The 116,829-nt window shown below is 38.7% G+C and overlaps 7 protein-coding genes, 1 long non-coding RNA gene and 10 other non-coding genes across 24 annotated transcripts; 4 read left to right on the top strand and 14 right to left on the bottom strand.

The window, feature by feature from the left end:
• Positions 1-8,638: 8,638 nt before the first annotated feature.
• mfap3l (microfibril associated protein 3 like) lies at positions 8,639-19,364 on the bottom strand. 3 transcript variants are annotated; one of them, XM_084712429.1, is made up of 3 exons: positions 19,113-19,364; positions 16,805-17,213; positions 8,639-11,061 (listed from the first exon to the last, which is right to left on the bottom strand). In XM_084712429.1, exons 2-3 carry the CDS (start codon positions 17,124-17,126, stop codon positions 10,130-10,132), a joined length of 1,254 nt encoding a protein of 417 aa, XP_084568555.1. In that variant the 5' UTR covers positions 17,127-17,213; positions 19,113-19,364; the 3' UTR covers positions 8,639-10,129. The 3 variants fall into 3 exon arrangements, with proteins under 3 accessions (XP_084568555.1, XP_084568557.1, XP_084568556.1); XM_084712431.1 differs by lacking the exon at positions 19,113-19,364 and adding an exon at positions 18,938-19,073; XM_084712430.1 differs by lacking the exon at positions 19,113-19,364 and adding an exon at positions 18,696-18,873.
• Positions 19,365-21,999: 2,635 nt separating this feature from the next.
• Positions 22,000-35,041, bottom strand: aadat (aminoadipate aminotransferase). Of its 3 annotated transcripts, none has more exons than XM_084712438.1 (14): positions 34,906-35,041; positions 33,062-33,133; positions 31,676-31,844; positions 30,701-30,833; positions 29,516-29,590; positions 27,923-28,132; positions 27,675-27,740; positions 26,776-26,858; positions 25,936-26,032; positions 25,259-25,320; positions 25,102-25,166; positions 23,584-23,690; positions 22,416-22,517; positions 22,000-22,329 (listed from the first exon to the last, which is right to left on the bottom strand). In XM_084712438.1, exons 2-14 carry the CDS (start codon positions 33,129-33,131, stop codon positions 22,288-22,290), a joined length of 1,281 nt encoding a protein of 426 aa, XP_084568564.1. In that variant the 5' UTR covers positions 33,132-33,133; positions 34,906-35,041; the 3' UTR covers positions 22,000-22,287. The 3 variants fall into 3 exon arrangements, with proteins under 3 accessions (XP_084568564.1, XP_084568565.1, XP_084568563.1); XM_084712439.1 differs by lacking the exon at positions 34,906-35,041 and adding an exon at positions 34,661-34,751; XM_084712437.1 differs by lacking the exon at positions 34,906-35,041 and adding an exon at positions 33,218-33,273.
• A 211-nt stretch (positions 35,042-35,252) lies between these two features.
• ino80b (INO80 complex subunit B) lies at positions 35,253-38,375 on the top strand. The gene is made up of 6 exons (XM_084712441.1): positions 35,253-35,509; positions 35,715-35,858; positions 36,614-36,794; positions 36,893-37,050; positions 37,564-37,736; positions 37,818-38,375. Exons 2-6 carry the CDS (start codon positions 35,819-35,821, stop codon positions 38,280-38,282), a joined length of 1,017 nt encoding a protein of 338 aa, XP_084568567.1. The 5' UTR covers positions 35,253-35,509; positions 35,715-35,818; the 3' UTR covers positions 38,283-38,375.
• A 1,432-nt stretch (positions 38,376-39,807) lies between these two features.
• intu (inturned planar cell polarity protein) lies at positions 39,808-71,188 on the bottom strand. 2 transcript variants are annotated; one of them, XM_084712273.1, is made up of 17 exons: positions 70,933-71,188; positions 68,590-69,194; positions 65,633-65,718; positions 60,549-60,761; positions 55,049-55,167; positions 53,355-53,444; positions 52,119-52,196; positions 51,659-51,842; positions 50,418-50,471; positions 49,539-49,601; positions 48,847-49,065; positions 47,718-47,810; positions 47,128-47,559; positions 45,725-45,819; positions 45,443-45,632; positions 44,022-44,164; positions 39,808-40,550 (listed from the first exon to the last, which is right to left on the bottom strand). In XM_084712273.1, the coding sequence occupies exons 1-17, from the start codon at positions 71,016-71,018 to the stop codon at positions 40,439-40,441; spliced, it is 2,862 nt and encodes a 953-aa protein (XP_084568399.1). In that variant the 5' UTR covers positions 71,019-71,188; the 3' UTR covers positions 39,808-40,438. The 2 variants fall into 2 exon arrangements, with proteins under 2 accessions (XP_084568399.1, XP_084568398.1); XM_084712272.1 differs by lacking the exon at positions 70,933-71,188 and adding an exon at positions 70,113-70,340.
• Positions 41,557-41,628, top strand: trnad-guc (transfer RNA aspartic acid (anticodon GUC)). The gene has a single exon. It is a non-coding gene; the product is annotated as a tRNA-Asp (tRNA).
• Positions 44,527-44,598, top strand: trnad-guc (transfer RNA aspartic acid (anticodon GUC)). The gene has a single exon. It is a non-coding gene; the product is annotated as a tRNA-Asp (tRNA).
• Positions 54,470-54,541, bottom strand: trnad-guc (transfer RNA aspartic acid (anticodon GUC)). Its single transcript has one exon. It is a non-coding gene; the product is annotated as a tRNA-Asp (tRNA).
• Positions 57,073-57,146, bottom strand: trnan-guu (transfer RNA asparagine (anticodon GUU)). The gene has a single exon. It is a non-coding gene; the product is annotated as a tRNA-Asn (tRNA).
• Positions 57,572-57,645, bottom strand: trnan-guu (transfer RNA asparagine (anticodon GUU)). The gene has a single exon. It is a non-coding gene; the product is annotated as a tRNA-Asn (tRNA).
• trnan-guu (transfer RNA asparagine (anticodon GUU)) lies at positions 58,104-58,177 on the bottom strand. Its single transcript has one exon. It is a non-coding gene; the product is annotated as a tRNA-Asn (tRNA).
• On the bottom strand, positions 59,021-59,094 carry trnan-guu (transfer RNA asparagine (anticodon GUU)). The gene has a single exon. It is a non-coding gene; the product is annotated as a tRNA-Asn (tRNA).
• On the bottom strand, positions 59,511-59,584 carry trnan-guu (transfer RNA asparagine (anticodon GUU)). The gene has a single exon. It is a non-coding gene; the product is annotated as a tRNA-Asn (tRNA).
• Positions 60,130-60,203, bottom strand: trnan-guu (transfer RNA asparagine (anticodon GUU)). Its single transcript has one exon. It is a non-coding gene; the product is annotated as a tRNA-Asn (tRNA).
• A 1,437-nt stretch (positions 71,189-72,625) lies between the features above and the next one.
• Positions 72,626-72,842, bottom strand: LOC146305823 (small nucleolar RNA U3). The gene has a single exon (XR_014769176.1). It is a non-coding gene; the product is annotated as a small nucleolar RNA U3 (small nucleolar RNA).
• Positions 72,843-74,314: 1,472 nt separating this feature from the next.
• On the top strand, positions 74,315-86,160 carry trmt10b (tRNA methyltransferase 10B). 2 transcript variants are annotated; one of them, XM_084712275.1, is made up of 8 exons: positions 74,315-74,487; positions 74,966-75,074; positions 75,179-75,312; positions 75,400-75,552; positions 75,968-76,046; positions 85,530-85,597; positions 85,738-85,861; positions 85,943-86,160. In XM_084712275.1, the coding sequence occupies exons 1-8, from the start codon at positions 74,356-74,358 to the stop codon at positions 86,077-86,079; spliced, it is 936 nt and encodes a 311-aa protein (XP_084568401.1). In that variant the 5' UTR covers positions 74,315-74,355; the 3' UTR covers positions 86,080-86,160. The 2 variants fall into 2 exon arrangements, with proteins under 2 accessions (XP_084568401.1, XP_084568400.1); XM_084712274.1 differs by lacking the exon at positions 74,315-74,487 and having other exon boundaries at positions 74,638-75,074; positions 85,971-86,160.
• Positions 86,161-93,534: 7,374 nt separating this feature from the next.
• Positions 93,535-99,135, bottom strand: cxcl19 (chemokine (C-X-C motif) ligand 19). The gene is made up of 3 exons (XM_084711961.1): positions 98,979-99,135; positions 96,310-96,445; positions 93,535-94,265 (listed from the first exon to the last, which is right to left on the bottom strand). The coding sequence occupies exons 1-3, from the start codon at positions 99,028-99,030 to the stop codon at positions 94,142-94,144; spliced, it is 312 nt and encodes a 103-aa protein (XP_084568087.1). The 5' UTR covers positions 99,031-99,135; the 3' UTR covers positions 93,535-94,141.
• Positions 99,136-107,060: 7,925 nt separating this feature from the next.
• On the bottom strand, positions 107,061-108,446 carry LOC146305820 (permeability factor 2-like). Its single transcript, XM_084712713.1, has 3 exons — positions 108,045-108,446; positions 107,779-107,887; positions 107,061-107,648 (listed from the first exon to the last, which is right to left on the bottom strand). Exons 1-3 carry the CDS (start codon positions 108,106-108,108, stop codon positions 107,564-107,566), a joined length of 258 nt encoding a protein of 85 aa, XP_084568839.1. The 5' UTR covers positions 108,109-108,446; the 3' UTR covers positions 107,061-107,563.
• Positions 108,447-108,457: 11 nt separating this feature from the next.
• LOC146305819 (uncharacterized) lies at positions 108,458-112,098 on the bottom strand. Its single transcript, XR_014769116.1, has 3 exons — positions 111,992-112,098; positions 111,422-111,519; positions 108,458-110,966 (listed from the first exon to the last, which is right to left on the bottom strand). It is a non-coding gene; the product is annotated as an uncharacterized LOC146305819 (long non-coding RNA).
• Between the last annotated feature and the right edge of the window lie 4,731 nt (positions 112,099-116,829).

Here is a 116,829-nt window from a genome sequence, read left to right as displayed (position 1 = left end):
CATACATACATACATACATATGACCATGCATACATACATACATGTGACCATATATACATCCATACATATGAGCATACATACATATGAGCATACATACATACATATGAGCATAGATACATACATACATACATACATGCATACATATATATGGGAATACATACATACATATGACCATGCATACATGCATATGAGCATACATACATACATATGACCATACATACATACATACATACATACATACATACATACATACATATGACCATACATACATACATATGACCATGCATACATACATACATGTGACCATACACACATACATACATAAATATGAGCATACATACATATGAGCATATATACATTCATATGACCATACATACATACACACATACATACACACAGACATACATACATATGGGAATACATACATACATATGACCATGCATACATGCATATGAGCATACATACATACATATGACCATACATACATACATGTGACCATACTGACATACATACATACATATGAGCATAAATACATATGGGCATACATACATACATACATATGAGCATACATACATATGAGCATACATACATACGTACGTACATACATATGAGCATACATACATATGAGCATACATTCATAAATATGGCCAAACATATGACCATGCATACAAACATACATACATATGACCATACATACATACATACATACATATGACCATGCATACATACATACATATGACCATACATACATATGACCATGCATACATTCATATAACCATACATACATACACACATAAATACATACATACATACATATGAGCATACATGCATACATACATACATACATATGACCATGCATACATACATAGATGTGACCATACATATATACATACATACATACATACATATGAGCATACATACATATGAGCATATATACATACATACATACATATGACCATACATACATACATACATACATACATAAATACATACATATGACCATACATACATACATACATACATACATATGACCATACATACATACATACATACATATGACCATACATATATACAAGCATACATACATACATACATACATACATACATACTTATGACCATACATACATACATACTTACATACATACATACATATGACCATGCATACATTCATATAACCATACATACATACACACATACATACATACATATGGTCAGACATATGACCATGCATACATACATACATACATACATATGAGCATACATGCATACATACATACATACATATGACCATGCATACATACATACATGTGACCATACATACATACATACATATGAGCATACAAACATATGAGCATATATACATACATATGACCATACATACATACATACATACATACATACATACATATGGGAATACATACATATATATGACCATGCAGACATGCATATGAGCATACATACATACATATGACCATACATACATACATATGACCATACATACATACATACATACATACATACATACATACATATGACCATACATACATACATATGACCATGCATACATACATATATGTGACCATACATACATAAATACATACATACATACATATGAGCATACATACATATGAGCATATATACATACATATGACCATACATACATACATACATACATACATACATACATACATACATACATATGGGAATACATACATACATATGACCATGCACACATGCATATGAGCATACATACATACATACATATGACCATACATACATACATATGACCATACATACATACATACATACATATGACCATACATACATACATATGACCATGCATACATACATACATGTGACCATACAGACATACATACATATACATGAGCATACATACATATGAGCATACATACATACATACATATGAGCATACATACATACATACGTACATACATATAAGCATACATACATATGAGCATACAAACATACATACATATGACCATACATACATACATACATACATACATACATACATACATATGACCATACATACATATGACCATGCATACATACATACATATGACCATACATATATACATACATACATACATACATACATACATACATACATACATACATACATACATACATATGACCAGACATACATATGACCATGCATACATTCATATAACCATACATACATACACACATAAATACATACATATGGTCATACATACTACCATGCATACATACATACATACATACATACATACATACATACATACATACATACATACATATGAGCATACATGCATACATACATACATACATACATACATATGACCATACATACATACATACATACATACATACATATGACCATACATACATACATATGACCATGCATACATACATACATGTGACCATACATACATACATACATACATACATATGAGCATACATACATATGAGCATATATACATACATATGACCATACATATATACACATGGGAATACATACATACATATAGCCATGCATACATGCATATGCGCATACATACATACATATGACCATACATACATACATATGACCATACATACATACATACATACATATGACCATACATACATACATATGACCATGCATACATACATACATGTGACCATACAGACATACATACATACATATGAGCATACATACATATGAGCATACATACATACATACATATGAGCATACATACATATGAGCATACATACATACATACGTACATACATATGAGCATACATACATATGAGCATACAAACATACATACATATGACCATACATACATACATACATACATACATACATACATATGACCATACATACATATGACCATGCATACATACATACATATGACCATACATATATACATACATACATATATACTTATGACCATACATACATACAGACATACATACATACATACATACATATGACCAGACATACATATGACCATGCATACATTCATATAACCATACACACATACACACATAAATACATACATATGGTCATACATATGACCATGCATACATACATACATACATACATACATACATACATATGAGCATACATGCATACATGCATACATACATACATACATACATATGACCATGCATACATACATACATGTGACCATACATACATACATACATACATACATACATACATAAATACATACATACATATGAGCATACATACATACATACATACATACATACATACATATGGGAATACATACATACATATGACCATGCATACATGCATATGAGCATACATGCATACATATGACCATACATACATACATATGACCATACATACATACATACATACATACATACATACATACATACATATGACCATACATACATACATACATACATACATACATACATACATATGACCATACATACATACATATGACCATACATACATACATACATATGACCATACATATATACAAGCATACATACATACATACATACATACTTATGACCATACATACATACATATGACCAGACATACATATGACCATGCATGCATTCATATAACCATACATACATACACACATAAATACATACATATGGTCATACATATGACCATGCATACAAATATACATACATACATACATACATATGAGCATACATGCATACATACATACATACATACATATGACCATGCATACATACATACATGTGACCATACATACATACATACATACATACATATATACATATGAGCATACATACATATGAGCATATATACATACATACATACATACATATGACCATACATACATACATACATACATACATATGGGAATACATACATACATATGACCATGCATACATACATATGACCATACATACATACATATGACCATACATACATACATACATACATACATATGACCATACATACATACATACATACATACATACATATGACCATACATACATACACATGACCATACATACATACATACATATGACCATACATATATACAAGCATACATACATACATACATACATACATACATACATACTTATGACCATACATACATACATACATACATACATACATACATATGACCATGCATACATTCATATAACCATACATACATACACACATACATACATACATATGGTCATACATATGACCATGCATACATACATACATACATACATACATACATACATACATACATATGAGCATACATACATACATACATATGACCATGCATACATACATACATGTGACCATACATACATACATACATACATATGAGCATACATACATATGAGCATATATATATACATATGACCATACATACATACATACATACATACATACATACATACATACATATGGGAATACATACATACATATGACCATGCATACATGCATATGAGCATACATACATACATATGACCATACATACATACATATGACCATCCATACATACATACATACATATGACCATACATACATACATATGACCATGCATACATACATACATTTGACCATACATACATACATACATACATATGAGCATATATACATACATATGACCATACATACATACATACATACATACATACATATGGGAATACATACATACATATGACCATGCATACATGCATATGAGCATACATACATACATATGACCATACATACATACATACATACATACATATGACCATACATACATACATATGACCATGCATACATACATACATACATACATATGACCATACATAGATACATACATACATATGACCATACATACATATGACCATGCATACATACATACATATGACCATACATACATACATACTTATGACCATACATATATACAGACATACATACATACATACATATGACCAGACATACATATGACCATGCATACATTCATATAACCATACATACATACACACATAACTACATACATATGGTCATACATATGACCATACATGCATACATACATACATACATATGACCATACATACATACATACATACATGTGACCATACATACATACATACATATGAGCATACATACATATGAGCATATATATATACATATGACCATACATACATACATCCATACATACATATGGGAATACATACATATATATGACCATACATACATGCATATGAGCATACATACATACATATGACCATACATACATACATATGACCATACATAAATACATACATACATACATACATACATACATACATACATACATACATATGACCATGCATACATACATACATGTGACCATACATACATACATACATACATACATATGAGCATACATACATATGAGCATATATACATACATATGACCATACATACATACATACATACATACATACATATGGGAATACATACATACATATGACCATGCATACATGCATATGAGCATACATACATACATATGACCATACATACATACATATGACCATAAATACATACATACATACATACATACATATGACCATACATACATACATATGACCATGCATACATACATACATACATACATATGAGCATACATACATATGACCATACATTCATACATATGGCCAAACATATGACCATGCATACAAACATACATACATATGACCATACATACATACATACATACATACATACATACATATGACCATACATACATATGACCATGCATACATACATACATATGACCATACATATATACATACATACATACATACATACATACTTATGACCATACATATATACAGACATACATACATACATACATATGACCAGACATACATATGACCATGCATACATTCATATAACCATACATACATACACACATAAATACATACATATGGTCATACATATGACCATGCATACATACATACATACATACATACATATGAGCATACATGCATACATACATACATACATATGAGCATACATACATATGAGCATATATACATACATACATACATATGACCATACATACATACATACATATATATGGGAATACATACATACATATGACCATGCATACATGCATATGAGCATACATGCATACATATGACCATACATACATACATATGACCATACATACATACATACATACATACATACATATGGGAATACATACATACATATGACCATGCATACATGTATATGAGCATACATACATACATATGACCATACATACATGCATATGAGCATACATACATACATATGACCATACATACATACATACATACATACATACATACATACACACATACATATGACCATACATACATATGAGCATATATACATACATATGACCATACATACATACATACATATATATTTAAATTCTTTTTATAATTCTTTTTAATTTAAAATTTAAAATGAATTGTGACTTCTTGATGTTATTGAATATTTTTGCATATGTTTATGAAATAAACAATGTTCAAATTGGAAAAGGAACGTTCTTTTTCACTTATGCACCATTATGGTACAATGTTGCCTACAGGCCACGAACCCCAAAAACTTCCAAAAATAAAAATAAAAATAAAATTTCTTCAGATTATGTTTATTTAGTCTATTTTGAGACATAAAAACACTCCAAACATTTTTTCCGTCACTGGCTTCATAATGTGTACCATAGAGGGTTAATGAATGAGTCACAGTATAATCATGAAATATATAGAGGACATTTTCCTGCATTAAGGAGGCCTGTGTTTACTTTCAACACTAATTACTCTGATCATAAGCAACATGACTCTTAAAGTGGTCACTCCATTTCACCTGCGCGTCCACAGTATTCATTTTAAAGGACATTATGTCAGACAGATTTTTATCTATTTCTCTCTCTTGTCCTGCTGCTGACCCTAAAGGAACCCTGAACGTTTCCAGCATTGATGTATTATAAGAGCTTATGTGATACTTGGAGCTCTTATGATAAATACATCCCTGGTCTGCAGCAGACACACTTCCTCCCTCACCTTTGTACCACAGCAGAGGAGATGAACTTGTAACCATGGCAACCGCCGCCATGACAAAAGAGAGCGTTTGTGGTTATTATTGTCATTAGAAGCACACAAAAACACTCCACGGCCTTGAAGATGTACCGCAGGAAGTCTAACGTCACCAAGTCAGTTTCCTGCGGGCTAATAAACAAAAACCTGACAAAAGCTCATGTTTGTTAACATTCTGACAAATTGGCACAATTCAAAGTGTGTCGAATTGTGTGTCAAAATATGTTCATGACCACAATGAGAAGTCGGAAAGGGGTTTTTAAAGTACACTGCGCCTTTTGCTTCGCGTCTCTTCCTCCAAGCTCCCCCCTTTGGATTTAAAAATCAGGTATCTGCACTATTTTCCATTTATGCCAAGAAGAGACATTGACAGACGTAATCGAGGGGGAAAGTAGTTACATTTCACATGCAGCAGAAACGCAGCTGAACTGAGATCAGTCACATCAGTCAGGATGGATGTCAACTCCTTAAGACAGAAAACCTGACTAAATATTCACTTTTTTTCATTTGACAGCGCAGTTCTAGCGAGAAGCCATTTTATTTTTAATGTTGCTAAAAGTTCTCTTAATGCTAATTCAAACACACATTTTTAAACCAGAATTATTATTTAGCTTTTATTTCAAAAGGCTATGGAGTGGACATTTTCTGATAGCTTTTTTAAAGGTGAAATTATCCCCCCCAAAAAAATAGAGCTTACCAGTGCTTGAGCAGTATTCCTGCCTTTTTTGAACCAGGAAGTGAGACAGGGGTCCTCGGGGTATAGCTAACCCTTGTTTATGCCTGATGAAATCATGTTTTGTAAAAAACAAAAAAAAACAAAAAAAACACAAGTGTTGACACAAATACAATTTTAAAGGGCCACCATTTTTATAAAACAAATCTACACTTGCGTTATCATTGTAGTGTATTGGTATTATTTTAGATTTAGAAGGCTTTTACCACATTTTTTTAATTGTGTAAAGATGTGAATTCTTGTCTGAGACACAAGCGTTTTCAGACGGGGGAAACTTAGAAATAAAAAAAAAATTAAGGAGACCAAAACATTTTTATGAAAGACACATATTTCACATATACAGAAGCCTTTTTGGATTGGTCACGTTCCAGATCTCAAGAATGGATGGCTGCCAAATAACTACAAAAATAACACTTTAAGTAAAGGAATAGTTCAGATTATTTGAAGTGGGGTTGTATGAGATACTTACATATATAGTTAGTGTATTACCTTTAGTAAATGGTGGTAGACACGGCCTCAGTTTGGCGATGCAGCAGGTGTAGTCAAACAACAAAATGTACTTTTGCCACTTAATAAAGGCACAAAGGCAGCTTCGATTTTTTAAGTGGCTAAAATACAATTTGCGGCTGACCCTCTTCATAGTAGTACAATGCTTAGCTTTCCTGCTTAGTCTCTGTTTCTGTAGATAACACACTGACCATGGATAAATACCTCATACAACGCTGCTTCAAATAATCCAAACTATCCCTTTAATGTGGGTACAGACATTTCTGACCAGGTTCAAAAAGTTATCCGTGTTTGAGAGCTGAAAAAAAAAAATGACACGACAGAGTGAACTTTGGAAACTTTTTTTTTTTCTTACACAGCACTTCCATTTTATTCCACTACAAAAAAGAGGCATCTCAAGAGCACCAGTAAAAGCAGAACAGCATCCAGTTCATCTCCACCACCGACTGGACCGTTAGCCAAGCAAAAAGGAAGGAAGAAAAGAGTCCTTTTAGTCCCAGAGAAAGATGTCAAACATCTCCACTGTCCACTTTCACATGCAGCAAAAACGCAACTGTACTGTGAAGCCTCTGCAGAAGCAAGACAATGCTGAGATCAGGTCAGGAATTAAATTAAAAAAAACTAAAACAGCGGAGGAAAAGAAGCTATTCTCTTCTCTACTGATGAGAAGGAAGACAAAAGACTTTAAAAACCTATCTGAGAAACAAAATCACACCACAATGGGTAATAATAATACTATTAAAAATATTTCAAAGGAAACAGGCAAAAACTACCCAGAAGTGTGTGACCGGATCAGGAAATACACTGTACACACAGATTCACCTGGCTTACTTTTTTTTTTTTTTTTTTTTCCTGTAGAAATACAGTAGGCCTTACAATCATGAAATGGTGACCAAACTCTCAAATCTTTTTTTTTTTTTTTTTGTCAGTCCAGCATGCATCTCTAGGTGAGCAGAACATTGTACAATAACAGCGGATCAGCTGTAACAGTAGCTGGATGGGAATTCTTGAGTGGATGAAGGAAGCTGAGCTTTCATGGTTTTGAAAAAAAACAGCATGAAGAGCAGCTTGAGGCAGATTTCTGGAGTTAGTTGTAAAAACCCTAGCACTGTAAGAAACTAAAAACTGGAAAATCATCATTCTCTCCCGAGAGTGAAGTACCCCATTTCTTTAAAGGGACAGTCCACCCCACAATCAAAATACATATTTTCCCCCTGGACTGTAGTGTTGTTTATCCACCTAGTTTTTTTTTTCTTTTCTTTTTTTTTGGTATGAGTTGTAGACTTTTGGAGAAACTACTCACAAAAAGGTCTGTGGATTATCTTGAGTAATTGGGTCATAATATTGATTTTGCTTTGGGCAGCACAAGCAGAGTGCCATTTATTTCCATGATATTAGAGAGAAGACAGACAACTCTACAGCTGAGGTAACTCAAAACAATCTAGATGGATAAATTGCATGACAGGACAAGGGGAAAATGTGCATTCTGGGTTGAACTGTCTCTTTTAATAATAAGTCTGAGCTATGAAAATCTCAACACAGGAAATGTCCATTTACAATTCGCTGCTTATTACATAAACAATGATATTGATTACCCCTTCTCCCATGTACATTCAAGTCCAAAGTGAGAAAAAACGATCACATGTCTAAAAACCTCTTGATTTATTCTCAGTAGATCACACTACAAAGATTGTTCTGTTCAGAAAAGATAAATAAAAATGTGATTGTTTCTTTCAAAAATGTGAAATTAAAAATGTTTTGTTGACCTTTTTTTTTGTCTTCAAGTGGAAATGCATAGCAGGAAAACTCCTCCAGAGTGCGTTTGTTACGTCACACATGGCTCTCATAGAACACCTGGCAAGGAGGGGGCTTGTTTTCGTCTGAGGGCTCGGCCGCGGCCTGCTCGGCGTCCGACTCTCTCTCTGCCTCCGGCTGCTCGTTCTGGTGGAGAGGAGTCAGTGGCGAGGGGGAGGAGGGAGGAGGAGAAGAGGATGTGGCCTCAGGCGGAGGCGGAGCTTCAATGCTGCAGTAGCCACCAACAGCAAGCTGTGGATGAACAGACACTTGGATGGCAATGTGCTGCGGCTGCTCGTGAACGGAGGAGTTGTCTGAGTCGGCAGCGGGGGATTCACTGCGCTCTCGCTCCCGCACTCGCTCTCTCTCCCTCTCCTGCAGGATGGTGAAGACGTCTCTCGCCCCGATGGCCCTGCCCGCGCCCTCACGGCACGCCTCCGGTACCTGTCTGACGAACGTGTGCCTCATCTCCTCCACCCCAACCACCTCCAGGATCTCCTCCATGAAGGTGCGGCAGTTCATGATGAGCGGCGGCAGCGGGATGCTGCGAGCCAGCTCCTCGATGTACCGCGCAAACTCCATGGTCTTGAACTGTGTCACCTTGGCAAGCTCCAGAGTCTTGGCCGAGGTGATGATGGGGATCCGCTTAGCGATCTCGAAGGCCTTCTGCAGCTTCTCGGCGCCCTCAGTGCGGAAGAATTCATTGATGGCTTTCTCTGTCTTCTTCAGGTGGCTGCTCATCATACACAGGCGTGTGACGTTCAGGGCCATGATGATGGTGAAGGTGACCAGACACACCACCATGTAGTACACGCCCATGTCCCCGTTAGTGAACACCACACGCAGCGTCACTGTGCAGTTGGAGCTGCCGTGCACGTTGGACGCCATGCAGGTGTACTTTCCACGGTCTGCAAACTCGATGCTGGTGATGTTGAGGACACCACCGTCCAGCAGCCACCACTTCCCACCTACAGACAGACACAGAGATGTGTCATGAATGTAAGACAAAAACAAACAAACAAACAGCCAAATCATTAAAGGGAAATTGTGGTTTATTACACCTTGGGTTTAATGGGTATGATCATATGATTGTTTCTAGGATTATTGGGTTTTTGACTTTAAGGCTCTTTAAGGATCCACACAAACCCCAGTTTGACTGAGTTTCTGTGTCGCACTGGATGGACTCACTGAGAATTACCTGACAATCAAAAGGTAGTTCCACCTTACTCGTAACCTGTTTTAACATATATTTTACTCTAAATGGGAACACAGTACACAAAATGAACATCATGCTGTATAGAAGAGGAATGAATTAGCAAATGAGACGACAAAACTCATCAAGAAACTTTTGACTTGGGGCATAAATTAAGTCAGTAGTGGGGTCATTTTTACATTAGGTTATATACATGTTGAGTCTTAGTCCCAGTATGTCAGTATTTCCCAACCTGGGGATGAGACTCAACAATCAACCATCTTCAAGCCACCAGTCCAAAGTTTGGCTAATATAACAACCTGGAAATGATTCTTGAGTCAAGAATCAACTATTTTTCTTCAAAATCGCTTACTGAACCGTTAACTGCAGGTGATCACCAGCTAATGTTTGACCAATTCTCAAAATCTGTGTGATGAAGCAGTAAAAATCTGAATCCATTACTTGTGGTACACACTGTGCTAAAATAAATTGGACTTTGCTGACCTTTTAAAAACATGATTATTCACTGACATTAGATAAACCACTAAATATGCAGTTTTCTCACTTGGGGTCAAAGTTTAAAACTCTGAAAATCCTCTTAAAGCATGTGTTTCTCTGCTGTGTGAATCACAGTGAACTCTCCACTGCAGCTGACGTTTGCTGCTTTCTAAGAGGAACTTGCTCGCTCAGAATTGCTCATGTTGTACTTCTATGTTTTTTTTTTCATGGAGTCTGACAGCTGAAGAGAACACTTTGTTTTGGCTACCGTATTTATAACACAATAGGAAAACAAGTAACTTTAAGCTTGGCAGCAATTTGTCGAGTCCTTAAAGCAGCAGCAGAGTACACTGTGATCTCATGCCTGAGCCTCCATCTGTGCTCATCTTAACCTCCGGTCCCCTTATGTTCAGTGTGTGCCATGTTGGTTCATGATGTATGTTTGATATCTGATAAATCAGCTGATGGTTTTTAAAGGGAACACAGTTTTCCTCTGTGTTTGTGAGTTCAGACAAGAGAGCAGCAGTGAACTTATTACTCCTGTCATGACTTCACTAAACAAGTGGCATGATTGCTCTGTGTGCTGAGGTTTGAATAGTCAAAACAAGAACAATCCATTTACATGTTGGGAGTGTTTAAGTTAAATAAGCATTAAAACTAAGTCTAAGGGTCAGTTTACCCAATGTACAAAAAGTAAACTTATTTTCCAGTGTCACAACTTAAACAAACTTGTGATTTTTAGGACTAGGGTTGAATCTGGAAAAATCTGAGCTTGTGCCTGTAGTTTAAATGCTTAAAGGGCCTGTTCATAAAAGCATAAAGATAGTTTTAGTCACTGGCACTGACTGTGTGGTTGCTCAGGAGCTCGGGCAACAGGACTTCCTAAATTTTACTTTCTTGGCGTCTTCCAGCAGTCCCCCTGGGTTTTGACCACGGTGTTTTCATAGTGTGATATCATTTTAGATCTCTATGTGAGCCAGATGTCTGACGTAATTAGCTTAAACCAATGCAAAATAACTTTCAAACCAGGGCTGTTGCAAAGTCAGTTAACCAGCAACACATCCATTAACAACCACAACGCCTGAAGAATATTTTTCATAAAATTTAAAATGGACACAGATAGAAGCTGGAACAACTTGCGGTGAGACAATTTAAAAAGCTTCAAATGTACCACTTGGAGCATGTATACAGGCTGTAGTAAGCTTTGTCAAAGCTGATTATTTGCTTTGGTTATCAGTTCTTATCAAGGTGATGAGGAAGGTATTCTGACTGATAAACTGATCGACCTATATGGCGATGTGACAGCCTTTGTTAAGATCAAAGGAACAGTTCAACATTTTAAGAAATACACTTATTTGCTTTCTGGTGGAGATAAGAAGATCAATACCAGTCTCATGTCTCTCTACAGCAGCAGCTGATTGGCTTAGTACAAAGACTTGAAATGGGGAAACGTCTAGCCTAACTCTTCCCAATGGTAACATCTGCCTGCCAACACCTTGAAAACTCACCAATTAACACTTTATATCTTGTTTGCTTTTACAGAGAGGACTGTTTCTCAGCTGAATCTCTGCTGGTCGCACACTTTCTTTATCTTGGGTTTGAATTGGGCATGATTACGCTTGGACATTTATTATGAAAATTACACAATAAATTCTACAAACAAATCATAAAAAATATTTGACACTCAATCAGGTGCAACAAAATCTCTCTGCTCCCGCTTAATCTGCCTCTTTAACTCTGACAAAACAATGGGGAACTGAAGCTTGCATTAATGTTCCAGACGCCTCGTTCCACAGCAAGTAACATTAGATCAGATCCAAAGTAATGTGTTAAAAAATACCAAAGTCACACAACAGCACAAACTAACTGATCGAGGCAGGAGCAGACCAGCAACCCCCTTGTTCTGCAAGATAAAATTCCTCTTTTTGTAAAAGGAGTCTGGTAGCTTTGAAGCAAGCAGAGGGCATCTTCCACAGCAGTGCATTGTTTAGCTTCGATGCTGCTACTCCTACGGGAGCTGTTAATCAAAATGTGATCTGCAATGCCTACACAGTCTTCACAAATGGTCTTGGCAACTAAATTAGATATTTTTTAACCAGGGTTTCTAACAGTTATAAACATTATATTTCAAGCCAAAGTTCCAGAGACTTTAATTACTGAGCTTTAGAGGTTCTGGTATATTTGGGCAAAGACAGCCACCCTCCCCTTGTTTCAGTCTTAATGCCAAGCTAAGCTAACAGGCTGCTTGCCGTAGCTTTTTAACTCACAGACAGACATGAGAGTGGCATCAATCTCAATTCCCAAAATGTCAAATTATTCCCTTAAATAAAGTCAGTGCCTAAAGGGTTTAATTTTATCTGCCATGGTTTTGAACCCCATCACAGTGAATGTGAATAAAATTTAATTTATTGAGTTTGAAGCAAAGAAAAACTGCCTTTTAAAACCACAACAGCAATGTGTCTCCACAGTGTCATGGTTGTTAAAGTTAACTGACATTCATGACTGTCAACCGTCAGTGTTTTCTACCTTTGGTTGTAAAGAGCTCCCTACAAAAACTGTTGACATACTGTGAGGTTTGTGCGTTACTATTCATCTACAAGCATTTAGAGGATTCATCTGCAACTCCTTGACTGCTCGCTGTCTCTGCTGAGTGGGAGTGAAGATGGACAGATATCACAGAGGGCGTCTCTAAATCTGTACTCTGAAGTCTGGAAGAGGCCATAAAAACATTTCTGCCGCCTTCTGCACTGCAAGCATTATCAATTTCCCACACTGCTATCCTCTGGAGGGGATGAATGGGCGCTCAGGAAATGCAGCCTGGCCGACAACAGCGTCCCGCCCATCCGCCTTTTCATGTGAGAGCTAGATTTCTAATTTTACCTCCACCACCAGATCATGGGATGTGATTGATGTGCTGCCCAATGCTACAATCAAACAAGTCTGAGTAATAAACAGACATCTGCAGAGGAAACCAGCGGGGGCAGGTTAGTAACACTGTTTATTACCGAGTGAACTCAGCAGCCTGCTGTGGTGAAAGTCTACCCTTTCCTAATTATACTGCTGAGTGTAATCCAGGGGAAAAGCTGTGTGGTGGTACAGACGCTGCTCTGGGTTTGTGGGTCATAATAACAATGCTGCGTGTGCTCTCTGATGGCAGGTTTCAACAGGTCGGCTCAGAAGAAGCATCAGAACGACTCCTCACTCTGCATTCCTTCTCACATTACACAAATACAGACGGCATGAATGAAAATCATTAGTAAGAACAACTGTCCGAATAATTTCCTGAATCTAATTGGCAAATGCCCCCATCACAGCAAGAGAAAATAACTGCTGCCAGACAAAATGTGCAATAATTGAGGCAAATCTCCCTCAGGAACTCAAGTCTGTCTAGTTCAGTAGTCAGGTTTCACTCAGATTAAAGGTTGAAAAGAGCAACGTCTGCAGCTTATCAGACTAGAACCAGTACTAAGATCAACACTGTCCACAAGGTCTTTGGTTCCCGACTTCCTGTCTGTAAATAGTGTAAACTTAATCATCAATATCTACAATCATCAATAACTAAATAATTGTAACCAGTTATGTGCAGTAAAGTTGGCTTTAAACTGACTCCACTAACACACACAAACATGACTTAACAACAATAACATTTAACAAAGGTACAACATTTGGATCAATAATATCTGTCAAGGTTCATAGACATAACTCTGGCATGGTAATTTTGAAATAAAGGCGCATCTTGAAGTTGATGATATGGAATGATTTTTTTCACTTTGCATTGGTGATATTAGATCATTGAAACAATATATCAATCGAGATGGATTGTTACACCTCTACTAACATTTTTATCCAACGTCTGAATGCCTACAACTGCACTTAATTATAAGATGAGGGGTTAGCTTCTTTGTTCTTACAAACAGTGATCTTTATTTTCTTGTAATAATTAATTTGGAACATTTGGTGCGCCTTGAAAAAAACTGGATAAAATGTCTTCTATGCCTCTCTGTTAAGTACTCAATATTAAGTAAAATTAAGCCTTCCCTAAAACTACAGGGTTTGCATCTATGTCGCACAGTGTCTTTGTTTTGATTAATTTACTTAAATAAAGATTTAACATCATAATCAGCTTTAGTATTTGTTGTTATGTGATACCCAATAATTTGTATAGGAGCAAATAAGAACAGAGTGGGCTAGAAGACTGAAACATCGAGCACTGTAATGTGCAAAAGGTTACATCAGAGCTGTATGGAGCAATGGCGTATGTATTATAGAGCCATGGGAGCGATGAGGAGACTGTCGGAGCACAAACAGCTGGTCAGTCATGCGAGGTAAATCTTCACTTGTTTGAAAAAGGTGCATGAAAACTTCTTGCAAAATTGAGGAAGTTTTTTTCAAATGTTGCTTCTTCACCAACCTGTTCTAATGTGATACATCAAAATGTGCATAAAAATATGTTGGAAAATGGAAAAATGGCACCACAGCTACTAAGATGGATGTGTGGCTATATTCGTACAGTTTATTCTCTTAAAAGTTTTAAATGTAGTATGTCAACCATGTTGATCCACACTGAGCTAGCTGAGGGGTATTTTTTAGATATGGAGGTCACATCTGATCAAATCAGGAAGTGTTTCTTTAACCTGGTTATTCAAAGTGACTAGTTTATGGTGGTGAGTTTCCCCTCAATGTTTTATAGCAGAGGCAGGGCATCTCCAAATATTTAATATATATGGCCATTGTTTAGGCCGTCATTTACTTAAGGATTTGATTATCAAATCTGCAATATTGTTTCCTGGGGGAAACCCTGCAATGCGCATGTTGTTGTGTAAGGACTGACTAACTTGGTCCAACGAAGAAATTCACCTAAATATCTAATTATTAACTTTCAGAAGCCTTATTTGTGGTAAATAACAAACCTGACACCCCTCTGCATTTGCTGCTAATTAAATTATAAATGAGTGACGTGCAGTACTGGTGACAAAGAGAACAGGAAACCAGGGTTAAAGTAACAGTACGATCAGTCTTACCATTCGTCTCCGTGTCCAGGCGGTCTCCATGGGAGTTGAACCACTGAACACTGGGGAACGGGTCTCCGGTGACATTGCAATCAATCAGCGCGCAGCTACCCTCCCGGGCAATTATCTGGCTCACTTTTGTGAACACAACTGGGACGAATCCACCGTCTGTCACAGTGCTGTTTTCCGTACGGTTCCCATCCATGTCCACTGATAAGGCCCCGGCGGTGTGAGAGGCGATAAGGAATGCCAGGACCACAAAAACGTATCCACCGGCCCAGTGCATTTTCTCAAACTGTCGGTGCATCACCCAAGGGGGAAGAGACTCTGTCATTCCTCCTGGGTCTCCATCCAGAACACTGGCTATCTCTTGATAGTAGAAGGCAATTTGGTGTTCAGCTCTGCGGCTTGAAACATCTCACTGGAAAAGAAGAAAGTGATTGGCATGTATTAATTAGAGACAGCACAGGACAAAACAACCTGCCTCTGTGCAGGACTTGATGCTCAGCAGCTGGAACAAACTGATAAGGTGGCTGTTTTATAACTAGCTGTAAAATGAATGCCTGGCCACAACTTATAATTACTTCCATTATTAAGTCATCATTTCACTCATAAAAACATCAGAAGATAGTAAAAATGCACCTCAATTCTTTGAATCTCTAGTTTTGTTCAGTGCAATATACAAGATATTCCATTTACAGTGATATAAAACAGAGAGAAGCAGCAAGTCATCACATTTAAGAAGCTACAACCAGCTTAAAAACTGAAAAATATGACCAATCATTTGTCAGACTAATTAATCATTTCATCTTTAAAAGAAATAGCGTCATATTAAGCATTTTTTTCCTTCAAAATGTATTTCGATGTTGATTACTGATTTAGCTAATTATCAAGAAAAAACAACCAAAAATCTGATGGTTTCAACTTCACAAATGCGTAGAGCTGCTATGATTAGTCAACTAATCAATTAATTAATCAGTCAGTCATTAGAAAGAAAATTAGTTGCTGCTATTTGATCATCAAGTAATTGTTTCAGTCATTTTTCAAGCAAAACAGGGCTCTGGGAAATAATGATGAGTATTTTTCAAATTAGCTACCTATTAAAGAAAGTGGACAACACAAGTGTCACAGTTAAGGGAGTGAATGTTAAAAGGCATTAAGTTGCATGTGCTGTATTGTTTTTACATGCGTTTACATCTAGGCCACAAAAAATGTACTTAGGCCACCAATAGGGGTTTGGTGGCCTATTGGGCCAGTACTTAAAAATATTCTACCCTGTGTACTATTAAATCAAGTTTTTTTTTGTTTGTTTCTCACAAGTATATAATTATAATTAAATCCTACCTCAGCAACAGTGGTTTAGTACATGTAATAACAATCATTGATGCCCATTTCCTTGAAATCTTGGGGGGTTGTATTTAACAACCCCTCAAGAAAAACAGCCTTTGTCTGAAGCACAATCACCCAGCTCTATGTCAGCCCTGAACACTCACCAGAGGTTACTAATTTACTAACACGCCGATCTTTTTCATGTATAGTTAGCTAGCACCAGCATTTGGTCATGTATTTCTTCAATCAAATCTTTGCTTGTTGACAGCTAAAAGGGGTTACATCATGAAAACAATGCAAAAATGCATGTTTCTGTAATTTACAATGCTACTGAGAGAAATATTTGTAACGTTACTTATTGACAAGTAGCATCATCCTCTGTTATGACAGGTTTGATTAATATGAAAACAAAGCCACACTACAACATAACGGAGCTCGGTGTGGGCTCCGTCTATTGTCTAGCTCGCCTCTTCTCCCAGCATACAGCTACCGGAATGGCATCGCTAGCGACTATATCTGAGTAAACTACGAACTCGTAGCGATGTAGATAGTTTGCTGTACATATTAGTCTTACCTACAGTGTGTTTTCAGGGTGTCGTCGACTCAAACTGTGCCATTAAAACGCTGTATAGCACAAAACACGGGCGTGGGATCCGGCTATGTGCTGGCCGGTGGTTCTATATCACGGGACCCTTCCAGAATTGTGTCACTGCACACTGTTTACAAGCGTTTATGGCAAAGCTCATTCAAATTCACAAAACGATATATTATTTAATGTGTAGCTAACAGTTAGTAATAAATATTACTGCCGATTACCATCGCTAGAGACTGGATTAAGCAGCGGATTTTTGCCGAGAAATGCAGTAACGATACCGCGAGCCCAGCGGTCCAGCAAACGACCAACTCAGCGTCGACGTAAGCGGCTCAACGTTCTCCAAAACCGGACAAATGTCACGTTTAACAGTCGATAAATCACACCCCTCATACTCACATCATGGTCTGTCGCTGCTCATGTTTGCTGGGAAACACAACAGTCGATGTTCAGTCGTCAGCTATTTCTCCGGCATCTCCATCCTCCTCCTACACCGCTGTTCCGCCACTGTACTGTGAGCGACAGCCAGATTCTCCGTACTTCAGGCTGGACTGGGTGGCAACATGGCAGAGGTGTCTGGGCTGTATTGACAGAACAGGTGGCCGTAAAAGTGAATAAACGGTTATTAAGTCTACGGTTTGGAATATTAATAGTATTTGTCACTGTAATAACAATAATGCAAATTCTTCGTGGGGACTCTCGGGGCATCTCAGTTCATTTTTAGAGGAAATAAATTTAATTTACATCCTGAAAAGATAGCTAGCTTAGCTGCCTAACATAGAAAGTTAAAGATTGTGGCTGTTGTCATTGGCTTTCACATAGCTAATTATTATTTATTTATTTATTTGGCTTCTTCTTCTTCGTGGGCAAACTGAAAGCAGGCATTCTTCTTCTTCTTCTTCTTCTTCTTCTTCGTGGGCAAACTGAAGGCAGGCATTCTTCTTCTTCTTCTTCTTACTTACGCACTCAAAACAAGAAGTGTAAGTATAGAAGTACACAAATTTAGACACAGCAAGTGTGTTACTTACAGCAGGTGGTGGACAATTTAGACAAAAATAGACATTTTTACCTCATTTACCTTTTGCCTTGCAGAGCACAAAAGTTGCTGGTTTGCCGCTGCCTCGATCTGTTTGTTTGTTTGTGTAATTGCGTGACTTTGGTTAATCCAAAATAATTGTTTAAAATAATTGTCTGTTGTTTTACAATACAGCTTTTTCTTTTTAAAAAAATCCCTGCTGCAACTTTAAATGAGGTTAATGAGAGAGGAGGGAATTAGAAAACCAAAAGTACTGACAGAAAGGATGCCAAAATGCTCCATAAAATTGAGGAAAAATGCCAAGTTGGGTGAAAAACTTCCTTACATAAATATAAAATGTAAATGCATTTAACTTTTGTGGTGACATGCCATGGTGACTGGAAAAAAAACACATTCCCTTCTGAATTTATTGTCAATTAGAGCGTACAGTTTGGAGTATGGAAAAGACACTGTATTATTGCGCATAGCAGACAAAACAAACAAAAATTATCAGGGACATAAAAACGGGGGGAAACAGCAAACTTCCCTTTGGAACAAAAACATTCCTGGAAGAAATGAAGGCAGGAAAGAAGCACTTCTAAATAAAGGCCACATCAGGGTTATCCTGCCTGTTCAAGCTGTTTGTTTGTGTGACTGACCTTGAACCTGTGAAATCGACACTCTGTACCAAGGCCTCAGCAAACACTCAATAACTAAGTCAATAATGCTCCATCTATGTATAGAAACAATGGATTTTCACCGGGTGCGGTTGTGTCTTAGTTTGTGTGTAAAGTGTTTGTTGTAATTCATCACTTCTGATCTTTGTCTCAGAATGAAACATCAGATAATTAGTATATTCTGTGTTCAAGTTTTACATGCAAACATTCAGTATGATAAGCTCATTATTTTTACCTGCCCATTTAGTTACTGTAGACTGCTAACTTGCTCAATACTGCTTACACATTTATGATGAGGATTTTTTATACCTTTCTTCACTAAGTCTTGCAAAAGCCTGCTTTTTAAGCCTCTGACCCTCTTATTTACACACAATGCTAGTGCTGCATATTAACACAGCAGGGTGAAAGTCTGCACAAAGGAAAAGAAAACAGTTTGCACTTACAGACGGACTCTGTTGCTGTCAGCAGGTACTGTTATGAGAAAAAAAACAAACCTGTTTTTCTTTACTTGAACTTGTGACTTTTCTCAGGTCATCAGGAAAGAAACACAAACCACTCTGTTGCACCAGCTGACTTTTAACACTGTTGCAAACATTTAGGATACATCTCAGTTAAATATATAACATAATGCCAATGTTTATAGACATTTTAGTGTGAGAATATTACATATTATAGCTGCATTGTTGCTTAACCTAAAATGCATCACTACAGAATATTGGCTCAGATGCATCAGATTTAAAATCTCTGGTATACTCTGAAATACAGAAAGATTTACCAGGTGGTGATAGGTTTAATCAGCAGTGTGTGAACTTTGGGTTTGAATGTAATGAATGTTTACTTGTATATAAAAGTCCCACACTTAAGCTTTAACTTTAAGGTTAAAAAAGGTTACTTTTATAGGTAAGTCACCATTTGTCACAAACTTACAAAATTTTAAGCAAAGGCAAAAACAGAAGTTGATTTCTGGCTCAATTTCACCCACCTCAAAGGTACAAAGGGAAGCAGAAACTGATAAATCGCAACACTTGTAGTTCATTATGAAACAGTTATGTGAGAAGTGTGTTTTAAGTCTTTAGAGGAAAGAAACATAAGAGTTAAAAGGGATAATTCTGATTATTTGAAGAGGGGTCGTAAAAGGTATTTATCCAAAGTCACACAATAAAAAGAACAAACTAACCGACTGAGGCTGTCGTAAACCGCCAGCTCCTGTGTTTTGCAAGTTAAAATGACTGTTTTTGCCAAAGTAGTCTGGTTGCTTTGGAGAGAGTGAATTATATCCATGAAGATTAGACAGACTGTCAATCATTATGTGTACCACCTTTTTTGAAACAACACTTTGCCAAAACATGCCTGTTGAGTCTTTGCCAGACTGCAATACCAATTTCACCTTTGGGATCAATCGGGTATTTCTGATTCTGAATAAAGCAAAAGCAAAATTTGAAATCCACTCACCAGGCAAACTGCATTTTAAGCTCTAGCTCACATCGACGCTGTGTTTGAATAGGTGTAACCCTGTTTGATGTTTTGAGGTTTTGGTGGAGCAGCAGTTACAAACACTGAATTTTGTAAAAACATACACACACAAAAGACAAAATACAGAATGATAAAAAAGTTTACTTTTTTGTGCATGGTAAAGATAAAGACATCTTCACTGTAGTGTAATGACACGATGTCACTGTAATGACAACTGTATTTTCTGCTTTCTAAAACTCATTCATTGTTCCGAATAGCTTTGAATAATCAGACAATGACTGAGGCATGGCTAAAGTCAGAGGTTTCACAGCATTAAATATATTCAAACCTAATTATATATTTCAATATAAAAGTCTTCAACATTAAGTTAATACAAATGCAGTGTCTTCCCAGGAAAATACATCTTTGATCACAAAGCCTCTTTGATGAGAGAAGAGAGTCTTCTGAAGGCCTGTCGAAAGATTTGTGACAGATTAGAGTCAGTTAAGGAGTGTGTGTTGTGTGTGCGTGTTTGTATGTGTTTCTGTGTGTGTGTACCTCATCAATCTGCTCTGGTGTGGAGAGAGAAAAGGCCGCTCTGACGTAGGGACAGGGGTCACTACTGTTGATCATGAAGACACCTCCGGGAACCAGGAGCACCTTTAGCACACAAACACAAACACACGTGTGACTCATGATCTTATTTTGTGTTATTGCTGTTTCAGAACCTTTTAGTTTATTTTCTTTCTTGTGGTGTGTGATTATTTATTGCTGCATGTGTAGATTCACTTTCACTTATCTACTGATCTGAATTTTGGCTTTCTATTGTATTTTACTGTCTTATTGATACTGTGTGATTTTAAATGGTTGTCTTTTTATTGTTTTCTTTGTGTGGACCCCAGGAGAACAGCCACTTTGTGGAAGTTAATGGGAATCCAAATAAAGAGTACAGACCCACGTGGCATCAATCTTTTCGGATAACCGTCTGCAGGAAAGTGAATTAGAGTGTTTTCCAAAATGTCAAAGTACTGCCTGCTACTAAAAATCTTTGATTGCCTGTTACAGTTCACAGCCTAACACTGAGAGAGGCCTGAAGGCGGTTATTACAGCTTTGAATCATGGGAAAGATAAAGCACAGACAGGGATTCTCTTAATCCTAAGAGTTGTTTTTTCCTCCTCTGATATCACAGAAGACAGAGACTCTTTACTGTCTGCTGTGTGGAAGTTTTAAATATCTTGGACTCAGAGGAGAGACGCCTACTGTGCAGACCTTGGAAAAGCCTGATTGTACCCACACTTGTTTATACACACGGCCAATAAGCTACCAGCTAGCAGGGATTTACAAATACTGTCTGTGTGTGTGTGTGTGTGTGTGTGTGTGTGTGTGTGTGTGTGTGTGTGTGTGTGCGTGTGTGCATGTGTGTGTGTGGGAGGGAAAACACTCAGTGGCTGAACCCACTCACAGTGCACATAATGGCTGCTTTACATGCACCATCCTACACTCCTATTCAGACACAAAACCTGCCTCGCCCTGGTGCAAAACCTCTGCTCACAAACAGAGGGGGAAAAAAAAAAACACTGAAATGCATTCTGGGTACCTGTTTTAGAAGTATATTAGAGAACAGTAGGTATGGGTTAACCTTCAGTAGACAGATCAGAAAAAGAAATTCATAAGCGAGGGTTTAATCTAAAATACAAAAGGATTTGTGTTGAGTTGTGTGCTGACCTCTTTCTCCAAGGCTTTCTTCATAATGAGCTGCTGGGTATCAGCTATGCCCTTTAGTTTGATCCACAGGAACATGCCTGCCGCTGGGGTGTGCCACTCTGCTACATCTACACACACACACACACACACACACACACACACACACACACGCACACACACACACACACATAAACACACACACACACACACACACACACACACACACACACACACACACATGCTAGAGTCAGAGAAAGAGAAGGAAAAAAAAAAGCCTGCCTGGGCATGAGTTTTCTGACTCATAACTGCAGGCAGAATTTTTCCTCTGTGGTTTTTTTTGTTGCTGCCTCTGTAAAAATTCTTGACATTTAACTAAATCTGGACTACACATAATCTATCAAAGATGTTGGTGCTGTTACAAGTGAAATGAATTGATGTCTAAATGTGGAAATGTGTTAATATGTAGTTCATTAAATGGCCACTAGGTGGAGGCTCTGAGACAACACAAGGCTGTACTGTGACTTAATTCAATAAAATAAAATAAAAAGTATTTTTTTTCCAATCAGGGAATAGTCTGGATAGCTAATTTCTCTTTTTATGTATCGTCTCAATGCTGTCATTTCTTTTTTCTTAAGTTATACAACACAAACAAACAAGAAAAGTCTAGACTATGACCCATACTTAACAAAACACACAATATAAACACAAATAATAAGACACTAAATACACAAATTGTTCTTTTTTCCTGACTCGGTTTTCTGGAGCTTTCTAGAACACATGACATTAACTAAGGTCATTTCAGTTTAGTGAGTTATAACAGTGACCAATCTTGAATCTTTATTTTACATGGAATTAACAGAAAAGCAACTTTATTTTAGCAACAGTGAGGACAAAAGCTAGTCACTTTTTTATATTGCTAATTGGACCATCTAGAAGAGTGTCACAAAATATGAGGCAACAGATCCTGTAAGTCATAACGACCAACTCACTCAAAATAATGACGTAGTATCTCAAAGTCAGAAGTCAGAATCTCAAAATAATGAGTCAGTTTTTAAAGCAATATCTGAAAATAATGAATTAGATTTTCAAAATAATAACTTTATATCATTCAAAATAATGAGAAACTTTCTCAAAGTAGTTTCTCATTATTTTGAGATATTAAATCAATATTTTGAGATAATGAAGTCATTATTTTGTGAAAGATTTTCATTCTGTCTTTGGGCGTCTGTTCATCACACTGGTATGAAAAAAGGCTTCCATAAATGTCAGCTCTGGTTTGATACAGGTTTTTATTTTTGCCATTTTTTTTTTTTTAGTAAAATAATATTAAAGTTACCATGTGCCATTTTCTTGTAAACAAACAAAAGTTAATGTTTCTCACCAAAATGTGTTCAATGTGAGCTATAATATGGTTGAACAAATGTGTTCAGTGCATTGCAAAGGTGATTTTTTAAAAGTATTTTGAAACCTTCAGTGTTAAAGCTGCCAAACTGTCAGAAGTGCTTGTTTTTCTTCTCTTCCACCACTGATGCCACAAACCTTTGAGCCACTTGTCTGCAGAGCTGATCATGGCATCACGCTGTTTCCTGTAAAACTCAATCACCCTGTGTGAGGAAACAAAACGGGTTCATGCTGAGTGTCAGGCCCTGTTTGACCAAATTATTTTCTTAACCAGTCAAATGAATCAGTGTCGTACCCGTCTATGTGCTGGAGGAAACCTTCTTGGCCCCAGCTGTGCAATAACTGAGACACCATGAGCTGAGAGGAGCAGGACACAGGTTATATAATAAAATGACTGGCACAGATTCAAATAAGGATCACGTGGAACAAAATAATTTGACTGTAAAATGATGCTGCAGCATGGCACACCTTTCATTCTTTCACCATGGAGTCTTTAAATGTCTGTTTTTGCCAGTTCTTGTTTCAAATTTGTCATCACATGAAAGAAAATTAGCATTTTGTACACATGCGCATGCATTTCAAATATTGGCCAGTGTTTCAGTTCAGATTAAAAGCAGAGGCGAGGATTGAATCAGAGGAGGATGACTGCAGATCCTAATTAATCTGCTTCCTTATTAAAACCTGCTCTGCAGCTGCTGCTGATCCAGACACAAACCACATCTCACTGGCAAGAGCATACAAGACTGATGACTCTGTTCAGAAATATGCATTGTTGGCACTGTTTTATTTTAGCCAGCCAATGCCAAATATTTGCAGATGGTTCTGAGCATGTTTCCTTTTTGCATTAGGAATGAATGTAAATTAGAAATTACTCCTTGCAGCTCAGTGCAGGAACCTGTTTACAGCTGAACCGGCAATGCAACATACTGGTTGAACAGGGTGTGGTGGTGTGAAAGTTAGGTTTTTACTAACCTGTGTGAAGGTACTAGTGTGCATTGTTGAAGCCTGAATGTGCAGCACCACTCTGTCTACCAGCGGTTTGGGACCAGTCACAAAACCAATCCTCAGCCTAAAACAAAAAACACACACAGACAAGCAGTCAAAGACATAAACACATGGTGGTGTCGTTATGCATAAAACTTCTCTCACATAGATGCGTGTATAATATTTAACATGTTATCACTTGAAATATTGTGGTGTACATAAATACATGAAAAAAACCCACTTTATTTCTCTGTAAGTCTACAAATATGTTTACACTGCTGCATGTTTCTCCAACTTTAGTTTGTTTTGATGTTAAGTAAAGTAAAAGAATATTTTCTAATTCTGACAGTTTCTAGAACTCTTCAGCAGTAGATTCTACTGCAGAAAGAAAGAAGTTCTTGCATAAAACTTCTCACAACATGGTCTGTAAATTATCTTGATTAACTGGTAATGACTTAAGAAAGAGACACTGGGATAAATTGCACAACAGGCCAGGGAAAAAAAATTGCACTTTTGATTTTGGGGTGAACTGTCCCTTTAACTGGAACTAATGGCCAAAACCATGAGAAACAGCCGCAGAGCGAAGTACACCAAAGTTAATGGACAGGGATGTTAACATGCTTTAGTTCATAACCATCTGATGTGACGAGTGGGGAAATATAACAGCAAATTAAACCGTATGACAGACTGGAAAAACACCCAGTTTACACAGAAGGTCCTGAATTGACACTGTAGCAACAGAGTCAATAGAGTCTTAAATGGTAACAGCAGAGCTTCACATGCACTGAAATAACACACACACACACACACACACACTCACTCACTCACCCTGAAGACAGGATCTTAGAGAAGGAGTCTGTCCTGATAATCCTCCCGTCAACGTCCATGGAGAGAAAAGTGGGAGCCCACGGCTGCCGAACACATGACGACATAACGTGAATCAGTTTGTATCCAAGTCTCAGTGCTGAGAGGAGAGGAGCAGGTGAACCAACTCTATTTTAGGGACATACTGAACAGTTCATAGCTTGACATTAAAATTATATATCAACATTCAAATGCTGTTTTTGTGAGCGTATTCATCCTGGTATTTCCGCACAGTTGCAGATAAAGATTAGGCTAAAATAAAAATATTAGGAGTTACACTATTTGTAGAATTACATTCCAGTGGTGGCTGTGTAGGACTGTTTCTGACACACGTGATACACACATTTCCAGTTTTTATCTTATGAAATATTCTGCTGTAATTCATATCTCTTGGTGAAACACACAAAGGGAGGCAGAAACCTGTATGAACAGGAATAGGGCTGCAATGAATGATTATTTTCATTATCAATTAATCTGCAAAACAGTTTCTCAATGAATCCATTAGTTCTATGGTCCATAAACGGTGAGAAATGTTGATCACTGTTTCCCAAAACCCAAGATACTGTCCACAACTTAGATATTCAGCTTACTGTCATACAGGAGTAAAGAAGCCAGAAAATATTCACATTTGAAACACAGAAGTCAGAGATTTTCAACATTTTATCTTAAAACAATTAATCAATCAAATTGATTAATCATTACACCTCTACTGAGAAAATTCATTAAATTTAAAAAATCATTAAATGTGATGAAAGACTTTATTAAAATTGAGGACAACACACAATCAAAGCTTCATTCAAAACCTTAAAAGACGCTCTGAATGTAAAATAATGACATTCAGTACAGCCCTATTCTTTTTGTACCTTGTCAAACTGCAGGAAGTAGTACGGGTCGTCCTCGATGATGAGCATGTCGTACTGCCTGGCCAGCTATGAAACAGACATTAACAGAAAGTGACAGAGTGAATCTGCAGGGAAATCAGGCTCACAACAAGCTCCAATTAGTGGAGTCAGCGCTTCACTGACCGCTTTGCATAAATCAGACTGAGAGAAATTCATTAAGTTCATCTGCAGACTGTGTGTGTCCGTGCAGTGGGAGCTGTGTGACAAACCTCGTACACTTCTTGCTTCCTCTGAGCTGTCATGGAGGCACCGGTGGGGTTTCCTCCGTTGGGGATAGTGTAGAGAACCTTGGGAGCGGTGCTTCCGGGCTTGTGGACCTCTGCGGGGTCCCACCGAGACAAAACCTCCTTCAGGGCTGCAGGTATCATGCCGTGCTGATCACTGGGAACGTTGATTATGTTGCAGCCGAGGGGCTGAAGCTACAGAGGACAGAAAAACGTTAGAGGAGCTACAGAAGCCACTGTAAAAAATATGTGAATGTCTGTTTTTTTTTTTTTTTTTAAACCTTTATTTGGAATCACATGTTCACAACAGTTTATACAGTCATCTTTAGTTAAATACCTTTAGAGAGTGAGCAAACCTTCCAGTATATTAAAGTATAATTTTACACAAAAATAGACAACATGGTAGTTCTCATTTGAGAAAACGAAATATATATATTTATGCATACACTAGACACCAATTCTGTGTAGATCTTATGCCAAAACAAGTGGTAGTGATTTGCTTCTTGGGAGCTGAAACAGCCTCCCTGAAGAAAAAGCATGTCATGAATATTGTTAACATCAAATTCATTTGAATGAAGTTGAGACACAGTGAAGACTGCCTCAATTTAAGCTCCTTTTAGTGTCCTCCTCAGTTTTCCAAAATTCCAGGCACCTTGAATTGCCTTGTGTATGAATGGTGCTATATAAATAAAATTGCCTTGCCTTGCCTTGCCTTTTCTTTTCTATCTAAGCAGCGTATTTCAGCTTTGACCTCCTTAAGATGGAGAATTCCCCCCAGATCTTGCTTGCCAACAGGTGAACTCATTTGTGGTGCAACAGGGTGACAAGACCGTAACTCACAGTGATAAAGTGATCGGCAATAACAGTGAAATGATCTTTTGTACAAAGATGGGACTTATGACAGCTGGGTTGTGCCACAAACTCTTCAAGATTGAACTCCATTGTCCAGAGCAAGTGTCAACAAAAAACTGACCACATAAAATATGCTGAGTCAGGGCTGACAAAAAAAAACCATGGCCCTGTAAAATTGGCACAGCACACAAAAACACTGTTCAGACAGACAGAGCAGCACAAAATCAGTGGCATCCAGAAAAGCATGTGCACAAAACTGCAAAAAAAAGCACACAAAACACAGGCAGTATTCAAGTAACCAACAAAAATACAAAGAATCAAAGCAACAACCCACAGTGTCAAACTGTGCATCAATTAACACGTGGAGGGTGGAGAGAGAAAGTTGTTATGACACAGTTTGCAAACACAAGTAACCGTGCAAAAACAAAAAATGCTGAGGCACTAAAGACAAGACACCATCAGCACTTATCCACACCTGAGTTTTAAACAAAGTCTACAAAACTAACGGCGGTGCGGAAAAACACACATAGACGGGCCCCCAGATATGTTGAGCCCCTTAATATGGGTCAGACAAGTGGTAGTGATTTTCTCGGGAGCCACATTTTCTCCAGCACCTGAAGAGCCTGAATGATGAGACTTCTGAACAAACGTGATAAAATATACACTTTTGACCAGACACTATTTTTGTACTGAATGTGTGTGATGTTACAAAGAAAGCGCTCTCACCGCTGCCAGTGTGCCAGAGTACGTTGGTGCATCCAGCAGAACATTGTCTCCGGGGTTGACCAGCATCTCAAACACCTAAAACCCCAAAGCAGTGAACAAACAGAAAGAGAAACGTGTTTGGAAATCAATGAGCCTCATGCAAAAACCACTAATATGAGCAGATTTGCGCTTAAAGCAATTTAAGACCATTTGTGGCAAACAATGTTCCTGTGTAGTCCAGACCTGTCTGATGAGTCAGGAAGAAAAACACAATAATTTGACTTAAAAATAATAATGCCATAATTTGAATGAATTTTAATTTAACCTCTTCAACTCGACGGCCATCATTACTCTCTTATGCTCAGTTCTAAAGATAAGATTAGATTAGATAAGATAATAATTTATTAGTCCCACATGGGGAAGTTTGCTGTGTTACAGCAGAAAAGTGGATAATAAAATAGAAAAAAAAGCATCAATAAGAATCAATACATAATAAATAAGCAAACATGCAATATAATCAAGAGGAAATATAAAATATAGCAACAACTTTCACAAGAGGAAAGACAAAAACTAGCATGGTCATTTTCCAACTGATGAAAAATGACATTTGTACAGAAATCGTCAAAAGTTTTCGAAGCCAAATCACAGCATATTTTTCCTATGGTGTTCCTCAAGGTCTTGGTGTATTAATGTGACATTTTGGAGGGATTTTTGCCCTTTTTTATAATTTATCATCATAAGAAGATGTCAAAAAAATGGTCAAATTGCACACCAGGTCTGTGTAATAAATGCTATCAACCTAAAACCTGCTAAAACAAGGTTTCAAGATTTGAATAGATGTATAAAGAAAACTCAGTGTCACAGATTTATGGCTAGAAAAACTTTAGATTCCCAGCTTTCACCTGCTTTCTGTCTCTAAAGATCAAAAATGTCTCTATGATAGGGGGAGGGAGGGAGTGGCAGAGGTCAAATATGTAACCAAAATTACTTAAATTAAAAAAAGATGAAACAAGTTTGATGTAAAAATCAATACTTTTCTCACTATATGATGATCATCATCGTGTATTGGAGGTTCAGCAGTCAGCTGTTCCCCACACAGAACATTAATGACACTAACATCTTCATGTCTTTTGGCCTCTAACAGCTGCTTACACAGACAGCGTGTGTGAGAGTGAACAGCAGTGCTGCAGCTGGTCGTGTCAGTACCTTACAGAGCCCCTCCTGGCTCCCCGTCGTCACACACATGTCCATCTGGCCCCTCTCAGGCGTGTAGCTGGCGGTCGGCGGGTTGTGGAGGTTCTTCTGCAGGTTCTTCATCCACGTCAGCAGCTCCGGGATTCTACGTAGGATTTGAAATTAGACATTTCTGCTTAGAAAACTCCACTCTGTGTGGACATCAGCGTACCCTCCGTTTGTTGTGACCGCAAAGACTTGTTAATAGAAGAGACAAAGAAAGGGCTTCACCACAAAAACGTACACTACATCAACACAAAACCCCAGAAACAGGGTATCACTGGTCACACTGTTTGACTGACTGGTGATTTGTTGGAAGTGCAGATAAAAAAAATACCACAGCAGAGAACTGCGAGCATTAAAAGTAGCAATAAACTTTATATTCTTTATGGGTTTACAGTCCAGTTGTATGAACTTGTAGGGCTTTTTATGTATTTATTAGGGAGAGATGACAAGAAATGAGGGCCAGTTTGGATTAAACCAGAGAGGTCATGCTTCATGATCCTTGTCTATCTACTATCAGTGATTCCCCAACAAAAAGCACTGGAATCTGCTGGTGGAGATATTCACTTGAGGTTTTGTTTTATACAGGTGGTGATAAAGAGATAAAGGTCACAGCAGAATAAAAACCTCCATGTGCTGCTGCTTTCCTGATGTCATTTAAAGTTAAGATCTACCAAAAAAAAAAAAAAAAAAGGTCTTCAATGTCTGGACTTTCCAACTATTAAACTTACATAATCACTACTAGAGAGGGCCACATGCATAAAGAAAAGTATAATTTGCAACAGGACAACATGAGGACAATTCTTAATTTCCAAAGTGCAGCTACACTGAGGCTGATAAGCTGTGCTTTCACTACAACAGCCTGACACACTGTATCTTAAAACTATCACATTTTAATCTGATGAAGAAGTAACTGATTTCAGGACGTCCGTCTCGGTCTCTCACCCATTTGAGGCCGAGTATTGAAGAGCCCTCTTCATCGCCGTCTCATCGAAGGTGACAGTCGGTCCATTCTTCACCGTAATGGTCGCTGACTGGAAAGGGAAGGTGTTGGGGTTTGGCGCTCCTCCAGCCAAAGAGATGAGGGACGGAGGTGACCGCTGCTGCAGCTCGGCTTAATACAGGTGGAGACAGAGAAGATGATGAGGACCTCATACTGAGGTTATAATACATATTATAAGATCCTAATGTTGGCTAAATGCTTACAGAAATCGGTACTGTAACCAACAGTTTGTTAGAGTTGCAACGACATTTTACCATTTTTAGAATCGATTAATTGTATGCATCATTTCTTAAGAAAGAATGTCAACATTCTCTGGTTTTTACTAATCTTTATTATTATTATTATTATTATTATTATTATGTAAAAGGCCAATATTGATATATTTTTTAGAGTTACATTTGTTTTTTCACATACTGTTATAACAAAGAACACACTGACTAATTTGCTCAAAATAAGACAATCGTCATTACATCTTTCTTAGCTCACCTGTACCTTTCTTTTTTCTTTTTAATACTTTGTTTAATTAGAAGCATTAGTATTATTTTTATTATCATACACCAAAAATCAATGCTGGATTGCTGGCCACTTTAATACCCAGTTTCACAGTTGAGGGCAAGTTATTCTACTGTCCTGCTGCACTGTAGAAAAATATGGTCTTGCCCCTTTGGATTTTGAAAAGAAAAGGTATGAAGTCTGACAAGCTTCCTCTTCCAAAGTTGAAAGTGAAAAATAATTTAAGTACTTTGGCACCGTAGCATTGGTAATACTGTAAGTGAGCAGCAGATTACTACATCTTACTATCACATAAGACAAAGAAAAGCAGCAAATCCTCTCATCTGAGAGGATGAAACCAGGAAATGTTTGCTATTTCAGATGCTAAATTTTGCCACCTAGCAGATAAATCTGTTTTCACCTCATAACGCAACTTTGTCACTTTTCTGTATGTTTTTGTAGGTTTCAAAAAGTTACATTTAAAACTTTTTATGATCATTGTGAATGCAATTTCAGTTATTCCACGCTGGCATCGTTTGTATAAGCTTTGGTTTTATAGTTGTGATCAATACTTATTTTCACAAAAAAATATTCAAACACGAGAAAGAAGTTATTTCAATTTTGTGAAAGTAATGTTAACTTCATTATTCAGTCAATTAAGACCTGCAAAATTGTCAATATTTAAATATAAAAACTGAAGGCCTGGAATTCAGATTATTGGATTTTTAGATTTTTTTTAAAGACCTGCAGAAACCCTGCAAAAATGAAAACATCTATACCATGAATCGTTGCATAAAAACATGTTTGAGTATAAATTATTCAGATGAAGTACTCACTCAGTATCCTGATGGCTGACGGCTTCCTGGCTGCGCTGACAGCTGTCAGAAACCGAGCGTAATTCATCATTCCTGCCAAATTATTCAATCAGAAACATCAGTTTACTCTCATGTGAAGATGAAAACATTAAGTTTCATTATTTATGCAGCTTCCACCTGTTGCTGAGTCCATGAAAACACTGAAAGAGTCATCTCAGGTCTGTTTGTGTTTCATATCAAGGAAACCAGCGCCAAAGAAATCTACAGGACGGTTCAGTACGTCACTGGGTAGGTGTCAACGCACCTGCTTGATGGTATCCTTGATTCTCGCGAGAATTGTGTGTGTTGTTACCTCGTGTTGCGTTGTACAAATTTATCACATTTTATATGTGAAAGCAATGTCATTAAGATCTACATAGGTGTGGGGACAGAAAACATTTTGTTAGGGTTAGGGTAAGACCATGTTTTGGGTTAAATGAACACTCTCGCGAGATCTTTCGCGGGTATGGGGTTTACTATCTAGACACGACCCTCTCTGTTTCACAGGTGTAGGTGTATTGTTATAAATAGATATGTTAGTAGTACAGTCCACACGTAGCACACAGCACTACATGTAGTATGCAGTATATCCCACATGACGGTTGTCTTATCCACACAAAGATATGCCTATAAAATAAGACGACCACAAATCTAATAATAACCTACAGCATAACAACCTAGAAAAAACAAACAAACAAATTAAGATGGTATAAATAAAATAGTAAAAATCTGTTTTTCCAAGGGAAACTTCAATTGTAACTGTGCAACACATACTTATTTACACTGTTATATTGTATAGTATGATGCACATTTTTGTACGAAAACCTTAGATTTTCTTTTGATATTTTCTGTTCCCTACATATATTGCTTTTACATAATGTAATAAGGCATAATTTGCATACTTCTCATTTGTTATATATTCTGTTATAGCATAATGGTTTTATTACTCTGTTATTTAATATAGTAAAATGCACATATTCTTACATGCGTATCATTTCCTTATAATCTATATGTATTTTTCTATTCTGAGCATTTTAATTTGACTCACCATGAGTCTGTAATCATTTTTAGATGCTATCTGGAGACCAACAGCAAATAAACAAATGCGGACAATTGTGGGGGAAAAAAAGTGTGTATTTCATTTGGTAGAGCCGTTCCTTCCTCAAAGGTCATACGACGTAGATATGTTGGATTTTTAGTGTGTTTCTTCATGCATGTCCTGCAGGCTTCACGGGCATGAGTACGCAGAGCGTTGGTACTACAAAGCACTGAATGCGTTTATTGTTTCCTTGTTTCAAATAAACGCTGCAGCTTATGAAAATAATCCTAAGTGACCAATTTCAAAATGCTTACACGCAGTTTTGACTTCTGCACCACTTATTATTGTTGGAGTTTGTCAGACTAGTTGTACCGTTAGATTACTGTAAATGAACATTAAACTACGTTAAAGCGAGCTAACAGAGACACAAGCAGGGACACACACCCGCTGGGACACTCCAACGAGTCTGTGAACACACACTGTCACAGATAAATCTAATAAATTCAATGATTTACTCGACCACGTTCAGCTGTATAACTGACCTTTCGTCTCCCGGCTTGACTGCCCCTGAGGCCTCTGGTTAATGTATTTCACGACACACCAAGCCCTACAGTTGTCATCTGCCGTGACCGTTACGTGAACTACATTACCCGACTGCAAAACAAAAACACAACTATAGGTTACGATTCCGCTTTACGAAATGACTTCGCTTAAGTTTTTGCTATTTTCTTGTTAGAATCTGGTGTCATGATTAGTTAGATGCATTCACACAAAAGCGAGTACTCACCGTTGTTATATATCAAACTTTAGTCGCCGGTTTAATCGTCGTTTTCTCCCATTAGAGGGCAGTGAGCTGGTCCTAAAATCCAAAGATTTCGTGTCTAGAAGGGAACCATTGATTTGCGAAACTCTCGCGATATTTGTACACGTCGTTTATTTTTTCTGTGCGTGGTACTAATTAATTGCGTTTTATAATGTCTCAACGCCCTGGTTAATATCTGGGTAGATTTAAGAACAAAAACCAATTGGTTAGGGTAAGAAAAATCATTGTTTGGGTTACAGTTATCACTCTCGCGAGCTCTTTCGCAGGTCTGGGGTTCCCTTCCGGACACAACCTCCATAAAAGCCTAAGCGGGCGGAAATGACGAAATGGGTTAACTTCTGTGTTGTTAGCTTAGCTCAGCCGTGCTAACTACTGCTGACAAATTGTATTAATCGTAATATTGTGTGTTATGTGTTACGGTCAAAATTAGTCCAGTTTGCAGGCAGTGTCGCGTCTTTTACTTTCAAATATATAACTCAGGTTGATTTTATATGAGATATGTTACGTTCACTGGTGGCGATGAGTGCATGCTAGCAGATGTGAGCAATCTCCCCTCAAACTAAATAAGGTAGAGTTTGAATTTCAGTTACATACTTCGTTCAGATTAATCTTAAATAATTAACCAAACAAATTCATAAAATAAATACTAATGCAAAATGATTTGATGCTTGGATCAGTAGAATATTAAAATGAGACACTGAACTGCTGCCTTCTTCATTAATGCTGCATTAAATTCATGTTGTAATGATCAGATGTGTTTCTCTCTTGTGCAGAGACAGCTGCTCTGTTTTCTAGAAGACTTTGAGATTTCTGCTGCTATGTAGGGCTGTAGACTGGCTGTCCTGTCTTTGGTGTTTACATCCCTGTCGGCGTTTCAATGGGGAAAAGGAAAGACATGATTCACCCTCGGTTTCTTGGTGAGTAAATTTATGATTATTAACATTAATTTAATCATTTTCATCAGAACTGTGAGATTCACAGGAGAGAACAAGCTTTAGAGCTTCGTTACTATACCAAATGCACATTTACATGATGATTTATTATGTACACCTTTTTAAAATTAATGCAGAAGGTCTGTTGTTTTTTGTTGAAACTGTTTTAAGATGTGTTGATTAAATTTTATGATCATGTGTTGATTAAATTTTATGGTCATTTCAAAGGATGTAGATCAGATAACAAATATCACCAGTAAAAATCTTCTTGGACGAAAATTTTTTAATTACATTTTATTAGATATAAATCTTATTTGCTGCAATTCCAGCCAAATTACCCAGAACTTTTAGTCCCAGGAATTGCTTTTCAAGCAACTAAAATGTGGTCTTTCATTTCCACTGTGGCCTAAAAACCTGTGAAGTTTAGGCAAGTTAGTCTGCTGATGTATGAAAAAAGCAGTGACTGTTTTTTTTAACATTATTTTTAACATTTTTTATTTCTACTGAATTTCACCCTCCATTTAATTCCTGAATAGAGCCTGGGCTTCATCATTGGTCCGTCTGTTGACACTTTATTCTGTAACTTCATGTTGATGTGTTGTAGCGCAATGAACAAAAAACAAACTGGTTTGTTGCTGCAGATAAAAAAAAAAAAAAGGTGGCTACAAAATAAAATGCACGATTTAATAACTAGTACATTTTTATAGTATTTATCTGTGATTTCCTCTCATCCCCTGCAGGTGAAGGCAGCTCCAGCCTGCACAGTGTTCACAAGCGGAAACACAAAAAGCACAAGAAGCACAAGAGGAAGCACCACAGCTTTGCTGAGGCCCCGGAGCCCGAGCCAGTCATGGTTCCTCGGCCTCCTCCACAGCTCCGACTCAAAATCAAACTGGGAGGACAGACACTAGGGACCAAGAGGTGAGACGAGAGGTTGTTTTTTTCTGTGCTCAGTTTCATCAAACCCTGACCAGTCAGTGAGTTTTTGTCTGTTTGTGTCTTCCTGTTGTCTGTATCAGCGTTCCCACCTTCACTGTGCATCCTGGTGTGGCTCGGCCACCGTCTCCCTTGATGATTATTCATAATGATGTTGATGATGACGATGACGATGATGAAGATGATGACGAGGACGACGATGAGCCCTCTGTGCCTCTGGAACAGTATCGGGCCTGGCTGGGTAAGTCAAAAGTAGAGTTTGTAGATGCAGATACACAGTATAAAAAGATTGTAACAGATTTTGTTACTTTCTTTTGCTCTTAAAGGCTGCAAAATTATATTCATTTTTAGGCAATGCTTTATTATTTTGGCTCCAAAAAGCCTTTAAATATAACAATCTGAGAGGGTAAAAAGACTCAAAATTAATAATAAACACAATAATAAATTTTAAAATTATTTAATTGATTAAAAATTATTTTATCACACATCCAGAGTCAAAGATCAGAACTGCATCCATAGCAACAGTCTGTTCTTCAAAGTAACAGTCTGCTATACAGAAATAAAAGACCTTATATGCTGTAATTGACCAATCAGAATATTTAACAAAGCAATGTAAAAATTCATTTTTACAGTGTGTCTGCATGTATGAGCCAGTTAAATGTAAGACTCTTTAATGCCAACATTTCATTGAATTTAAGGCCAATTTAGCAGTAAAAATAAACTTATCGTGTTTATCTTTTTTGTTCTTTATCAGATGAAGACAGCAACCTGGCCACATCACCTCTGCCAGACATGGACTCGGACTCGATGCTGGGCGGGCCTGTGGACGAGGAAGAGAGGTGGCTGGATGCTCTGGAGAAGGGAGAGCTTGATGACAACGGAGAGCTAAAGAAGGAGGTGGATGAGTCTCTGCTTACAGCCAGACAGGTGAGGAAGAGATGGAAGCAGGAAACTTGTTGATCAATACATGCAGATCCCTGAGTGTTTTTGTTGTTTGTTTGTGCTCAGAAAGCCTTGCTACACAAGCAGCAGAGCCAGCCTCTCCTGGAGCTCCCCATGGGCTACAAGGAGAAAGAGATGACGGCAGAGATGATGCAGAAGCGAGAGGAACGAGCCCGGAAGAGGCGCCTGCAGGCCGCCAAGAAGGCTGAAGAGAACAAGAACCAGACAATAGAGAGACTGACAAAAACCAGCAAGGCCAAGATCAAAAGCATGAAGGAGAGGAAGTCCAAGCAGAATCAGTGTCCCATGATCCGCTACAGCGACTCCGCCCAGGGCATGGCCATCTCCTTCCCCACAGGGGTCACCACTCCGACACCAGCACCCCCACATCCTCCACCGGCCACTCCGGCGAACTGCGGGGTCAGCGGCTGCTCCAACCCCAAGAAGTACTCCTGCTCAAAGACGGGCGTCCCTCTCTGCAGCCTCGAGTGCTACAAGAGGAACCTGCTACTGGTTCAGAGCACAGCTTGAACTTTGAAGCGATAGTTTGTATTATTCAAAATAGGAGTGTATGAGTCACTTATCAACAGTCAGTGTATTAACTACAGTAGATGGTGGTTGATACTCCCCCCGTTTAGAGAAACAGAGGAGTAGATTCAAGTCATCAGTTGGAGAGTTCTCAGTCGACTGAGATTCTTCAAGATAAGCATTTTGTTTTTTTCTCTGTCAGTCAGTGTGCATTACAGTCACAAGATAAGGGATACATAAATATAGTTTTATATTATTAAAAATTCTCATGGCAACGTGCACGGTAAGGATTTATTTCAGCCAATGCCCATAATCAAGATACCAAAATAATTATATGTATTGTAAATCCTTAGTATAGAAGTCTCTGCCTGTTTTTTGCGATGCAGCAGCATGGCAGGCTGCAAACTTTACAATCTGAGTCTAAGTATCACAACAAACCAAAACAATAACTGATGCAAGCAGAGAAGGTTGATGGAAAGTTGTGAGCAGCAGGACATGCACTTTTAACTTGAGCTGACTGTGAAAATCTGATGTTTTCACATCACAGATGACATTAAAAAAGTGCATTAAAATGTGAGTCTTACTGGTATAACATACTCATCTAGGCTGAAGTAAAAGTTAAGTGTGGCACTGAACTGTACAAAGTTAGGGACAAACAGTCGAATCTTCTGTTCAGCAGCCACATCCGATCTGACTGTCAAAATCTGAGTCGAGTACAGCCATAGAAGCTACGCAATCTAGTGCGTAGGACAGAGTCAGCAGCAAAACATGTTAGCCACTTATGAAGTCCCTCATAAATAAATGTCAGTTTAATTTACATCTAATTTGCAGTGCTTTGTCATCAGACAGACTTTTCAGACAGAAAACTGCCGTTGTATAAGCCAGACGTTGCTCTCTATGAAGGAACCAGGCTGTACTGGATTGTATGTTTTGTTGCTGACCCAGTCAACAGCAGTACATCTCAGCTTCCCACACTGGTACTCCTCTCTGCTTCTCCAGACTGGGGGCGTGTCAACTGCCATCTGCTGAAGAAACTGACTATTGATAAGTGTCTCACGCAACCCAAACTATCCCTATTGGAGGACTGCACATGCTCCAAAGGATGCAGCGGTACGTGTGATGATGGAGTGTATGGTCCATGTGGTCAGAGAGATTTCCAGACTGTGGTGGCTACACAGATTAAGAAGCTATGATTTGAACTTTAAACAAAAACCTTTTCAAGACTCAGAATCCCATTCCAATGTGGATTTACTTTTTATCTACTTATTCGTGCAGTGGTCAACACAAGTTCAGTTATGTATACTGTAAGAAGTTAACATATAAAAATCTCTGTACCAGTTGATCAACCATAACCATAACACAATATTTATGGGTGTGAAATATTAAAAAAGTGATTATTTTTGCATATGTTTGGATTATGTCCACTAGATTACTATTTTTCATTTTGTAAATTATGTAAAAATTTGATTTAGAAATTGACAAAGGTCATCAATGACAAGCATTTTGTTTTCAAAGAATAAAAGAGGAACTGTTTTACTTCTTTAATCTCAATGTTCATTTTCATAACAAATGACTTAATATCCTTACAAAACTGTACATATTAAATTAAGTAACAAATGAAATGCCTTTCAAACACTGCATACAACGTGTGAAAACACACAATACAGCCGTATTTGCTCCGTCAACATGGAGGTGTGAGCAGCAGCAGCAACATGATTTTTATTGGTCCAGCTTGTAAACTTTGTGGCAGCAGACTCTCACTGGAAGGTCTCGTCTGCTCTTATCAGAGGCTTACACCGAGGCGTCTGAGGTATTCACTGATTGACTGGCTTTCCATCTACACAAATACACACATTAAGGCTCTTACACACACATCTCTGGCGAGCAACAAGGCACAAACTCAACCTGCTATTTTCTTATCACTGCTGCGAGGCCACGGTCACGCTCTGCTGTTATCTGCAGAAAAACGGAGGCACATTGTAAGATTCAGACCCCGTCTCTTACGTTATCCCAAAGAAACTGGGAGGACAAGCAAAAAGGCCCCGCATTTGCTCTCGGGTGCTTTCCACAAGTTTGATCTGTTTTCCTGAGAATGAAACCGATGCTTCAACAGTTCAAGAAGTCTTGTGGTTTGTGTGTCTGTCATCATCACTGACACGTCACAGGGCCAGGCCGAAGGACAGTCTGAAGGCCATCTCTACAGGAACCTCCGCCACCGAGTCATGGAAACACACGTAGAACTCCTGAGGGACGGGCTCAAGCAACATCCGTCTGAAAGAAAACAAAAGATAAGACTGGGACATCATAAGAAGACCTGGACTTTGCAGTTCTGTTCATCCTAAGAAAGACTGATTATACTGTTTTGACACTAAAACAGACACATATTTTTTTAAGCATGGCTAAACCCATTAAAAATAGGTGATTGACCTGTTTGCCATTGCCAGTAGATGAGTTTGTCTTTGTTTTTTTCTTTTTCTGATGTGCACTGGAAATCAGAGGCTTGTGTGTGTGCAGAGAGAAAGATATCAGTATGTTCAGCTCTCAGTACTTTTGTTTCTAAGTAGCTTTGAACTGAATCGCTGTAGTTTGAACTTGCTGTGTTGTTTTTTTATGTTCCCTTACAGCTGATAGGAGTCACGTTAAGTTACTGCTGATGTTAGTTTGCACCTGCTTGAAGGTCTATATTTACTGATGACACGCTCGTCTTTAGTTAAACGTCTGAACAGGGAACAAATATTTTACTTATAACTATATATTAATATAAATTCTTTATTTTGCTCGCAAACATTCTCAAAATCAATCACCTATTTTTAGTGGGTTTACCCATGTATAAAAAACCTGCCTAAGTGCACTAATTTACATGTAAAAACGGCATTAGTGTTTTTTTGTCCTGGGTAAAAGAGACTTTAGAGATAAACATCAAAATAACTAGAGTGTTTTCAGCTTTGCTTATGCATTACATGCTGTACGGTGCTGCTCACTCATAATTCCATACATAACCTTGTGAGGGGAGGTATGGTTAAACATACAAAACCAACACAAAAATACAATTTTCATGCTACATGAGTTCACAGATGACATAAAAATGACATTAAATACTCCAAACAATTAGTTCAAATAGTTTAAATTAAATTCTACTTGAGTTCAAGTCTAAATCTTAGAGCAAAATCTGCTAAGAATTGTTAATTACAATTTTTAATAAGAATTGTTGTCACTGTCTTATGGTTATACTCATTCTCATAATTTGTCCCACAGTTGTCCCCAGGAGCATCAGCTTTCCTCGTTAGTATAGTGGACAGTATCTCCGCCTGTCACGCGGAAGACCGGGGTTCGATTCCCCGACGGGGAGTATCTATTGCCCCAGGAAACACTCACTACTACTCTTAAAAACACAACATACTGCCCCCCTAGATGTCAGTCAACTGTCAAACTATCTGAAGATAAAGTGGAGTAATGGCGTCCCGTCCTGAGCAGGGGATGAAGCAACGCTCCCTCTGTGTTGTAATCTGAGCTTCTCTAAATGTTTTGAACACACGTGCTGACTTGACTTGACTCGTGATCCAGCCCGGCATGGCAGGGATTTGCGTCTTTGTTACAACAGGGCTGCCTGTTGGAAAGTGTCTTTTAAACAGAACATTGACATTTGTGAATTATGGATATCTGTTTATTGAATACCTACATATTTATTTATACATTTGCACTCTTTCCTACTTCATCCTGCAGCTGCTGAACAATAATTTCCCTCAGGATAAATGAAGTTTTATCTAATCTAAAAGCCCTGCTTTGCTGGCAGACCAAGAGAGTTTAGCCATGCTACTCGTTTGAAACAGAAAAACCTGCCATTAACACGTCCTGGGAGATCCGATCATAAGTGGACAGATCTTAATACAGGTGTGAATGCACCAAAGACACATTGAGGATGCACTGAGATGCTTTCACTCCAAATTTTGATGTGGTGTGGGCAACTTATGGACACAGCAGTGTGTACACCATGTGTCCTTGTAAAAAACATTGTGGCAGTTTGTTGTGACATTGCTACACTGGTGGCTACTCTGTGTCTGAATAACCAACATCTAGCAGATACTTGAAGGCACTTTCTCAGCTGTTACTGTGTTTAAGAAGTTTCTGGGCTTGAGCCTGTTGGGCAGTGCTGTGTAGCCCCCAGCCAATACAGTGCAGGCTTTGAGGTTAGGACATAGTAACCAACCACTACATCGCGTATTTACTAACTGTAACTACAGTTTGTGGCAGGTTCAACCTCTACACTGCCTCGCCTCGTTAGTATAGTGGACAGTATCTCTGCCTGTCACCCAGAAGACTGGGATTTGATTCACTGGCAGGTAGTATTTCTTGCCCCAAGAAGAAACCTGGACATTTATCTATTATATACTTTTAAAATAACAATTTCATTTAGTTTTTTTCACAGAAATTAATTAAAGGCTGATGCATAACCAAATGTATGGTATATATTTCTTTTAAAAAAAGTTTTCTTTCACCTATTAAAATCAAGAACCCTCGTGAAGCTTTGGTGACCCCTAGTGGGGGTCAGGACCCCCAGGTTGGGAACCAATGATCTACACTCCAACTGTGTGAAGCTGTCAGACTTTCTTTGACCAGAGACATGAAGCTGGTAAGAGTAAAAGAAATCTTTCAGAAATGTTGAAATATGTGATTTTTCCACCTGTTATCCTCCTTGTTTGTTCAGAAGAGAATCTGGGCTGATCGTTGTTCTCTCATGATGCTTGTCTTGATTCCTTCCTTCCTCCACTACTGATCGTCCTGCCCTCTGTTTCTCTTTTCTTTGAATGGCTAAAACAGGCGTCCTCTCCAAGACAAACTGAAAGTACCATAAGTCAATCCAGAATGGGACAGTTTGTCTTTCTTCCCTCCCTTTTGGCTGAAACATGGTACAATGCTGCCTATTCATTCCAGTCATAACACAGCAGACAGAAGTGAAAGCAGAGTTACTGGTGCTCTCATCCTGTTGGACGTCTGAGAGGAAACACAGATATAGAGCCCGCATTAAGATCTACGTCATTTTTATAGGAGCTGGAGCCACAGACTGTATATTAAATAGTCTGAAGTCCTATTTAATATAAGATCTATGGTTGAAGTGAGTTGTTTCCCTCCACCCCAGGCTCAGGGAAGCTCGGGCAGGCTGCAGGAACATCGCAGGAGTGCAAGACGAGTGCAACAATGATCTTGTGAATCCAGCTGTCTTGCAAGGTTAAGTCAATTCAGCATGTTTCCTTAAGGTGCAACTTGCAGGTTGGAGCCCCAGTGATTTAATGTTTAGTGAAATCATGTAGAAACTTGATTTTCAAAAATATGCACTATAGTGAGTTCTGGAGCCGTTTTTGTGTGAGAATTTTACTTCCACATCTATTAACGACAAACTGGATTGACATCGATCGAGGCTGACAGGCCAAAGTAGATCAGAATTAACATTAACACAATGACAGTTCTCCTTTAACCTTTTTCTTTTATTAAACTGCTCTTCTGATATTCCTGACTACACTTATATCCTGTGTTTCTGCAGCTATAATATCCAATTTCCTGACAAGGATCATTTCACTGAAGACAATACACTCTGAACTAGGTTTAAGAGGAAAGCTGAATGGTTGCATTCCCTGTTTGTGGAGCCACATGTACCTCCACTGGTGCAGAGCTAAACCAGACATGTATTTCCTGAGTCCCCACCACTCTTATCACTTGAATAATTCTAAATATTTAAATACATACCCTATGACCCAATATGTCATGGTGGGAGCAGGTTTCCTCTGGTCAGTCCAGTTCTCAGGTTTACACTGAAACAGAACCCCATGTTCCTTCACCGGACCCAGGCCCCAACCACCGCCCTGAGGCCGGTCTGCAGCCCGACGACCCTGCAAGAAAGAGCCTTGTTTTAGTAAGCTGTGATTATTTTCTGACATTTCACACAGCAAATAAATAATTGAGAGTAATGAACTTTTTTAGCACAGTACATTTCAAAGGTTCTTTGTTTTGTTGTTTGTTTTATCAAAGATAAATATGTCCAAAGTCCAGGAGCCCTGACAGAAAAGACTCTGCCTCCTTTGTGTTTGAGTCCAGATCTTGCAACAATGAGAAGGGAAACACTGGAGCAACTTTGGAAGATTAACTACTATTATTTAATGTAATTACTTACTTATTACATATTCTGAAACTGTGTCAGCTTCCTGGCAAGACTAGACATGAAACTCAGACTTATCTACACCAACAGTATCTTTCCTCGTTAGTATAGTGGACAGTATCTCCGCCTGTCACGCGGAAGACCGGGGTTCGATTCCCCGACGGGGAGGTCCTTTTGCACCAAGAAACAACCTAAACTGTTCAGTTTGAATGATTTCTTTGGTATAGTGTATATTTAGGATTTGGTGGAGTTTGGATATCTGCTGATTTATGGCTTTATACTTTCACTTTCACTGATATTTTACACCGTCTTTTCACTTATTCCTCAGCTCTCTACCACACCACCACCACACACCAAGACCTCCACACATGACTACTGCCCCCAATGCTTTCACCTTTCTGCCCTCAACCCCCCCCCCCCCCGCTGAGTTCACTGGACACATACCTCCTCCCAACTTTGCAGTGGTATGTTTCCTCCTCCACTGAGACAATGACCAACGTCCCCTGCCTGACTGTGACTGCCAGCCACATTAGGAGACAGCTGTGGGGCCTTTCCATTGTCACTTTTGGCCACGCCAAGTCAAACCTTGCCACAATTTGTATTTCCATTAACATTTTCAACATGCCAAGTCGTGCCCAAGATCAATCTTCTCTGGAGTTGGGCAAAAGTGCGACCCCCCACCCTGTAATGCCCCCCTTTCTACACCTCAAACAGGCAAGTGCTGTGAGACTCAACTTTTGGACAGTATCTCTGTTTATCACGTGGAAGACCGGAGATTGATTCCCCAATGGGGAGTATTCCTTTCACCAAGAGGTAACCTCACCTTCACTCTTGGTAAATGTTTTGGTATTGTTTACGTTTTGAATTTAGCAGATCTGTTTATTGATTTGTTTGTGGCCTTAACTTTAACACCTCTTCTTACTATCCCATGTTGTTTTCCCTGACTGTGGTGACCCATGTAGTTAGTTGAGATGTAGTTTTAAGTTGAGTCTGTATTTAAATGGTAACTCACCCTGGCTGGCAGGCTCTGCTGAAACGCGGCCCGTATGGAGAGGCAGCAGTGGTGAAAGTTGCGGATGAGCTGTGGGTGAATGGAGCCACTGAGCTGAGCCACCTCTCTGTGAGTCGGAGCGATGAAGATCCCCTGAACTGTCTCCATTAGAATATAGTGGAACAAGGTGTTCTCCGCCCCCGAGGTTAGTCTGCCACAAACACAAGGCAGGAACATTAAACTTAACATAAATTATATATATGCCATTGGAACAAAAGAGAAGGATTATTTCCCATCACGAACTTCATGGTGTTGTACATCTCCTCTGTCTCTCTCTCAGTCAGGGTCTTCTTCAGGGTGCCCAGGTAGAATGGATTTGGGTGCTTCATCCTGGGAATCTGAAGTCGAAGCATAAGTGAGAATATTACAATACATCAAATTATACAGAGGCCAAAGCACACAGGAGTATTAATCTGAAATGAAGATTATTTTTGCACTGATATCAAAACAGTCTCAAAATTAAACTGTGATGGAGGGAGAAGTATGACAAGATGTGGAGATGAGCTGACTGTGCTGACTTGGAATACTTACTGCTTGACTTCTGACTGTGTTCTGGTGTTTTCACATCACAGATAATGAAGAATGGTATTAAAAATTGAGCTAAAAAAAATAGTAGACTCTGCAGGCTGATAGTAATTGTCAGATCTATGAAAACGAATCAGTGGCTTCACAGGTGCGCAGCTGCAGGTAGCTTGGGTAAAGTCCGAGCCAAAAAGTGTGGACATTTGAGTTCGCACATACAGCTCCTTTTAGTAGTTTCCTAGTTTTAAGTCTGCAGTCAAGGGTGGACAGTGATTAGTTATTACATTAATATGCATTACAGCTCCTTTTTGTTAGGGAATTTTCCAATTTTAGGTATCCTACAAAGGCTTAGAGTCATTGAGAGGCGTGCACTAACTTTTAACAGACATACTGTCTTTCTTCAAGGCAACAGATGCAGCTGTCTTCTCCTTTCAGATAAACAAGGAACAATTTGATAGCACTGCTATGGTGGCTATGGTCGGAGAGGTGTTTGTCTTGTCTCTCTGAACGGAGAGGACATAACTGTAATCTGGTTTGGATAACATTGATCCTGAGCTATGGGGCCAAGGATGCTAAGCTGTGGTCTTAAACCTTGTGTATTCATAATTCCTGTGTTGGATTTGCAGACCGATAGACTAATTCTATAGGCTGTAGATGTGTCAGGTCTGACCTTAGTTGGACATAGGTTAATGATGACCTTCTTTATGAATGTTTACAGACTATACTGGAGGACCGAAACTCCAGAATTGAAGGGAACATCAGGACAAAGCATGTAATGATTCTTTCTTCATTCTCCTTGGCCAAGTATTATTACACCAGTTTCAGCATAAGACGTCTTGGACTCCTGTGTACTATCTTCTTTGGATGTATTAGTGAAGATCTATTTTTATTTTTTATTTATCTATTTTTCTGATCAGGCATCTGACATGGAGTCTATTAAATAGGGTGTAAATTAGACAAACTTTAGAATGTACATTTTAATGTTCATTTACATTATCTGATAAATAGTGTTGTTATTAATATTTGTTTATTAACTGGACCCTGGCCTCCTGTCATCTTGTAAAAGTGTCCACCTGGCAAAGCAAGTTGAGTATCCCTGGTCTGACACAGTCTCTGAACTGTACCTTGAATAGGCCTCCACTGCCTCCACTCCCATCAGACCCCCCGGACCCCAGCGAGTCCCGCCGTCCTCCCAGCTTCCTTGCTGAGTCTGGCGTAGAATGTGGACTGAGGCCTGGAGCCATTGAAGAACTGGACCCTGACCCAGCCTCCATCTGTCCCTCACTGCCGCTGTCCGACAGACTCCTCTGGGGGCTGGACTTCCGGGCCCTCTCCCCAAACAGTCCGCGGCCTCTGGAGCCAGAGGACGAGCCTTTTACTGCCCCAGCTAACTTGCTGAAGACTGGGGAGGAAGAGGCCAAGCTGTCCAGGCGGTCGCGTGCTGTGGCGGCGGGGAGGAACCAGTCAGCACAGGACAGGCAGGGAGCAGGTGGAGCGTTCAGACGCTCCTCAATACCCGCCTCCAACACCTCCAGCTGCAGCAAAGTGGCCTTCACCTAAGTGCAGAATGACACAGTTTCAATTCATATTGTGGTAGTGAACAGATTTGGTTATTTGTGCAAAGGTCATCAAAGTTCAAGGAAAATTAAATAGGAAGTAGTAGTTTTTGCTCATGTAGGTAAAGGAATTTATATTGAAGTTCAACAAGGTTCACCTGATCTACATAAACACAATCAGGTCCTGGAGAGCCCAAAGCTGGTGAAGCACAGCCACCTGCTTCCAACAGCACACACTGCATGAAGTGCCTCTGATGTGGAGAGAGAAATAAATACAAGCAGAGACAATATTATTCATATGATAACAAATATAACTATGAAAAGAAGAATATGGCAAGATTATGACAGGGGAACTAGAGGACAGACATAAGGGATGAACAGTCTTCTTGTCATACCTTTATTTGTAGTTGATTAAGATTAAAATGACCAAATTAGAAGTCAGCTATGGCTTGTAAACAACATCAACTGGCAAGTGGTTTGTTTGGTTACATTTAGGTATCATGTACTATATCAATGTGCATTTTCAACTAAGTAGTCTTGTTGGGTTCTGCACATCTCGTTATTTGTTATTTGAGCACCTTGCTGGTAACCGCAAATGGTTTGCTACACAAAACCATCTGGGAAGTCATCTTCAGACACTGTTTGGAAAATGGCAAGCACTTTTAAAAAACACTGAGCAGTTGATTGGATGAACCATCTGTCTTTGTTGTCTAACAAGGGCTAACTTCAGAACTTCAAATTCTTGCTGAAGCCTGTTGGAAAAAGAGCAAAAACATCTTTTCCACTGAGGGAAGCCTTCAGTACTGTTCTTTGCTCTTCTTTCAATGAAAAAATACTCTCCAGTTCTGTTATAACTGATGTTGTCGCGGTACCTACACCACCTCTTCAGGAGCCACCATTGTTTGTTGAAGACAAGTTGTTTCCATGGACGTTTCTTGCAGTCGTCACACCTAAAACCATGCCTGTAGCCACCAGTAGTTTCTCCTAGGATCTGGATTTGCTGCACCACATTTGGTGCAGACACAAACAATAACTTGAAGCCTGGCAAGATGGATTCTCACATGACCTTGCAAATCCAGCTGCCTTGCAAGATAACCTTGCTGGCTACTGAAATAGTGAAAGCACACACTCACAGTGCACACAGGAATTATCGTCACACTCATTAATGCCATATCTAAATAGTCATACTTGTTTTGAACTGTCTCAAGTATAATTTTTGCGAACACACACTAAGAAAAGGACTGATTGCTGTCTAGAAGAACTGAGGTCAGTGATTCGCCTCCTTACCAGCCCCACAATGAGGAGGAAGTGTCGTCCTTGTGGCTGGCTGTAGCCTGGTGCTGCACTGCTGCAGCTGTTGGCTCTCTGCTGGGGAAACACTTCCCTCCAGATGACCAGCTGACCCACCCGCTGCTCAGACGCCAGCGGCAGCAGGCAGTAGTGCTGGCAGTACAGGCAAACGTCCAGAAGGTCCTCTTTAGGCAGGTGGTTGGCGATCAGGTAGGACTGGAAGGTGAGGGTGGGGTGAGGATGACATTGTAAAATTTTTACTAAGATGAATAAAACTCTGAATAAATGTAACAAGTTTGTGATGTTCTCTGTAATTATCCATTCATTTTGACTTAAAAAAAAAAAAATATATATATATATATTATTATCTCTATAGAACAAACAAATCTTTCATCGACATATCTTGCTCTCCATGCATACTGTGTATAAAAATCACATTCAGTGAAATGTGATGATAGATTTTGGGCCAGGTGATTCTCACACCTTCACTGTAACTAAAGACACAACACTGTCTGGTGCTCACTGTCCTCCTCCTCCGTTCCCCCCTTAGTTAATATTTAAACAGTAATTAGGCTGATGATATGTCACTGAGACAGACTACAGACACAGGCTAACCTGCAGGGAGGATATAAACAAGATAAGGCAGCTAGCACTGGAGCATGTTTGTTTGTTTGGACTGGAACACTTACCTTGTAGAACAAACAGGAGCCAAGAATTACATACAGACGCCTCAGGCCAAAAAAGTCCTCAGACTGTAGAGATAAAATACAAAGATAAACAGACAAACAAACCATTATAACTGCACTTTAAGACCTACTTCATGATCCATACTGGCATAAAAAGTACATTTACAGTTAACATTAGTGGCTATTGTTTCAATGTTGGTTTTGTTTTGTAGTTGTTGCAGCACGATCAATAGATAAGTCACTCTTCAAATGTTGCTATTTTAGGACTAAAACTTATCAACAATAAATGCAAGAAGAAAGTTCTCTAAACAAAGTTTGGTGTGATGTTAATTTGACAGCTCAATGACCATCAGAGTCAGTTAACTACATCCTGCATCAACAACCTCCTCTTTCTCAGTCTCAGCTGGTTTCTGTCCTCAACTGCAGCTGCATGTAGTGTACAAAGGGCAAACCAGACCCCATTAGCTTCTCATTAAAAATACAGAGTGCACACATACACACACATGAAGACGCCTCTAAAAATAATCTAACCTTCTCCTCTCCCTTGCTGAGGCCAGAAGACAGATGGCTTCTCAGCTAACATGTATGTTCAACTAATGAGCAGCAGGATGAGGGATCAAAACAGCACATGAAGCACTCATGTAACTCAAACACCACTTATTTGTAATGGGCCACTTTGTTAAGACATTTCAAGGTGGTGAAGAGATGGTCTACATGCAGAGGAAAGCATTTCAGAAGTGAGATTTGTGAAAATAACCTCAAATAGCACACATTAAAAAGTACTTTGTTTGTTAAACAGCATATCCAGAAAAATCTAGTGTTCAAGGTTATTTGTTTGATGTGAATGTGTGTTACTGGTTGCATATTTTCACCATTTCTCACCATTTCTCCAAAGTCAGAGGACTCAAAATCAGAGAGAACAGTATCCACCTCCATCTGTGGTCAGAGAAAATCAAATAAAAGCTTAAAAGCATTTAATTATTAGCATCAGAATCAAAATCAGAATAAGTTATAATGCCAAATAGGTTTTAATACACAGGGAATTTGTCTTGGTATTTTGGTTCATAACAATAAACATAGTAAAGGGGCATCCACATCAAAAACAGTAACTACAACAAAAACTATAAATATAACACTTTAATACTCGTTCAAACTTATGTTGGAGTCCACACCACTTGACGGCAGCAGTGGTCAATGATATATTGTGGTATATGCTATACTTATTTAACTGTCTGATGTAATATTAGGTTGCAAATTACACATTAAAAAACAACATTTTACTGGAGACATACTGACAAATTCACTTCAGTGCTGATGGGGTCACTGAATTTCATTTGGACCTCACTGATGTCCTCTGACAATCATTAGGTTAACATCAAATTTATGTTTACTCACACGAAAACATGAATAAAATTTTTCTTCAAAAGGCAAAAGACGTAAAGAAGAATTTCGTGAACCCATATCCTTCTGGTTTTCTTTTATTTCCTCTGTGCAGCATACAACAGTAACAATTCATCAATATCCATTTTCCTAAACTTCCAACACAGCAGTGCTTGGAGCAACTGATTATAAAAAGTTAGCATTTTTGGTGTGGACAGCCCTTAGGAGGAAATAAACATAAAAAGAGTCATCAATTAAATAGAAATTTACAATAAAAAATCTGAAGAATATGTTTTTAAAAGGAAAACAGCTGTCATCTGTTTAAAACGAAGAGGATGGAAAATGCAAAATACTGACCAAGTTATGTTAATAAATTAACAATATAAAGTATGAAGAATATGTGCAAAAATACTACATATTTAATCTCATTTCATCTCATTTTAATCTAGATGGTGTGTGAGTGTGAGAGTGTCATTTTTGACAGAAGCAGTAGAGGGCAACGTAGTTGCAATTCTGACATCACATTCTCAGAAACACTATGATATAACAAATATTTGTTATTTTTGTTTCTGTATTAACTAGACTGAAGTAGATCTATAAATAATATTATTGTCCCAGTCTTCTCTCGTGTTCTCTGTCTCACACTCACACTCTCTCTCTCTCTCACACACACACACACACACACACACACACACACACACACACACACACACACACACACACACACACACAGAGGAATGTACCTTGATTTCAGGAGGCAGAGTGAGCCATCGGACTGCCGGCAGTCCGTCGAGGAAAAGTGTCCCTGAGACATCGGGGGGTGGGGCTGAGGAGCCGTCCCTCAAGCGAGATGGCTGGATGAGCTGCTGAAAGAACAGGCAGAAGAAGTGGTCCAACCTGGGAGCGTGGTCCACTTTACAGAAAGCCCTGCAGAGGACATGACAAAGACATCAGTGTCACGAGAGCACGTATAAGTCAGACAACTACAGAAGAGTGACTACATTTCACATAGATTTTACACTGAGACAAGAGAAATTAAAGAAGGGAAAGATATTTGAGAAAATAAAGACTTTCTGTAAAATCCAGTCCACAGTTTTTATTTCAGTATATTTTCTATTAGGCATTAAAAACTGACAGCCAGAGAGGGAAAAATTCAACCAGCTTGCTCTGCAGGAATCCACAGGAAAGCTAAGGCTGACCCACCTGTCTAAGGAGCCGTACATCACTTTTAATGTCCGGACTACGTCTCCCACAACTGTCTGCAGATACAGCAGTGGAACTCTGGAGGGAAACGGAAAAATGTCAAACACAGACCTGGATGAACTTCAGCTTCAGCTGCTTATCAAATATTTGGACTAACAGCCAGGAGTCGTGAAGGAAAAACATTTCCGAAGTTACTGCTTTGTCTGCACATGGGTGTTCCTCAAGGATCAAACTTTTAGGCATGAATGACATTATTTCTCAACCGAGACGATGATTGATCGGGTTGACCCAGAGGCTAAAATTATAAAAGGTCATTAATGTGAGTCATCTCACAAACAGTTTTACAACCACATGCTCCTGAAAGACGTATTCATCCTGCCAGCAGAGGACCAAAAAAAGCACATGTGCACAGTGAAATTGAGAACAACTGATGGTCCTTTTCAATTGTTTTTACAGATCATGCTCTTAAATATGTTCTGCTTCTTGAAATATAGTTCATTTCTCAAGCACAAGTCATGCTCAGAAAATTTATTACCACACCAGTATTAGTAACCTGTGGAAGCCCATTTCTGCCGGTATGATAAAAAGTTGGAATTGTGATTAAAAAGGGTCAATTATGAGATTAAAAAATCCTAATTATGAGATTGAAAGTTGAAATTATGAAAAAAGTGGAAATAATGACATAGAAACAAAAATATAGATAAAAAACTCAAAAACTCAAACTTGTGAGAAAGTCAGAGTTATGGGATTAAATCAAAATTATGAGACAAAAATTCGAAATTGAGAGATTCAATATAAAAACATCAAAATTATGAGTCAACACGATGAGACAAAAAATCTAAATTATAAAACTAAAAATCAAAATTGTGAGATAAAAGTCATAATTTTGAGACAGTCTGAATATTTATCTTAACTTTTTTTATCTCATAATTTGGATTTTTAGTCTCATAATTAATGTTATAATTATGACTTTTAATCTCATAATTTTGACTCTACCTCAAACTCTTTATTTCATGGAGATATTTTTTCTTTTAGTGTTGAAATAGGGCTTCCATTGCCTGTACCAGATTTTTAAAAATAATATCCAGAATATTTGCTGTCAGATTTTTTACACCTGCCACATGGAATCAACTCTTGCCGTGTAATATTTATCTGCCGAAAACTGCAGGACAAATAAAATGGTGAGGTATCTCAGTGAAATAGTTTGTCTGTGTGCTTGATGCTGCCTGCCTCTACCTCTCAGCAGGAAGACCGATGACCAACAGGTTGTTGCTTTCCTTCCAGTAGCCCACATGTACCAGATGTTTCCCGAGCAGGAGGGAAGAACTAAGAAGGAGAAGTTTGGAATCAAACAGAAAAAGAGGAGTAGTGGGTTAACAGAAATAAAAAGCAATGCATTTCCCTCAAAATCCAAAATAACTCAACTTAAACTCAACTGTGAACTGTGTTGATATTCACAATATCCAGAAGCAAAGTAGAAGAAAACTAAGGAATGTGGGAGAGTTACAACAAAAATAATTTGAGAATTTTTTAAAACTGGTTTCTTCATCACCACACTAAAAAAACATTTTTGTCTGTCACTATATCCTGACAGTAATACACGACACAGATGATTTGTGAAAAATCAGGTTCTGCTCGTTCCTCCAACTGCTCTGAAAGGCATGCATAAGAATCCACTGCATCTGAATGAAAATGATCTATCAGAGCCAGCTTCCTTCTGTATTTGACAACGTAGAAAAGAGATTTCACAATCAATCTGACGCAGAGCATCAACCTGGGAATGAATCTCATTCCCTAGTTGTCAAATAGACACGTTTTGGGTTAGAAGCGGACTCTGATATACTGTTTTCATTCAGGCGCAGTGGATACTTCTTGTTACAATTTAGTTCTTTTTCAAACAATTCAGTTCAAAAGCAGACATCTTAAGACCCAGAAACATGTTGAAGGTTCTGTGGCATGTGCCCAGGAATCACTGAGGATGCCGGACAAAGGAAGAATAGATATCTGGAAAAAATTCTGCTTACAGTCAGCAAAAACATTGTAACAAGAAACTGATAGAAAACTGATCCTCCAGAGAGAACTATGGTTTCAGATTGCCTGGAATATCTAATCAATGGAAAAGCAGTCATACCAGCTAATAATTAAAGGTGATACCTTCAATGAGAACTGGGAAAAATGGATAATTTACACAAAACATGATGCCAACAAATAACTTTGAATGATGCCCCAAACTTAAGTTCTTTTAAATAGCAAGTGTGTTCACACAGAACAATCAGGCTTTAGAGAATTGTTGTTCTCTCATTTGGTTTGTTTGGCAAAATATTATCTGCTTCTTGGTGAAAAAGAAGGACCTCCCCGTCGGGGAATCAAACCCCGGTCTTCCGCGTGACAGGCGGAGATACTGTCCACTATACTAACGAGGAAAGACATGCTTTAAATTAATAACTGTGAATTTTATATCCAATCTCTACAGGAAGTCAATGCACTGCCAGGAAATGTCATTCGTAAGCATTTACATCAATTAATACTGATTAATCTCCCTGAGATCCTCCAGTGTTTCCCATGTCACTGTTGTAAAATCTGGACTCAACACTCAACACAAAGGAAGCAGAGCTTTCTCTGTCAGGGCTCCTGGACTTTGGAGTGACTTGTCAAGGCCCCTTAAAGTTACATCAGGTCCAGATTCAGTTTCGAGTCAAGACCTGAGACTTTTGAGTGTATCTGAAGACTGTATCCACAACATTGCAACAGCATGACTAAGCTGTGTTGGACAAATACCAACATTTAGGATTACATTGATTGCTGAGTCCATTCCAGGTTGTCAAACAAATATTGACATTTTGGGTTTCAATGTGTTTTACAGTTACAGAGGGGTGATTAAAATTAGTTGCGGTTGCATTAGTATTTGGTCTCCATGCTACTTGCCTTACCTGATGATCTGCCCTCCTGTGACATTCTCCAGCATGTCACACAGCGTGAGGAAGATTCCCCTCACCCCTTTCAGCTGGCTAGATGCCTCAGACACTGGGTACTGGTACAAGATCTCCTCCTAAAGACACAAACACATACACACAGTGTAATTTGGAAACGTGCGTCATGAAAATTATACACACAGCAAGAAAAATCTCTGGTTAGCCAATCAACGGAAAAATGTATCATAAAAATGTGAAATATCTGTTGTTGGATGCTACGGCATCCTCTTAATTATGGATAGCAAAGAAGAATGAATAGATGAACCGCTGGATGTTTATTCTGTCACCTCAACAATGTTAGTTTGGTTTCAGTTTTACTGTCCAAACCACTCACACACAAAGAAATGCCATTTTAAAGATGAGCGCTAGAATACTGTATTTTACATGTTGAACTTTCCAGAACAAAGAAAGGCAGATTCAGGAAATACCGGAATTCAACTAAAGCTCTGAGAAACTCAAACTCAAATAACTCACAGGACCAATGTCACAGAAAAAAAACCTTTCAAATAAACTACAAAGTAAAGACGAGTGAGTGCTCTGGGCAGATTCAGTGTATTGTCTGCGATATTAGTATTCCTCCCAGCGTGCTTGCAACTTTGAAGGATACAGGGCGGATAAGAGTTGAGCCGCTGAGAGGATCAGAGGACGGAGTGGTGGGTGAGGGGATAAAAACCTTGAATGAACGGACCCTTGGCAACCAGAACAAAGAAACAAGAAGACCAGCCAGCACAGTGAAACACTTCAGTTACATCTTGTTTGTACATACAGGGGGAAACACAGCTAAAAACTCAAAAATACCACCACTGAACCACTCCAATTCCTACTACAGTACCCTGCAATCAAAGGACTAAAAAATCAAAGTCAAAGTTTAGTGGGTTCCTGCATGGCACTGTCATTTAGAGAGTCTTCTGCAGACTTCTGCAGTTCGAGTCAAGAAAAAAAAAATAAAAATCTGGCTTGCAGATACACCAAAAGGAACTGCAGAACCATGAAGTACAACCATAAAGAAAACATCAACCTGCCAATAGTCGTCCGCAGGGAAAATGTGATTACAGTGTAGGAGATGACCGTCAGCAAATGAGTAGTTTGCTTCACAGAGCAACAAAACACACACTTAGGGATTAACACTTCGCTACAAGCTGACTGTGTCTCCCTAATGGGATGTAAAGAACTGCCCTATACATGGATCCAGTTCCAAAAAATTAAAATATGAAAGATTATATATGTGTTATTTTGTTTATAGACTGCCAGACTTCAGCCAGAAGGGGCATGTGTGGATTCACCCTAGAGAGAATAAAGTTCACAGCATTTCAGTGACAGATCATTTACTGACAGGAGCTGTACACCTAAACTTCTCCCCCTTTCTTTCTGTCTTCTGTTAGTAGCACCCGCAGGCGTTGGAAGCCGTCCAGAGCAGTAGTTTTCTCTAAGACTCACATGAGAGAAATTCAGAGAGAGCTTTCCACTCCTGGCCTTGGGATTTCCTACGCAACTCAGGTCGTTCTTAGCACTCAATTATCAGAGTACACCTCCACACCGAAATATGGGCCAGGCTTTAAGCTCATAGTGAGGACATTCCACGTGGACCCTCACCAACTGGTGATGTTTTGTTTATGTTTACATGTTTAGTATAGTTCGATGTTTTAAATCTAGTTTTATAGGGCTGTTCAGTTTGTCTTTGACCACAAAGACATGATCAGGTTTCCTCAATGGATGGAATATATGTGGGCACTTTGGGGTGTAAAGTATTTATTATATATTATTTTATTGTAAGTATTTAGGTTTTGTTTTTTCACTGTCAGTGCCCGTGGTACATCTCACTGTCACAGAAGGGGATTGCTATTTTCTACACTGCCACTGATGATGTGTGCTGTACGCATTTCAACACTGCTATCACAGTAAATATTTTACTCTGTTTTGCTGACACTTAGGTTGATCGTGGACATCTGCTCACTCATTTACATCTTCAGGACAAAAACTTGCGTCCCTGGGTGGGCTCGAACCACCAACCTTTCGGTTAACAGCCGAACGCGCTAACCGATTGCGCCACAGAGACTTGAAACATAAGGGGGTGTGGCCTCAATATTCAAGCCCCACCCACCACCACTTGCCAAGTATTTCTGGAATTCTGGAAGCCAGGTTGGGACAAAATACTTAAATCACTAGTTAATGAGCAACTGAAATTATTTTTAATCACAGCCCTTACTGTCTCCATTGTAGTCGGGTTTTAGGCCAAAGCATAGCACTATTTGTGCCACATCTCAAGGTATTAACAATAAAGGCCCAGCATTAGATAAAAAACACTGCACTTTCATAATACTAGAGACTTCAGCTTTCAGAATTATTTCTCTGATAGGTCACAGTCTGTCAAGATTGATAAAGTCCAATTCTCTTCCCAGAGGTTTCCAGCTATGGAAAGTGGCTTACTTATTTACAGGAAGTTATTATGTGAGTTAGATAATACTTCAGGACAAAACCCTGCGTCCCTGGGTGGGCTCGAACCACCAACCTTTCGTTTAACAGCCGAACGCGCTAACCGATTGCGCCACAGAGACAAGCCTCTTAACACATTAAGGGGGTTTGTGATTTGGTACCCACTATGAAAATAGCAGTCCACTAAATTCTAGCTTTTCTAGCCAGAGGGAATTCAGGATGGCAATGCAGAATCAAAAATATGGAGCAGAAGAATTAATTTCTCTATTTATTATACAATCACAGAAAAGGCTTGCCATTTCAGATCATATCTTTGTTCCTCGCTTACCCTAAATGCTGATGACAGAAACCAGGTTACTCATTTACATGTCACCTGGTAACAGCACAAATTTCTATGTCCATGGAGAAATTTTGTCAAGGGATGCTCTCTTAAGTGACATTCCCTGTTCAGGCTGCAGGAAACTCTGCTTATATATACTGTAGAATGGACCTCACCTGCAGTCGTACGTTCGTTTCCCGTTTCTCTGATCTTCAACCCTGATTGCAGAAACACACCTGGTGACCTAAGCACAAAACCTTACGTCCCTGGGTGGGCTCGAACCACCAACCTTTCGGTTAACAGCCGAACGCGCTAACCGATTGCGCCACAGAGACTTGTGCACATGTATGAGGAGGGGGTGTGGCCTCAATCTTAATGTCCCACCCACCTGCATTTGCCATTTACCTTGGGCTAGACCATTTGGCAAAACTTAGAAAAAAACCCCAAAAAAAAACATATTTTAAATTTGGGCTTTATGCTGTCCCACAGCACAGTAACTACTGGGGTGGGGTTTCCAGCACTGAATGTATTATTTTTAAGCACGATTATGTAAAATTTATCCATAGTGGTCAGCCTGCAGAATGCAAGTACCATGTATATAATCACCAGCCAGTCTTGCCTGGACTAATATGGCTGTTAACAGGGTTGGGTGATTGGATGAGTTTATCACCTATCAATGATGGGCTGAATCCAGGACATATTCGTTTTTTGTGGCTGATTTAGGATCACAGGGTGCCTTCTGTTCACCTGTAAGTTCCCTTCAAAGTAGACTACATAGGGTATTCATTTGTATTGTGTCGTTCACAAATGTTGCGTTCGAAAGAGCAGATCTTCCAACTGAACCAACTGAAATGAATCACTTCCTAAAACGATTTGTTCGGTTTTGTATTGCTATCAGTTTTTGTTTTGTTTCATTTAATATTTTGTTTCAGAAGAATGATGTCTACACTTGTGACAGTGCAGGGTATTCCAAATGCAGGAATTTTGTCAAGGGATTTCCCCTTAATTGACCCTCCCTCCCAGGCAGCAGGGAGTGCTGTTTATGTATATTATAGCACAGAATGCAGTTAGAGTCAGAGTACTTTTGTTCCTGGTTTCTCTGATCTTCATCCCTGATCGCAGAAATGGAGTTATACATTTACAGGATATTATCTGTTGACCAAAGCACAAAATCCTTACGTCCCTGGGTGGGCTCGAACCACCAACCTTTCGGTTAACAGCCGAACGCGCTAACCGATTGCGCCACAGAGACTGCAATACAGAAAAGTTGGAAGGGGGTGTGGTCTCAATTTTTCAGTCCCAAGTTACAGCTTTCAAGTTCAAAGGTAGGTTTAGATTCCCCAACGTTAGAGGGTATTAACCAGAATTTCAACTGAGATTTATAGCAGAATGGGTTAAGGAGGATCCCATTTCTGCTTGGTAGAAAAGCCATTACATTTGTCTCCCTGTTGGGCCTTCTGTTTAATATGAATTAAAATAAGCTAGAAGTCTCTGTATAATTTCCAATACTCTAAAGGCGTGGTTGACAATATGAAAATTTGAGGGGAGGGTATGATTTTAGCTCCTTACTGACCCCAGTTGTGGGCAACCCTGGTTTCCTGCCAGGTATAATTAAATCTAGCAAATACTCATTTACTTTGTTACCTGCTTATCACACTCAAAACCTTACGTCCCTGGGTGGGCTTGAACCACCAACCTTTCGGTTAACAGCCGAACGCGCTAACCGATTGCGCCACAGAGACGGCCATGCCGAAAAAAAAAGAAGGGGTGTGGCCTCAATATTAAAGCCCTGCCCACTTGCATTTATTGTTTACTTCTTAAAATTCAGACTCTGTCCTTTCCCACGGACCAGGGACTATTGGGTAGAGCAAACATGGTTTTGTTTTGCAGTTTAAGAAACCTTGGACTGACATCGATGTTTTGATGAAGAATTTTTGTGGAGGAGGGCATCCAGTGGGAGTTCAAGGTGGCAATGTGTAATGAAAAGGTACAACAGAAAATGTCATTTTAGTTTTACATTTTTGGGTACAAATCCAGAACTCTGTTGGTGATGAGTCATGTTGCTTCTGCAAGACTGCTGTTATGGTCATACTTTTTGTTAGGATTTCTCTGACTCCAGATTTATCACTTACATGGGGTTACCTATTGATCAAAGCTTTGAGGGGAGGGTATGATTTAAGCTCCTCACTGACCTCAGTTGAGGGCAACCCTGGTTTCCTGCCAGGTATAATTAAATCAAGCAACTACTCATTTACTTTGTTACCTGCTTATCACACTCAAAACCTTGCGTCCCTGGGTGGGCTCGAACCACCAACCTTTCGGTTAACAGCCGAACGCGCTAACCGATTGCGCCACAGAGACCAGCTCTCTATGCTAATGAGGGGGTGTGGCCTCAACCCTCAAGACCCACCCACATGTATTTAATGTTAACTAAACATCAGGCTGGAAAATATGCCCCTAGGGATGATGAAATTTCAACACGGACCAGTCAGCATAAAGTGTCGACGGGTAGTTGGAGAGATTCCAGTTCACTTCCTGGGTACTGTTGAGGTTCTCTCCAGCAAGGAACTGAACCACTGCAATCGATTGGACTTTCTATTGGTCCACTGGAAAACTACTGTTTCCATAATAATTATTCCAGTCATTTGTCCTTTTCTGTGTTTAAATGTGAGTGCTGCAAATTATATACATTTAAATTAAACTGACCTCCTCCTGTGGTGATGCTGAGTCCAGTTTAAGTGAGAGGTACATCACAATGTGTGGGATGTGTCCTATGGACATCTGAAGTTCAGCTGTGTCCTCGCCCCACAGTAAACGCACCAGCTGGCTGACCGGTGGAGAGGCCTTCGTCTTACGGACCAATGAAGTATCGCTTGCATAGCCATCCACCAGAGCCATCGTCTCCAAGGTCAGCCTCACCTGGAGAAGGAGGCAAGAGGAGAGAATAAAAATAAGAGAGGAGAAGGTAAAGATACATGAAGAATGGGACAACTTTGGAAAGGAGAATGACTCATAAAAGGATGACAAGAAATGCAGAAAATATTCCAAGGATTGTCCTATAACATCATTGCATCAGCCTTCCTACCAGTCCCACTCACAGTTTTCATTCATTTCTAAAAATAAGCCACTATGGCTCCATGTGATTATACTTGGCAGGAAATCTTTATGGTGCTCATGTGTCTGTTTTAGGAAAATAGAGGTGTGCATATGTACCAGTCTGCCAAGGGGGAGAAAAACTTCAATCATTACATATTCATTCAGGAAAAGGCTGAGAAGTGAATAGATCGTCAGAGAGAAAGTGACACCGGCATCCAGACTCAACCGCAGCATAACAAATAGCAGGGAACTGTGTGTGTTTTTAGTGTGTGTTTGACTAAATTAAAACCAGATTTCTGCAACCCGAAGAAACAGTGGCAAGACAACAGACGGCCTATCTTCTCTTGTTCATGCAGTGTTTTTTGACTTTCCATTGCCCAGTACTTTGTTTTTCACTGCCATTCATAGAGTCACAGTGGAAACAGGAACAAAGTTGCATGGAAATCCAACACACACATGGAAACACATGCAGTCAAGATGCACAGAAGGATGAAAAAGTGCAACTTTGTGGTGCCATGTTGAAACAATCTGTCAAAGCTACATTCAGGTCTTGAACAGCAGACGATGTGTGTAGGCCTCACTAATCTATACCCTATACATCATAAACACCTCAAAGTTTCATGGTGATATACTGGTATTCTGTGTAAACACATTCCATGCATTATATAGTTCAAACACAATCCTGCCCCAAAAATTGTGTTGACTCTGTGCTGAAATCAATAAGTGCAACAGAGGTTGTCTATGCTGTTAAACTGATGTTAGTTCAACAAAATTAAAACCAGAGTCCAGATGTGAGAAAGAGCAGCTGAATCCTAGAGTGTTAAAAGAATGTGCTTAAGATCTCTGGTTGAAATTTCTGGTCAGGAAGAATTGATTAGGTGTCTAGAACATGTATCAGATACAAGGCTCTAGCTTCCTTGGCCGCTTTAGCAAATCAGGTAATTCTGAGGAACAATGCTGTTCAACCCCAATCCATGGAGAATATCCTATACAGAAGGTCTGCGGAGCACCCTATTGTGGCACAGAGGTGAGTATCAGTAGTATCGACCAAAATCACCCAGTGCCAAATCGCATCATTCAATCATTTTTGTAACCAGGTCTGGAAAAAAAAGACTATTTATATGTTTTTATCTCACACAACCACTTGTTTTCCATGCCTTAAGTATAAGGAGCATGTTGCTGCAGTTCACTGAAAATCCTCAATTAAATAAGATTTTTTCCTACTCAATCCAAACAAACAGCTCCATCTCAAAAACAAGATAGAAATTGACAATTACGTTGTTTTCATAAAAAAACAAAAAAACAATCTCCTCTTTAATTTGATACAAAATTTAGAAAAAACAGACAAATTTAGACTTAGTTTGGTTCAACACATTTCCAAAAACACCAGACAAAACAAGAAGTAGCACTAAAGTGTTGTAAATAGCTGTGATGAAATTAGTCTCACGCTACCTAAAAGGAGAGTAATGTTGGGTCAATTATATAGTGAACATATGATCAACAACATTCCTCTTTGTTTGCTTCCTGAGTCAACATTCAGAGTCTGACAGCAAATCCTCGACTAAGCTTCGACACTTTCAAAGTAAAAGAGACATGTCCCAAAAGTTACCCCACACAGCTGTAGGATCAAACAGTAGTGTGGCAGTAAGTTGTGTTATTGGCAACGTTTTTGAGAAAAATCTCCTAATTTATATGTGAAAATTCGATGCAACCCGGTCAGTCCAACCAGACTTTCCCACCCAGAAAATACTGTCCATCTCAGGAAGTAAGAGCCGAGTAAATCCGGCTGTTTAGTAATGCAGACTATCAGATATGATTTCTAACAAAAACATTCACAATGTCATTTTCCACAATGGTGTCGTAGGCAATGTTTATGGCAACTGACATGAGGAAAAATTGCTGAATTTATATGTGGAAAACTCACAGTCCAGTGAAGTCATGTCTAGAGACTCTTTGTCGCACTGGCAATGAAAGCCAGGAATGTCCTGCTGTTTACTAATAGTGGGGGGAAAAAAATCACAGATATTGTTGTTAATGTTACGATGTATATTTACATTTCTGGTTATTAAATACAACTTAAAGTACCTACAACACAAAGCTATTCCTGTGTTTCAATGTACTGGGAATGCACTACTGAGATATTTAGTGAAAAAGCAAGAATGAAGAGAGAACAGTGGAGGTTCTGCTGGGATTTGACCTCAAACCACCAGAGACCTTGCAGATCCAGTTTTAAGTTTTAACCACTCCATCTTAACTGGACACGCCCCAGCTACATTTTGGTGTTTGACTGTAACACAGAATGTGAAATATATAATTTATTGAACACTCAATGACTGCTTCTATTGTTTTACAGCACAGGGGAGCCCCTTTGCAAACCCAAGTATTGTTTGTGTCTGCATTGCAACAAACCTAAGAAAGCCATTTAGTATGCTCTAAGAAATAAATGAGGTATTGTGGTCATTACTTTTAAAAAAAGGAGGGAAGTCTGTATTTTCTCAATCCCAGATCATATGGTGCCTTTCAAATATTTTGAAGAAAAAAAAAAGATCATATTCCCTAGTCAAAAATGTTGAAACTGTATTTTTCTAATCCAACGATCACTCCCAGAACCCTCCAAGGTCTGTCAGCGCTAACCACAGGCCACCCGCCTCTCCAGCAGGCGCCGGCATCTGGGCTGCCAGCCATTTTAGCCAATTTTAGGGGTATTATTAAAGAAGAGCCGTGTAGTGGTGGAACACCATGTGATGTACCTTTCAACTGGTGACTCTGACTGGCTCACTTAGTGCTGGAAGTGAGAGGTAAAAGCAGATTTAAAGCTACCGTATCCTCAATTCTTCCAGATTCCAAAGGATGCAAGAAATAGCTTTGATTAGACTGAGCCAAGGGCTTCAAATTCAGACAGGAAAAATGGTAGAAAACTTTCAAATGGGCAAACCCTGAATTTAGGAAATCACTGGGAAAAGAGGCTAAGTGGGCTAACTGCAGCACTTTCTCTCATCATAAATAATAAGGATGTGGTAAGACTGGAGTGTGCTCTCACTGGAATTCCAGTCTGTTGATGTCAGTCATTTAGAACAAGCTAATGGATGGACACAGACTCACACACACATGAAGGAGTGACTGAAGGGTTAGCAAAGGGCATGGTGGACTGACTTTAATACTAATATTTGCTCCTCCAAACATAATAAGTACTGTCTACGTTCCATTGGAGAGGGCTGGCCCACACAGAACAATCATTCTGTCAGCAATACAACTCTATTTCAAGTTTTTTTTTTTTTTGAGAGTCATCGTGGTGCCTGAGGAACCTTGTATTTTTCCAAAAAATCTGCCTAGTTCTTTCTCTACAATGTAATTTAGTTTCCCGACTACATCTTCTAATCAGCTGAGCTTTCAATCCCACAACAGCTTCCTGTGGCACCGAAAAAAGAGTCACACCGCAGTCCCGTCTATCCGTCGTGTTCGCCATCAATCCCTACGCACTCTGTCATTTGCAAATTCCTACTTTTTGATGGTCTGCTTTTCGGTGAAAATGCACGACTGAAGCCCAGACTATGGATTTTTTAGCTACCAATCAAAGGATCATTTCTCAGTAATTGAGGGTTTTTGAATGTTAAACAGCACTGACTTCTGCTTTCTGTTCATATTTTAGCAGCTTAGAAGTAATTTAATGTCTATGATTATTGTCCAAGTTTGCTGTTTGTGACAAGACCTAAATGCTACCATGCAGATCTGGGAGGCTAATCCAATATAGAAGTGTGTTTTAATCTAGGACAGCAGAGATGATAGCCAGTGGCTTTTAATACTATTGACTACAAAGAAAACTGCAAAACTGGGTGTACACAAGCTGTTGCTGAGACTCCATTTTCTATTTTCATAAATCCCTCTCACACGTGAGGTCTTTCCCTTAAATGTTCAGGAACATTTCCTGCATGGGATCATGTGTGATTAACAGTAACGTTGCACGGACAAGCAGATCAAGGCTCATGCCCATCTGACAGTGCAGACTCAGAAGAAGACCAGAGACATTTATGCATTTTGTACATTCTGAGACAGTATTTTGCCTGTCCCTCACTGTTGAAAGTACCAAACATGATGAACGATGAACATTTCTATATGTAACAGTACAGTATAAATTGAGCTTTACAGTGGTCATGATTAGGGGTTCTCTATTACAGGAAATGGCACTTTTTAGGTGTTATTCAATGAAAATTGTCTTGCTATACTTTCTCATGTCTCTTGCACCTCTACTTTTGAATATAACTAGTAGGGTTGAGACGATACGCATTTCTCCTAATTTTATACCATTACAATATTTGGGTGTCAATTCAATATATATTGCGACTCTACAAGTATTGTGATTTAATATTATGATTCAATGCCATTTTTGTTTGCTTTTCTAACATTACACCATGGCAAAAAGTTCAATAATATACTTTCTGAGTTTTATTTCAACAGCATCATTGCTGTATTACATATTAAAGTGGTGAATGAAATTCAAATAAAAAATAAAATAAACTTTTTTAAAAAAAACATTATGAAAACAATATGGCACATTAGAAAGGGCAAAAGACTGAAATGTTCATGAGTGAAGCTGCATATGTAAATAGTAAAAATCACTAGCCATGCCTGAAAGGCTATCCCCCTAATTTACTGGCAGCTACATGTGAAAAGGCTGTGGATTTATAAACACTGACCTGTGTTGGTCCTGGGATGCAGGACAGAACCCGCTCGATGTTTTCTGAGGTCACATCCACATCGTCCACTGCTACCAGCACATCACCTGAGCACAGCACGCAGAAAAGGAACACTTACATTATTACAATTAATAATGCTTGAAGTGTGCTTTTAACCACATAAAAATGGGTTTGCCACATACCTTAGAAACATTTTAAAATCAAAAAACAAGGGAGGACTACATGGCTACATGGATTTGACAGTGATGATTCACAAAGCAGGTTGTCTTGATGCACAAGTAAGTTGTTCACAAGAAAGGGAATGAATTCCACCAAAAAATATGGCACACTGACATGCTACCAAGGGCTTTTCAACTTTTGTATTGTAACAAAACAGTTTGTTGCTCTGTATTGTTATTGTTCTGCATTGAATATAATATGAAATATCCAAAAATGACATCACTTAGTCAGGGGTCATCAGTTTACTCAGTGATGGGAGAGAGGTCCCTTTAGGGGTGAGGGAAATATTTGATTCTTAGATGCATAGCAATGCGGACATGGAAAATTCTGAATCGGTTCATCAATCTCAAAAATCGATTTTCTAAATGTCAATTAACATGAAATGCTGCACCCAGACAGTCTACAGCGCAATTATCAGCAAGCTCAAAAGGCCGCGGTTGCAATCATGTTTTAATTTAGTGTCTAAAAAACTGCATTTGCGAGACAAACGTGAATACTTCTTATGATCACCCAGAGGTTTTAAGTGCTTCACAGAGCAGAGCAGCAATCAGCTGTAACCAATGAGAGCAGCTGAGCGACACACACCACGGCATTAAACAAATTCTACCAGCTCTGTGATGAAAAAAATAACTCTCTGCTCAGTCTGTTTCACCTCAAAAACCTGGTACCTGCTCTGTATGTTGGTCAGCAAGGTCATTCCTCAGAACTGACCGTGCAGCAGAGAGGCTGCTCTCCACTGCTGTAGACCTAACTTTATTAATAGCACACACAGCGAAACACATTTTTTTAAATTGTCATACAGGCAGAGCACTGTAAGATTCTTTCACATTGATTAATTTGTCAGTTAACTTTTTATAAAATGAAAAGGCTGCGGACCATTGCCAGTTATGTTTCATATTGTGTTTCAGAGAAACTGGAGCAACAGACTGAAAACTGTGCCCCTTTTCTATTAATTCAGTCAAAAATGGACTCTGAATCAAATCAGACAAAAATATTCTCCACTAAATGTAACATATGCATCATGTTTACTTCTAAACTGGCTACTTCCTGAGTTTTGGTGAGAGTGGCTGAACATGAGCAGCTGCAGATAAATACAATCCCACCCCATGGCTTGAAAGTTAAGACTTTTGATGCATTGAGATGCATCACAAATTGTTTTATCATCAAATTGTTGCCCTCTGAATTACAATCGAAGCAAATTGTGAGGTACTCAGAGTTTCCCAGGAAAAAAAGTTAGGAACTGCTGCACTAAACTCAGGAAAGGGCCAATAAAACACTTCACCTGCTTGTGTGCAGGAAGGCTCACCACCATCTCAGTAACAAAGCTATTTCAGGTATTTAACCACTCTAATTGTTTAAGCATGTAGCTGCCCTGCATAAAAGCCTCTCTAAACAGTAACTCATGTGGGTAGTCATTTGTGGTAAAGCACAACTGGCGTTCCTCTGTCTGCTAGTAAAAACTGTCCGATCATTAGCCCTGATAGAAGAAAATTACTTCAGAGAGTCCAAGCTTTCAAATGGACAGATTTCTCCAGGAACAGACCTACACTTAAGAGTTTGATTCACTCTTCAAAACGGTGCTGAAAGTTTCACTAGAACTGAATATAGTTGCTGCTCAGGGTTGGCAATGAGAAAGTAGCTATTAAACGTCCTACTCACATTTTTAACAAGAACTTTGTGGTTTTACAACACAGAGCTGAAAACTGAAACTATGATAATGATTTGTATTACTTTGTAGTTGTTGCTATGGATTCAACAAAGTGAAAGAGCTTGGCTATATCTAGCAACATGATGCAAAGTTAAAAAAAAAAATAAAACAGCCTCACTCCCAAACCCAGGCCAGTTTTTGCAATATATTCCTGCAGAATGATAACATAGCTATGTAGTTACTTTTACAAACCTCACCCACCCTGGTTACATAGCTACCATTTGGTTACTTACTTAGGTGTTGTATATTATGCTCATTATTTAGGCTTTGGGCACATTTTTTTAAAGAAATCTTCATATGTGACTAATGCTATGTTGTAATAATTGTAGCCATGATTTGGCAGAGAATTTGTGTGGTGTGGAAATGAATGAGTCAGTGCTGGTTCATGACTCTACAGATGACTGTTATTGAAATCATTTTTGAGGATGACGCGAGAACCTTTACTTTATTTTTAGCCAAATAGAGTGTTCCTCTAAAGCTCAGACTTCTCAGATACATCCCACTTCCCGTCATGACCAAACCAGGAACTTTTTAAAAGGTCAGGATAGCTTTTGACCTCTTCTGAACACTAGAGGGGATAGATTACACCTTGTTAAAAAAAGGCGGATAACATGCTTTTGCTCCAGTCCCTGAATGAGGGACAAAGCATGTGTAGTAACTATATGTGGTTTTTCAAAACTCCAAAATATAGCAATGGTATTTAAAAGGACAGTTTGGATTATTTGAAGTGGGGTGATATAAGTCACTAATTGATAGCCAGTGTACTGGCTACAGTAGATGCTGGTCTGCATGCCCCCAGTTTGTAGAAGCAGAGAAGACAATCAGCATGGAAGTTAAGCAATGTATTGCTGTATGCTGACCAGCATTGACTGGAGGAAAATACACAGACTACCGATAATCGATCAATCATGCAACCCTAGTACAAATAATCTGAAATATCCCTTGAAGATGACCACTGACAATAAAAATGGAATCATAGTTGTATTCTGTAGTTTTGTATAATACTAAACTGTTGGAATCATTGTTTTACCAATCAGGATTTGGCCACATTTGATCGCTGGGCTGTTGGGTATTAATCCATGAACAGTCAGTTTTTCCTCCTGTCTGACCCCTGCAGGGTCTCCATGTCCTCTGCTCCAGCAGGGGCGATGTACCACGCCCAGCAGCGCTTCCAGCAGTCCCCCACTGTCTGAGAGAGGTGTTGATGAACCGCCAAGACGTTTAGGGTTGAGGTAGACACACACTTCCTTCAGCTGCTGCTGCTGAACCATCACACCCTGCCGTTGACCTGGCTGGTTCTTCAGGATGGACGCTGGAGGTGACGACAAGGCCGAGTTGTCTTTACTCCCATCCTTTCCTCCTCCTCTGCGTTGAGATGGTCGGCGTTTTCTCCTCAGGATCCTAGCTAGCCTTTTAAGCGTGGGCTCCCCTTTTGTCCGTGAACCGCATCGCTGCTTCTTGTTTTGTTCTGTGATGATCTCTGCCTCCTTCTCGCTAAAGCGGACATGATTAGTGGACACACCTTGACTGGCTGTGGCTTGAGCCAATGCAGCCTCCTCTTCACCCTCACTTAACTCCAAGTAGAAAAGCTCGCCATTCTTCTGGATGTCATCCAGCCATTCTGGTTCCAAGTCACTGTGAGGACACAAACACAAACACATATACCTTGCATCATGACATTGTGACAGAGCTTAAATGTTGTTGTCTTTTTCTGGTCTACTTCTGTACTTAAGTTGCACAAACTTTTTAATTTATTTGGCTGTTTTTTTCTGAGTGATATGACCAGTAAATGCCTCTATTTGATTGTTATCATTTCCACATTGCTAATTATTTCTGTTTCCAGATTCCAGATCACTGAGAGGGGTGTTGGCCCACAGTTACTGCTTTTAGTAATTTAATTTTAATTTTATTTTATTAGCTATTATGCCCATATGTTTATTGTACTGAACAGGAAAAGCTAGAGTAAAAACTATAATATGTATAAAGTGTTATCATATGCCTGACCAAAAGGGTGGGAAGAAAAACTAGATATTTTTACTTTGGGTTTCTCTCCTTTAAAACTAGCTTTGAAGTACCTGTGGTAGGCAGTTTCAACACAATATCCATAAATTTACTGAGGATGGCAAGAAGAAGCATACAATTATTTATGAAGGTTTACCACCCAAATTGAAAACACTCACTGAAGCTAAGAAAAGAACAAGGGGAGGAGAGATGGAAACTGAGGATGGAAAGACACTCCCTCTTTGGCAAAGCTGGCCACTGCCTGACAAGAAATTCAGTCACAATACAACTATTTTAGGTTACATGTGTAAAGATATTATCAAGGGCAGCCATCATCACAGCCTCTGTTTCACATCTGCAGTGTTACCCATTAAAACGACCGTTAGTGTCAAGTTACAGCATCTCTTTCTCACAAACTGCGTAACTTTTCTGTGGGCTGTAGCTAGTTCAACCTCATACAATCTTAAGCAGCTTCAGAGTCGCATATTGTTATTGTGATGCATTTGCCAAACGGTTTGTTTGTTTTAAGTGAGAGTCAAATCGTCTTCTTACTCGGAGTAGTCGGAGCTGTTGAAACTCGATGCAGATTCACTGTCCCTATCGCTGCCGCGTTCTTCCTCCGTTTGACCTCTAAAAATAGTTTTTTCGGTACACTGGTGGGCATTTGCGACGGCCATTTTTGTTAAACGACGGTTTATTTCCCACGCTATCACGAAAAAAGCTCAACTTTCAGTCAAAAGAGCGGCGATATTCTATCGCCATGTTGTAAGCATTGACGAGCGGGCTAGTGTCATCACGTGACCGGGATGCGCTCAACCTGATTGGCGGAGGGTGCAGTTGCCCCTGACAACGCAGAAGCTTTCTAAGGAGGGTGTTCTTTGCTTTTTGGCACGGGCCGGGAAGGAATGTGCGAGTTTGCTTGGCAGCATGCGGCTCTCATCCCATTAAATAATGCAGTAACGACACAGATAACACTTCATACCTGCTCATATTATATTCACGTGGAAATTTCATTCAATTTAGCTCACAATTTCTGAAAATGCCACGCCGTAAAAAGTATTATGAGCCCATCGACTTAATATTAATATGAGGGGTAAAATGTGTAAGAACCACAGTGCAAATCAACTTCTGACGACAACAATTAAATGACAATTACATGTCTAAATTTTAAATTCACACATGCAACTTTGCGCATTCATTTTGTTGCCTTCTTATCGCCACGTACCTTCAGGCTTGCACGGGTTTTTTTAAATCCCCTGCGGTATTCACAAAACCTCGAACAAACCCCCTCCGGCCACACAAAAGCTCACAACTTCAGGTGCGTGAAAACAGAATATTGCAAAGTTCACTCAGACAATTGCGCTTTACTGACCTGTAAAGGAGAACACTGCGAATAGAGTCGAAGTCCTCCAAATTTTTAGAGAATGAACCTCCATCTATAGAAATGTTAAACATCATTTGTATGGCATGTTTTCGCCGGGCCAACAACGCTGCGTTAACTTTAAGTTTTCCAACTCATGAAGATGCGATTTAAATCTCCAAGAGTTCCACAAGACTGCTTGTCCTCAGCCACCGGTAAAATAAAAATTAATCCCTTTTCCTCAGGCTCGTATGAAGTTTCTAACCGCATGAACACATGAACGCCACCGTGCAGACTCAACCGCGTCTCCAAAAATCCTCCTCCGGTTTCTCACGTCAATCACCGACCCGAAGCGCTGAACGGTTCAACACCAACTCTATTCAAAGGTAGAAGAAACCCACTGGTGCTTTAAAAAGAAAAGAAAAAAGAAGAAAAAAAAAAAAGGAGCTCTGAGTGTTTCTCCAGGCCAGCAGAGCGGAATTTGTCCCAGCGGTCTTCTTGGCAGGTGGAGTAAAAACCCGCCTACTCAGGACTCCCAACAAAAAGCTCAGCAGAAAGGCCCACATATTTGTAAAAAATAAAAAGAGTCTGCATGGGGAACTCATGTTAGTTCACCACGCGTATCCTTGGCTATAATCCCGACAACAAATCACCCGCTTGTATTGCCCATGATGGAAGACACATTTAAGCCATTTAGTTTAGTAAACGCAGCAATAAAGTTGAATTTATATTGCGGGTTGTTTTCATGCCAGACCGCTGCAACAATAGCATTTCCATCGCATTTAAATACAACATCCTGGCATCTAAAACAGAATTATGCAAGCTAAAAATTTAAGATAATATTGTGGGGAGTTTTATTTGAAATGTGCCTTAGTAAAACCATTAAATCGCACCAATATATAGATTAAACAACGAACAAGTACGCTTAAAATTAGCTTCAAGTAACTTTCCACCTTTGTATATTGTCGTAAGATTCTGGATAATTCGGTGCCAATTTACTTGACAGTGAAGGTAAAATCATGTTTTGTTAATTAACTAGAAACTATAGCCAATAGTAAACAAAATTAATAAAATAATGTAGCAAATAAGTGGAGTGGATTGAAATACATTCACAGTAAGTGAATAAGTACACAATATTGTCATCAACACTGGGTAACAACTGTTATAAAAAAATAAAAAAAAAACTTTTTTGCTGCATTCATACTGGATATTTTCATTTATACTCTTATTTAATACACTTGCATTTTAACACACTTATTTATAAATCCTACTTTTCAACATTGTCCTTTAGGCACACTGATATAAATTTCAGCATAAATATTTATTATTTTCTATTTTTGCTGTGTATATATAGTTGGTATGGTATGGTATTATAGTATAATGCAACTGTTTTCTACATAATTCTTAGCCATAGTTTCTATTCCTCTAATAATTTCACTAAACTTATTTTCCAATTCTTGAATGGGAGCAACAATAATACTGTAAAAAAAATAAAAAATAAATGAAGTAGACTGATTCATCATTTTCTTATGATATCTATACTTAACTAGATAAACACAACTACAATGTAAATCACCTTGATGATCAATACTGTTACTGATTGAGTCTAACATGCTTCCCACGACTCAAATTGTCAGGTAACCAGGCATCCATACGGTACCTACCCTATACAATAATATTTTTTTATTTTCAATATTATAACGCTACCACTCTGATCATACTCTTTCCCTCATTGTCCCCGAAGGAAACAGTGAACGGTCATCAAAAGTAGAGAGCACATGAATTTAATCAACTCTCTCTACTCGCTTCGCGCTCAGGAAAGAGTATCACCATCTCTTCATCGTGGTTAGCGAGACCAAACACTTTAGAAACACATTTCTCAAGTCAATAACTATAGAAATGATCCCTGAAAGTATAGTCTTACTCTAATACCGCTTTCGCCCGACTACTAGAATGACGATTCTGGTGTTTACGGTCATGGTGCTTATATCCAGCCACTGTAGAACACATGTTCAGATTAAGAAAATTATTTAAAATAACATGTAAATAGCTGCCAAGTGGACTAAACCTATAAAAGCCGAAATATGTATATAAATCTGCGTTTGCTAGCAAGTTAACGACATTTAAATCGCACCACGATGATACTATTTTCATCCAGAAATATATTTTATCACCATTTCTGCTAACAGTACAAAGCACGGTCTATACATGACACATATCCTCGCGATCAAAGTCTCTATCGAGTGTAAAATATCTAAAAGTTAGTTTTATTTAAAATACCCACAATGCTTTCTGCTGGCATATGCCTCATTCGAGTCTCTCATTGGTTGCCGCTACACTGCACGACAGCGTGTTAGCCTCAATGCTAACAACAACAGGCGTATAAATGTTGTTTTCAGAGCCGAGACTTTAATAAATACTGAAGGTATGAGCAGTGACTGAACGCCGAGGTCACACAATGTAAAACAGCTTCAGTTTGGAAAAATGACTCGTAGGAAAACACGAGCAAATTACAATTTAATGTTAAGAGCAGCTACACGCGAGGGTGCACCAACTTTTGGCTTCCGACTACAAACAAGATTACGCGATAGTTCCTGTGCATCGCCAAATATCGCGGAAACACAGCTTACCTTGGCATGAAACACTAGCGAAATATATTCAAATCATCACAACTAACATCATAACTAGCTAAAATAAAGTAGGTCTTCGTGCATTTATACATATGTATTTATTTTATGCCAAATTCTTCGTCTTGTCCCCGGTTGAGGCTAAAAGGGAATCCTTGCCTTGCAAAACTCTCGCGAGATATGTACGCGTTTTTATTTATTGTACTCCTTGTACAAATTAATGACATTTTCATAATGTTTCAATGCTGTGTATAATACATGGATAGGATTAGGAACAAAAACATGTGGTTTAGGATATGGAAAGATCATGATATGGGGAAAAAGAAATAATTACTCTCGCGAGGTCTTTCGCAGGTCTGGGGTTCCCTTCTAGACACGATTTACCCACCCCCTCGACCTTGTTTACTCTGACGTCATTCACATGCGCCGCTCACATGCTTGGAACCTAGAAGCTTGTTCGTCAAAGGCAAGTTTTCTCTCTTTTGCCTTTATACCACTCATATTTTGCTTTTAATGTGTTATTTAATGAATGAAAGAAAAAGCGATATGAATTTGATATTTGGTATTACTATGGAAACACAAATATGACTTTGTGGCTGTTAAATGTCTCCAAACACACGAGTGATCTGTCTTGCTACTTACGATGGCACTAAGCCCTCAGCGACCACAAATAATTTGGGCAAAAAAAACAAAACAAAACAAAACAAAACTTAGAGGCACAACTGGACTTTTGCAGAAGAAAATAATGTTTTTTTCTATTTTTTCAGGTGATACATACGGTAGATACAGCAGAGAGCAGCTGACTGACATGGCACATATTCGCTCAGATGTGTGTGAAATGAAGTTGAATGGAGTTTCAGAGGAGATGGATCTGCTCCAGATAGATGTGGAGACTGATGTGATGGAAGAGAGGCCAGGGAGAGATGATGCAGCATATTCAGTAAGTCTTGTTACCCAGCCTTCATTTGAAATTAATATTAATATAATTTAATATAATTGAAATTGCAATATGACCATACCAATCACAGGAACTGCTATTCTTTGACAAAGGTAAAATGTGTCACAGTATAAATCAAAAATTAAGCATCGTGGTGCTACAGAGAGGTCACAGACTATAAATCATGCTCTCCAGCCAAAGGGCAACATTCTAGTTTGGTACAGATCCAAGCAGAAATCACACTGACATCTGGGCTTATAAAATATTTTCAAAGCACCTCAAGCAAGGTAAAGCTAAAAGCCAACCTGTTTCCACAAGATTACACAGATGCCTGTTTTTTGTTTTTTTTTTTATCTAAAACTGTTGGTCTTTTACCTGCTGAATGAATAAAACAATCTGTTAAGGTAGCATGCCATCAAAGTATTTACACATCCTGAGGTATTCTGCACTGTTAATGGTGTTCTCTCCATTCAATGATCAGAGGAATGTGTTGAGGAAGCAGCGCAACTGGGAGAGGCAGCTGGCAGCAAAGAAAAGCAAGAGGAAAGAAGAGAAGCAGAGGAGGAAGCTCAACCGCGAACAGGAGTCAGGTAAATATAAAGTGAAGAGAATCAAACTGTACTGTTGTTTTTGTAGGGGGACTGAAGGTGAAAGTAACCGGAACCCATGTCTCGTCTGTGTTTTTGTCCCGCAGGTGCTAATGGAGACAATCCCCAGTTCACCAAACGGGTCATGAAAGCAATCATCAAAGAGCGTTTAGCTGAGGCTCAGTCCACAGGGCTCAAACTGTGTGTCGACCTGAGTATGACAGACAGCATGTCTGACAAGGTGAGCAAGCCTCAAAACAACACAAACACACTGTTTTTGTTTCAAACAAAACTACTACTTTCAGCTGTTCGTGTTTGTCTGGTTCAGGAGATAAGTCGACTGGCCGGCCAGTTAAGAAGGCTGTACGGGTCCAACAAGAAAGCGACGCGACCATTTCACCTTTTCCTGACGGACTTGAGAGAGGACAGTCGTCTCTATAGAGAGTGCATTCGAATGAATGACGGCTTCATCAACTACACGGTGATTATTCTTGTTCACATCCTGATTTCACTGGTAGTTATTTCTAAAATGAAGGATAAATTAGGAAAACTCTTTTGCAGTTTTGTTTTTCTTAGTTAAAAGCCTAAAAGTTAACCCACAGACAAGGATTTTTGTGTTATTTTAACCTAAAACTGAGAACATAAACTGAATCCTGTTGAAAATTGTTAACAAGCTCTCAGCTGTAGGGAAATTATACTGTGAACAAGGCAAAATGCAACAATCATACTTTAAGGCTATTTCTTGGGCATTTTTGAACTTTCAAGAGCATTCTTGCCATCACTTACAGAAAACACCTAAGATTATAGTTTCTTCAGTGGTTTCACTCACTTCCTCTGTGATGAGAGAAAATTGTTTCAATATTCAGCAACCAACTCAGATTTTTTTCATTTTTCAGATGGACATTACAGAAGAAAGCTGTCTAGACCTTTTTCCTCCAGAAACTGTTGTCTACCTCACACCAGACGCTGAACAAGGTCTGACTGATTTTTCTCAACTTCATTTATGATTAAAAATATCTTAGTACAGAGGAGATGAAGTTTTCAGAAGGGCTGAATTTAATAGGTATGCTTACAAAATATATTAGTCCATAGATTTGATACCAGATAATAATTACAATTATTCTGTTAGCTAAAATATTTATATTTAAAGCTCAATCAAGAACTAATCTGAACCTAAACCTAACCTTTGCTAAAAAAATTAATTGTGACACCAAATTTTTTGAAAAAATATTTGCTACAGACAATTACAAGGTACAATAATACAATATGAAAAGTGAAAAGATTTGTTCTAGTGAAGTCTCGGACTATATAAAACTCAAAATATGCTCCAGCTGTCATATACATATTTAGATTTCTAAATGTATTTGTGCCATAAATCTAATTATTTAAAATACATTTTTTCAGGGATCTTTTTAATTTAATTAGTTTTTTCTATTCTATTTAAATTTCAGCTTTTTTCTTCTCTTTCCTTTTTTTTGAAATCATATTATGATGTGTTATGTGAAGAACTTTTGTGAAAAACTAATTTTTAAAAAGTCAATAATTTAATCAAAAGAACATTTTGAAAATGTATTTAGTTAATACAAGCAAATAATTCACATAACACACACAAGAATATAATCACATTATGATTAAAAGTTTTCAGTTGAAATGCATGTTTTGGCCAACAGATGGTGCATTCTGCCCACGTTCAGGCATTCATAACTGCTCACGCAGTGCTGCCACTACAGCTCTTACTACTGCTCATTAATAATGTTTTTAAATGTACACATACTAAAACACAATGGTCATGGACAAGAATAAAACTGAGATAAGACGAGCTAAAAGTAGAATACATCTTTATATGAATAAAACCCACTAGAAAATCTGAGTAAAATTCTTTCTGCTGGCATATGCCTCATTCGAGTCTCTGAGAATCTGAGATTTTCCATCAGTTCTCTGTCAAGGCCACAACAACATGTACCATTTGTTTTGCTCATATTTGATGTTAAGTTGTCCGATGCAGAAAGGAAAATTGATCTGAGAAGTTTCATGATAAAAGGTCAGAGATTGTTTACTTGTATCACGGCTCCTGCTGATGGAGAGTTTTCTAAAGTTAAAGAAGATTACAGTTGCTGTAACTTTCCTGCTGATGCAACAAGCTCGGGCGAAAAATGCTGCTGCAAATCCTGTTCAATAAACTGTCAGATGGATTTGTTTCTCCAGGCGAAATATTTCAAACTGCAGGTAAAAATGTGAACTTCAGAAGTGATTATTAAATCAGAGGTGTGGATCTAATCATTACGGTCACTGGCACGGTCACAAGATACTCAGATATCTTTGGGCTTGTTTTGGTGGAGGAATTTTGGCACATTTTTTGTCTTGATCAAAATGTAATTTAGTGGTAATTAGTGATAAATACAAAAAGTGTTCAATACAAACTCTGTATGCCAGGAAGGATTTCAGCACCATTTTGCCCCAGGTGTGCTTCACTGTAGATATTAGTTAGTTTTCTTACCTACTTGCTGTGTGGTATGTTTCTTTCTGCAGTAACATACTGTGCAGGATTCTGCCAGTAGGGTGGTGTTTTTCTGTAATTAAAGTGATTCGCTGGATGCCAATAAACTGGAACCATTTGAACAAATCACTGTATGTTTATACAGTATACACCATATACCTGCGTATACCCTGCACCACACCACTGTTCACAAGTCCATTATAGTATTTTACTAGACTAAGTTAGCAATAACTAGATTACCTTTGTTTGTAGTATAGAGCATATGTACAGAATGTATATGTGGCATGTTGTAATGTGTAAAGTATACAGAGATAAGTGACAGTTTTCTAAAATACAGAAATTAAAGATAAAGAATGTGCACAGTGAAGCTAAATCTAAAATAGAGAGAATTTTAGGTTAGATGACAGTTTCAATGGGTGTGGCCATGCTTGGTTGAAAGCCCACTCACCATGTCAAGGTGTAGGCCAAGAGTGGGAAAACAGGAGGGTAGGGTGTGTGGGGCACTTAGCCAGCGTCCAGCCACAATGGAGAGAAAGGGAGAGGGGCACCTAGTCAGCTTCCAGGCTCAAGGGAGTGTGAGGGTTTATGCACAGAGTGTTAACACGCAGGCCCTGCTCATCCCAACACTCAGTGAGGAAAACCTCCATGTCTTCCATCCTCTCAAAGACAAATACAAAGGGGTCCTTGGCATCCAGGTCCTCTTCCTCTAGTGCCACCCTCAAGGCCTCCTGCTGGTCCTCTTCTTCCATTGCCAGGAAGGTTGGCTCTTTCACCTCTCCTGTGAAAAGCCCTGGGTTGCTGCGGACCCACTGCACAGCCAGGTGGAGGTCCTTGATGATTTTGGGCTCCTCCTTCAAAAAACATAAAATACCTGAGACTGTGATTACCCTATAACATTAGCTGTTGGTATTCCATTACCATTTATGACATGATTTTCTGTAGAGGTTTGGTGAATAGCGACAACCGGTGGTTTCATTTGTTCTTATATGACTCTACGAGTGTTCTGTCGAGTGTAGAACTGAAGAGGACGAATGGCCCCTGGAGGAAAACTGAAATGCATTTACAATGAATGAACCACACCTTCGGTGACACCAGCTGCTCTTCTGTCTTTACTCTTTCCTTCTGTTCTTACATCTGCTATCTCTGACTCCGTTTTGTTCTTCACAACTTTAGTATCTGCAGGTTTGACTCCATTTCTTCTTTCACTCGTTGTTTTTGTGCCTGTCTTTGTAACACTGTTGTTCGGTGGTTCCCAGACAGCCCCAGTCACCTTCAGTCTTTTCTTTTGGGATTCATGGTTATATACTTACAGTCTAAACAGTCTGCTGTGGGGCTCCCTCTAGTGTTGAAAGGACAGATGTGCTCATTTGAGTTTGAATACAGCTGCTTTAGTTTACATTTAGTAGAAAATGGGGATCATTAGTAAGATTTTAATTTTGAAATAAAGGACAACATACTACCATGCTCAGTGCACACATTCATTATCATTACATGTAGAAAAGAAATGTTTCACTGGGTGGAAATTTCACGTTTTTTTTGTCTTTAAATCAATCAATCAATCAATCAATAAATTGTAAATGAAGGAACAGCTGGACAAACTAATACACTTAGAGCTGCAATGATTAATCTATAATTAGTAGTCTGTTATATTAATCTACATCTATTTTGATAATTGATTAATTGTTTTTTTGAGTCATTTTTTAAGAAGAAGCTCCACATTCTCTGATTTCAGCTTCTTAAATGTGAATATTTTCTGTACGTCTCTCTGACAGTAAACTGAATATTTTTGAGTTGCGGACAAAACAAGACATTTGAGGGCGTCGTCTTCAGTGTTGATCGACATTTTTCACCATTTTCTGACATTTCTTGGACCAAACAACTAGAATCATCTGATGTAAACTGACAGGCTCGTGCCCGCTGTCTGCAATCTGCATAATGGAAGAGGTGAAATCCTTGCAGTGTTTTTTTATCTCTCTGGTTCACAAACACAAAAGAAGCTTTTGTGTCAAATCACTGATTTTGTGGGGTGGAACTGCTTAGCTCAGCTAAGTGACCCAAGAGACACTTTGGCAGAGTTACTGTTTGTTTAGTTTTCTTAAGTTTGGTTTAGTTTCTATCCTTATGTTCTACAACAAGTAACAGTAAAACATGAACGTTTTTTGCCGTAACTATAACATTTTGCAGGGGATTTCTCGCTAGTGACTTTTGACCAAAAAATAAGTCGCCAAGAGGATTTGGAAAGTTGCCAGAAGGAGTCCTGTGCACATGAGAACTCATCAATGCTTGAGATATTTGTAATGATATTTTATTTGATTTTTATATGAGGTGAAAATGATGTTATGAGTGTAGTTGGAATGTGTTTCAGTGGGACTTATGGACTCAGATTGGAAGTTGATCCTTTATTGAGCCTTATAGAGCAGTTGACCCATCCTCAATATTAGGAGCCGACATGACGGATGTCAGACATGTTTATGACAACGAACGTATGTTTCTGATGGTGTGGGGGAACCAGAGCACCTGGGGAAAACCCACATTAGCACTAGGACTAGTGCTTTTTTTGTTTTTTGTGGGGGAACCAGAGCACCTGGGGAAAACCCACATAAGCACTAGGACTAGTGCTTTTTTTTGTATTTTGTGGGGGAACCAGAGCACCTGGGGAAAACCCACATAAGCACTAGGACTAGTGCTTTTTTTGTTTTTTGTGGGGGAACCAGAGCACCTGGGGAAAACCCACATAAACACTAGACTAGTGTTTTTCTTTTTTAAATGTGTTCAGAATTTATATCTTTGTGAGAATCAGGTTGACTGATTACTTCTCACATGTAAGACATAGGTTGGCCAATTCATGATCTTATCTCTTATTTTTATTTGAATTATTCTGGAGCCAGGCCTTAGAAGAATTGTGGAAAAAAACCCAACCACCTCCTCTTCTCCTTTCTTTTCTTATGGCCCTGGCTCTTGAGGTTGTCCGTCTGGGACGCCCCTGACTGCTCACCCTCCTGCTCATTTTCTTGGGGAGTCTGCTTGGGGTCTTGTGTGGCCTGAGGAATGGATGACTTGTCCTCTGACAGCTCTGGACTGTCCAACTGCTCCTTGGTCTTCTTCAGAGCAGCTGAGAGCTGTTGTTTTTGGTCATCAAGCTGGGCCATGAACAAAGCCTTTGACTTTTCCATTTCTGCTAGCATGAGGGACTTCTGCTGCCACCACTGCTGACATTGGGTCAGTGCCTGATCCTTGGCCCTTCTGAGTTTAGCCCTGAGTTTGTTGTTTATCTGTTTGTGTTTGTCAACTTGATCCATATGGGAGGCTTTCATTTCCTCCATCTCCTCCTGCAGCAAGGTTTTCTCCTGCTGCCACAGGAAATGGTAGCTCTTGAGCTCATGTTTGGCGTCCTTCACAGCATCTACAAGGTTTTTGTTCTCTTCTTTGTGTGTCCTAAGCTGAGCCAGATATGATGCTTGTGATTTCCTGATCTCCTCCTGCAGCAAGGTTTTTTCCTGCTTCCACTTGAGACGTTCAGTCATAGCCTTATCTTCAGCCTTCTTAAGCTCAGCCACAAGTTTTTTGTTGCGTTTCTTTCCATCAGGCTGTGCCTCGTACTCCTCCAGCAGCGAAGACTTTTCCTGCTGCCATTGGAGACGGTCATCTTCAGCCTTCATGAGTGAAGCCATGAGATTGCTGTTCTCCTGTCTCTCGTGGTCAAGCAGTTCCGCACACTCCGAGAAGGTCAATTTTTCCTCATTCCACTGTTTTTGTGCATTCGCCAACTGATGCTCAGCGCTCATCACAGCAGCCAGAAGATTGTTGTTATCCTGTTTGTGCTCACGAAGCTGGGCCTCATGTGATTTCCTTACTTTCTTCATCTCCTGCAGCAGCGAGGTTTTCTCCTGCTGCCACTGGAAACAGCTGCGCTCCTTCGTATTTGCAGCCCTCTTCAGAGCAGCCTTGAGCTTATTAATCTCATTTTTCTGCTCCTCAACCTGAGCCAGACAGGCAGCTTTAGCTTCCTGGAGGGATGCAGTCTCTTCCAGCAGTGAGGTTTTCTCCTGCTGCCACTGGAAACAGTTGCACTCCTTATTTGCAGCCTTCTTCAGAGCAGCCTTGAGCTTATCAATCTCATTTTTCTGCTCCTCAACCTGAGCCAGACAGGCAGCTTTAGCTTCCTGGAGGGATGCAGTCTCTTCCAGCAGCGAGGTTTTCTCCTGCTGCCACTGGAAACAGGTGCTCTCCCTCTGGTCTTCAGCCCTCTTCAGAGCAGCCTTGAGCTTATTAATCTCATTTTTCTGCTCCTCAGCCTGAGCCAGACAGGCAGCTTTAGCTTCCTGGAGGGATGAAATCTCCTCCTGGAAGCTGTGGTGCTCAGCTTCCAGCATAAATTTTGCATTTGTCACAGCATCTATGATCTTGCTCATGTTAGTGCTGTGTCCATCGTGCTTGGTGAGACAGGAGGCGCTGCATATTTCCAGACTTGTCTTAGCCTCCTCTTTCTGTTTAAGACGCTCTTTCTCCAAGTTGCTCAGTTTCTCTTGCATCGTTTCAGCTTCAGCCCTCTGAAATAAAAGATCTTTTTCCAACTGTTCTACCTTCGAGTGAGCCTCAGACACGGCAATGTCTAAAAGTTGCACCTTCGTGTCCTGAGAAGTCATTCCAAGGTTGCTTTCAGCTATTGCACATAGCTGATCCTTCAACGTCTCCATCTCTGTCTCCATCTGCTTCAATCGGCTTTCCATGCCCTTGGTGTTAAGAGTGTGGCTGCTCATGATAATTTAGAGGTTTCCTCCACGCCACCTAGCTGGGATTGCAGTTTTGTATCCTGTCTATCCTGTTCTGTCCGCTTGTTGTCTGTTCCTGTAGCTCACTGAGTACTACAGGTGAGTCCTCTTAGATTTCTAAGTGGCCTCTCCCTGCAGATCTACTTTGAGTGAGTGTGGCCCCACTGTCCTTAAGATCACATCTCATCTGTGCTTCTATCAAACTAAGGTTGAAATTATGTGAAGTTTCCTTCTCGCTTTTACTGGACCTACTGGACTCATGAACGACGTGGATACAGGACAAAACACTTTGATGAAAATCCTTTGATGATGTCATCAAAGGATTTTCATTTTTTTTTTTGAATTTTTTTTAAATAAAGTTTTAAAAAATGAAAAAAAAAAATCACAGTGGCGTGTGTGATGACATCACAATGACATCATAAACAACATTCCATTGGAACCTTTTTTTGTATATATAAATCTTTATTTAAAAAAGCAATGCAGTACAGTGCAACACAATACAATGTGAAGACAACCGCTAGGGAGCTACAAACATTCAGGGGCAGCACCTAATGGCTTTCATATTAGTGGAATGTCTAATAGTTTTAATATGTTGTTTGACCTCATTGTCAAAGACAGAAAGAAGAGGTTTCTGATTAGTGTATCGACATTTGTGGATATGCCATTTGGCTAAAATGTATATTAAGATTAATGATATAAAATTGTTTTTTTGTTTTTTTTTTGCAGATTGCAGAAAGCAAAAGGAAAAATGTGGTTTATCTTCCCATACAAAATACATCTTCAGGGTGTCCTTCACAGAAAGAGCAATTTATATCTATATCTCTTTTGAATCGTTGTAAAAAGACTTTTGATGGGTAAAAGCTGTGAATTATTTTAAAAGATACTTCTTTTACTTTATTATTTATCATATATCTAGCTGGCAGGTTCCACGTCTTTTTCCAGTTAAGGTTATTAATAAAGGTGTTCCAATAAGCTACCACATATGGGATTGATATGACATCTTTCTGAAATAATGAGCGTATACGACGATTACTATTGCCTGTTGAGGAGAAACAAATTTGACCAATTTCAAGTTTGGTTGGATCAATGGGTAATAATGTTGGATTCTGTCCTGCTGTACGTTTAAATAACATAATTACTCCTTTAGGGATTGCATTTATAATAATATTGAATTCATTAATAGGGATTATGATACAATATTTTAAGATAAATTCTTGATATGTCATTAGTGACCCATCTAGGTTAAACAACTGATGAACCAAGAGTATGTTGTGAGTAAACCAAAAAGGGTAAAATAAGGACTTTTTTCTGAATATGATGTCTTTATTGTTCCATATGTAGTATCTATGTGGGGAAAAATTATGTTTGTAGATTAATGACCAAGAGAGAAGCATCTGTTTATGAAAGTTGGATAGTTTTGAGGGGATTTTTTCAACACTGTAATTACAAAATAAAAGGAAATTTAGGCCTCCTAATTTAGAGAAAATAAAATTTGGTATGAAGTTCCAAATTGAAAATGGGTTTTTGATGAATTGTTTAAGCCAATTTATTTTAAAAGTATTATTTAAAGTGTAAAAGTCTAAAAAGTTAAGGCCACCCTTATCATATGAGTTCATTATTACTGATTTTTTAATATAGTGTTTTTTGTTCCTCCATATGAAGTTATACAACATCTTGTCAATATCTTTTAAGACCTTTTTGTTAACATCGAGAGATAAAGCAGCATATGTAAGACGGGATATTCCGTCAGCTTTGGTTAGCAAAATTCTACCTTTCAATGACAAATCTCTTTGTAGCCATTGGTTCAGTTTTTTCTGGGTTTTGTCAATAATCAAGTCAAAATTCAGATTGCATCTGGCTTCTCTATCTTTAGTAATGACGATTCCCAAGTACATAATAGTGTCTTTTACAGGTATATTGCAAATAGAAGGGATGTCACAATATTTGAGAGACATTTCTTTATGTTCAAGCAAAGTCTAGATGCTGCAGAGAAAGTATTTATCAAATCAATAGATAAAGGTATCTGAGAGAGATCTTTTAAAAAATAATGTTGTATCATCAGCCAGTTGATGAATTTTTTTTTTTTTTTTAATTAAAAAAATAAATAAATAAATATTTGCTACAGACAATTACAAGGTACAATAATACAATATGAAAAGTAAAAAGCTCTGTTCTAGTGAAGTCTCGGACTATATAAAACTCAAAATATGCTCCAGCTGTCATATACATATTTAAATTTTTAAATGTATTTGTGCCATAAATCTAATTATTTAAAATACATTTTTTCAGGGATCTTTTTAATTTAATTAGTTTTTCTTTCTATTTAAATTTCAGCTTTTTCTTCTCTTTCCTTTTTTTGAAATCATATTATGATGTGTTATGTCAATAACTTTTGTGAAAAACTAATTTTTAAAAAGTCAGTAATTTAATCAAAAGAACATTTTGAAAATGTACTTAGTTAATACAAGCAAATAATTCACATAACACACACAAGAATATTATCACATTATGATTAAAAGTTTTCAGTTGAAATGCATCTTTTGGCCAACAGATGGCGCATTCTGCCCACGTTCAGGCATTCATAACTGCTCACGCAGTGCTGCCACTACAGCTCTTACTACTACTCATTAATAATGTTTTTAAATGTACACATACTAAAACACAATGGTCATGTAAGGTCAATAAAAACCTCAATAAAAAATTTACTATAAAACTATAATAAAAGAAAACTTAATTTAACTTAATAAACGTAAGTTGTATAGCACCTTTCATATACAAATGCAGACCAAAGTGCTCCAAGTGCTTCACATACAAAATACATAGAATAAACATAAAAACAGGAATATAATGCCAAGTAATGTAAAATGAGATGAAGAATAAAACTGAGATAAGACGAGCTAAAAGTAGAATACATCTTTATATGAATAAAACCCACTAGAAAATCTGAGTAAAAGATAAAAATGGATTGCTTAACATAAGATGGTTGAGATAATAATAGTGATAATTCAAGTTGAAAAATTAAGTATATAAAGGCCTGTATCAGGAACATCATCTCTAGTTAAAGGGTTAAATGAAGAGTTAAGTTTTTAGCCTTCTTTTTAAAAAAAATTGTGAGCTGGCCTATGTAAATTCATATGTCCATATTTATTATCTTTGTTGATTATTTGTTTTTATCTTATTTTATTTCAGCTCTAGAAACAGTGGAGGCTGACACGGTGTACGTCCTCGGCGGCCTTGTGGATGAAAGCATCCAGAAGGTATGACACGTTAAAATGGATTCTAATACTGAAGTCACATGGCAGCAACTCAATCTGCAAATTCAACATGACTTATTAGATGTTAGTTTTCTATTTTGATAAGTATTTTGCTCAGGTGAAATAAAACTTCTCCCTCACAGAAATTGAGCTTTTCAAGGGCCAGAGAGCTGAGCGTCCGCACGGCGAGGCTGCCCATAGACGAGTACATGGTGAAGAAAAACAACACCAAGAACTTCCACTCAAAGATCCTGGCTGTTAATCAAGGTGGCTGAATAATTTTCATTTTCAGGACGACTGAAGCTGTTTTTGTATTTGTTATTTAACGAAGTGTCTCTCTGTCCGCAGTGTTTGACATCTTGTTGACCTTCTGCAGCACCGGCAGCTGGACAGAAGCACTGCAGGCGTGGTTCCCCCGGGGGAAGGGTTATGTCGTTGCACGAGACGATTCCTCACGACTTCCTGTGTCTTCAGCAGAGACATAACACTTGGATTTCACCTGTGCTTTAAACAAAACCCTTGGTGGGTCATCGCTCTCTATCTTAAAGGAGCAGTTCAGATTATTTGAAGTGATTTAAAAGAACTGAGAGCTGCAGCAGACCTGCAGTTTTCAGGGAGTTTGTTCTTTCAGCATCAATCACCACGTCATGTATTTTATCAGTTTAAGTGTACACAGCAGTTTCCCACAGAAAAAGTTCGTCTGATGGCAAAGTAAAGCTAAATAAACTGATATTGCTTTTTAATGTGGCTAATATATGTTTTGCTGCTGACCTTGTTCCCAGCAGTACATGTCTTATGTTCCTACAGCAGTACTTCTGCCATCTACCTCATAGAACTGCACTTCAGATTATATGAACTATCCCTTGAATTACCTGAGGGGAGCTGACACAATTTGATCTGTGCCTTTTTAAGAAGAAATAGCAAACTGTTTTTAGCATTTCTCAGTATTTTTTTTTTTTTTACATTGAAACCAAAACATATCACACTTTGACTTCAGAAATTTAATCTTGATATTTTCACTCTTTGCAAGGAGTCATCTGTTAAATTCAGTAACAGTGAATGACAGCATTGTGAACAAAATGACAAAGCCATAATTATCTTTGCAGAAAATCTGATCTTGAAACACAGTTTAATCAGTTTTTTGTATGTAAGTTATAATGTAGATAAGGGCTGCACACTTGGTTGAAATATTGTTGAAACTGCAGTATGGCCAGTGCAATATCCAAATCAAAAAGCTGCTATTTTTTGTTAAAGGAAACTGTGAGATCAAACAGCGTTATAATGAAGTACTGTAGTGCTGCAGAGATGCCTTGACTTACAAATTATATTTTCCAGATGTGAGGAAAAATATTTGGTTCAGACCTCAACACACGTCACATCATCATTACTTGAAAAGTTGTTATTTTCCAGTGAAAATAAAATTTTTTAGGCAAAAATTATCGTCAATCATATTGCCATGGCAATATCTGTCACATGATTTATCTGGCATTTCCACAGCCACACACTTTTGGTAAGGCACAAATTAGGTGTTTGCAGCTGTATTTGGTCCATACTGTTCTTCCAGCTTTAATTAAAAATCAAACGCGTGATGTCTGAGATATTCACTTTTAGTTAGAAATGTTCACCCTTTTAGCTGCTGATGCAAGATTTAAGGACTGTTCCTTGTATTTTTTCTTTTGTATTGCAGTGAACCAGAGTGAACACTTTTCTGATATGTATTTGTTAATTAAATTATTCAGAACAGGCAGTGTGTGTGTGTTGATGAACAGTTTTTGTTAGTTTCACTGTGCTTAAAATGTATGTTTTTTGATGCTGACTCACATGGCTCACATTTTAAAAGAGATTACTGGGTTAATAAAGAAGACCATGTGTTGGAGCTGCAGTGTCCTTTTCCCACAGAGTCATGCTGTCCGGCTGGTATTTATCTTGGTACTCAGCCCGAGTTTCTCTGGAAAATATTTCTAGTCTTTGTTCTCTAATGTTTTATCTATTTTCCACTGACTTGAAGAGGAGTTTTCAGTGTATTATCAGAGGGTTTACTGGTCGGTGAGGCAAAATGAATCCACCTATTTGAGACTTTGTTTCTAATAAATTATTCGACTTGTTTATTGCACGGCTGTTTATTAATTTATTTATTGGATTATATAACAATGAGTGCACATGAATAAATATTGCTGTAGATGTGTAAGAGTCAGCCATGAAGCCATTTTCACATTCCCTGGTAAATGTTACAGTAAGTAGTCTTTAGCTAGTTTAAAAGAAGCAGGAGGACATTTTTATTTAGATCATTTTATTTTTGATGTTATATTTTGTGGTTATTAAGGTGGCACTTTTGTCAACAGGGGCCTCCAAAATCAACACTACATGAAAGTTGCTTGTATTAGCTTTAAATGATTAGAATTATTAGAAAGTACACAGTTAAAACAAGCAAAGAGCTAAAAGAGTAGTGGTGGGCAGGTCAAGTCAGGGAAATAAAACTGAATTATTGAAAAAGAAGTCTATTCAGTACAAATGAATGTTAAATGTAAAAAATGGCACGCTTAATACAGGCAGAGATTTGTATAAGAAGTTCCTAAAATATCAGAAAAACTCACATGTACAGTTCAGAGGAAATAATCTACTCAAAATGAATCCAAATCACTCGTTTTACACAAACATTCTGCAGTTATTTCATTCACTATTTGGGATAATTGTAGAGTTTATCAGTTGTTTTGTACAGTTATTGTTATGCCTTATGCCGTAAATATGATATGAAATATCCATAAAATATATCACTTTGTCGGGAGTCGTCATTTTACTCAATGATAGAAAAGGAATGGGTACGGGAACCACTGATTTGTCAAATTTAAAAAATTCCTTTCAAAGAAGCAAATTCATGCCTAAGAATCACTCCTACATCCTACATTTCTATTATTATTAATCATCCTGCTTCTCATGAATATTTCACAACACTTGTCTTTGTCTTCAGCAGACTAGATTAGATTAGATAAAAAAAAAAACACCTGTTGACAACAGGACCAGACAACTCAGTCAATCATATCAGCCAGATTCTCAGACATCTCCACTAAATACCATAACCACTTTAAGATTATGCTCATGGTTTATCAAGCGCTTCCTGATTTGGTTTTAAGGTATGCATTCCCTTGATAAACACAGCAATCATGTCATGGTACGGCTAATCTTCAGACTTCTAGATTTCAATCAAAATGTGGCAAATGGGGCATTTAGCCTTTAGCGAACTACAACATGGAACAACCTGCCTACTGATGTGAGGTTACACAATCATGAACTCAAAAGAAATTAAGCTCTATTACATGTGTTTTATCACCCTGTAAAGCATTTTAAATAAACACAGGAATTCTGGCATGGAATAGCAGAGGTAGCAAAAGTACTCACTTAACTCCGGTAAAAGTACAAATACTGTTTAAAAAAGCCCGGTAAAAGTAGAGGTACTGATTCAACTTCTTTGCAAGTGGAAAGTGGAAAAGTACAAGCTCTGACATGTACTCAAAGTATAAATCACCCTCTGAAGGACATTTCTGTTGGCTGCTTCTGAGAAAATCTAACTGGATCTCATCTCATCATTTTTATTGCACGCTAATGATCCTTTGATTTACTGTCCTGCAGCAAGTTAGACATTTATTAACAAATACAAATAAAACAATAAGTAGGCTCGTAAATCTTTTCAAAAATGATTGTTGTGACTTTTTGGCTCTTTTACTGTTAGCTGTTAAAGTTTCTATACATGAGGTGGATGTTCTACCAAGTGAGCTTAAGTGGCAGGCTGCCAGAATCCCATTATTTTCACATTTACTCTGTTGCACTTTCTTGCCAAGATACCTCCTTTGTTCTATTAATTGTGGTAATTGGCTTTTTTTTTCATGACGAACCTTTTATATTATTCGTATAGTTTGATCTTCAGACATTGTTCTGCAGCTGAGAAGAAAACTGCTTCTTCTTGGTGACACTTACTGCTGTTTTTTTTTTTGACAATGCTGTTCTGGGCTGCTTATGATCTCTGTGGACGCTCACAATGAAAGCCTATTTAAGCCTGTCTTGAGTTAGCAAAGGGATCTGACTAAACCTGGCTAAACTGTCTCAGTGGATTGGCTTGAGAAATACCCTCCGGTACCATCCTTGATCCAGGACACACTCACTGCACAAAATTTTACAAGGCATTATGAAAGTATTCTCTCCTATGACAGTGTGAGAAACTCTGACTCTCATTTTCCCCCTTCCTGACACTAAGTCGGTTCCAGGCTACTTTATTGGCAATCACGCAGACCTACTACTGCACAAAACTTTTATTACTATTATGTATACAGTGGCTCAACTTCTTTTGCAGGCTTTAGTCATTATTAAAAGTCACTGTAAACCTATGGCCTTTGTCATATCATACCATCTCCTTGGAACCTGGAATATGTCAATGAGGATTTTAAAACCTACCCAGATATTATGTTTCCTGAGACAGAAAAGACTTAATCTCCTGAACCTTTGTGTGGGCAGGTGTGAAATATTGCTTCACTTGAGACCAAAGCAGTTTGTATTTTGTCTATAACCCGTAACCACTAAACTGATAAATAAGTACCTGTCTAAACACGTGCAGCAACATTCACTGGAAAGAACAACTTCATCAATCATCTTCTCATGAGACGACGTCAAATCAGGCAAAAGAGGAGCTTACTTGCCTGTTATAAATTATAGTGGTTTTTAAATTATTTTTTGCAGATTTGATCCCCAGACTGGTGAGTTCAGGTGGGGAAAGTGAAGGAGCAGTGGCATGAACCCCCAACTGTCCCAATTTTTTTTTTTTTTTTGTCATCTTGGTTCCAGTTTTATTGTTTCATCAGATGATAAATTAAGACATATCAAATAGACTTTAAATGCTTCTTGGCATGTGCAAAAGCAAGAATTAGCGACATGTAAAAGTTCGAGTTTCCTTTGAATGTCACTTTTTTCTATTCAGTAACTTCAGGTATAGCAATAATCCCCCTCAACTGGAAACAAAACTCTCAACAAGCCAGCATATATTGCCCATAAAGAAAAAAAAATCCTTGTTGCAGGCTTAATGTGACACTCAGGAGCAGTAAGACCTAAAACTATATTCAATCAAATTCAATCAAAAAATGCGAAAATCAAAGTACCTTATTTTGAGAGTTTGGAGTCCAAACTGCAGCTTTTACCAGTCTCTCAGTCTCTGGTGAAGAAAAATGTCAAGCAGGCATCCAAAGCTTTTTAAAACTATATTTATGATTTCTAAGCTTCATTTACAACAGTAACTGGTGTTTGTTTTTTAAGAAATTTACACATATTTATTCACCTTCCTCATAACATTTCAATTTTATTACAATGCGTGTTTTTTTTTTAAATCTGGCTTTCAGCTACTGTCCCGATCAGTCATTTTGAAATAGAAAAAAATAATAATTAGGATTTGTTTTATTTATTTGATTTTCGTTACCACCACTGTTGAATCCCATCACATTTGTCTCTAAACAATTACCACATGCACCGTATAAAGAGGAGCTTGGGTGTCTTGGCAGATGTCAGTGCTTTGGTTTTCTCTGGAAGAACTTTTCCCAGGGGTTCTGTTGCACTGTGGTGAAATAACACAGTATTATAGTTATTGTTATCTAGAAATCTCCAACCATCTAGCTCAACCATACTTAAAAGTTTAGAAAACATGCCATCACAGGGTTTGCACAACATTTGATGAATTCTTGTGTAAAACTTTGTAAAGACAGTTTAAATTATAGTCACTTCATGTATATTGTTTTAAGTTTTAAGTTAAGTGATCTGTTTTGGCATATGATTTTATACACATTTAGCCAAGCTTGGGATGGCCCAGGATGGTGGACTGGGACAAAATTTCGGCCCTGGCATTTGACCCAGGCCAACCCACAACAAACAACAAGACAGTACCCATCCTTGCACACGCCCTCAATGCAGGTGTTATTAAATATTGCGTCTAACCTTGTCAAAAAGGGCCTCTTGTCCCATGAGGTAAGGTGGGTCTGGGCAGCTTCAATGGTCAGCGGAGCAGTTGCAGTTGATTATAATGGACGCGCTCTGCTGTGGCCCCTGTGCAAGGGGAGAGGGGAGCCAGGAGGGAGCATGTGGAGCCAGTTGTGTCAGCTCTGTAAAGTAAACACATCATATTGGTGGGGCGATCAAGATAACAAACCAAATGAGACCTTAATCTGGTTATTACCAAGAACTAAGAATTTGGCAGGAACGGTAGGGACATGTCCCTACAAATATCCAGCAACTACTGGCACTGTTGTCAGTCTGTGTCTAGTCATTGTTAATTAGTTAGATCCAGTATCAAGTCAAGGTCCTAATTATGGACACAAAACAATGAATTTTTAAGTTCTGAAAGATTAAGTCACCCCCCCGCATATATGCCTTACAGTGGGGTTGGTCCACTGCCTACTTTATTACTTTTTTATCTTTTTACTGATAGAAATATTTAATATTGAATTAAGCAACTATGGACACACCTAGTAGTTATTCACTACTATCAGGGGGAAAATGGGAAATACACACAGATCTATTATTTTGTAATTTATTCCCATGCATCAACTAGCCTTAGTCAGCATTCCTCTGGCAGCAGCACAGCGTCTCTCCCTCTCCCCTCACACCGTCTTCCTCAGGCAGGAAACTGACAACTTTTTGTGGAAGCACTGACAACACAGAAGGAGGATGATGTAGGACGTAGACAACATAGTTGCAGCAGATTTTGTAATGATGAGAAGACGGGTTCTTTTAAGTTGCCTGGTTTGTTTTGTTTTCATAAGTTGATGTTTATTGTTTCTGTGAACAGGGACATAAAATTTCGGCCTCTGCTTATTATTTGTTTCATGTATTCTATTATGTTTTATGCTCAACTTTGTGTGTTTTTTGTGTTTCATTTGGCTGCAAAACAAATTTCTGTTTGGGGAGAATAACACTGAGGCTTAAATTTATTACAGCTATAACTGCTAACTGTTCAGTAGTGTATTATTGAATGCAAGAAATGACAAATTTTACTTTTTAAACATATTTATTAGACTTGCACCGATTAATCGGCAATGCTCGGAATCGGGCCGGTTTTCACGTGACCGGCCCTGACCGGTGACCGGCCGGTCTGCGTCACAAATCCGGTTCTGTGCCCATCATTGTCACACACGTTCTGCACGATGGTCACGTCATGCGCGCAGCAGACAAACTGACCGTGACGTCAACACAGCGCTGATAACAGCTACACACTCAGACACATGTCTGCTTGAAGATGGTGTCAGAGACAGATTCCAAGAACAGGATAAAGAAAAGACAGACAGTCTACAACGAGACAGAGCAGCTGACAATGTCGCAAAACAGCCGTAAACTCTCTCGCACTTCAGGCTAATGCTAGCAAGCTAGCAGCAGACTGCTGTTCAAAGAAGGACAGTTCAAATCTCACCTCCTGTTCTGGCTGAAGAATAAACAACCTGTGTTGATGCGTCTCCTCAGACATTTTGTCATCCAGACTCGTTTAACTTCTGTGTCTGTTTTTCTCACGGCAAAGTTTTACTTCAAACTGTTGCACCGCGTTAGTCTCCGGTTTGTTTACATCCGCTTCCACAAAAGATCACGTGAAATCGCGTCCCACGAAATCCCGCGAGATGATCTCGCGAGATCACGTTCACCCAATTCATAATCTTAATATAAAATTATGATTAGGCCTGGTTGTAATCTGGATGATTTTGGAGAAAGTATTAAATGAATATTTAATAGTCAGTGTCTTATTATGAACATATTTACAAGAAAAGTTGCAAAAATGTTTGTGAATGCTGTCAATTACAGTTCTTAGAAAGACTGAAAATCGGAACCGGCCAAAATCGGAATCGGTAGGTCAGACCCCCCCAAAAAATCGGAAATCGGAATCGGCTAAGAAAGTTGAAATCGGTGCAAGTCTAATATTTATTTTATTTAAAGCCTCACATTGGACTTTTCAGTATTCTTTCTCAAGCCCTTCATTAGGGACTTATCAAAGCAATGGATCAATTCATGCTATTGTTAGAGAAGCTTAACCAACAGGACAATTACATAGAAATGATATGTTTACATATTAGAATATTAAATAGTTGATGCTTCATACAGTGTCTCAATGGTCATACAACAAAACGTTCTATGCAGAGAGAGTGTCTCACTTGGCTTTTTACAAGCATAATTAAATACCTTGTGCACACAAAGTCTTCCAACAGGTTTACATCACATTACTGACTGCTTACTTCCAAATTTTTCATTGCACTTTCCAACACAACATAAATCCAGAATCAATATTATCTCAAAAGGTTTGTGTAGAAAACATTCAGTAGAAATACAATTATGAAAACACAAAAAGCTACAATAACAACAGAAATCACAAACATAATAAAAAAGAAGTTCTTAAAAATATGCAAACCGGGTTAAATATTGTGTCATTTGTTATGTATTAAAGTAAAACAGCATGGCTCATAGTTGCAGAATGGAGTTACTTTCAATAACTTTGCTTGCAAGATGTTTTTAATTTGCATTTTGTTTTCATGCTTAATTCTTGGGAAGTGCTGCGCCCTGCTGATGTAATTGTCTCTCAAGAACAAAGTGAATGAGCTTCTTCACCCAGGCAGACCGAGGGTTCAGGCAAACCTTCTCCCCGCTCGCCAGCCCAGCTCTGGTCAAAAAGATTAAAGGCAAACAAGATTAAAGACAATAACAGCCAGCTGGACAGGATTTTTGAAACACTGAGATCATGAGTTTAAGAACAACCGCACCCCCTTCAGAAATTTTTGAAACAGTCCCTATTCTGCAAGTCAGTTTCACACAGTGCCAGAAATTCTAATTTGTTGTGACTGACTGTGTCAAATGCAGAAATACAATAATTTCAAGAAATGTTTGCCACTTTCTGTGTTTAAATTGATGCAATTAAAAATATCAATGCCAAATCTACAATGCTGGAATATAATTCAAGTGGACAAAGAAAGAATCCCTCTATTTATTTTGGCTTAGAAATAGTATTAATTGAAGGCTGCTGGCTCAAACATCACCTACAATCCTTATTGGCCTCAATGATAGATATAACCACGACCACAATATACAAGCTGTTCTTCACACACACACAGCTGGCAGCCGAGTTCTGATATTCCTAAGAACCCAGTCCTAATCAAAAACATAATATAGACTGAAATGAAACGCATGGTTTAGTGTAATTAGACTTAAAATCCTGCCAAATAATTGTGGAACCTCAATTTTATTCCCCATTTAAAAACATTTCTCAATAATGTTTACTATACTGAAATCGGGTTCAGCTCCATGTAATGTTTATGACCCGCTATGACAGCTGATGACATGGAAAAAAACATACACCTTGATGTCCGTTCAGGCTTGTCCATGTTTGTAATTCACACAGCATACTCAATTTGAATGCACCAATGAAATCAGATAACAGAGATGATAGAGATAATTCGTAGTACAAATATATATTGGTGCCAGTTTGGCACCAACGGACCAACGGAGTATTATGTGACTGGTATTTGTGCCTTAATTTGCTAGTTGACAGTGTAGAGATAAGCAGACAGTGTGGGAAGTTTCCAGCTAAAGTGAAACTGGGGGAGGTTGTGTTTTTTGGCATGTGTCCCATCAAATGACTCTTCCCATGCCCACTTGCTTTGTGCTTCAGTAGCAGTTAAAGGGATAGTTCACCCAAATATGAAAATTTAGTGATTAACCCACGGTCATACTGATTGAAAGCCAGGTTTAGTTTTTTAGTCCACAAAACACTACCGCAGTTGGAGTAGGAAAACGGTGTTGCAGAATCTCCCGAACACCGTTGGTGACTGGTAACCGAGTTTCCTAAGCTTACCGCACACCGTCACAACTCACACACCCTCTTTAGACAGTGTGCAAGTGCACATGAACATGGGTCCAAGCTAAGGATCTACAGTGAACGTTTAGGCTACAAACATGGTGTAAATAAAATAACATCTTTCAACTCAACTTGGCATGTCAGGGGTTTAGGAGACTTGATTACACGAGAGGAGCAGTATGAAGACATTTTATGTTGTTGTTTTGTTTTTTGCATACTAAAAAACTACAAAACTAAACTTGACCTTCAGTCGGCAGGAGGGTGAGTAGATAATGACTGAATATAGGTTTCCCTACACTGAAAAGATTTTGGAGATGCCTAAGAGATTTTGCTGGGGGACCTGTAAAAGCTACATATAGGCACATCCTAAGTTAGCTAATGTTGATGTTAGCAAAATGCTAGTTCACTAGCTTTTGACATAAATTAGCTAGCTAGTTAGCTGGCTAGCGATTCGTTAACATTAGCTATCTTCAGATGTGAATATATGTAGGCCTTAAGTATGTCGCTTTTAAAGGTTCCCCAGCAACACAAACTGCCGTAACAGCTCATAGTGACCAATTTCTGAAATACAATTCTTTCGGAGTTTCTAAAGAAGAAGAAAAAAGAAAATATCTTAAAAAAACACGTGGCTGTTAAAAGAGAAAATTACTTTATGAACTGAAGTACAATGAACTGTTTTATGATGGCCATTTTTACAATTTTCTGTCTTTTTGTAGACAAGATGATGAAATTATTAATCAAAGAATCACTCTGCAGATTAATTGACAATGAAAATAATCACAGGGCTACTTCTGGCTTCTTATAATATAAAATACTGGTGATCAGGTAGTTTTATGACTTTAATCAAACTTACATGACTTCTGTTTCTGGGCAGTGAGGCCCTTGAGAGATGAGCTTGATGCTCTTCAGGTTGTCTGGAGGGATGATCCTCGACTCCACCTGCAGGCACCGGCAGTGGGTGTTGTAGTCCCTGCTGATGGGCGGCATACCTGTAAATGAACCCACATTCAGTCAGCATACAGATCTTCTACCATACAAACCCAACATTTTGGTATATCTTTACTGACATTTTCCTGAATCTCTTGTGAAAACAAGCTTGACCTCAAAAAGGCTGGCTGCTTTTAGAACATGCAGATGTTTTCCATTTGGTCTTTATTTTGCATGCCAAAAAGATAGGTCTGCTCTCAGAGATTCAATTATGTCTTTTTTGAGATTATAATTTTAGCAGAGGGTGACTTCCTCTGTGTTTTTACATTCTTATCAGTGCAAGCACTGATACTGCACTGCACTCATGGGTTTTCCAAGCACATGTCAGCGGTAGCACATCACAGTGACTCATATTCTAAGGTTTTGTCAGTATTCATGTGAAAGCTCCCCTTCATTATTTTCTTTTAGAGGGAACATGGCATTACCTCATGGTGACGGTGTTAGACCAGATGCTTGTATGTTTTTTAACTCAAGAATTAAATGCTGACAGAACCACCTTGAAACTGCAAAACCACCAGCATTGGTATTGAGACATTATTACAACGAGCACTTCCCTTATTTCTCTTACGGTCATCTTCCTCTTCACTACATCTCAAATTTAAAGTCATAGTGCTGTAATGGTTGAGTTAAGCTGATTTAACAGTAATATGCAGTGAGTATAACTCCAAGGAATAAAGATACCATTAAATTTGTCATTTTATACCTTTTTCATATCATGAACATGAACTTTCCCATTTCACTTTTCCAGTAACATCATTCAATCCTGCTGCACGACCAAACAAACCATTTAAATTCAATTAAACACATCAAAATCCCAAAGTATCCGAATATTTCTGGCTGAATTACATGGAAATCATGCAAAAACTGACGCACATCTATTTATTTAAAAAAATCTCTTGGGTTAAACCACATCAGACTGTACCCATGTTAGAAACTATTCAGCAAATGCTGGACCAAGCATGAAATATCAAGGCAACAGCAATAGTTTTCATTCAGAGTGACTGTGCAGTTTTATTAATTTTCATTGAACTCCTGGAAGCCACTGGTTTCCATTCTAAGTTGCCTTATTATTGCATCTCAATGCAACACAGACTTAAAAGACTAAAAATATTAAAAATGTGTCTTTGTGTGTGTCACCCTGCAACAATATTGAATTTTGACAATACAATCCCTTAATTTCAGATAGAAAATATGTTTGGCTGATTTGTATTTGCCAACATCTGTTTTTTGTTTTGTTTTTTTGCTTTTGCCAATTTAGCAGAAGTGACTTTAGCCACTGGTTCCCATTTATTTTACTACCGTTTGTGGGAAAAGAAAGAAAGTAGTTCCTACATGAAACTGCTTGGAACAAGGTCTGTGCTTTATCTTGAGTAACCAGATCTGGAAAGCGACATTGCTGTCGAGTTTCAGATATATTTTCCTGGCACTTTGAGCACCATGGGTTGCACCGCAGGTAAGAGAAAAAAAATTAATAGATTTGATTTTCATATCATATCACAGAGAAAAAGACTGCCTGAAATGTGAGGAAATGGTAAAATTTTGTAATAACCATCATTAATCAATTGTTGAAGTTGAAGTTTTATAAACGTCTGTTTCAACTTTGTAATGGCCATCCAAAAATGTTGATAAATGCACTAAACAGTATTTATTGACCATTTAGATAATATTTTGCTTTACATACCCTGATCTATTGTTTCTGTGCAGGGCTTTGCTGTCACAAGATCAAAGATCATGCTTTGGGTTAAAATAAGTATGTTTCTTACAAGTTCACATGTGTAAGATATTAGTTGCAACCTCTAAATAATGTTCATTGATGATTTACAAACTAATTATTTAATACTAACAACTTTTACAACTATCAGGACCATCTCTCTCTGTCTTAAAGGTTTACAGATCATCAGGTAATAATCATTAACAAATACTTAATGTAATATAAAATGTTATGATGTATGCACAACAATAAACTGTTAATTTACTAGTTTAATCAGAGTGTAATTGTGATTGTCTCATATCAGCTATGACAGTGTTTCCCAAAAGTTTTATCTAGGGACTGAGTTTTGAAAATTGAGAAACCATCATGTCCTGATTCACAAAATACATTTTGGGAAAAAAAACAAATAAAAACCTCTTGTGAATAAGTGAGTTATGATACAACATATAATTTATATGCTATATTTCTGATTACACAAACCAACGAGAAAATAAAATTCTGTTAGTAATAATTAGCAAACATAATTATCACGTCATTGTTTGTTAACAGTGAATTAACTATAAATGAAAGTTTAATTGGCTATCAGTTCATAATTTGTAAATGAGTAGTATTACAAAATGTTATCCCATGTGTCCTATTAACACACATTTTTACCTCTGTCAGTTATTTCCCAGGAACCTCACCACTTTCACCAGAATCCACGTTCAACAGCCCACGTCACAACTATGATTCTAGGCTCCTGAGTCATTAGACTTTACACTGTAAGTCTTCACAGGAATGTTTAGTCACACATAAAGTGTCATTCTGTGCAGCTGCACTCTTACCATTAATGAGGACGAACAGGGTCCCAAACACCAACAGGATGCAGAGCTTCATCTTGTTCACTCGACTGCTTGTGAAGTTCTTCAGTTCTTCAGTTCTTCAGAGGGATATCATACAGCTGTTACAGCGACTGTTTATATACATTCTGAACTGGATATTTACACATACAGAGGTCATGTGCTTGTGGAAAACTCAAGAAAAAACGTTTGTAAATGTGTGTGTATGTATGTTGGTTTCACTTTGGTGCATTCACATGTGCAGCAGGAGGTAGTCATGGGACGGTCGGTTCAGGGACAGACCAGAGGCCCCGCTGAGGTTAAGACACGCGCAGTTGGCAGCCATAGAGATGAGTCACAGAGATGCAGCGTGTCTGTCTGGACGCTCAGACAGCGGCTTCGTTTCTCTTCTGCTTGTCATAGCTCTGCAAATCTGTGCTCCCCCTCTGATTCTGAAAGAGGAAAATGATAAAATGATCAGCAGATATGGCTTCGTAAACAAACAAATATTCACCTGTGGCTACTGTGCATATGACACTGTGAGATAGTGTTGTTTTTTTATCCTGAGGGCTTGTTCTGACCCTTTATATACATACAATGTACTTACTATGTGAAATTGTTCATCAGTTTTCATTATTTTTCTCATGTTTGTTTGGTGTTAGTTTGTGGTGTGGATGTATTGTAGTTTGGCTGTTATTCTAGGCAACTACTTATTAATGTGAGAAGGAAAGGGGAGTATTAAAGCAGCATTAATCAATATTTTTATGCAGGCAATGGCTCAAATGATTATGTAATTTTTTCGCCCAACTCAGCAGCTCAAAGTGTGTAACTTTTTTCATCACCTTTTTTTGAAACTGTCATCAGTTTTTGGCCATTTTCAGCCAAAAAGCTCTGACAGACCTCTGTAGGCCCAAAGTTATCAACTAACTGGTTAACAAAGTGAAGCATTTAGGCAGATATTTTAGTTTAGATATATTAGTTTTGTGGCCCAAAAAGTTAATTAATGCAGCTCGAAGATTTTTGGGGATGCAGTGTTGTTAACATATTTTCAATTAGCATTAAAAAAAAATACTAGCAATTCCTTTCCTCCACATACAAATGGAAATGAAACCGTTCAGTTCAGTTTTTATTCTCACGTGTCTGATTATGTAACATGTTACGTGCTTTTAGTAGTGTTTGTGTTTAGTTTAATGTTTAAACTCTCATCTAATATTTCTTTTAACGTTCACAATGTTTTACAGTAATACCCATCATACCCATCATGTCCAGTGCGACACACAGAATTAGGACAAGATGCAGGGAATTTCTGTTTGTAAAAAATAAAGACACTCATCAACTACAAGGAGAGAACACACTGTATAGCTATAAAAACACACACCGGGTGTGCTGATATATTTTCATTTGATTATATAAACCAGTTGTGTTTCTTTTAAAGATCTGAGCACAGATAGAATTTCAAGAGAAAACAAAACTGAACTCACACAACATTAACCACCGTCTGCATTGTTTCATTCAGTTTGTTTTGAAGTTAAATTGATTAATTGATACTGAAATGAAGTTTTGTGCACTAATATGGTTATTTTGTCCAAGAGTTTCACCAAGTATCATTAGTGGCACATAGTAATGACACAGATAAAAACTGAAATCATTTTTTTTTTTGATGACCAAGCACTTTCAGATGTGACTTGAGAAATATTACTCCCTTATGATGGAAAGCATGTGTCTTTATCAGACGTTCGGGTCTCGCCGTGGGCTAAAAGTGGGTCATCATGCGAAGCCTCAAGGCCACATGACTGTAAGAAATGAAATGATGTATTACAATGTGACTTAGCAGAATTGTCATCTTTTGAAAAACAAGCTTGAGGGGGCTTTTAATGGGATTTTAAAATCTGAATTACAAATGTAATAATGTATAATGACAATGTGATTTGAAAAGTACCTTTTCCAGTTTGTTTTGCTCTTAACTGTTCAGAGATGGAAGACGGCAACTGAATCCTGGCCGCGGCCCAAAAATAGAAATAGCAGTTGTCTTCTGAATTTACTTGGTTGTTTGTGTCAGTCAGTAAAATGTTACTGTTATTTGTTTTGATTAATGGCCAAAGAAAAGTAAGCATATGAAGGGATGTGGGGGCTGTATAGAAGCCTAAAACAAGCAGATATGTTTTATCAGCATTTTTGCAGTGCAGTTTCCACTGTGTCAGCAGAGGTGGCAACAGTACACACATTATTTACTCACGTAGAAGCACGGATACTTCTACATCTTTCTCACTGGAACTGAGAACTTTTTGTCTTGTTACGTTGTTTTTCATCTTATGTGGTTTTTTTGTTACTTCTTTTTTTGTCTAGACATGTCTTTTTCAGTCTTTTACACCCCCCCCCCCCCCCCCCCCCCGGATGTCTGTCACAACACAAACAATGCAAAATAAAAATAATCACAAATTCCTTCAGACACATGAAAAGTAAAGTAAGAAGCTTGTTTTGAAAATGTAAGTAGACTAAAGTACGGATAATTGTGTCAAAGTACACTAACAAAGTATGTGTACTGTGTGTAACAAAGAAACAAACAAAGATGCAGCATCCCCAGAGTACAACATTGTATTATTTTCAGCCATTATTTAGACTTCAGATCAATTTTTTCGACCCCACGTATACAAACGTATGGTTGATGTCCAGTAAAACGCCACTGAATAGTAATTTTAATGCTCATTTTGTAACCTAGGTGGAGCAGAGTGTCCTCCAGAGTCATAGAGCAGCTCACTCTGCTCCGGTTTGTCCCACCAACTCGTCCTTCACTTCACTCAATAGCTGGGAAGCATCTTCAACTTCCTGTGCAGTGTTTATTTAGGGGCAATTTGTAACCTTCACTGTATATTTACTGCCAAACAAACATAAACAGCTTCATGGCTGAACTCTCCTGTGGCTCTAGGCTGCTTACATCTGTCTGCAGCCACCGGCACTCTCATTTTTCCTTTCTCTCTTTTGTTCATTCACATTCACCGGGCACACACAGTGCTGTGTTTATGTCACAATCATATGCATCATGCTGCTGAAAAATATATCAGGAATATTCACACATATTGAAGAAAAACTGCGCAGCGAACAGAAAGTTTGGCTACTCATTTGCTGCAGGATGCTTTGAAATGTCCAGACAAGATGGGACCTGTATAGCTTCAGTGCGACTTGGACACATGAATGTGATGCTGACGCGACGTTTGCAGACTTGACAAGTATGGATTTCAGTCAGTCTGTAGGCATACCACTTTGGTCCAGACTGAAACATCTCAACAACTACTGGATTGATTGCCATGACATTTGGTACATTCATCTCTCCTTCAGGGTGAACTGTAATAATTTTCCATTAAACAGCATCATCTGATCTAAATTCTGATCTAAATGTTTGCCCAGTATTTTGGTTAATGACCAAATACTTACCAAACTATTAACATCCCAGCAACATAGTCGACGAGAGACTAATACAAGAGGCTGAGAAGCGGCACATCTTGTATAAAGATAAGTATATCCTCTAGAAGGATGGCTTATGGAAGAAAAATGGGGACCAAGTATGTCAACTGTCCCCCACCTACATGGAAACAAGGCTGACCTCAGAAAATCATGTTAGTTTGCTCACTGACTGTTTGGTAGGCTGCAGTGGTCCATCCATACAGTGAGCGAGCGAACTCTTGAAGATAGAGCACGAAAAATTGTCCAGATACTTCGAGCAACGTCACAGCGGTGGCGCCACTGACGTTTTCTCCCTCAGCAAATGAGTAAGTTAAGAGTCTGAGTTATGTAACAGATAATCATCAAGTAGGTGTGTGTTAAATGGTTTGAATGCACAACACAGAGGTGAAGAACCAGCCAGCGCAAAGCCTCCATGAAACGATAAACCATTTAATGCACACCTACCGGTTGATTATCCCGCTTATACCATGGTCATTTGCCAAGATTATGTAATAAAAGCATTCACAGATTTTTTGGTGAAAGTTTTGCACTCAAAATCGAAAGTTATGAAACAACCAAACTGAGCTGGTTTGCTGCAGTTGACAGTGAGCAACTAGAAGTGATGCAAGCGAACAGCTGTACATATGAGCGATGTTGCAGCGGCGCTGCATTTCTCCCTCTGTAGTTGAGTAAATTAAGTGTCTGAGTTATTTATTCAAAGTAACATAATTTTCTTAGATCAGCTTTGTTTCTATATAGTTGAAGGAAAGTTTACTTTCTTGTAACTCCCAAAAGTTCCCTTTGTTCCTTCCAAACCTTGTCCTTTTTGAGGATATTCCAATAAAAAGGCTGCTGTGGATCTCATCCAAAGTGCTGCTTCTTCTCAGCCTTGTTAATCAGTCTCTCATCCTCCTTTTCAGCTGCTTTGATGAGGGGAAACATCAAGGATGTCAGATCAATTTTAACTAGATAAAATAGGTTGGAGGTGCATGAAACTTCACTGAAACAGACCCAGGGCAAGCGAGTGTACAAGCAGGTGACACATCGGAGCAGGTTAGGATGTCCTCATTCAGAAAAACTGAAACAATTTGCTGTTCGCTTGCTTGATCCTTCACATTGCCTCCAGTTAGGAAGTGGTGTGAGTGTGACAGGGTCAGAAATACATATGCATGCCATATTTATCTGTTTAATTTGCACGTTTTTTAAAATTTTACTTTGTGTTTTTTTTCACTTTAACCTGGGTTCCAGTGATTATAGTCATTATTTTAATCGCTTTGCTTACTTTTAGTCTGTTTTTGAGCTGTGTTCTTTAAGCAAACTGTTTTGACCTGATATGACTCTGTTAAAGACCCACCCACACTCCAGGAATGTGTAGAAAAATGCTATGACCTGGATGACTGATGATCTTCACAGACAGGGGGGGTTGTCCAACTGGACAGACTTTTTATTGAGGCAGAGCGGAGGAGAAGAGAGGAAAGCAGATCGCAACAGACACCAGAGAAGTGTCTGCAAGCGCCATTTCACTCAGGCCTGGGTCGGCAGCTGGATATCGGCCACTGTTGTGTAATGATTCATAACTAACGTAATTTCCTTGAGTCAAATTAAGATATACAGTTTACTTGTAACTCTAATTAAGTCCCCATTTCTTTCCAAAAATGTCCATTTTTGAGGATATCCTTATGCTGCTGGCTGAAGGGGAAACAAGAATGTTTGTGTCAGATTTGATTAATAAATATAAGTTTGAGGTGAAGCAAGTGTGTGAATCTTTGCTAAAATAGGTCTAGCAGTTTCAAGCAAGTGACATGTCACTTAGCCTGTTCGCTGATGCGTAGAGCAGGTCGGTACATCTTCATCGGAAAAAAATGATGTTTGCTTATTTACATTTGCATCACTTCCAGTCAGAAAGCAGTGTTATTTTTGTTTACTTTTGGCCCCCAACCTTTAGTTTTAAAATCAATTGTGGACTGGAAAATATGGACTGGGGACAAAAGTTTTCAAATTGGGTCTCTCATCCACACCCACTCCAGCACCACCATCCACCCACCCATTGCTCTAATACAGGAGTCATGTTAAAGAAGCTCTTGGCCATTGGCAGCAAAACAGATGAAGTCAGTACTAACCATTTCCAAATGAATTTTTAAACCCATCCACGCCACACTTTGTTTTACAAACATTTACTCACTATGATTATAAAACACAAAAGGTCAAGTCAGTTATTTCAGACCACAAATACAATTGTTGTTTCAGGTTAGACTGCGATAGTTATATTTCTCTTTTACCTTAAAAGGAAACAAGAGGAGAAAAAAGTCATGGCCAAGTTCAATCCCATGGGCAACATTAACCAAGGTATGTGGAAAATTGTCTACAGAACTGAAATTCTTCCAGGGAACTGAAATGAACAGAGCCAGCATTTTTTTTTTTTTTTTTTTTTTTTTAATCTAGTTAAGAGAACGTAATAATGGTTCTTAAAGGTTGAGGTAGGTAAAGTTCCATTTACTAGTATGCATCTTCACACTTTTTTAGACCGGAAATTTGGCCATTGCCTCGCTACTACATGTGTGTTCTGCACATCTGACTCGAGTGTTTTGACCGCAATTTTTGCCAAAACATCAAGTTGAAATTAAATGTATTAATCATGTTAATACATATAAATTGTATTGTCTGTGTCAGTAAGTAAATTGTTATACTTTTCACATATCACATATAAGGGTCAAACAGACACCTGGGTCATCTGTCAGGGTGAAATATTATAAAATGCGCACAATTACCATGAAATATAGGAAATACTGATAGCAATACAGCTCTCTAGAGGATGAAGGTGACAGAAAAAAAATTCTCTGGCCACTTCGAACTGGAAACTGTGTATTTAGTCATAATCAAATGCCAAGATGTCAATTTTTCACCATCTTAAGATTTATTTCAGTTTTGCAGCTCTTCATCAACAATGCCACATGGCAAGAGTTGGTATTATACACCATGATTTCAGCCTTAAAAAACACAATTCACATATAGTAGGATATATATACACATAAATACAAAGTTGGTTGTCATAAAAATAGAAATAAATCCTTCAAATTAAACAAACAAGTGATGCATTATCATATCAACCATAAAACTCACAATTCAGATTCACCATCATTACTGACCTTCACATTTATCTGCCAGCTTGGATCACATCACAAACACTGCTTTTTAACAGAAAGTTTGAATGGTGACAGTTATAACATGCTATAAGATGTACTGAGTAAGAGCACAGTAGTGTGGACACAAACAAAGTCACAGTAGAAACGCTTCAGTAACCATGGACGTAATCTTAAGGCAGCATTTTAGGGGGAAAATACACAAGTGTCGTCAGCGTATGTACATCACAAAGTGAGAGGAGAGTTTCCCATCCCACCAAACTGAAACCTCTTAAGTGCACCCTGTCCATCCAGGTGGATATTCTGGGTAAAATACACTTCCTTGGCTTCACAAACTGCCACCTAAATGTACCAACATTCAGTTATGGCTGTTGGATTATTAAATACTTAAGGGTTTTTGCTGTCATTTTAATAACCGAGGTGCGAGGCTCTGAAGCAGGAGCTACACCAGTCATACCCTTACTTTGGGAGAGTGTGCTGATCTTTCCTCTTGTAAATTGAACTCATTTGAAATGTACCGATGACAAACACCAGAAAAGTACATTATGATGATGTTGACACTTTTGTGGCTGGCGGTGTGGCTGCCACTGTGGCTGGCAGCATGGCTGCCACTGCGGCTGCTTTTGTCCTGATGGCCTTCATCTTCTCCATCATCCTGCAAAGAAAACAAATCATGTTCAACCTCTGAATTTTCAATCCTCGAAGACAGCGGTTAAATTTTAGGCTCATCGAACTGGAATCTTTTTCTTTATTTTATCTTTAGAATCTTGAAGAATAAGATTATCTGGTAGTACAAACAAATTAGAATAATGTCTGAAAAAAACAAATGAACAAAATAAACTATGTGTAGCAGTTTATGTTGTATGTATGTTTTTTTTATGGTTCCAATTCTCCCAGCTCCTAGGTTAGGAACCTCTACACAAACAGAAACTGTGCAAGAGAAAATGCATTAAATGTTGGATTAAGCGATGTGGTGGTTCAATATGTCTTAAAAACTGCTATTTTCCTCCTGTATCAGCTGCCTCTACTCAAACAGTTACAGGACTTTTTAAATTACATGTAACATCCTCTGGCTTTCATACATGCCAGGGTTATTATGTTTGTGTGACAAGGCTAAACGGCAGATCAAAAACAGCCCAGCAGCCAATAAAACTGTCCTTAAGAGTGAACTCTATACCAGAAGTCGAAATTTGATCCTTCCAAACCATATATGCTGCTTTTCATGTACTAAAGCATTGCTTTCATCGCCAAATTTATATTATATTGTAATATCTTCAAAGTAACACAATAAATGTCGAGTGTCCCAGCATTAAAAGCAGCTGTTGATAGTAATTGATAGTTTACATGCAAACATTTGTGTCAGTGTTTTAATCTGTCTTCAGACTTTTCCACTCTAATGTCCTGATGTGAACTGAGACAGGATGCAGTGAGCACTTTGTCCTTTGCTCAAATTGCACAATAAGCAGTGCGGTGATGTTAGATGTTACGGGGACTTTATGCGTATGGTTGTGTGGTCTTTATCTGACATGTTTCCTAAAATAAGATTTTTACATTATTTGATTACTAGATGATGCGATTATATATTCTTTGTAGATTATTAGATTAGATCGCTTTGCTTACAGCATCACAGTATATTGCAATATTGAACTGGAACCCCTGTATCATGATACAGGGGTTCCAGAGATATTTCCAGATTCTGCCCAATCCACAGTCCTATTGATATCATATTAATGTCAGTTTGGTTGGATTTGGGTAATATTAGGTCCTACATTATTTCATTTAAAAAATACACCTTTATTCATACGCATTATTCATGTAAATTGCATGCAAAATAGATCTAGACAAACAGTGATAAAACACTGATGTGCAGAGTGTTGTACTTTGAAGCTGCAACAGGACTGCTTACAGAAGACTTGTGACTTTTTTTTATTTGGCAAGCTTATCTAAGTACTTCAAGCCATGATAAACAAGTATAAATCAAAGCACACCATGTAAATAATGTCTTTGGACTTACATTTGTTTTCTTTTCAGGATTTTTTTAGTCAGTGGTTGCTCAGGGTTGAGACAGTGTGTGGTCTTATCTTTCAGTGTGACACTGTAGGAGAAAGAGAAAGCTTTAATGTAAAATAAGTATAAACAACACTTCCACATCACTATCATTGGAAAATCAACAATAGTCAACAATGAAAATAGTTATTTTTCATCATATTACCGTAGGTACTTACATAACTTCATGTCTCCTGCAGTATGGACGAGGAGGGTAGTCGCTGACATCAGCGATTTCAGATGGATGTACACCTTCTATTGTTGATGCACACTGGCAATTTGGAATGACTGGAAAAATAAGACAACAGTGTAAATAAACTATGGAACAGTCATATGGTTTCCTTCTATGTTAAGTTGCTGTTAAATGCTAAGTTCTTTTAAAGCCTCATATGTGCAGAAATACAGCAGAAAATCTTTCCACAATTCAATAAATTAGCACACTCACTTGTTGCTGAAGAGCAAATGGCAAAGCAGGCCAAAAGAATGATGCACTGGACTGCAGAATTCATTCTTGTCTTGAATGGTAGAAATTAGTAAATGTAATCTTGGTATCTTTTGCTTCTTCTTGAGGTTTGAAGAATCTTGCTGCTTTGTAAAGTGTGCAGCCCCATGTGCTCTGTGCCTCCTTTTTATACACTCACAGTTTGGTGAAAACAAGTTCCTGAGAAGTGATTCAAAAAAAATAGAAAGACCAGTCTTACCACTTTTCCTTGGAATACCCTTAAGCTGACACTCTCACTTCCTTTTAAAGACTTCCTGTGTGTTGGGTTTCTCATGCTGTGACATGCTTGCCTTTGAGGGTGGTATTGCTTCTCGATGCTGCAGATTGCTATGAATTGAACCCACTTCTGCAATGTCTTACTGCAGAGCTTTTATTTCATCATTTGTAGATCTGTGAAATCATCCCCTGGTTTCTTGTGTATAGTGCATTTTTCTGCTATACATGGTTATTTTAATAATACATACATGTATCTAATTTTAACTATTATTGAGTGACTGGCCAATTTTGATCCTTCGCTAAGCCTTTCCTCCGAACAGCAATAATACAGTCATAGATTAACAACCATAACTTTGTACCTTCTGACTGTTAAGCATTGTCGTTTGGAGGCTGGAATCTTTTCTGTTGTATTTCAAAAAACATAAAACACCAAAGCAAACATGTTAGGAATGGATTAAACTTTATCTTCTTCTGCTCCAGCATAAGCTGTGAACATTAGCATTGTCAGCTAACTAGCTTAGGATCTGCAGTAATGTTAGCTCCAGCCAAACTTGGGTTTGATACCACTGCATTTGCGAAACTCATGGTTTATCCCCATCAGTGGTTACATTGGGATTTATTATGTGAGGATTTTGGGGAGGAAGATGTAGGCTGGTGTATAATCAAAGTGGGTTGACGATGAGACATCTCTTTCTGGCTGGCTCTCTTAAAAAGATCGCCTAAAAAAAAAGGCTGATCCACAGCTGATCTATTGCTGATTTTGAAATAGAGCGCATAAAACTGCCCTCTGGCAAACCATGTCCGTACTATGGGCCGATGCTTCTCAGATGCATTTACAGACTTTGGGAGTAGAATGCCGATGCACGATCTGAAGCTGACGTTGGCCAGACGTATGCGTGCTGTCTGGGCATTCTGCTTGTCTGGTGTAATCTTTAAAGCCCCAACATACCAAGCTGACTTGAATGACATAATTTATAGAATGTTTTAGCCTAAATCTTCACTGTAGGGGGCACTGAATTTACAGCGGATTATATTGATTTGCATGACAAGGCATGTCCACAGACATCTGAAACACAGGAAGGTTTTTAAAATCCCTCCTTTGTCCATTGTGTTTGGTCTTTCTCCATTGGAACTGGCGGTAGGTCTGGCACTGTTTTGATTAATGATTACTAACAGCTGCAAGGTGGGGAAGTACAATGCTTGGACAAAGAGCATGAGAAGAAATACATAATACTGTGTATTGTGATCCACAAAGTAACTCTGGCAACATACATGTGAGCCCTGAACTGCAATGCATTAGTACAGGATTAGAGACAAACTCAGCAATAAGAGCTATTCAGACCAGCTGAATGCACCACCAGGTGGACAGGACAGGAAGAGAGCGGGGACAGTAAGCCATGATAACCCAGCTGGGATTTAAGGCTGCTCCTGGCTAATGTCCTGTGAGGAAATTGAAGGAAGTGCAGGGACTCGCATTGAGATGGGTCACCCAGCCAAACCAGCTGGACTGCGATTGCAGAAGAGAGCTGGGATTACAGTTAAGATAACCCAGCTCAGACCTGAGACAGTGAGCCAGAGTGAGGTGCATTGTCGTTGACCCACTTTGATTCTGCACCGGCCCACATCCTCCTCCTCAAACCCCAACATAACAAATGCAGATGCAGTGGTTTTGAACAAGTTTGGCTGGAGGTGAAGTTACTGCAGCTAGTAAGCTAGCATTAGTTAGCCTGATGTGTTAATATGCACAGCTTATGTTAGAGCACATGAAGGCAAAATTTAATGCATTCACCACGTGTGCTTTTGTGTTTCACGTTTTAGAGAGACGACAAAAAGACCATGACTATGACCAGACTCATGAGACGCAGAGTATTGCTCTTCTCAGGGTCACATGCACACCACTTCAACATGTAGAGAAATGGAAAGCTTGATAGCCATAGCCACCAGTGGCTAAACTATGATTGGACAGTTGCTGTTTGGAGGTTGGGCTTAGTGAAAGGCCAATTCCTCTCCTCACGTCTTAGTCCCTCCCACCGTAGCCTCGAGCAGAGCCACTCTCTGCAGGCTGGTCCACAGGGGAGTTGAGAAGACTTCTACTTTCAGGCATGAGATCATCAAACTGCCTGCTGCTCCAGAGCTTAGAGAGACTGGACAGGACTTCCAGCAGCTGGCCAACAGCCCTGTCTTTCTGGCGTGTGTAGGTGCCATTGACAGGTGCCATATTCATGTCAAGACCCCTTCTGGATCCACTACTGAGGACTTCATAAACAACAAGCTCTTCACATCAATAAATCTACATCTAGGCTATGTGATGGGAAGGACTGGTTTCTCAACACCTTTGAGAGATACCCCGGATCTGTGCATGACACCTGCCTGCTCAAGAACAGCACGATCTATGAAGAGGCTCTGTACCCTCCTCCAGGGTATTTCACTGTGGGGGATGGTGGCTACCTGTGCATTGGACAGCCAGTCATTACCCCATCCCAAGAGCCCCTGCAGGGGGAGTTTGCTCTTCAAGGCCCTGGAGGTGGACCACAGGAGTCTTCATTGAGCCAACGGAGGAGGTTGATGAGATTGAGATGCCTCCACTCTGTCAGGTGTGGAGAAGGACAGACAGACTGTCAAAACAGCTCCCTGCTCCTGACTGTAACCCTGCAGAATGAAAGACCCCCACCACCCACGTGAAAATCACGTTTACCAGGAACAAAACAAGCAGTAAACATCACATCTGAGCATGTCTTGCTTTGAAACTGCAATAAGCAAGGGCAGTCTCGAAAAAACGGATTCAGTCATAAAACTCATAAGCATTAGGAACAAATCCCGTTAATTGAGAGGTGGCACTATACATATCATTAGCTGCGATGCCCATCCCACAGGAGAAACCAGATGTAGCTATAATAGCTAGCAAAACAGAGAAGAAGCCAGGTGCAGCTACTTAGGGGTGGGAGTTAGCGTGTGTGGAGAGGAAAGGAACTATTTGCATATTCATAACAACCTTGAATACTAAATGAAGGCAAGGTGTTGAGCTATATGTAAGGGATTTTGTTGAAAGCAAAAGCTGTTACAAATTATAGTATTATGCACTTCATGACAATTCAGCAACTTACTCCAGGGCTCTTTTGGCAGTGTGCTGCTTTCCTGTAAACAGATGAATCATATTCAGCCCTCAGCCTGATGAGGGCCTGGTTGTTATCATCATCAGACTCTGTACGAAATGACAAATTATAGTTCATGGCACATTTAACCTACAATGGAAGTTGCAATAATATTTTGAGCAATTATGAAATATATGCAATATACCAAATTAATGCAACCTGCCAAAGAATGCTCTTGTTGATATTAATTTGGTAGATTATATTTAACAATAACCAGCTGCAACGGTTTCCAGGCCAGCATATTTTTTTTTTCTTTTTTCTTTGTCAGTCTATGTGCATTACAATAACAGGATAAAATAGATAGAAGCTTACAAAAATACACAGGGACAAGATTTCAATGAAGAATTATTTGGGGAATCAAATAATTATAATTTATATTATCTGCTGCACTTCATTCAAACTCGACAGAGACTAAATGAAACTCATCAAAAATATCTCGGCTCCTCTTTCCACTGTTCCAACAATAACCAAACAGATGACACAGAAAGGCAATAAAATCTGAGTGATGTTGGTAGAACATACTAATATAAGCTGATAGAAGACGAATCTGGTGACTGCTTTGTGCGTTCCACCATCTTGCGGCGCCACCATTGCTGCGGTGGAACGTTGTGTCCATCACTCTCGGACACATGAAACAATATTAATAGAAAGAAACACTTGCCCACACAAAAAAACCAACTTATCTCCTTTTTCTATCCTAGACTAGCCTCCAAATTCTTGCTTTCCCTCATCCCATTACTGGCAAACAAAACAGTTCAGTATTGATTAGGGGTGGGAATCTCTTGGTACCTCACAATTCGATTCCAATTTAGATCAGCACAATGCAACGATAAAACGATTCTCAATGCATCAAAATTTTAAGCTAAGGGTGTGTCAGTTGGATTTTATCCATCTACAGGTGCCACCACTCAGTTAACCTCACTAAAACTCAAGAAGGCACCTAGTTTCGAAGTAAAAATTATGTACATGTAGGGGTGGAAATCTTTGTCTGATTTGATCTAGAATATATTCTGGATTCAATGAATAGAAAATTAGTTAAAGAATTACACCATTTGAAAGCATCCTACAGTCTCCTGCCTGTATGAGAGTGATAAAACCGAGTGCTCTGCTTTTATTAGCATTATGTCTCCATCAGTTTCTCTGCTGCACTGTGAGTCAACGCTGTCCATGATGCAGAGCAGACACAGGGCATTTGAGGTGAACAGACTGAACAGCTGATTGCTGCTTGTCTCTGTTAAAGTATTACCACCTCTGGGTGATGGTAAAAAAGTATTCACTATGCACTTCATATTCATCTATTTAGACACTAAATCAAAATATGATTGCAACCACTGTTTTGACTGTTTTGAAATGATTATAACTCGCGCTCTGTAAACTGTCCCGGTGCTTCATTGCCCTTGCAGCTGAGTTCTGCCATTTTATGTTACTTTGCATTTAGAAAATTGATTTTGTGAGTCTTCCACATCCGCAGTGCATTTAAGTATCAAATATTTTCTCCAACCCTAGTATTGAGATTGATATTGGTGAGTCTTGGCTTGCTGTGACTGGGAATTGGATTGATACCAAATCATCATGTGAACTGTGAGCTTACGCCAAACTAACACCCATCACAGTCATTTGGCCTGCAGGTTTTTGCTCAAGCGCAGCCCTGCAGATAGAGGAAACACTGAAATTTCAGGTTTTGCAACAACACTTGCGACAACCTAAAGATTTCCAGACAATTAGGTGAACGGCATCTGCAGAGAGGAAAGGAGAAGGAGGTTGTTGAACAGCTGTCGAGCAGTGTTTGTGTGGAAGTGGGACAGATTATGTTGCAACTCAGCGCAGATGTCAGCAAGGAGACATAATGGGAACTATCGCTTCACTTCAGAAGAAAAAAAGCATGGATATTCAAGCATTTACGTGTTCACCCGTATTGTAGAAAGGTTATTTGAGTTGTTGCTGCTGTTTGTTCTGCTTTTCTCTCACAATGATGATCACTAACAACTGAACATTAGACCTTTTAAGTAGTAATAGCAGTAATAACAAATGTGTGTGACTTTCCTTGAGATCTCTGTGCAGCTATCTACAATAGCTAATCCAGGGGGCTAATTTCTGCATTTAATTTAGAAATGATTCATAGAAAATTTAAATTTATTTGGTAAGCTTTGCCCCCAGTATACTATGAGATGGCAATGATGGGCTGTATTCAAATGGCCACAATCATAAAGGCAAGAACCAGTTTAACAGTTGCCAGACGTTGAAGAACCTCGGGGAGCTCTGAGCCATTTCAAGGGGATTGTGTGTCATCGTTTTGTGTTTCAAATTTGTTATTTCCTATTTCATTCAAAAGTGTATTAAGTAGAAAGCCTAAAAACGGTTGATGTTTGAGTCTTGTCTGAGTTAGGTTTTATTCTCTGTGTCCTGAGCCCCTCCCACCAGACGAGCAGCACACGCTTTATGCACACAGTACAGCACACAGTTTATGGAGGTAATCGTGAGCGAGCACAGACCGACAGACATCCGCTGTGTGTAATAAAACAGACACCTGGCAGTAAAAAAAACACTGACAGAGGAGAGAAACTACATTTAAAAACAAGTGAAGCGAAGATTCAGTGTGAAGATAGAAAAAGTACTGAACATAAAGAGACTTTTTTAAAAAGCCTGCATACAAGCTCAGTATCTCAACACTCGCTTGTTGGAGGGGAACAGAAAGTTAGAAACATACACTCTGAGCTCCTCCCCAGCCAGAAAATCAGCTGGCATCACAGCAACTACCAACTCTATTTTGCAGAGCTCCCCGGCTCTGGGCAGCTGTTTGCCAGACCGAGTGGAAACTAGAAAACATTTTTGGCTTATGTTCCAGGCAAACAACTCTCAATGGACTGAATGGACAACATGTTTGCTAACACTAACCTATGTGTGTGGCACACTGGTATGACTGGGAATTGAATTGAAACCAAATTTTATGATATCACCCTCCACTACTGTGCTGCCCTCCTTTTCACCTCATGTGAACTGTGAACTTACGTCAGATTTACACCCACCACATTCCTTTGACCCGCAAGTTTATACAAAAGCAGTCTGACAGACTGTGAGTTTTGCAACCTGATATGCATCAAGAAGAAAAGATTTCCTAGTAAATGTTACAAGAGTGTAAGAGAAAGGAAGCCTTGTTTAACAGCTGTCAGTATGTGTAATGTTTGTGTGTGTGTGTGTGTGTGTGTGTGTGTGTGTGTGTGTGTGTGTGTGTGTGTGTGTGTGTGTGGCAACTTGAGCACAGATGTCAGCTAAGGGACATGATGGGAATTATCACTTGTGATAACTGTGATTGTTGGAGGAAAGCAGAACAGAACAGCAGGAACAACCCAAATGACTTTTCTACTAACGACCGAATATCAAAAATTTGGATTAAAGCAGAAGAAATAACAAATCCATGTGACTTTCACTGAGAGGATCTCCATGAGGATCTCCTTGCTTCTATACCAAGCACAGCACGTCTGCGCCACGGGTCTGATCCGTCCTCTGCACAGCTGCAAGCCTCACCAGCGGTGTTTCAGAAGCATTTCAGCAGCAAAACGTGTTGCCAGCCTGATTATCTTTAATTGCTCAGAATTCATTGATTAGGTCCTCTTTCCTTACTCTTTGTCCTTCTACTGTGGATAAGCAGGGTAAACAGTTTCTTTTCTGTCAGTTATGATCGCGAGTCTGCACGGGATGGTTTATTATTTTGAAGATTAACCGGATTCTCCTTGTCTTTTGGTGTCTGACTCCCTGCCCATTCGACTTGCTCTGTGCTAATTGATGCGGCATCTGTTAGAAATAGACTCAGTGTGTATTTGAAATGGAGTGGTAGAAGCATTATGTAGAATGGCTGCGATCAGCACCTGGAGGAATTTAGCCGTTAACTTCTATAGCTAAACCAGGGAGCTAATTTTCGTGTTTACTTTAGATTTAAGTCTGGGACAAGCATTTGAAGTGCTTCATATAAAACTGAAATTTATTTGGTTGGCTTGGGGAGGCTTGCACTGCTCCCTAATATGGCAACATGGATGTATGAAGAAGAACTGGATGCAGTGTTGAAGGTGGGCGTGTTCATCACTAAGAAAGCTGTTAAGCAGCAGATGCAGCCAACTTCGGGTATAACATTATTCTGATATTCTGCATATGCTTCTGTGTCGTGCAGCGCATAGAGCAAGTGCACTAGAAACTTTAGCCAGCCAAGCTAATGAAATCCTGATGGAGGAATGAGTCATTTTGCAGGGATTGTGTTTGTTATGCTACTGTCTGTTTTACAGCCAGTTCTTTCACAATGTAAGCTTATTTTTGGCCATCGGGTCAAATTTGCGTCAAAGCCTGGCACACCTCTTAGAAACTTGGATAGTGACTGTAAAGTTAGTTTGACTCTGGTCTGACTCAGAGAAGCTGTGGGTACATGCTAGTGGTGGGCGGATCGATCTTATATATCGATGGTATCGATACCAACGTTGTACAAACACCGCTCCTCTCACTTCGCTCATGCTCATTTTGCTCCTCCCCCTCCTCCCCGCTATGCTGTGAGTTGTTGCTGGCGTGCAGTTACATGACTCAGCACCGCGCTGCTGGCTGTATGATGTCAGAGAGGAAAAGGGCCGCCGTTTGGAGTTATTTTACAGCTGCCGACAAAATTACTGCAAGCTGAAAGAATTTAGTTAGTAAGTCAGAGAAAAAGTGCAATAAAAGGGAAAAATGTAAGCATGTATGTAATGTAAGCATATTTCTGAACAAAAACCTATAAATCTGTAGTTCTCAACATGGGGAAAGGGCCCAAAAGGGGACCTCAGGGAATAATTTCTTGGACACAGGAGGGCTTTGGGGGTTTGGGGGTCGTGAATGAGAGCAAATAGTACTTTTTGCTTTTCTTTAGTTATTTGTACTTTTTTAAATTTGCACTATTGACTTTATTTTTCACAAACAATTGTGTGTAATGAAAGATTTAATGTAAGTTTAAAACATTTCTCAGTGCTCGGTTCTCCAGTAATAATTTTGTGCAGATTTCATGTTTGCAAATTGAGTTTGTTGATAAAATTGCAAATGTTAAGTTATTTTATTTGCCTAAAATCTTTGTCCTGTGTTTTATTATGATCATAATCATGACCAACTAATTAAAGGAAAATCATGAAAATAAAATTGTTGATGCATTCACTTCATAAACTATGACGCATTGCTCTCCTCTACACAAAAGTAGATACGCTGCTTTATCAGTATCAGCAATATTGGCCCTGTATTTACTTGGTATCGGATCGATACCAAATTTTGCAGTATCACACACCCCTAGTATATGCTTGTCATTGACCGACTACTTCAGATGTCATTCTCACCCCCTGTCTGTAGAAGAGCAC

The sequence above is a fragment of the Lutjanus erythropterus genome, chromosome 23, assembly GCF_056507025.1.
Source record: "Lutjanus erythropterus isolate fLutEry1 chromosome 23, fLutEry1.hap2, whole genome shotgun sequence".
Classification (NCBI taxonomy): Eukaryota; Metazoa; Chordata; class Actinopteri; order Lutjaniformes; family Lutjanidae; genus Lutjanus; species Lutjanus erythropterus.
This window is presented reverse-complemented; position numbering and strand designations above follow the sequence as displayed.

Coding starts and splice junctions, on each gene's coding strand:
- mfap3l (XM_084712429.1), bottom strand. CDS start 17,126: ATGACAGAGTCTCTTCCCCCTTGGGTGATGCACCGACAGTTTGAGAAA. Junction 11,062..16,804: donor CCTGGACACGGAGACGAATG/GTAAGACTGATC, acceptor GTCTGTCTGTAG/GTGGGAAGTGGTGGCTGCTG.
- aadat (XM_084712437.1), bottom strand. Junction 31,845..33,061: donor GTCAGCCATCAGGATACTGA/GTGAGTACTTCA, acceptor ACCTGTATTAAG/CCGAGCTGCAGCAGCGGTCA. Junction 26,033..26,775: donor TCTAAGATCCTGTCTTCAGG/GTGAGTGAGTGA, acceptor TTTTTGTTTTAG/GCTGAGGATTGGTTTTGTGA.
- ino80b (XM_084712441.1), top strand. CDS start 35,819: ATGGGGAAAAGGAAAGACATGATTCACCCTCGGTTTCTTG. Junction 36,795..36,892: donor CAGACACTAGGGACCAAGAG/GTGAGACGAGAG, acceptor TGTCTGTATCAG/CGTTCCCACCTTCACTGTGC. Junction 37,737..37,817: donor CTCTGCTTACAGCCAGACAG/GTGAGGAAGAGA, acceptor GTTTGTGCTCAG/AAAGCCTTGCTACACAAGCA.
- intu (XM_084712272.1), bottom strand. CDS start 70,237: ATGGCCGTCGCAAATGCCCACCAGTGTACCGAAAAAACTATTTTTAGA. Junction 49,066..49,538: donor GCTCCTGTTTGTTCTACAAG/GTAAGTGTTCCA, acceptor CTCACCTTCCAG/TCCTACCTGATCGCCAACCA. Junction 47,560..47,717: donor ATTGTGTTTATGTAGATCAG/GTGAACCTTGTT, acceptor TTCTGCACTTAG/GTGAAGGCCACTTTGCTGCA.
- trmt10b (XM_084712275.1), top strand. CDS start 74,356: ATGGCACATATTCGCTCAGATGTGTGTGAAATGAAGTTGAATGGAGTT. Junction 75,075..75,178: donor CAACCGCGAACAGGAGTCAG/GTAAATATAAAG, acceptor TTTGTCCCGCAG/GTGCTAATGGAGACAATCCC. Junction 76,047..85,529: donor CACACCAGACGCTGAACAAG/GTCTGACTGATT, acceptor ATTTTATTTCAG/CTCTAGAAACAGTGGAGGCT.
- cxcl19 (XM_084711961.1), bottom strand. CDS start 99,030: ATGAAGCTCTGCATCCTGTTGGTGTTTGGGACCCTGTTCGTCCTCATT. Junction 96,446..98,978: donor CCTGTTCGTCCTCATTAATG/GTAAGAGTGCAG, acceptor GTTCATTTACAG/GTATGCCGCCCATCAGCAGG. Junction 94,266..96,309: donor TGCCCAGAAACAGAAGTCAT/GTAAGTTTGATT, acceptor CTTTTTGACCAG/AGCTGGGCTGGCGAGCGGGG.
- LOC146305820 (XM_084712713.1), bottom strand. CDS start 108,108: ATGAATTCTGCAGTCCAGTGCATCATTCTTTTGGCCTGCTTTGCCATT. Junction 107,888..108,044: donor CATTTGCTCTTCAGCAACAA/GTGAGTGTGCTA, acceptor TTATTTTTCCAG/TCATTCCAAATTGCCAGTGT. Junction 107,649..107,778: donor TGCAGGAGACATGAAGTTAT/GTAAGTACCTAC, acceptor TTTCTCCTACAG/TGTCACACTGAAAGATAAGA.